Raw genomic sequence first — 144,179 nt, forward strand, 5'->3', positions numbered from 1 at the left:
GAGGTGGAAGGTTCTGGAATCTGTGTGGATCCACAAATTTCCTTCCACTCCGCGTTCCCCAAAGTCTTTCAAGAAAAATGGTACCCCACTTGTGTGGGTCGGCCTAGTGCCTGCGACAGGAAACGGCACAAAACGCAACGTGGTCACACCTCAATTTCGCAGTGAAAATTGACCCTTTTTTGGCAAAGTGCCTAGCTGTAGTTTTTGTACCCTAGCTCTGCCGGCACCTAGGGAAACCTAGCAAACCTATACATTTTTTTGAACTAGATACCCAGGGAAATCCAGGATGGGGTGACGTGACTGCCTTCCACCAAGTTCTGGTACCCAGAATCCCTTTCAAACCTGAAAAAATTGAAAAACAAAAGACATTTTTCCCACATTTCTGTGGTGGAAAGTTCTGGAATCTGCATGGATCCACAGATTTCCACCCACCCCATGTTCCCCAAAGTCTTTTGAGAAGAATGGTACCTCACTTGTGTGGGTCGGCCTAGTGCCTGCGACAGGAAACAGCGCAAAATGCAACGTGGTCGCACCTCAATTTCGCAGTGAACAATGGCCCTTTTTTGGCATTGTGCCTAACTGTAGTTTGTGAACCCAAGCTCTGCCGGCACTTAGGGATACCTAGCAAACCTATATATTTTTGAAAACTAGACACCCAGGTGAATCCAGGATGGGGTGACTTGACTGCCTCCCACCAGGTTCTGATACCCAGAATCCCTTTCAAACCTAGAAAATTGATAAAAAAAACAAATTTTTCCCACATTTCTGTGGTGGAAAGTTCTGGAATCTGCGTGGATCCAGAAAGTTCCTTCCACCCCGCATCCCCGAAAGTCTTCTGAGAAAAATGGTACCCCACTTGTGTGGGTCGGCCTAGTGCCTGCGACAGGAAACAGCACAAAACTCAACATGGTCACACCTCAATTTCGCAGTGAAAAATTGCCCTTTTTTTGGCAAAGTGCCTAGCTGTAGATTTGGAACCCTAGCTCTTCCGGCACCTAGGGAAACCTAGCAAACCTTTACATTTTCGAAAACTAGACAACCAGGGGAATGCAGGATGGGGTAACTTTACTGCCTCCTACCAGGTTCTGTTACCCAGAAACCCTTGCAAACCTAAATATTTGTCATAAAAACACATTTTTTCCACATTTCTGTGGTGGAAAGTTCTGGAATCTGCGTGTATCCATACATTTCCTTCCACCCCGTGTTCCCCAAAGTCTTCCAAGAAAAATGGTACCCCACTTGTGTGGGTCGGCCTAGTGCCTGCGACAGGAAACGGGGCAAAACGCAACGTGGTCACACCTCAATTTCACAGTGAAAAATTACCCTTTTTTGGCAAAGTGCCTAGCTGTAGTTTTGGACCTCTAGCTCTGCTGGCACCTAGGGAAACCGAGCAAACCTATACATCTTCAAAAACTAGACACCCAGCGAAATTCAGGATGGGGTGACTTGACTGCCTCCCACCAGGTTCTGTTACCCAGAAACCCCTGCAAACCTTAAAAATTGTTTTTAAAAAAACAAATTTTTTCCACATTTCTGTGGTGGAAAGTTATGGAATCTGCGTGGATCCCCAAATTTCCACCCACCCCGCGTTCCCCAAAGTCTTCCCAGAAAAATTGTACCCCACTTGTATGGGTCGGCCTAGTGCCAACGACAGGAAATGGCACAAAACGCAACATAGTCACACCTCAATTTCACAGTGAAAAATTACCCTTTTTTGGCCAAGTGCCTAGCTGTCGTTTTTGGACCGTAGCTCGTCTGGCACCTAGGGAAACCTAGCAAACCTATACATTTCTGAAAACTAGGCAGCCAGGGGAATCCATGAGGGAGGTGACTTGACTGCCTTCCACCAAGTTCTGGTACCCAGAATCCCTTTCAAACCTAAAAAATTGAAAAAAAAATAATAATAATCCCACATTTCTGTGGTGGAAAGTTCTGGAATCTGCATGGATCCACAGATTTCCACCCACCCCACGTTCCCCAAAGTCTTTTGAGAAGAATGGTACATCACGTGTGTGGGTCATCCTAGTGCCTGCGACAGGAATCGGTGCAAAATGCAACGTGGTCGCACCTCAATTTCGCAGTGAACAATGGCCCTTTTTTTGGCAAAGTGCCTAACTGTAGTTTGTGAACCCTAGCTCTGCCGGCACTTAGGGAAACCTAGCAAACCTATGTATGTTTGAAAACTAGACACCCAGGTGAATCCAGGATGGGGTGACTTGACTGCCTCCCACCAGGTTCTGTTACCCAGAATCCCTTTCAAACCTAGAAAATTGACAAAAAAAACAAATTTTCCCCACATTACTGTGGTGGAAAGTTCTGGAATCTGCGTGGATCCAGAAATTTCCTTCCACCCCGCATCCCCCAAAGTCTTCTGAGAAAAATGGTACCCCACTTGTGTGGGTCGGCCTAGTGCCTGCGACAGGAAACAGCACAAAACTCAACGTGGTCACACCTCAATTTCGCAGTGAAAAATTGCCCTTTTTTGGCAAAGTGCCTAGCTGTAGATGTTGAACCCTAGCTCTGCCGGCACCTAGGGAAACCTAGCAAACCCATACATTTTCGAAAACTAGACACCCAGAGGAATGCAGGATGGGGTAACTTGACTGCCTCCTACCAGGTTCTGTTACCCAGAAACCCTTGCAAACCTAAATAATTGTCGATAAAAACACATTTTCTCCACATTTCTGTGGTGGAAAATTCTGGAATCTGTGTGGATCCACCAATTTCCACCCACACCGCGTTTCCCAAAGTCTTCTGAGAAAAATGTTACCTCACTTGTGTGGGTTGGCCTAATGCCTGCGACACAAAACGGCACCAAACGCAACGTGGTTGCACCTCAATTTCGCAGTGAAAAATGACCCTTGTTTTGGAAAGTGCCTAGCTGTAGTTTTTTAACCTTAGCTCTGCCGGCACCTAGGGAAACCTAGCAAACCTATACATTTTTGAAAACTAGAAACCCACGGGAATCCAGGATGGGGTGATTTGACTGCCTCCCACCAGGTTCTGATACCCAGAATCCCTTTCAAACCTAGAAAATTGATAAAAAAAACAAATTTCCCCCACATTTCTGTGGTGGAAAGTTCTGGAATCTGCGTGGATCCAGAAAGTTCCTTCCACCCCGCATCCCGCAAAGTCTTCTGAGAAAAATGGTACCCCACTTGTGTGGGTCGGCCTAGTGCCTGCGACAGGAAACAGCACAAAACTCAACGTGGTCACACCTCAATTTCGCAGTGAACAATGGCCCTTTTTCGGCATGGTGCCTAACTGTAGTTTGTGAACCCTAGCTCTGCCGGCACTTAGGGATACCTAGCAAACCTATATAGTTTTGAAAACTAGACACCCAGGTAAATCCAGGATGGGGTGACTTGACTGCCTCCCACCAGGTTCTGATACCCAGAATCCCTTTCAAACCTAGAAAATTGATAAAAAAAACAAATTTTCCCCACATTTCTCTGGTGGAAAGTTCTGGAATCTGCGTGGATCCAGAAAGTTCCTTCCACCCCGCATCCCGCAAAGTCTTCTGAGAAAAATGGTACCCCACTTGTGTGGGTCGGCCTAGTGCCTGCGACAGGAAACAGCACAAAACTCAACGTGGTCACACCTCAATTTCGCAGTGAAAAATTGCCCTTTTTTGGCAAAGTGCCTAGGTGTAGATTTTGAACCCTAGCTCTGCCGGCACCTAGGGAAACCTAACAAACCCATACATTTTCGAAAACTAGACACCCAGAGGAATGCAGGATGGGGTAACTTGACTGCCTCCTACCAGGTTCTGTTACCCAGAAACCCTTGCAAACCCTAATAATTGTCGATAAAAACACATTTTCTCCACATTTCTGTGGTGGAAAGTTCTGGAATCTGCGTATATCCACAAATTTCCTTCCACCCTGTGTTCCCCAAAGTCTTCCCAGAAAAATTGTACCCCACTTGTATGGGTCGGCCTAGTGCCTGCAACAGGAAATGGCGCAAAACGCAACATAGTCACACCTCAATTTCACAGTGAAAAATTACCCTTTTTTGGCAAAGTGCCTAGCTGTCGTTTTTGGACCGTAGCTCGTCTGGCACCTCGGGAAACCTGGCGAACCTATACATTTCTGAAAACTAGGCACCCAGGGGAATCCATGAGGGGGGTGACTTGACTGCCTTCCACCAGGTTCTGGTACCCAGAATCCCTTTCAAACCTAAATAAATGGGGAAAAACACATTTCTGTGGTGGAAAGTTCTGGAATCTGCATGGATCCACAGATTTCCACCCACCCCACGTTCCCCAAAGTCTTTTGAGAAGAATGGTACATCACTTGTGTGGGTCGGCCTAGTGCCTGCGACAGGAATCGGTGCAAAATGCAACGTGGTCGCACCTCAATTTCGCAGTGAACAATGGCTCTTTTTTTTGCAAAGTGCCTAACTGTAGTTTGGGAACCCTAGCTCTGCCGGCACTTAGGGAAACCTAGCAAACCTATGTATTTTTGAAAACTAGACACCCAGGTGAATCCAGGATGGGGTGACTTGACTGCCTCCCACCAGGTTCTGTTACCCAGAATCTCTTTCAAACCTAGAAAATTGACAAAAATAACAAATTTTCCCCACATTTCTGTGGTGGAAAGTTCTGGAATCTGCGTGGATCCCGAAATTTCCTTCCACCCCGCATCCCCCAAAGTCTTCTGAGAAAAATGGTACCCCACTTGTGTGGGTCGGCCTAGTGCCTGCGACAGGAAACAGCACAAAACTCAACGTGGTCACACCTCAATTTCGCAGTGAAAAATTGCCCTTTGTTGGCAAAGTGCCTAGCTGTAGATTTTGAACCCTAGCTCTGCCGGCACCTAGGGAAACCTAGCAAAACCATACATTTTCGAAAACTAGACACCCAGAGGAATGCAGGATGGGGTAACTTGACTGCCTCCTACCAGGTTCTCTTACCCAGAAACCCTTGCAAACCTAAATAATTGTCGATAAAAACACATTTTCTCCACATTTCTGTGGTGGAAAGTTCTGGAATCTGTGTGGATCCACCAATTTCCACTCACACCGCGTTTCCCAAAGTCTTCTGAGAAAAGTGTTACCTCACTTGTGTGGATTGGCCTACTGCCTGCGACAGAAAACGGCACAAAACGCAACGTGGTTGCACCTCAATTTCGCAGTGAAAAATGACCCTTGTTTTGGAAAGTGCCTAGCTGTAGTTTTTTAACCTTAGCTCTGCCGGCACCTTGGGAAACCTAGCAAACCTATACATTTTTGAAAACTAGAAACCCACGGGAATCCAGGATGGGGTGACTTGACTTCCTCCCACCAGGTTCTGTTACCCAGAAACCCTTGCAAACCATAAAAATTGTCAAAAAAACATATTTTCTCCATATTTCTGTGGTGGAAAGTTCTGGAATCTGTGTGGATCCACAAATTTCCTTCCACTCCGCGTCCCCCAAAGTCTTTCAAGAAAAATGGTACCTCACTTGTGTGGGTCGGCCTAGTGCCTGCGACAGGAAATGGCACAAAACGCAACGTGGTCACACCTCAATTTCGCAGTGAAAATTGACCCTTTTTTGGCAAAGTGCCTAGCTGTAGTTTTTGTACCCTAGCTCTGCCGGCACCTAGGGAAACCTAGCAAACCTATAAATTTTTTTGAACAAGATACCCAGGGAAATCCAGGATGGGGTGACTTGACTGCCTTCCACCAAGTTCTGGTACCAAGAATCCCTTTCAAACCTAAAAAATTGAAAAACAAAATAAATTTTTCCCACATTTCTGTGGTGGAAAGTTCTGGAATCTGCATGGATCCACAGATTTCCACCCACCCCATGTTCCCCAAAGTCGTTTGAGAAGAATGGTACCTCACTTGTGTGGGTCGGCCTAGTGCCTGCGACAGGAAACGGCGCAAAATGCAACGTGGTCGCACCTCAATTTCGCAGTGAACAATGGCCCTTTTTTGGTGTGGTGCCTAACTGTAGTTTGTGAACCCTAGCTCTGCCGGCACTTAGGGATACCTAGCAAACCTATATATTTTTGAAAACTAGACACCCAGGTGAATCCAGGATGGGGTGACTTGACTGCCTCCCACCAGGTTCTGATACCCAGAATCTCTTTCAAACCTAGAAAATTTATAAAAAAAAACAAATTTTCCCCACATTTCTGTGGTGGAAAGTTCTGGAATCTGCATGGATCCACAGATTTCCACCCACCCCATGTTCCCCAAAGTCTTTTGAGAAGAATGGTACCTCACTTGTGTGGGTCGGCCTAGTGCCTGCGACAGGAAACAGCACAAACCTCAACGTGCTCACACCTCAATTTCGCAGTGAAAAATTGCCCTTTTTTGGCAAAGTGCCTAGCTGTAGATTTTGAACCCTAGCTCTGCCGGCACCTAGGGAAACCTAACAAACCCATAAATTTTCGAAAAATAGACACCCAGAGGAATGCAGGATGGGGTAACTTGACTGCCTCCTACCAGGTTCTGTTACCCAGAAACCCTTGCAAACCCTAATATTTGTCGATAAAAACACATTTTCTCCACATTTCTGTGGTGGAAAGTTCTGGAATCTGCGTGTATCCACAAATTTCCTTCCACCCCGTGTTCCCCAAAGTCTTCCAAGAAAAATGGTACCCCACTTGTGTGGGTCGGCCTAGTGACAGCGACAGGAAACGGCGCAAAACGCAACGTGGTCACACCTCAATTTCACAGTGAAAAATTACCCTTTTTTGGCAAAGTGCCTAGCTGTAGTTTTGGACCTCTAGCTCTGCTGGCACCTAGGGACACCGAGCAAACCTATACATTTTCGAAAACTAGACACCCAGCGAAATCCAGGATGGGGTGACTTGACTGCCTCCTACCAGGTTCTGTTACCCAGAAACCCCTGCAAACCTTAAAAATTGTTTTTAAAAAAACACATTTTCTCCACATTTCTGTGGTGGAAAGTTATGGAATCTGCGTGGATCCACAAATTTCCACCCACCCCGCGTTCCCCAAAGTCTTCCCAGAAAAATTGTACCCCACTTGTATGGGTTGGCCTAGTGCCTGCGACAGGAAATGGCGCAAAACGCAACATGGTCACACCTCAATTTCACAGTGAAAAATGACCCTTTTTTGGAAAAGTGCCTAGCTGTCGTTTTTGAACCGTAGCTCGGCTGGCACCTAGGGAAACCTAGCAAACCTATACATTTCTAAAAAATAGGAACCCAGGGGAATCCATGAGTGGGTGACTTGACTGACTCCCACCAGGTTCTGTTACCCAGAATCCATTGCAAACCTAAAACATTATAAAAAAACACATTTTCCCAACATTTCTGTGGTGGAAAGTTCTGGAATCTGCGTGGACCCACAAATTTCCTGTAACATGTAACAAAAAGAGAATGACCGGTCTATGATGCGTGGCTGTACAAATGACTGTGAGAACAGGCTAAAGCAAATACTAGAGTATCAGTAGGCTGAGATATTCCCATCAGACCACCCATTTTTGGCGGAGTCTCATCATATGGGATATTTTTTAGAACATCCAACCAACTGCCCAAACCATCGGCTGATGGTGCGGAAATGGATGTATAATGTACACTCTAGCCAAACTGTTGCTCATAGGGTGGTGCTTAGGGTGTGTGTGCAGTGCTGTGGTGAAAAAAGTTAAAATTAGCGACTCAGACAAATAAATTGTTTATTTAGGATTGTCTGAGTGTTAAAGTTAAAATCACGCCAGGTAGTTGAAACTTATGACTACACTGTGGTGCTGTGCAGGATGGTCAACATGTTTCAGCCGAATTAGACATATTGTCAGGCTTTCGTCAGGACCTAGATGGTGAGCTACTGCAACAAAGGTGCGTGAATGTGCATGCCAAAACAAAAGTGAAAGAAATTTGGAATGCTTATATCTACCATGAACTTGGAGCCCCAATGTCCATGTGGAAGAATTGTATTCTATCTCAATCCTGTGAATATAAGCATAAAAAAGAAGTACATATTCATTCATATAGCCACGTTAGCACAAGAGACTGTACAGACAAGACAACAAACAAAAGTAAGTCGTACCTTGTTTACTTAGGAGTAAATTAACTCATTCACAGAACAATTTCTGACTGTGAATACTCACCGCGCATTGCGAGGAGACAGACCTCACCTCGCCCGGCAACCGCTCGGGAATATGAGGCCCCGCTCTAAGGTGCATAGAAAAGAACAGATATTTAAAATTACATGCCTCATGCTTGTAGCTAAAGCATCCTTTATCAAACCTACTGACTGTGAACTAAGTAAATATTAACCATGACAGGGAACTCAACGGGGCTGGACACTCTTTTGGGGTTTTCATTTCTTAAAAGAATTTTTTTGTTTAAAGCAAAATGATTATAGACTTGAGGTATGTCTAAGGGTTTTAAGAATCTAACCTGCGAATATGTTAGTATCCACATCAAAAGGTGGCCTTACCTGTCCGTCAGTACCTACCTCTGGCATCCGAGAGGAAGTGGAGGTACCGAACAAGACAGGGCTCCTCCTTTATATAGCCCAACCAATTGGTTTGATCAGCTCATTAAGGTGCAAATTGCCCGCCAAATCAAGGGTGTTGATTCATGGAGTGCGCATAAGCGTCATTGCTACCGTGTTGCTAACATCAGGGGCATGCGCTGTTGTATTCATTCTCCGCGGGAATCGGCACTACTCAGACGCGCATGCGCATGACGATAAATGCGTGCCGCGTCAGAGAGCCGAGCAAACACTGGTCAATCGCGCAGCCGTGTAACTGGTGATACTGCGCCTAAGGCTTATACCGTACAGTCCACTCACTTGTTTTATTGCAAGGAGGAGTGGACTGACTCTCTCACTGGATCAAGACGCTGCTCATGTTGGAGTCTAATATGTAATCAGAGTCAAATATATAATCGGAGTCAAATATATAATCGGGACGTGTCAATGCTGGGTTGACCACTACCTATAGTAAATCATGTATATTAAAACAGCATGAACAATATATCTGATCAGCCCTGACTCTATCAATTGTGAAACAATTAGACTCTGTTGAATCAAAAAATGGTGATAAATCGAGGTTCCTATTTGTCAAGGAGCAGAAATGGATATTCAGGCTTCGGAGCGACAGTATAGGGTTAAACGACTCCATTCCCTGGATCTCAATTTAAACAGTGAGTGTCTGGGCTTGATCCTTATACATACATATGTATTCCCTTGATACCAATGAAAAGATTATTGATATCAACTGACCATTTTTTGATTCAACAGAGTCTAATTGTTTCACAATTGATAGAGTCAGGGCTGATCAGATATATTGTTCATGCTGTTTTAATATACATGATTTACTATAGGTAGTGGTCAACCCAGCATTGACACGTCCCGATTATATATTTGACTCCGATTATATATTTGACTCTGATTACATATTAGACTCCAACATGAGCAGCGTCTTGATCCAGTGAGAGAGTCAGTCCACTCCTCCTTGCAATAAAACAAGTGAGTGGACTGTACGGTATAAGCCTTAGGCGCAGTATCACCAGTTACACGGCTGCGCGATTGACCAGTGTTTGCTCGGCTCTCTGACGCGGCACGCATTTATCGTCATGCGCATGCGCGTCTGAGTAGTGCCGATTCCCGCGGAGAATGAATACAACAGCGCATGCCCCTGATGTTAGCAACACGGTAGCAATGACGCTTATGCGCACTCCATGAATCAACACCCTTGATTTGGCGGGCAATTTACACCTTAATGAGCTGATCAAACCAATTGGTTGGGCTATATAAAGGAGGAGCCCTGTCTTGTTCGGTACCTCCACTTCCTCTCGGATGCCAGAGGGAGGTACTGACGGACAGGTAAGGCCCCCTTTTGATGTGGATACTAACATATTCGCAGGTTAGATTCTTAAAACCCTTAGACATACCTCAAGTCTATAATCATTTTGCTTTAAACAAAAAAATTCTTTTAAGAAATGAAAACCCCAAAAGAGTGTCCAGCCCCGTTGAGTTCCCTGTCATGGTTAATATTTACTTAGTTCACAGTCAGTAGGTTTGATAAAGGATGCTTTAGCTACAAGCATGAGGCATGTAATTTTAAATATCTGTTCTTTTCTATGCACCTTAGAGCGGGGCCTCATATTCCCGAGCGGTTGCCGGGCGAGGTGAGGTCTGTCTCCTCGCAATGCGCGGTGAGTATTCACAGTCAGAAATTGTTCTGTGAATGAGTTAATTTACTCCTAAGTAAACAAGGTACGACTTACTTTTGTTTGTTGTGTTGTTTGTACAGTCTCTTGTGATAACGTGGCTAAATGTATGAATATGTACTTCTTTTTTATGCTTATATTCACAGGATTGAGATAGATTACAATTCTTCCACATGGACATTGCGGCTCCAAGTTCATGGTAGATATAAGCATTCCAAATTTCTTTCACTTTTGTTTTGGCATGCACATTCACGCACCTTTGTTGCAGTAGCTCACCATCTAGGTCCTGACGAAAGCCTGACAATATGTCTAATTCGGCTGAAACATGTTGACCATCCTGCACAGCGCCACAGTGTAGTCATAAGTTTCAACTACCTGGCGTGATTTTAACTTTAACACTCAGACAATCCTAAATAACCAATTTATTTGTCTGAGTCGCTAATTTTAACTTTTTTCACCACAGCACTGCACACACACCCTAAGCACCACCCTGTGAGCAACAGTTTGGCTAGAGTGTACATTCTACATCCATTTCCGCACCATCAGCCGATGGTTTGGGCGGTTGGTTGGATGTTCTAACAAATATCCCATATGATGAGACTCCACCAAAAATGGGTGGTCTGATGGGAATATCTCAGCCTACTGATACTCTAGTATTTGCTTTAGCCTGTTCTCACAGTCATTTGTACAGCCACGCATCATAGACCGGTCATTCTCTTTTTGTTACATGTTATGTTGCTTTGGGAGATGAGATGATAGGTCTTTAAACATATCTCCCCTGACCCCTTTCACATTCTGTTTTTCAGTCCACAAATTTCCTCCCACCCAGCGTTTCCCCAGGTCTCCCAATAAAAATGGTACCTCACTTGCGTGGGTGGGTCAAGGACCCGTGACAGGCAAGGGCCCAAAAGCTATTGTGGCGACATCAAAATTACCTATCACAAACCAACCTGGTTTTGCAAGGGGGATCCCATGAGTTTTTGGCCCGGGGTTCGGCGGCCATCTAGGGAAACCTACCTAACCCACACATTTTTGGAAACTAGACACCCGGGGGAGTCCAGCGAGGTATGGCTTGCATGGATCCCCCATCATTCTCCTAACCAGAATCCACTGCAAACCTCAAATTTTGCCAAAGAATTCTCTTTTTTCTCACATTTCTGTGTGGTAAAGTTCTGGAATCTGCGTGGATCCACAAATTTCCTCCCACCCAGCGTTCTCCCAGGTCTCCCGATAAAAATGGTACCTTACTTCAGTTGCGTGGCTAGAGGGGTGCGGGGGCGGTCTGCCCCAGGCGACACCAGTTTTGAGGTGGCCCGTTGCGGCAGCCTTTATTTATTTGGAAAGGAAGTGGGAACGATTTCAGTTTGATTGTGTTCCAAATAAAATTAATTATTAAGGCAGCCACGGCCGCAACGGGCTTCCAGTGTCGCGGCCGCGACCCGCCGCCCAGAGTCTGTTACAGTAAGTCAAGTGGTGGCAGGTGGTAGTCAGTCACAGTGCAAATTAATGCAAAGCCGTGCGCAGTCCAGCCTGCATTCTCGTGACTGACTGTCATCACGGTGACTGTCACCTGCTGCTCGTAACTGCAGACTCATGCACATTGCACTCACTAGTAACGCGGGACTTACTTTTGGCAATAAAAGTCCCGCGTTGGCACTGCCACTGTGCCTGCCTGCTGGCTGCTGCGCTGCAGACAGTTAAAAATTTTAAAAACGTAAAAGCCGGTGGTCACTCAGGGCTCAGTGCGGGCTGCAGTGCAGTGTGGGCTAGTTAAGTCCTGCCGTCGTGTTAGTGACGTCCTGCCTAGGCTGCCTCGTCCTCCTCCGACTGTTGTTGGTCGCCCCCCACGTCCCAGCCTTTCTCAGAGAAGTCCTCCAGGGCTGTCAATCAGTGTAGCGTGAGCGGACGCACGAGTGCTACCAATGACGGCCCTGTATGGCCATTTTTGGCCAGCCCTCGCCGAGTCGCGATCAGAACGTAGCAGTGACACGTTACGCGGTCACCGCTACACTCTCGTCGTGTGACTCGTGGTGTCGGAGACTAGTTAATTCTAGCCTGGGGGTGCCGGCGGGCACTGGGCAGTGCCTTATATATTATTTCAGGCGGCAGAGGCAGCTATCAGACTGAGAAGAGGTGAGTGAGAGTGAGATCATTTACGTGCATTCGGCATTGGCAAGCTCATGATGTTATAACGTGTTATTGAAACACGTAGACGAGGGTCAGACAGCAGCGCTGATTCTTCTCGATCTCAGCGCTGTATTCGACACTGTAGCTCATCACACCTTGCTACAGTGTCAGAGGAAAAGTGGAGTGATTGGGAGAGCTTGGTCATGGTTGGAATCTTTCCTCCACGACCGCAGCTTTTATGTGGAACAGGGTGCTTATAGGTCAGAGGTTCTTGACCTAAAGCAGGGTGTTCCCCAGGGCTCCAGTCTCAGCCCTACCCTGTTCAATTTGTACGTAGCGCCGGTGGCTGCTATTACTGAGCAGTATGGGATAGAGGTGGTAACTTATGCCGATGACACTCAGCTGGTTGTGGCTTTGTCACAACCAGCTGAGCATGCAGCCAGCAGATTTGCATCCTGCCTTCAAGATCTGGCAGGCTGGATGGCCAACAACTGTCTTAGACTGAACGGGGACAAAACCGAGGTGCTTATTGTTGGCAAGTCCCCCTCGGTGTGGACCTCTGCTTGGTGGCCTCAGGCTTTGGGCCCATTACCTGTCCCCAAGGATCAAGTGAAGAACTTAGGCATGTGGATAGATTCCAAAATGTCCTTTGATTATCACACTCGGTGTGTCGCAGGGACGTGCTTTGGAATCCTCCGCAGTCTGAGAAGGACACTTGACCTACTCCCAGCGTCTGCCAGAAGAGCCCTGGTCCATGCCTTGGTTACCTCTAGGCTGGACTATGGGAATGCCCTCTACCTGGGAGCTAATGCGAGCTGCATTCTAAGACTGCAGCATATCCAGAACGCAGCCGCGCGACTGGTTCTGCAGCTTCCCAGGAGAGCCTCCTCAAAAAGGGCCTTGGAGACACTGCATTGGCTCCCTGTCAAGGAACGTATAGAGTGAAAGCACTTTGTGTCAGTCACAGGATCGCTCATGGCAAGGGTCCGGTCTTTCTGCGCAATCTGCTTCTTCCTTACAATCCCACCCGGCTCCTGCGCTCAGTGGGTGCTGGCTTGTTCTCGGTCCCTAGAATCAATAGGGCAAGAATGGAAGGGCTTTCCTTTCGTTTCTTAGCCGCACGGAGATGGAACTCCCTCCCACACAAGCTCCGTGTGGAGCCATCGGAGGTGGTGTTCGGAAGGAGCTGAAAACTCTCCTGTTTCCAAAGCCTTAATCTCTCCGGCGCAGGGTTATCCCCGTTCCACCTGTCCAGGTTGCTGCCCAGTCCTTTGATAGCGCGGGGACACACTGGCAAGTGTAACCAGGCGCTTTAAAAACTCAGAATTATTATTATTATTATTATTGTTGTTCCCAATCCCATGAAATGAATGATGATGAATTAAAATCATTGCCCTTCCAGCCGAGGCTGGCTGCCATCATCGGTGGTGTGCACAGAGCACGTATTGAACGACAGATGTGCTGTGTTGGTAATTGATGCAGTTCTTCAGGGAATTATAGGAGTGGGAGTCATTAACGCTGTGATTTACCTGGGACTGGGCACAGGGCCGGACTGGGAACGGAAACCGGCCCTGGCAAAGTGCTCGGCCGCCCACCCCCCTCCCCTTGGCGAGGGGGGCGTGACCGAGCTCTTTGCCGGGGCCACTTTTCGGCCCTGTATCAAAAACGGCCCAAAGGGCCCAAAACCGGCCCCCACCCTTGTGGCCCACCAGGGGATTGCCCGGTGCCCGCAACGGCCAGTCTGGGCCTGGCTGGGCAAGTACTGTCAGGTGCTGAAAACCTGCACTACTTTTAGAAATACTACGTGTCTCTCGGACATCTTTCAAGTGCTCACCGTCCTTTTTCCCCAGCACCTCCCCCCCCAAGGGGCGGCAATCTGAGGGATAGTCCCGGGCGCCACAAGCTCTAGCTTTGCCCCGTCTCACTTGTGTGGATAGGCATAGGCTGCAACAGGCAATGGCCCAAATCGTACTGTGGAGACTTCAAATTTACCTATCGCAAAACTACCTGGTTTTGGGGGGGCACCTGAGATTTTGGCCCCGGGCTCGGCGCCATCTTGGGAAAGTACCAAACACAAACATTTTTGAAAACTAGACACCCGGGGGAGTCCAATGAGGTGTAGCTTGTATGGATCCCCCAATGTTTTCCTACCTAGAATGCCATGCAAACCTCAAGTTTAGCTGAAAAAACCACATTTTCCACATATTTGTGTGTGGAATCACCGCACGGCACAAATTTCTAACCCCACAGCGTTCCCCATAGTGTCCCGAGTAAAAAGATACCTCACTTTTGTGGGTGTCTAAAGCAGAACTGGCTAAAAACGTATTTTTTTAAAAATGTAACGCTTAGAATTCTCGGTGCTATACTCTAAATCCCTATGTTTTGGGCTCTTCCTAGTCACAGGCCTTTGGCCCACCCACACAAGTAAGGTATCATTTTACTCGGGAGAACAAGGGGAACACTGAGTGGTAGGACCTTTGTGCCGGCAGGGTGATCCCACGCAAAAATGTATAGAAAAAGTGTTTTTTTAGCTAAATTTGAGGTTTACAGGGATTTCTGGGTAGGAAAACGTTGGGGGACCCACGCATGCCATACCTCGCTGGACTCCCCCGGGTGTCTAGTTTTCAGAAATGTTTGGGTTTGATAGTTTCCCAAGATGGCCGCCGAGCCTGGGGACGAAAAGCCAGGTGACACCCTTGCAAAACCAGGTTGTTTTGTGATAGGTCATTTTGATGTTTCCTCAATAGGTTTTGGGCCCTTGCATGTCGCGGGTACTTGACCCACCCATGCGAGTGAGGTATCATTTTTATCGGAAGACCTGGGGGAATGCTGTTTGGGATGAAATTTGTGGATCCATGTGGATTTCAGAACTTTCCCACACAGAAGTTTGAGAAAAAAGTGGGTTTTATTCAGCTAAATTTGAGGTTTGCAGGGATTTCTGGGTAGGAAAACATTAGGGGAACAATGCAAGCCACACCTCGCTGGACTCCCCCTAGTTTTCAGAAATGTGTGGGTTTGGTAGATTTCCCTAGATGGCCACCAACCCCGGGGCCAAAAACTCATGGGACCCCCCTTGCAAAACCAGGTTGTTTTGTGTTAGGTCATTTTAATTTTGCCTCAATAGGTTTTGGCCCTTGCCTGTCGCGGGCACTAGGTCTACCCACACAAGTGAGGTACCATTTTTCTCGAATGGCTTTGGGGGACATGGGATGGGTAGAATTTTGTGGATCCAAGCAGATTCCAGAACTTTCAACACAGAAATGTGAGGAACATTTTTTTTGGCATATTTTGTAGGTTTGCAAGGGATACTGGGTAACAGAACCTGGTGAGAGCCAGCCAAGTCACCCCATTCTGGATTTCCCTGTGTGTCTAGTTTTACAAATGTACAGGTTTGCTAGGTTTCCCTATGTGCCTGCTGCGCTAGGGCCCAAAATCCACAGGTAGGCATATTGCTAAAAACAAATCCATGCCTTGTCGGCTTTCTGCCGCCCTGGGGGGGGATTTCGGGGGTGGGGTTGCCCTCTTATGCCCCCAAGGAGGGCAGAAACACTGTGGCTATTTTTATGGGGGGTGTGGGAATTGGTATGCCCATTCTAGGCAGCCCCCACACATAAAAAAGCCAGCATAATCATTGGCATCAAGTGAGCTTTTGCCCCCCATCTACCCCCCAGGGGGGCAGAAAGCCTATTAGATGCCAGGTATTTTTTTGAGCAAATTTTAATTAGGGTGGCGCCTGCCCAAAACAGGCTTGCCAATGACCCCACCCTAATAAAAATATGACCCAAAAAATCCCTGGTGTGCTTTTTGCCCCCCCCGGGGGACAGATTGGGGGCTACTGCCCCATCTGCCCCCAGGGGAGGGGCAGGAAGGCTGTAATTGTTGTGGGGGAGGGGGTGGGGGCATGGGCATGCCCCTTTTGGGCAGCCCATCCAAATTAAAATGTGCCCCCAAAAAATCCCTGGCGTCTAGAAGGGCTTTTTGCCCCCCCCCCCCGGTGGGGCAGATTGGCGGGTAATGCCCCCATCTGCACCCAGGGAGGTAAAAAAGTCCACTAGATGCCAGGGAGTTTTTTGGGAAAATTTTATTTAGGGTGGGGTCTGCCCAAAACGGGCATGCCAATTCCCCCACCCTAATAAAAATTTGCCGAATAAAATTCCTGGTGTCTGGTGGGCTTTTTGCCCCCCCCCCGTGGGGCAGATTGGGGGCTACTGCCCTATTTGCCCCCGGGGGGGCAGGAAGGCTGTAATTTTTGTGGGGCAGGGGTGGGGACATGTGCATGCCCGTTTTGGGCAGCCCATCCAAATTCAAATTTGCCCCAAAAAAATCCCTGGTGTCTAGTTGGCTGTTTGCCCCCCCCGGCGAGGCAGATTGGGGGGTAAACCCCCATCTGCCACCTAGGGGGGTCAGAAAGTCCACTAGACGCCAGGAAGTTTTTGGGGCAAATTTTATTTAGGGTGGGGTCTGCCCAAAATGGGCATGCCAATTCCCCCACCCTAATAAAAATTTGCCCAAAAAAAATCCATGGTGTCTAGTGGGCTTTTTGCCCCCTGGGGTGCTGATTGGGGGCCACTGCCCCATCTGCCCCCCAGGGGGGCAGGAAGGCTGTAATTGTTGCACAGGAGGGGGTGGGGGCATGGGCATGCTCGTTTTGGGCAGCCACACCCTATTTCAAATTTGCCCCCAAAAAAATCCCCGGGGTCTAGTGGGCTTTTTGCCCCCCCACGGCTGGGGCAGATTGGGGGGTAATGCCCCCATCTGTCCCGCAGGTGGGGCAGAAAGTCCACTAGACGCCACTGAGTTTTTTGTGCACATTTTAATTAGGAAGGGGTCTGCCCAAAACGGGCATGCCAATGCCCTCATCCTAATAAAAATTTGCCCAAATAAATCCCTGGTGTCTAGTGGGCTATTTGCCCTCCCCGGGGGGGCAGATTGGGGGCTACTGCCCCATCTCCCCCCCAGGGGGGGCAGGAAGGCTGTAATTGTTGAGGGGGAGGGGTGGGGGCATGGGCATGCCCGTTTTGGGCAGACCCACCCTATTTCAAATTTACCCCCAAAAAATCCCTGGCGTCGTGTGCTTTTTGCCCCCCCACAGCGGGGCAGATTGGGGGGTAATGCCCCCATCTACCCCCCAGGGGGGGCAGAAAGGCTGTAATGGTGGCGGGTGGGCAGGGGCATTGGCGTGCCCTTTTCGGGCAGCCCCCACCCTAAAAAAAACATCAAAAAACAAAACCCTGGTGTTTAGTGGGCTTTCTGCCCTCCCAAAGGGGCAGATTAGGGGCCAATGCCCCATCTGCCCCCCGGGGGGCAGAATGACTGTAATGATTCCAGGGGGTGGGGGCATGGGCATGCCCATTTTGGGCAGCCCCCACCCTTATTTTTACTTTCTAAAGAAACCCTGGTGTTTAGTGGGCTGTCTGCCCCCCCGAAGGGGCAGATTAGGGGCCAATGCCCTATCTGACTGTAACGATTGTGGGGGGTGGGGGCATGGGCATGCCCATTTTGGGCAGCCCCACCCTTATTTTTAATTAATTTTAAAATCCCTGGTGTCTAGTGGGCTTTTTGCCCCCCCCCTGGGGGTGGCAGATTGGGGGCTACTGCCCCTATCTGCCCCCCCAGGGGGGCAAAAAGACTAAATTGTGTGAATTAGAATTGGGGGGAGCAAAGGCCCTTGCCCAAGGGGCCTCTCCCCCCTCCCTGGTGTCTAGTGGGTGGATCCCTGCTTGGGGATCGCCCTCCTGTGGCGATCCCCAAGCAGGGGGGTACCATTGGAAAGGGGAGATTCTCCCCTTTCCAACTATACCTCTCCCGTCTTTCTACGTGCTGAGATAGCCCCCTTAGCGCGTAGAAAGGAAAACTGAAATGAGCCTCTTGGCTCATTTCAGTGTCGGTTTCACTGAAATGACGTCAGTGCGACGTGCGCGCTGATCGTCATTTCAGGGAAACCAGGGAGGGGGGGCCTTGGGAGCTGGGGAAGCTCTTCCCCAGCTCCCGAGGCTTTGGGGGAGGAAAGGGAACCCCTCTGGTGCCCGCACCAGAGGGATTTACGGGGGTGGGTGTGATGACGAGCTGAGCTCGTCATCAGCACACGAGCACTGTCTGCCATGACGAGCTCAGCTCGTCATCAGCAGGGAAGGGGTTAATGAAGGAAGCTATCTCCAGGATAATAGATTAGTTCATGCTATGGATGAAAGAGGACGATGTTACGGAATGAAGAATGGTTGTCCTATAGCAAAAGAGGTGATGGTAACTAGAAATGTAGATGAAGTTATTGCACAAGAGGTACAAGGTAGGCGTAGTCAGGCTCCTGTATACAAATTGAATTGTAGTAGTCTTTGTAGAATTAGACAGCAGTCCATTGATATATTTAGAAAATTCCTACGTATCTTTCCAGAGTGAAGTTTAAAACACAAAATAAGTTATACCACTCAACAATGCGAACTTTAGGTAGGAGGCTGTACTATGTGAATTCTCCTGCTTTATGTTTAAGAGAAATGAATAGAGCTCTTTTGCATGGTGGTGCGACAGAGGTAGAAAAGGTTTGTGGTGATATGCAGTTTCATTTCTTTAGTCCTAAGCAGGATTCTAGGGAAATGAAGAGTTGTTAAGAGGAGGAGTTTCAGAACAGGATGCATATATTACAGTTGATAATTGAAAGAAGAGATTACAAAATTTAACACAGTGTTGTCTAAATAAAACAGAGTATGTTTGTATATGTTGTCAATGCTACTAGGAGATTTAAACACACACTGTAAATAATGATAACTGGCAAAAGTTAGCTGTCTATTTATTTGTAGAGGGACGGTTTGACTTGTCTATATGGCAAGTTTTATGTAAGTAGTGTTAAAATAAATTAAAAGATAATACATTGAACAACACATAGATATTAGATAACCATTTTGTAAGATAATAAAATGGTTGCCAATGTAGAAAAACTAAGAAGGGCCCAAAAAAATATCAACATTTATTATTCTTTGCAGCATTGCGAAGGGCCATTATGGACTGCTCTCCAGCACTCACTACAATTTAACAATCCATGCAATATGATACCATCGGGGAAACCTGCGGAGTCAAATCTTGAAGTTGAGTTTGGACTTTTGAATTGACTCTTCGCTTCGGTGTTGTTGTGGCTGCTATTGAAGTCGAGGGTCCTACAGCTTTGCATTGTCTTCTTGCTGCTCACTATGAACTCCTCTTAAAGAGTGTTCTAGAAAGATAAATGTGCATGTTCTTCTTATTCTTTTAGTTGAAAAGTGTATTATCCAATGATATTCCTTTATTTCCCGGTGACATGAGTTTCGGTTTTGTTTTTGATTTTTTTTGTTTTTGTTTTATAAAGTTTTAAAAAAATTGTTCTTGTTATTGTAACAAAAATGGCAACTGCAACATGAGGAATTCGATAAATGTGCACTGAGAAATGTGCAAAAATATAAAAGGGGGGAAAAAAGTATGATTTTTGCCAGCATTGCGAATAGCTGTAACACACTGTTCACCAGCTCGTATAACAACACTACGGTCCATGTAATACGTGGCCATTCGTGAAAACTCTGGCTCCATATTTGTTGAAATAGTCTGTACCTCTGAAAGGACTCTCTGGCCTGGAGTTGTTGCTGCTGCCACTGATGTGGATGATCTTCCAGCTTCCTTCTGCTTGATTGACAGTTGGAGATGTTTTCTATTATAAGTTTTAAGATGATATAACATGAACCCCATCCCAATGAGTCCCCAAAAAAGTCTCTAGCCACATCTACCACCTACTCACAATAAACTTCTGGAAAAGAAGATTCAAGAAGGAGGAGTGGGTGTATACTTCCTATTCATTTTACTGAAAAGTATATTATCCAATGATATTCCTTACTTTGCCGGTCATGTGATGTTTCCAGATTGTGCATTGCACTAGTTTTGCAAACGTTTTTAATTCCCCATGAGTTTGAGTGACAATGGGTAGTTTGATGGGTGTTTGGTAGTTATGTTCTATTTGTGAGTTCAGATGTCGAGGTAGTTTTTTAAACTGTTCTTTTTTATAAATGAGTTGTTAAAATATAGTTAAACTAATATGTTACTGAACAGCTAGACTCAAACTTGGTGTAAAATATGTTTATATATCGGTCTTACACTTTGTCATTTGTGTTCGTGACTACTAATGTCATTGTGACCTTCGGTGATGCTGTGAAGAAGGAAAATGCATTTTTGATTTAGTTATGTCAACAAATGCACAAAGGGGAAAGTTAAGTTAGTATCTTAATAAATAGCTACACTGAAACCTTGTGTAAAATATGTCTATATATGTGTTTTACACTTTGTTAAAAAACACCCGGTATTCGCAGTCTATCCTAGGTAATAGCACTCATAGAATCATACAGGCACTGCCTGTGCAATCATCAAGGACGTCCACAACTCTTCAAAAGCGCCTCCTGGCATAATACTAGTTGGGGGATAAAGTCCCCTTGGCTATTGAGGGTATTTGGGGGCCAAATTTCCCTCTTGTTACCTCTAGCAAGTTCTACACCATCAGTTTGCTAAGAGGTCTTCAGAGGTCATGCCCCCTTTCTGCACCACTCTATAAACGTGTCTCCTGGCACACTACTGGTGGGGAATAAAATTGTCTTGGATGCTAAAGGAGTTTGGGGACCAAAAAGCTCTCCTGGTACTTTCTATAAGTCCTACTCAGTGGGATTCCTGAGAGCTGGTCAGAGTCCCCTCCCCCTTTCCACACCATACACACACTGATTCACCAATACACCTTGGTATATATATTTAGCACTCCTAAACATTTTAAAAACACTTACATTCACTGGATGATCATCATCAGTGATATCATCAGTGATGTAATTTGAGATGTCATCAGTGATGTCCCTGACTATGCCATTAGTGATGTAATATGTGAAGTCTTAAGCAGTGCATTACTGGGGCACAAGTTATAGTTAGCTCGGCTAACTATACCTGCTGAATTTCTATGGTTTTGTGCACGTGAAATCTGAGCCTAAAACATCACAGAAACTTTTTTTGGGGTGAATATGTATATGTATATATATATATATATATAGAACGAGGGGAGGTATTTAAAGTGCTCTGGCGAAAAAAGCAATATCGAAGCAGGCATCTGAGGAAGACATTATGTTGAAACGCGTCATGCCAAATGCTTTTTTGAATTAAAGCCCTCACCTGGAAACCCCGCTGTATCTCTCCAGTTCTATTTATTCTTGGAACCTTCATGGCATAAAGTGCGTGCTGTGTCCTGGGTGCGCTAGGAGGAGACCCGCCTCGCAAAGTGGAAGGAGTTACAGGGACAGCTTCGGCATCTGTTTTCCGTCCAAGGTATTGGAACCTCCAACCCACCGTATCCCTTTCCAGTAACAGCTGCTGTGCATTACAGTCCGTGACTGCACGGAGGAGTTTCAGGACACTGTTTCTGTTATTTCCAGGCTCGAAAGGAAAAGGGACTTTTACGGTTGAGGCGTATTGGGGGCCAGAGGTGAGAGACTTTTCTTCAGGGATTGCGCTTTCCAGAGCACAAGAACCCCGTTCTCAATTGAATCCAGGACCCAATGAAGGACACTTGCACCAGGTCTATGTCATGTTCCCAGTTTGCTGTGAGAGGAGCATTCTGGGTACTGTAGTTTGCCGACGCAGCTACAGGGGATTGTACGGACTTAACCCGGTGCACCTGGATTGTCCACTGATGACAGAACGAGGGGAGGTATTTAAAGTGCTCTGGCGAAAAAAGCAATATCGAAGCAGGCATCTGAGGAAGACATTATGTTGAAACGCGTCATGCCAAATGCTTTTTTGAATTAAAGCCTTCACCTGGAAACCCCGCTGTGTCTCTCCAGTTCTATTTATTCTTGGAACCTTCGTGGCATAAAGTGCGTGCTGTGTCCTGGGTGCGCTAGGAGGAGACCCGCCTCGCAAAGTGGAAGGAGTTACAGGGACAGCTTCGGCATCTGTTTTCCGTCCAAGGTATTGGAACCTCCAACCCACCGTATCCCTTTCCAGTAACAGCTGCTGTGCATTACAGTCCGTGACTGCACGGAGGAGTTTCAGGACACTGTTTCTGTTATTTCCAGGCTCGAAAGGAAAAGGGACTTTTACGGTTGAGGCGTATTGGGGGCCAGAGGTGAGAGACTTTTCTTCAGGGATTGCGCTTTCCAGAGCACAAGAACCCCGTTCCCAATTGAATCCAGGACCCAATGAAGGACACTTGCACCAGGTCTATGTCATGTTCTCAGTTTGCTGTGAGAGGAGCATTCTGGGTACTGTAGTTTGCCGACGCAGCTACAGGGGATTGTACGGACTTAACCCGGTGCACCTGGATTGTCCACTGATGACAGAACGAGGGGAGGTATTTAAAGTGCTCTGGCGAAAAAAGCAATATCGAAGCAGGCATCTGAGGAAGACATTATGTTGAAACGCGTCATGCCAAATGCTTTTTTGAATTAAAGCCTTCACCTGGAAACCCCGCTGTGTCTCTCCAGTTCTATTTATTCTTGGAACCTTCGTGGCATATATATATATATATATATATATATATATATATATATATATATATATATATACATATATATATAATGGTATAAACGCTTTGAGCCATCCCTTTGGTCTGTCGTGACATTTTATTCCTGCCCACTACAACATGTGGCAATGGTCTCTAATGCAAGAAAGGAAAATGGGCCCTCTATTCCCTGATTAAGGGCCATCTGTAGGTGGCCAAATACCGGTCGGTAACGGCCGATACCGACTGGTATTTGGAGTTTGAGATGTAGGGGCCTGAAAAATTACAGATTCGGTAAATTTATTACTGAATCTGTAATTTGAGATGTAGGTGGCACTGTAAACAGTGCCACAGGGCCTTAAGGATTCATTATTTACCACCAACTATTAGTTGGTGGTAAATAACGAATACCTGTGTATATGGAAATCTGTGCATGTATACCTGTGCCATGTGGCACACATACATGCCCTAAGGGCATGTATGTGTGTCACATGGCACACAAGCACTGATCAGTGGTGCAACAGGGTATCAAAGTGACACCCTGCCACCCTTGAATATTCGGTCATTTTACTGAATCGGTATTTACCGATTCGGTAATTGCCATTGATTCCTATGGGCCTCAAGGCCCATAGGAATCAATGGCAATTACCGAATTGGTAAATACCGATTCGGTAATTACCGAATCTTAACGATTCAGTAATTTTTACCGAGTATTTACCTACATAGCAATTACCGATTTGGAAATACCGAATCGGTAAAATTCGGTATTTACGAATCGGTAAATACCATTTACCTACATGAGGCCCTAAGTTATGACTGGGTACAAATTACCACTTATGCTCCTGGGCCCCAGTGCCACTGCAGCTGCTGCACTTTTTTTTAGCTACACCCCTGCAATGGGCAACCACTTCAGCTATTCTATAATTTCACAGTGAGTGATGGCCTTCTGTCCTTACACAAAGAGCACATCCACAAAAAGTAGTTCCCTTCGGTTCAAGGGACTGCTAATGAAAATCGTGCTTTGTGAGGGCAAAAGCATTTCTTTTCAATAGTGGCAAAGGCCCTGCCACTCGTACAACAATTTTTTTTATGGAAAAAAATGGCAAACCAAAACGAACATGGCAGATGCAAAACCTGACACCCAACGCCAGACTGGCTGGCTTTGTCAATGCTTTTTTCAGAGTGTCGCATCAATTAACAACTGGTTTTTGAGCGATTTACTTCACACAGCGAGCCCCTGTTTGAGCTGTGATAATCGTTTAGCGGGATTTATTTTCCAACTCACGGATATTTGATCCATTTCAAAACGACGGTCCTGCCAAGAACAGAACATGGAACCTGCAGGTTTCTGAGCAGGCACCGAGACCCCTGAGCTGAGATACATACCAGCTCTCGGCAGTCTGTTGACATTTCTTCTGCTTTCGCTTGTTTCCATTTTGATCTGTCCTGTCTAGTAAATAGTTGGCAAAAGTGTATAAAATGGACATTTATATTGATAAGTTAATGTCCCATTTCCGTGGATGTCTCCAAAGCGTGCAGGCTTTTTTTTTTTGCTCACTAAAACTTTCTCAAATGTAAAAATGCAGTAAGATAAATCAGTGCTGCACTGATTGTGTGAAACACGACGAGCCCACGAATTTAAATCAGCAATATGCAATACTTATAGACAAAACTCTGAAACTCGAAAAATTCAACATGTTGTGCATTGATACAAGCATGTACACATGGTTAAAATTATAAGATATTATAAATAAAAAGTTGTTTGTAGAAATTAATAATGAAAAAAACTAAGCTGAATCAAAAAACTAGGGGAAACAAAACCTAGTCACATATCCTTTGAAAGAAAACATTGTGTTATGGTAGGCAAACGCGGCTCCTATGTTTATTTTTTTAACAGCTGGCAGAAGCCTTTTTTTATTATTTCTTTCACATTCTGAACATCCAGCAAAATAAAGAAAAGTGATACTGAACAATTTTAACAGCAGTCCCGAGTTCTATTAAAAGGCACATTGTGTGACGTAATTAAAAAGGCATTTTAAGCTAATTTAGAGAAAGATCAACTTGCGGCTTGGTCCCTGTGGGGGAGACACCCAACCCCATCCTTGATGCTTAAACAAGTGCCCTAATATATTAGCTTTGTAATACTGCCTCGTAAATTGCGCATAACGGAGCAATTAGCTACTTTAACCGATCTGGAAAAATGGTGTGCAGTGGGAATGTAGACAAGTAACGCATTCCCTGACTCAAAGCTGAAAAAGCTAGTGTTGGTCTTGGGCCGCTTCCAGCGACCCTTTGACCTCTGGTCTTCCTGGCCCCCTGCACAGATTTGGCACCAGGAGCGGCCATTTTTGTTTTTGGAAGGCAAGAGTGGGACAGATGTAATGAATGGCTTTTATTGTGCCATATTTCAAAACCTTTTTGACTGCATTCGGATGGGATGGAAAACTGTTGGGCCCGGGGACGCTGCCAAGATAAACGCAGGCCTATTCCCCAATTCCTGGATTTGTTTCACTTGTACAGGCAAAGGCTGCAGATCGGCTCTCGAACAAGAATTTCGTTTTGACAATTTTTAGCCCTTGTTCAGCTGAATGTTTGAATATCACGTAGCCAATGAAAATAATGAAAAATATTAGATAATAGTGTCCATATTTACAGCTTCCAGGTGGTATTTTATTTTTTCCTCTTGTTCGGTGTATTTTGATGAAAGAACCCCGTTGGCCTGAATGTTTTCGAATTTTTGTATTCTTCTGTCATTCACTTTTTTCGCTCACTTTTTCGAGAGTGACTATGAGAATGCCTCCCGCTGGACCGTGCCCAATAGGAATTTTCTCACGTTGCGATCCCGTGGCAGGTTTCCAGTGGCTGCACGTTCCGCCCGGGGTTTGTTGCCTGTTGCAAATACACTATGACTTTTTAAAGAGCTACAAAGTAGCTAAAACAATAATACCACCCACCGAAAGAAAACACGTATAAAGTATTGTGAAGAAAAGACACTGAATATAGAAAAGGGCCCCAGGGCCCGGGTTAACATGAACATTTAATGGGCTGATTTACTGGGTTATAGGCACAGCATAACTTGCTTGCAGGACTGAAATATTAGTATATTCTATTGCTGTTTTTCTTATATTTTCTATAAAAACCGTAATCCTCTAACTTGATGCATGATCACCAGGGATGTGTAAAGAAGAGACAGAATCTGGATCAATGAAATGAACCTTGACAGCTTTGAAACTCAACTTTCACGGAAAGCCAAGTGACTTGATTTCACCCTGGACACCAACTTCATCCTCAAGGAATACATTGGAAAAAAAAAACACACACACACAAGGTGGCCTGGTACCACCTGTTTTCTGAAAAAAAGTCAAACCATTTCTTCCAGAAAGCAGCTTCAGAAATGCTGTTCAAGTCCTCTTATTCTTGCATCTGGATAGTGATAATGCCACCTCCATGGCCTCCCAAACCCCACACTGGCACCCCTTAGTATCCTGCATATATATCTCATCGGGGGCCTTAAGAAATATGATCACATCACCCCTATCCTGATGGAACTCCATTTGCTCCCATTGCAGAGTCGCACCATGCTCTAAACCAGCTGCATCATTTGAAAAGTTTTCATAACTAGCATTCATGGCCGGACTGGCCGTAGTGGGCATCGGGCGTTTACCTGGTGGGCTGCTGGGGTGGGGCCGGTTTTGGTTATAGGGACGTTTTTGCAGCATAGCTGCAATATCGGCCCTGTAACAAAATGGTCAGAAACCGGCCCTGGCAAACAGCTCTGCTGTGCCCCCTTACCACCCGAGGGTCAGCCGAGCACTATGCCAGGGCCGGTTTTGGTTCCCAATCCGGCTCAGATAGCTTTCCCGCTTATCTTGCTGACAGGCTCACCACCTCTGGTAACTCTCTGCATATTCACAGCCAGGATACCAGATAACAGGCCTTTTCCATCTATGGAACCAGAATTTGGAACAACATCCCCATTTCCATCAGAACTACCCCAGCATTGCTCCAGTTTAGGAAAGAGTTGAAGACTTATCTCTTTAAAAAACACTACATAACAGTGCATTAACCATCAACAACCCAGATTCCCCCTCGTCTTATTTGCTGACTTTATGCTAATTTCCTGGTATACATAGCTTCAAGGTATGTAGGTGTGGAATTAGGAATAGTAAATCTATACTTCACTGTATCCACGTACCTTTCAATATTTTTTTTCTTGATATTCTGTCCCCAACATTATTCTATTTTGAAATTGTTGGTGTCGATACTCAGTGGTACATTTGTACATGTGTGATCCAAATATGTATTTGAAAACCTGATCACAACTGGGGTCGAGCTTAAAATACTGACATCTTGTTTCTGGAGGTGGTTAGGATTTTATTTGTTGCTTTTCTTGTGTTTTATGTTTTAATTGGTTTCAGAATATCATGAAGGGACCAGGATTAATAATTAATTATTGCCTAAACCAATATGAGAAATAGCTTCCATCATTCTCATAATTCCTTTTCCAGTGAGAATACCGGCATTATCACCCATTCAAATTTAAAATATTTTGCAGCCAGTTTAACTCATTGTTAATCAAATCTCTGCAATTATTAGAAATGAAAACTATTACGCCCTGTTTTATTTGGCACCTTTTACCTTTCCTGGATGAACACCTGTCAGCTGAATTTACTTGAGCTATTATCAAGAACCCTGATACCATCCTTAGCAGAGCACCAAGTAAACCGAACCTTTTGTTTGCACAGTAACTAGAAGGTAGGCTCCAGGATTAAAGTGTCTAGTAATCTCCAAGGCTTGGTTTATCCTCTTGTATTCAGTGATGCCCTTCTACTGAGTGACAATACCTTTCACTCTAAAATACCAGCATACATGCCAAAACAGCCAATACACTTTTGTCAATTAACACCCATATGTTGGTTGCTCCAACCTTGGATCTCTGAACCTTGGGAGGGGAGTCACTTATGAACCCTGCCTAAACTTCCACATCATATAAATAAATAATAAGCAGTCCCTCCCAAGCATACAATTATTATATTTAAATTTTATAATTTTGTACCCCATACCATGCAAATGGCTTGAAAAAGAGCCAGAAAAACTGCTGACACGGGTCTCTGCAAATAATGATAACAGGAGAGACATAGGGCCAGATGTAGATAGCCCAATACCGGTCGGTAATGGCCGAAAATACCGAAATTCGGCCGTTATCGACCGGTATTGGGCAATTGAGATGTAGGACACCAAAAAAGACCGAATCGGTAAATACGAATCTGTAATTTACCAATTCGGAATTTACCTAATCGGTATTTACCGAATCGGTAAATAAGAAAAGGCAAAAAATGACAATCGAGATGTAGGTAACACTTAAAATACCGAATTTCATGAAATTCGGTATTTAAGAGTTAGTATTTACCCTGGACTGAAAGCGGGTGGTAACCAGGTGCAGGCTATAAAAAAGCCCCCAAAATGCAACAGTGTGACCAGAATGGCAGCATTCTACGTGATAGCAAGGCGGCTACGGCTACAGGCAGCAGGAGAGAGGGTCTGGAGACGGGAAGAGCAAGTCTACAGACAGCGGATAACGCTCTTCCAACTCACTGAGGCAGAGATCTTGCAAAGATACAGGCTACACCCCTAAACCATCCTTGACTTGATTAGGGACCTGCACCCATTCCTGGAGCACCCAACACCAAGGGCACACGCCATCCCACCCCATGTGCAGGTGCTCTGTAGCCTACACCTGCTTGCATCTGAGAGTTACCAGGTGGTGATTGCTGCGGTAGGTGGGGTGTCCCAGAGCTGCCTATTCCGTTTCTTCCAGAAGTTCCTAGAGGCCATGATGCAGAGAATGCATCATTACATCAGCTTCCCTGACACACATGCAGAACTGCTAAAGACCAAGACTGACTTCTATCAACTGGCATTGTTCCCACACGTCATCGGCTGTATTGATGGCACCCACATCTCAATCTGCCCACCAGCTGCCAAAGAGAACATTCACAGAAACAGGAAGTCAATCCACTCTATCAATGTGCAGGTAATCTGTGATGCCAACAACATCATCACAGACATTGTTGCCAAATTCCCGGGAAGCACCCACGACTCCTACATATTTCAGAACAGTGGGATCTACACATGCCTGACAGCGGGGGAATTCGGAGAAGGATACCTGCTAGGTAAAACACTTTGACACACCCTGATAGGTATTGCAGATGTATGTGTTGTTGCGCATGTGATCAATGGCTCTATCTTTTTCAAACAGGTGACAGCGCATATGCCGTCCGCTCGTTCATCCTGACGCCCTACCTGACCCCATCAACGCCAAGCCAGAGATGATACAACGTGGCACACAAATCCACTAGGAATGTTGTGGAGCGCACTTTGGGCTGGTAAAAAGCAGGTTCCGCAGCCTCCACAAAAGCGGAGGCACACAGCAGTACTCACCACTCATCTGCTGTAAGATCATTGCAACATGCGCAATGTTGCACAACCTTGCTACAAAGAAGGGAACAGAGGTAGAATTGTGCGATTATCAGGACCATGATGATGAACATCCACTGCCTGACCCCAACACAGCAGGAGTTGCGCCAGCAACAGATGGCAGACAGAGACGGGCAGAGATCACACGCAACTATTTTTTAATAAGTAAAGAGACACAGACAGGTGGAGTATGTACCCAACGTAGTTTCATTATTGGCACTACGCAGGTACTCAAAGGCACAAATGTGCAACACAAATGGTATCCATTAATAATGGGAGTCCTGGCTCACTTCCCCATTAAAGGTCATGCAGTGTGGGCAGCATTAGTCATTTCCGGCCACGCCTACCGGTGCCAGATGAAATTGGCTGGCTTTCCTCACTAGGTGTGTGCGCAACTGGAGCACCATGGAGCCTGCTGCTCCTCCGTGTCTCAGCAACAGGGGGCTTATCATGCTGCTCCTACTGGTGCTTTCCTCGCTTTCAGGTACATCCAGAGCAGCAGTATGTGCTGACTGAGCATTAAGCAGCACCTCTACATCAATCGTCACCCTTGCAAGGTCCCTGGACACCTCATTGCTGCTGTGTGCTAGTCCTTCTTGCATGTTGATGCATCGCCTGCAAAGAAGGGAAGTTGCTGTGGCCAGGCGGTTAACAGCCTTGGTGTGTCGCTGTGCTTCCTGCCTGTCTTTCCTCCTTGTTATTCTGTCCTGATCCAGTTTTGTGCACAAGAGAACCACGGATTGAGACATGTCCCACATCCCTGTAGCCATTTCCCTCATACCTGATGCCATTTCTTTGCTCTCATCCACCAATGCACTGATGCCCTTCCCTATCTTTTCCATGTTTGCATTCAGGTGCCTCAACTGGCGTTGCACCGACTGGATGGCCTTCCCCTGCATACGTTGTATCTTCATCATACTACCCTCCAGCCCACGAAAGACACTGGGACCCTCCACATGTTGTGCAGCACTGCTGTTTTGGGGCCTGCAGCGTCTGGTACCTTTGCGGACACCCTCTGCGCTGGACTGCTGTATGGCAGTGCTTCTTTTCCCTGCCAAGGTTGGTGTCTCATCCCCCTCTATGTCACCTGCTGATGTCTCCATTTGGACTAGTGGGCCAACTACATGTCTCTTGCTCTTTTGAGCTGCAGGTGTTGTTTCAGGCAGTGACGCAGGCAGTTCAGGTGAGGACAGCAGCAGAGGGGAGCCAGAATGCTCTGGGGAGGCCTGCAGCTGTGGAGAAATTTCAAGGTCTTGGGAGGCTGGCTGTGTTGTTGGTGCACCAGTGTCCTCTGTGTCATTCCCTGCACTTGTGCCTGCCTCCTGGGTGTCGTCCCTCTGTGGTGCACTGCCTTCCTTCTCCCTGGTACGCCTGCGAGATGTCTCGCCTGTGGACATAAAAGCGTACATTATCTCTGTGCTCCTGCAGCACTGCTTATACAATTAAATTCTTATCACTGAAACACTGTAGCTATTGCCTCAGCTTGCTTATCACTGATGTGTGTTGCATAACTTGTTGCTTGGTGTGCTGTATGACATGGTAGGCCTTTCAAAGACTACATCTCCCATAATGCATTGCTGGTGTATATTGCTACCTCTACTGGAGCGCGGTTAACACTGCCATATAGGGGAAAGGGAAGGTGATAGGGTGGGGGTGATTGCTGTGCATGCTTCTTACCTTTTCTGGTGGCAGCTCTGGCTGAGCTGTCTGCATCTCCCAGTCCACAGACGCTCTCTGGTTCTATGTTGGACTCCACCAGCTCCTCCTGCTCAGTCAGGGCAGGTGCACGGTTCTTCCCTCCTCCAGTACAGTTTGACTCTTTGTGGAGCTCTACAATTTTTTTCTTAGTTAAGCTCCTGAGGTCGTAACACCTCTTTTTTAGGTCATCTGTCTCCTGTGGAGTCACTCCTACAGCATTCACCTTAGACTGTATTTCCAGCCAAATATTTCTTTTGGCAGAATCTGCCACCGTCAGGGACTGCTTCCCAAACAATTTTTGGTATTCTTTCACCACCTCCTCCACGAGGACCTGCAGCTCCATGGTGCTGAATTTTAATTTTCTCTTCCTCTCTGGAACTTCCTTTTCACTGGTGTTCGCCATTTTTCTCTTTCAAATGCAAAAAAGTTTTCCTGTGGCTCAGGGACTCAGCTCTGCTCTCCCAGCCTCTCCAAAAGCTTCTAATTGATTCCACCTGCCTGGGTGTAGCCACTTCCTGGTTGGGAGGGGGGTGGTTGCACCTGATTAGCTGACTCCGGAGTTTTTCTATTTTTGAAAAGCCGATTTGAAATTTACCGATTCTGTAAAAATTACCAAATTTGTACCTACATCCCATTTTTCGATTCTAAAATACCGAATCGGTAAAATTCGGTACTTTAGAATTGGTAAACCTCGATTACCTACATATGGCCCATAGTTATGTATATGTTCGAGGAGATACTTTATTCTGCAGATGCAAACAAAGTATCCCAAAAACAAGTTTGCTATCAGTCTTCCTCTCAGTCTCAGTCTCAGTGCTAAACCTCTTCCCACTCTTAGCCCACTTCCACATTTCATCTTGCCTCCAAGAGTTTCAGGTATGTAGCGCAGTTCATAATTCAACTTGTATTTAGTTTCTAGATCTGACAGGGAGGAGTATTCACTAACTGATTAACCTAATGGGAAAGCTCTAAGTAAGAGACTTATAGAAAAGGGTCTAGAAACTGACTATATCACAAAACAGGAATATTTCATATAACAGGGAAGCCTTAAAAGCATCAGGTCGGTAGTTCTGTCTTAAGGAAGCCCTTTACACACTTAGTGCATTACTGACGGCCCATTTGGATGTGCCTAGAAAAAGCACTTGGTAGATGCAGTGAAGTCAGCCTGCCTGTGGATCTGTGTTCACTAGGTGCATGATACATTTAGTACAGGCCTGCCTGTGTATCTGCCTTAACTAAACATATGATGCACACAGAGTATTGTTGATGCCTAATCGTGTATCTGCCTTAACCAAGCACCCAATACTTATATTGCAGTAATGTTTGTGTGACTAATGACATTTAGCATAAATATATACAGTGTATCATTGACCACTTGTTTGTGTTTGGATGCACCAAGCAAATGAAACACATAAAGGTGACATAATGTGTAAAACTGAAGCCAGAACTATTGACTTTGTCAAATTATTTTTTTAAAGATAATTATTGTTAAGTGATGCTCTATGACATACATGCGCACTATTATCATGGCTCTGTCATCACTTTATTCTAGTAAGAATTTGATTTAATGAAAAATGTAGCTTTATACTCCTTGTAATGTCTTGTGAGTTAGCGATGACAGGGGGCTTTTGATTCCTGTTTCCGTAGAACAATGACTTAAGTGCTTGGGTGTGGGAAATAGAATTCATGAAGTAGAATGTTCATATAATGGTTATACATTGAGGAATAAAGACATGTAAATACCAAGCTCCGTGTGTGGTGTAATCATTTGCATGTTCCCGGGCTAGGGTGGATGCTACAACTGGTGACAAGATAGGGGATTACATAAACCCCACGACCCGAACAACCAAGAGTGCTGATCCAGAGAGTTGGACGTGGTACAACAAACTGCTCATGCATGCCTCGTGTGTTTCAGTCAAAATGAAAATCGATAGTTGGCGTACGTGGATTCAAAGCAAAACTCCAGCCAGTGCAAGGTCTGTGAAGAAAGTGAAGGTCTTACAGAAAGTTTGCTTGTCTTCGACTAGAAATTTGCTATTAAAGTAAAGACAAGTGATACTGCACCACAGTACAACACAGAGCTGCCATTCATACAGTACGACAACACTAAAGGCAGCGACAACCAGGTACAAAGTAGTGCCAAAAGCAGTGATTGTGGAGTTCAAGGAAGCCCTAAAAACAGAAAACATCTCTGAAGCAAAAAAACAGTAAAGCTAGGAGAAAACAAATACAATGCAAAGAGGCAAGAAGGGTGAAGAATCTGTGCAAGAAACAAAGCCGCTACTCACCGCCATAGAAGTAGATAGATAGTGGGTGCAACGACCCAGGTAGTAGCACACAGCTACTGCTTGATGAAGGTGGAAGTTCAGCATTTGTCACACCGCCGCTCTGAGTCCAGGGGCCGTTTCCGTGACCGCTCGTTGGCCCGGAGCCGTTGCTCCTCGGGCTCCAAGTCTTCGCCTTCGGATTCCAGTAAGCAACGCCATAAAAAGAAGTCAAAGAAGCGTGTTCGCTCTCCGACGTCTCCCCCATCACTCCTCGGAGGCGGATGAGGGGGACAGGGGTTCTGCCCCTGTGGCTCCTCTGGAGCCTGGGAGTCCCCCGGTCTACCTGTGATACCTGGGTCAGTCAGCAACTCCCGAACAGGTACAAGAGTTTCTTGCTGCCATGGGCTGCCTTTTTAGGCCCTGGGCTCCCGCTGGCGTGCCTTCGGGCCCCGCGGTCCATGTACAGATCCTGTTGGCCTGGCGGCTTTGCCTCTGGCACAACAGTATCCTGCGCCATTGGCTCTGGCCCCAGCACCACGAGGTGCAGTGCTGCTGGCTCCGGCCCTGGTGCTGCCCTCGGCACCACCCCCGGCGCCGCACTGCGTTTATCCCACCCGGTTCCAGGACCATTTGGTTCCGGCATGGGATCCGCATTGGGAAGCGGCTCTAGCCCGGCCTGGCGCTGTTCGTGGCGCCGTTCATCCATTCTCCGGCTCCGACTCTGCCGCCGACTCCCGACGACTGAGACGGGTCCGAGGACCCTCTTGCCTGGCAATGTGATTCCGAGCAAGATTGGGTGGACGACCTGGAAGACGCAGGCAAACTCGATGTCTCTTCTGACCCAGGGTTTGCCACTCCTCCGCCAACTATGGAGGAGGGTGCTTCCTACACCATGGTGTTATGTTGGGCTGCGGAGGCTCTCAACCTCGACCTCCCTACAGTGGCCCTCAAAACCAAACTCCTTACAGAGGTGCTCCAGATGGCGTTTACATCGTCGGAGCCGCTGCTTCCTTTCAATGATGCCTTTACCGAAGTCCTCTTGGGCACTTGGTTGCGGCCGGCCACAGGGGCCCAGTGGATAAAACGTTTAAAATGTTACCAGGCGTCGCCGCCTGGTGCCTGGTGATCCCACCTTCATGACCACTCACCCTACGCTTGAGAGCCTGTCATTCAGGCCTCGATGTCACAGAGTGCCTTTCCCATGGCTCCGCCGGGTAAGGACTCTAAAAGGCTGGAACAATTTGGTAAGAGGTTGTTCTCCTCGGCCAGCTTAGGGCTGCGGTGGGATAACACCGCCTGCTTGTTGGGCCATTACTCCCACGCAGTGTGGGATTCTGTTTCTCAGGTCTTGCCTCAGTGTTCTGAGTAGGTCCAGGCTATCCTTTCCTAAGCAATTGCTGAGGGTAAGGATGCGGCTAAGTTTGCCATCAGGTGTGGTTTGGACACCGCTGATTCGTTGGGCAGGGTAATTTCCATAACTCTGGTGTTGCGGCGCCACGCCTGGTTGCGTTCGACTGGGTTCTCGCCCGATGTCCAGGGCTCGCTCATGGACATGCCCTTTGATAGCTCCCGCCTCTTTGGCAATAAGGCCGAAAGTGCACTGGAGCGCTTTAAGGACTCACAGGCCACGGCCAAGACCATGGGTCTTTCTACGAAGAACCCTGCCACTCCTGGGTTTCGTTCCTTTCATGGCCAGGGCAGAGGCACCCAGGCACGCTCCTCCAACAAGCCGGTGCAGAACCAGCCTCATTGCTGCCGTCACTTCTGCAGGGGCTGGTCTGGGTACCAGCGTGCAGGTCAGTCCACCTCTATCCCTTCTGTTTCCATCTCCAAGTCTTCCTAATCCGAGCTTCAGGGAGCACCCCACGCCGGTGGGTGGCAGGGTCTGCCACCACCTCTACCATTGGCGCGAAATTACATCGGACAAGTGGGTGCTGCAGATAATTTGCAAATGTTACTCCCTTCCTCTACAGTCCTCCCCCCAGCTGTGCCACATCGGGGCCACCGCATGTTAGCAGATCATTTGGACCTTGTCCGATAGGAAGTTACGGCCCTCTTGGCCAAGGGGGCCATCGAGTACGTTTCCGGGCAGGAAGTAGGGAGCGGTTGTTATTGCCACTACTTTCTGGTCCCCAACAAGGACATCTTGAACCTCCGGGATGTGAATCTCTTCCTCCGGAAGGAGAAATTCAAAATGCCGACTCTGGCTCAGGTCCTGTCCGCCATCGACCCTGGAGACTGGATGGTAGCGTTGGACTTGCAGGACGTTTATTTTCACATTCCCGTCCTGCCGGCCCATTGGCGCTACCTACAGTTCACGGTAGGCCAGGAGCATTTTCAGCCTGCCGTGCCCAACTTCCACCTCACCAGTGCCCCTCGGGTGTTCACGAAGGTGATGGTGGTGGTCGCAGCTCACCTGCGCAGGTCAGGGGTGCCAGTTCTCCCCTACCTCGATGACTGGTTGTTAAAGGCGGGTTCGCCCCAGGCAGTCGTCAACCACCTTCAGACTACGGCCGACCTCCTGCACTTGCTGGGGTTCTCCATCAACGTACTGAAGTCACACCGGAGTCCCTCTCAGAAGCTCGCCTTCATCGGAGCAGTTCTGGATTTGACGCAGTTTCGGGTTTATCCTCCCAAGCAGCGAGTCCGGGATATTCAGGCTATGATTCCGATCTTTCAGCCTCTATCCCGGGTTTTGGTAAGGATGACCCTCCGGCTTCTGGGCCTGATGGCTTCCAGCATACTGCTGGTGACACATGCCAGACGGCAAATGCGAGATCTGCAGTGGGACCTGAAGTTCCAGTGGGCACAACATCAGAGCAACCTGTCCAATCATGTTTAGATCTCGGAGGATACTGCAAGGCAATTGCAGTGGTGGCTCACGAATTGCGATTGGGTCAATGGCAGGTCCTTCTCCCTTGACCAACCGGAGCACACAGCGGAGTCCCGGCTCCATATCAACCTTTTGGAGCTGCGGGCGATCCAACTTGCACTGAAGCCATTCCTTCCCTCTATCCGGGGAAGTGTGGTGCAGGTGTTCACGGACAACACCATCGCCATGTGGTATTGCAACAAACAGGGCGGGGTGGGGTCCTGGACCCTATGTCAAGAGGCTCTGCACTTTTGGGCATGGCTGGAACATCAAGGCATTACCTTGGTGGTTCAACACCTGGCAGGTTCTCTGAACGTCAGGGCGGACGAACTCAGCCGCCGGTGCATGATGGATCACAAATGGTGTCTGAACTCGGATGTGGTGCAAGGTCTCTTTCAGCAGTGGGGAGAGCCTTGGTTAGATCTGTTCGTAACCGAAGAGAACGCGCAATGTCATCAGTTCTGCTCGTTGGAATTTCCAAGTCTGCACTCGCTCGGAGACGCCTTTCGTAGCGAGTGGAGTTGCAGTCTGTTGTACGCGTTTCCGCCTATACCACTTCTGCCCAGAGTGCTGAAAAAGGTCAGGTGCGACCGGGCCCAAGTCATTCTTGTGGCTCCTGACTGGGCTCAAAGAGTATGGTATCCCGAGCTACTCAGTATGAGCGTCGATCCCCCAATCCGTCTACCTCTTCGGGAGGACCTTCTGTCGCAGCAGTAGGGGACGGTCCTCCACCGGAACCTGTCCAGCCTCCACCTCCATGCGTGGAGATTGAGCGGCAACAGTTGACGGCTTTTGACCTTCCTCCCGAGGTCTGTAATTTCATTCTGGCAGCCAGGCGTCCCTCCACTAAAAAAGTGCACGCCTGCCGATGGAACTAATTTGTGGCATTGGTGCATAGCAAAGGCTGTGGATCCCCTTTCTGCCCCTCTCTCTGAGGTTTTTCTGTTTCTTTTGTCCTTAACACAGCAGGGCTCTGCTCTGGGCACTATCAAAGGTTATCTTTCGGCCATCTCTGCCTTTCTACGGCTTCCAGATCAGCCTTCTCAGTCAGTCCCTGGTTGCTAACCCTTTCCTCAAAGGCATTACACACACATTTCCTCCCGTGCCTTTCATATTGTCTCAGTGGGACTTGAATCTTGTTTTGACTTTTTTGATGTGCGCTCCCTTTGAGCCCCTTCATAACTGTCCCTTACGTCTTCTCACTTTAAAGACGGTTTTCCTGTGGCTATCACCTCTGCCAGAGGAGTGCGTAAGCTCCAGGCTCTTTCTTCCAAACCTCCTTTGCTTTCAATTCATCCGGACAAGGTAGTTCTAAGGACCTGTCCTTCTTTCCTGCCAAAGGTTGTCACACCCTTCCACATCAGGCAAACCATCACTTTGCCCACCTTCTTTCCGCCTCCTCATCCTTCCAGGGGGGAGGAGAGGCTCCACCGTCTGGACACAAAATGTGCACTTGCATTCTATCTGCAGCGTACACAGCAGTTCTGGGTAGATGATCAACTCTTTGTTGGCTACGTGGGTGCCAAAAAAGGTCCGGCCGTGCACAAACGGACCCTCTCCCGGTGTGTCATTCTGTGCATCAAAGCATGTTACTCCTTTGCTAAGGAGGAGCCTTCTGTGGGGCTGCATGCCCATTCCACCAGGGCAACTGCAGCCACTACTGCCTTGAAGCGCGGCGTTCCATTGCAGGACATTTGTCAGGCAGCTACGTGGGCCTCGCTGCACACGTTTACCAAGCACTACTGCCTTGACAGTCAAGTCCGGAGGGACGGCTTCTTTGGCCGTTCTGTGCTGTGTGACTTTCTGGTGTAATCTTGTTCGCAGACCCACAACCGGGGTTGGTATTGCTGGGGTATCTATTCTAAGGTAACGAACCTATCACTAACGTGTCTCTTTCAGATGCACAAATTACTACTTGTGTAACAATATGTCTGTAAGAGACATTAGTTAGTGATAGATTCCATATCGCCCCACCCATCCTCCCCGTTCTGCGAACTGATTACTAGGGTTAAGGTCATCCCCTTTAGGGCCCTAGTTTTATGCACCAATGGCCAGTATCGTGCATGGCTCTGCGTTCCTGGCGCGGAAAGTCGTGTACAGAACTGATGTCAGCATGCATGTGTGGTGCCTAAGTACTCTCCGTGACGTCATCTTGGCGCTTACGATGCCAGTGACGGACGCGGAGCCGCAGGACACCACCTACTGACGCACAGGGGTACTGTTAAGCAAAACTTACCGGATCCAGTCTGACGCTTGGGGATAGTCTAAGGTAAGGATAGTCTAAGGTAAGGTATGGAGCTGGGGGTTAGAGATTTCCGGGTTGCCCTTCGTATGTTTACAACAGATACAACATCCTCCCTTATTGTTGCGGAGTGGCAAAATATTTGTCAAGTGCTTGGCTCACGCGAAATAGGTTCTTAAATGCTAATACAGTGTAGTCTTTATATATATTGCTAGTAATTTATATATGTTTCTCATTATCACTGCACTTCAAATTCTGCCCTCACATGGCTTCTTATTGTAAATACTGTTTTATTCTTTTACCATATGAAAATGTATATTTTTAACCAAATCGCTTTTATATGAATGTATGTACTTTTATGATATGTTAATATCGAATAAAGTATTAATACTACTACTACTAAGGTAAGGTAATGTCTCTCACAGATATATTGTTACACAAGTAGTAACTTGCGCGTTAACAACATTGTGAAATCTAGTACTTCAGCTTCCTTATCGGTAGAACAAATCATTGCAATCACAAGCACTGACTGAGATTTGCTGATACTCAAGGACATCAGTACACATCAATCATTGCAAATATATAGTTCAGCTCTTCACAATGGCCTTGAATACCAGAAATTAAAAAATGTGTAGGAAGAACGTTTAGTCATCCCAGAAGGCATCATCCTATGAGGGTCGAGGTCTGTCATACACGAGACAACAGGTTATTGCACTGGTTCATGAGGGACACCATAGAGTTGTTGCTACTAAACAAGCTCTACGGGACCAAGTGTGGTTCCCTATTCTTGATGAAAGAGCTGAAAGAGAGTTAAGGGCATGTCATTTGTGCAACTGTTTGTAGTTCAAGACAAAGCTACATCCGTTAAACATGTCTGATCCTGCATGGGAGAAAATTGCAATTGAATTCTTTGGACCCCTTGAAACGGACATTATCTACTAGAAATTGTTGATGAATATGCCCCTTTTCTCCTTGTGGAACACCTTTCATCCACTACTCATTGCAGAGTCATTCAGAGATTTGAAAGTGTTTTTGCAACATAGGGTGTTCCTTCGATTTTGAAATCTGAGAATGGCCTGCCTCTCAACACTCATCTAAATGTCAAGCATCAGAAAAGCACACTTCTCTGGTCTCAGGTGAATGGTGTGGTCAAGAGATTTATGAGCACCATCAAGAAGACCGTTCAGCGCCCTGCACTGATAAAGGTTGAACTCAAATCAGTTCTTCAGTCTACGCTTTGTGTATACAGATCAACCATCCATTCTACCATGGGTGAAAGCCCTGCCCCCGTGATGTTTGGGAGAGCTATAGGAACCAAACTGCCACAATGGACCAATGAGAGATCTATTGACCGTGGTAAACTTCACACTACTGACTCGTCTCACAAACACATAATCAAGACCTATGCAGACAGACAACGCTGTGCTTAGAGCACCGTGTTAAAGAGACCAAGCTATCATCAAGCAGATAAGTGAACTCAAGTCTGATGCTACTTTTGATGAGACTCTCTAAGAGGTGTGACTAAGGACACATGGTGACTGCTCACCATCCTGGGAAGTCCATTAGTGTGATTCTTCACATTTGAAGAGTTGTGATGTATACATGTATTATATGTACTTTTTTTTTAGCAAAGGGGAGATGTGGTGTCTTGTGAGTTAGCGATGATGGGACCCTTTTGGTTCCTGACGGATTCCATAGAACAGTTTTGTAAGTGTTTGAGTGTGGGTAATAGAATTCATGAAGTAGAATGCTCAGTTAACGGTTACATACTGAGGGATAAAGACATGTAATATCAAGCTCTGTGTGTAGCTTGATCATTTGCATGTACCCGGGCTGGGGAGGATGCTACACTACTTATCGACTATAGCTATTTTGTAATACGGTAGAGTGACTTTCTATTGAAAAGGATGTTAGACGAAAACAATACATGGACTGACAGAGATACAGACAAACCAGTAAAGGTGCCTTCCCCGTGCTGCACAGAGACTTCCCTCACAGTCTTAAAGACGTGCTTGCAAATTGGCAAGTTTACTGAAACTTGATTGAATCCTAGGTGCCACAATGGCGAAACATGTCGTCTGAACCTTGTAGTATGTCAACACAAGAGACAAACAACAAAGTTCACTTCATCACAGTGGAACTATAAACTTCTTGTAAATAAAAGGAAGCAGGAACAACATAGAAATCAAACACTAAGAAGAGAGATACTTTTAGCCGAGGAAGAGTTGAGCGAATGTGCAGCAAATGCAGCAAATGCGGCAATTACACCGACTGGTAATTTAGTGGAGCTTGCCATGATCAAATTAGCTAAAATAAGAATGGAGGCAGAGGAATATATAGCATCCAAGGCAGCAAAAATATATGTGGCAAACAGGGAGAAATGTCATGAGGTTAGCGAACGGGTAGGCCGAACGTTAGCAGTGCGAGCAAGGCAAAAAGTAGCGGTAGGAGAGATAAGTGCGATTAAAGATAGCTCTGGGAAGGTGGTGACAGATACCCAGGAGATTAGAGAAGTCTTTAGACAATTCTATACGAAGTTGTACGAAGAGCAGCAAGGGAAGGATATAGGGGTAATAACAGAATATTTGAATGATACTCCAAGGATGGAGTTGGAAGACCAAGAAAGACGGAGATTAGACACTCCACTAGATCTACAGGAGGTTGAAATGGCTCTTATGAGTCTCCCTTCTGGGAAAGCAGCCGGACCAGACAAGATACCGTTAGAGTTTTATAAGGTTTTCTGGAAAGTACTGGGGAAGGATATGGTGGCTACTATGCAACAGGCGCAGATGGGTTTATCAATACCAGGCTCATGGTCTGCTGCAGAAATTGTAGTCATTTTAAAGAAAGGAAAAATATCCACGGACCCTGGGTCATACAGACCAATAACTCTCATGAACACTGATACAAAGGTCTATTCAAAGACATTAGCAATAAGATTTGCGAGCGTTATAACACCGTTAGTTACTATTAATCAGCATGGATTCGTACCAGGGCGTGGAACCACCCATCATACACGGAAACTTATAACTCTATTTGATAAAATGGAAGTCACAGGGGACCCGATTGCGGTATTGCTTTTAGATGCCGAGAAGGCATTTGATCGGGTCTCCTGGGACTATTTATGGAGTGTATTAATTAGGGCAGGATTTGGGGGGAGTTTTGTTACTGCAATAAAAGCACTATATAGGGATCCGGTGGCTGCTGTAAGGATAAATTCAGGATTAACTAAATCAATACAAATTAATAGGGGAACTAGACAGGGCTGTCCGTGCTCCCCCCTGCTGTTTGCCATGTATTTGGATCCATTGATTCGCAGGATGGAAATGAATGAGAATATAATCCCAGTAAATACGCATAGGGGGGATTGTAAGATACTTGCATATGCCGATGATGTGGCCGTTTTAACATCAGTACCCACAGAGGCTATTAGGCAGGTGGAAATGGAGGCCAAGAAATTTGGAAAAGTATTAGGGTATTCCCTAAATACCAATAAGACTCAAATAATTAAAAATGCTAAGGCAGTATGCCAGGATCAACGGGTGGTCCAGTCAGGAGTGTACCTTGGAATTACAATTACTGCAGATTTGGAGAAGATAGTAGAATGGAATATAGGCCCTATTATAACTAAAGTTAGTAGGGATTTAGATAGACTTCATAACCTCCATCTCTCGATAGTTGGTAAGACAAATATTATTAAGATGCTCGTCCTTCCCAATTTTTTTTATATTTTCAGGGCAATTCCGCTTATGTTTGATAACTCTTGGTTTAAAAAACTAGAAGCTATGATTAATAGATTTATCTGGTCTAAAGGAAAAACTAGGAGAGTATTAAGATTCATGGCATTACCAAGAGAACGAGGAGGTTGGGCACTACCGGATTTGAAATCTTATTACTGGGCTGCTGCCTTACAATATATGGTTAGCTTGATAGGTGGAGCAGAGGCGGAGGGTGAGGATGAATTAGGAACATTAGCAATATATGGTCTTTTGATGGGGGAGGAGGTAAATAATATATTTCTAAGACACTTTGATACAGCTTATTTTAAGAGGACTCGCTTTAAGACCATCATGGCAGCATATAGTATTTGGAAGGCCTTTAGTAAAAAGTATGGCTTGGGGAAAATTAATAGCCATACAAGAATGAGGAATAACCCAGCATTTCCTGTTGATATTTTTTCTGATGCAGTTTTTGCGGTATGGCACAGAAAGGGAATTATGAGGGTTGGAGATTTGATGGACTCCCAGGGTATGATGCAGTTTGTTGAGATCCAGGCTAAATATGGTATAGAAACAAGACACTTTTTTAAGTATCTTCAAGTAAGAAGCTTCCTGGCAAATAAAAGGGGGGGTCCTAGTGGATTTGAGAAAAATGCCATACTGGAGGTGGTACAAGAGGGAGTTACTTGTACAATTAAAAAGTTTTATGCTGAACTAATTAAAACAAGACAAGATGATATGGATAAGTGGGGGGAAAGTTGGGCAAGTAAGCTGGAGGTAGAAGTGGAATGTTTTAATACGTCATTAGAGCTGGGCCAGAATGTTCTATGTTTTGCAGCACTGCAGGCACAGCATTATAAGACACTTTATCGCTTTTATTACACTCCGGCAAACATTGCGCAATGGGGGGCGATCACTGGAATTAACTGGCCAAGATGTGGAAGTCTTCAGGCTGACATAGTACACATATTCGCAACGTGTCCGCATTTATCCATGATACTGAAAGAAATAAAGAATTTTGTGCAAGGAGCTTTAAAAATAACAGTTAATCCAACCCCTCCGATAATATTGCTGGGGGTGAACTCAGGTGGTATTCAGGGAGAAGGATGTTATTTTATTTTTGTAGCAATGGCTGTACTGAGATTATGTATCTCTTCAGCGTGGCTCGATCAGGCACCACCGACATTTCAACAGTGGCTAGCCAGGATTTTAAATATGTATAATTTGAAAAAAGCAATCTATGCCAGAAAAGGTAAAAAGGGGAGGAAGCTGGGATTGAAAATATGGGAGCCAATATCTAATTGGAAGGAGGAAGCATAAGTTATTATGCTGGTTTAGGGGGATGGACTGATTAGTGGTATACGATGCAGGGTTTCTTAGGCCTGTATTAAGTCTAGTGCCTTCTTTTCTTTTATAGTTTATTGTTTATTGGACACTTTATTTTTTTTGAATGTATTGTATGTGTTTCTCTGTATATGTTTCTCTGTAGAAAATTATGATTGATGAGGTTTTGATGAGGTTCTGTTTAGAAAATATGATTGATTGTATATAGTGATGTGCTCCACACCCCTGGATTAGGGGGAAAAATGTGCCAAAAATCTAATAAAAATATTTTTTTAAAAAGGAACTATAAACTTCTTGAACACAATACTGTTTACCTTGACCTTCACATTGGTCTATCAAAAGAATGTCACAAGAAGAACACAGATAACACTGTATTATAGGCTTATAACCACTTACATCTTGTAAATGGACCTCAAATTTTGACTTGTGGGTGAAGGAGACAAAAATGCAGGAGTATCCAAGTTGGGAAAAACAGGATAGAATTGGCAAATAGGTTTACATATCTGGGAGTCCTGTTTAGCCGTACTGGCACTTGGAGTCAGGCAGTTAAGAGCAGGAGCCTTCTCTTTATAAAATCAACTGTGGCCCTTATAAACTTTTTTAAAAAAATGGGCAGACGACCCCCGGAAATCCTTTAAAAAATGTATCCAGCAAAGTGTGTGAGTGTGGCCATTTTTGGGGCGGGAGTTTGGGGTTTTCATGATCCCTCCCCTATTCAATATGTTGAAAATGCTTTTCTCAGATTCATATTGGTTGTTCCTGCTAGCTCCCCCATTTATAACTTTATTGTGAGTTAGAGGTACCATATATCTCAGACATCATTCGGGTACAACCAGTGCTTCTTTGGCATAGAGCTTGGACCTCAAGCAGTACAGGCCTGAATCAACAAATAATAAGGGACTTTGGATCACGCCACAAAGATTACCTAGTTAAAGTACATACAAAACTTTATGCATGACCTGGGGCATTTAAAGTACTATACTTCCCCAGAGTCACTGAATAGTATTAACCGGAAGGAGTTTAAAGCAATCTGCATGGCCCACCTAGAAGCAAACAGGTTGGTAATGGAGATTAATAAACCTGTGGTCATCCATCACCAATTGACTGTAAATACATATGATATCCAACCGTATCTCCTACGCTGTCAGGGGGGTATGACAGGTATGTTTTAACGCGTTTTAGGTTTGGGACCTTTTACCGATTAATTTGTTACCCCGAAAGGAACACTTGGTCCAGAGAATTATGTCTTTGTCCTTGTGACGGTCTCTCCCCACAAACAACAATTCATGTGATTTTATTCTGCAAATTATATGTCAAGGAAAGAACCAGATGGATCTTGGCTTTGTTAAGATCAGGGGGATGGAGACAATGTTGACCGGCCTTCCTATATTTACAACAATTAGACAATGATTACTGTATTGGAGTTATGGCGGGTTTCTTGAAAAGCATACTGAGAGTAAGGAAAAAGAAAAATGTCTAATGCTGTCCGAAAGCAGAAACAGAATATTTAAAATTTTGTAGGACTGTCTTATTTACTGTATTACACCAATAATATGCTTTGACTAAGCCTAGCTATAAATAATGAATTACTAGAATTATGCACATATGTATTTTAGACAATTCTATGAAATGATGATTTTAAATACTATAACTGCGTACATTTGTATTTTTAAGATGATTTTATGAAATATTTTTATATGTTTCATTTGACCTGTTTGCTTTTGTGATTTTATAAGACTAAAATTAATAAAGCTCTTTTTGATTGATTGATTGATTGACTTTGGCCATTTTGACAGTCAATTCAAGGGTGAACTTACTCACTAGTTTCTTTATTTAATAAAGTTACAGCAACTGGGGCCCTTTACATTATGTGTTAGTCACACAATTGACTTTTGGTTTCTTCATAACTAGCCATTTGTATTTGGACTAACTATTCATAGACCCAATACCCACTTTACTTCACTATTGAAATGGCATTAACTTATAACTGTGGCACAGTTTAATGAAATTTGGCTCATGCTTAGTGTGTCTGGCTAAATTTACATTGCGTTTCCTATTCAGCCTCTCATAGGAATGTTTACTCACCTCCATGCCAATTACTTCTAAATGGAATTACACCAATCTTGGCATGAAACGAAAACCTTTCTCCTAATATGTTCCCTTCATTGTATGATGTAAAGTATATGAGTTCATTTTGAGATTTGTTACAAAAAAGGTGTTGGGCCACTGTCAAAAGGATAATCAGTCAGGGACTTTTGTATATGTTGACAGTTCACATTCCCAGCACATGAAGGGTTCACAGACCCAAAAGTTAGAAAAATAAATGATTCCCAAATCACTCTATAAAACTCTAAAATAAAATAACAAATAAAATATACAGGAGTATTTTCCCAAGTTCACCAATGGCATTCATGAACCCAAATGAGATCAGAGACCAAAGCACTCTTGACTGCGACTAGAAATATGTGCTGCCTCAACCATTACAAGAAGCCAGGCACTAAAGCCTGCTTACCGGGAAAAAGTGTTTGAAGGGGCAGGAAGAGCAACCCCATACCCCTTGGAACGATATGGCACAGTCCACAATGGGCAGATATAGCCCTCATAATAAACACGTATTGATAGAGCCTGAAGGTCTTGCTTTCATTAGAGTGCTAAGCTATTTGCTTTGCCAATGATTGTTTGTTAGTATTGTTTAAAAAAAAAACTGCAAAGGAAAAAAAATCAAAAAATCGTAGGAAAAGTAAACACACGCCTTAAGGTATATCAGAACTGTACACTAAATTCATTTTTAAATCTCTTTAGAAGGCATGATTTATTTTTCAATACTTTCACCCAGGAAACTAAACAGAAATTAAAAAAGGATGTATGACGTTACAACGCATACTTTTACAACGCCTACCTTTACATCGCAAGTTTTACAACGCATACCATTACAACGCATAATGCTTTTGGGCGCTGGATAGTGAATAGTTTAATTTACTATTCCAACTCCAGTCCCCGTGGATAGTAGGGAAGGTGTTGGATAGTACATTAAACCTATTCCCTATCCTAAAGCGCCCCCCAGCGCTATGCGCTGTAATGGTTTGCGTTGTAAAAGTTGCGTTGTAATGGTAGTTCGTTGTAAAAGTTTCCTTGTAAAGGCTGTATACCATTAAAAAATGTTAAGGAAGCTTGAAGGAAAATACTTACCAGTGGCCAGTTTATTTTCCTCGTGACTCAGAACTGAAACATGCTCTAGCTGTTTGGTTCTCTGCAGTAGCACAGGGAGCAGATTTATGGACCTGCAGTAAAAGAGACATCTCCTTTTCAGTAATGCTAATGACTCAACTGCCACCTGAGTGAGTAGAGCAGCCGACCCCTCCCCCAGAACCGTAAAAGCTTTTGTGCAATATGTGGAACGTGGGACCTAAAACAAAAACAAACCTTAAAGTCTACTCTTTAGTCACACCGTGGACACATTTACCTATTCCTGTGCTTTTATAGTCAATCTGGGAGGGGTGGAGAGCAACACAAAGCATGGGGGCAAGCTTTTGAGTGGGGATGCATTACTATGAGTGAGCACCCATATGTAAATCATTCCTCTCCGCCCCCAAAGAGACCGTCTACTTTCCATCTTCCAAACAAGGGACACCAAGCAACACCAGAAACATCTAATACTCCACAGGCATCTTCAGAGAAACATCCCTTAATTCTGTCTGCACAGAAAGCAGGTCTTCATTCAACAAGCACAGCCTCTATATTCAGGGGCTGTAAGATGGTGCCCTGCGTGACATGGACAACGTGACAACCCTTACTCTGCAGCACTCAACCCTTAGTTGAAGAACATGGAAACTTCTCATGGTGGACCAATTACCGTGCAGCACTTTCGATCTTTCAATAACAGTAGGATACATTCTTCAACCTTGTCCCCAGTAAGAGCTGCGTGCTCGAAAAATGTTCTCCCTCCTCTTTACACCCCCTTTGGGCATTGCATCATTCGTTTGGTTAAGTTCTTGGCTTCTCATACTGGAGCAGGCGTTGGTGTTCTGCTTTGGAGGGTGCATGCTTAAGCTCTTAACTATCCCCAACAGAAAACTTTCAGACCACTTACATATCACACTACCACATTTTAGCCTCTGACCTCCTTGCAGCTGAGTGGAAGGGAAAACATGAGAACTTTTTTTTTTTACTTTAATTTGTTTGCTTTGTGTTTCGTAAGCTAAAGGATTGGGTTTTATACGTTTGTTTATTTTTTATAGGGCAAGGCCTTGTTAAACAACGCGGAGAAACGTGCAAAAAAGGCAGCAGAAGGGAAAGTCAGATATAGTTCTTGCTACAAGGGGACGTAAAGAGTTATAGGGAGAGGGGGAAGAAAATTCTTCTTTCTAGGATGGCCAAGAGTGAATTAGCGCGAACTTGAATAAGCATCTGAATGTTGCATAAATTAAACGAGTAACCAAAAGATTACCTCGTGTAAATCACAGTACGTGCATTACTCAAATATTATAAAGAGCAAAAAAGTTTATCAGATGGTCACCATATGGTTTCTCATAATAATATAAAAACAAATCACTAAAAAAATGCAAAAAATTATTTGGTAATGATCACACATATTCTGCGGAAACCTACTAAGCAGGAAGACAGGGGTGGAGGGGGGGAGTGGCGCTCACAACTGTTTAGTTTGATAGCTCATGCATGTGGTGTCTGGGCATGCTGTTTTCTCCCTTTCTCCCATCTACCCTCCCCCATTTCCCCACCCCCCTTCCTTCCCCTCCTTTCTCTCCTTCTTCCTAGCACGCGACCTGCTCTCTTTGCCCGGATACATATTCAGCCCCCGAGCACCAACACACACCACCTGCGTGGTGGTCACGATATACTGGAAGGCACTGGACCCTAGAGTGCGCCCTGAGACTAGCAGTCGTAGTTAGGCGGGCTTCTATGGCGCGGACGAGTCATAGATGTAGGGCACACAAAGGCACATGGATTAATTGTAGGTGTTCCAGGTGGTGGGGTACATTGTTTAGAGTTGTATATTTGTTATTATTTACTTGCTCATTGTTTAAATCTGTATGCAAAGATAACATGATAAGGACCCACAATTGGAGCCTGTAAAGTTGTTGGTGCTGGAAATGTGGACATGCAGAACATCACAAATGTATTAGTTGTTTACACATAGATTAAATCTGTATGGTGACACACCCTCGTGTAAATGTACTGTATACAGTGATTATCGTAACAATAATAATAAAAACAAAGTTAAACAAAAAACAAAAAAATGGAGATCACTCACAATATTATAATACACTTTTAACACATAATAGATATAATCCGATAACAGATAGAATAGAGTGCACAGTGCTTGTGTGCCATCACTAATCTGTTGAAGTAATATATATGGATGCTAAACTGTCAGTGGCAGTGACAGTTACCCTTCACTTGATTACCAGAAGATTACTACCGTATGGGGATATGAAGGGGAGGTGCACGCTGTAATTTGGGCCCCAATTCTAATGAACTGAATAGTTGCTTGTAATTACTTTGTGGCTCAATACTGTAGAATCTGTTTTAAAAATACAATTTACCGCTCGTTTGCTCTTTTAATATTTTTGTATTCTCCTGCTCGGTCCCGCCCCGGTCCGCTGCGTCCATTGTGGGCGTTTGCGCGGAGGGTGAGGAGTCCACCACTTCCTGTCTCCTCTGCGCTCGGGTTAGCGCTCTAGCCTTCCCCTGACTGATGTTATTTAGGGCGGAAGGGGAGAGCCCTCATTCGTGGATGCTAAACTGTCAGTGGCAGTGACAGTTACCCTTCACTTGATTACCAGAAGATTACTACCGTATGGGGATATGAAGGGGAGGTGCACTCTGTAATTTGGGCCCCAATTCTAATGAACTGATAGTTGCTTGTAATTACTTTGTGGCTCAATACTGTATAATCTGTTTTTAAAATACAATTTACCGCTCGTTTGCTCTTTTAATATTTTTGTGTTCTCCTGCTCAGTCCCGCCCCTGTCCGCCGCGTCCATTGTGGGCGTTTGCGCGGAGGGTGAGGAGTCCACCACTTCCTGTCTCCTCTGCTCTCGGGTTAGCGCTCTAGCCTTCCCCTGACTGATGTTATTTAGGGGGAAGGGGAGAGCCCTCGTTCGTGGATGCTAAACTGTCAGTGGCAGTGACAGTTACCCTTCACTTGATTACCAGAAGATTACTACCGTATGGGGATATGAAGGGGGGTGCACGCTGTAATTTGGGGCCCAATTCTAATGAACTGAATAGTTGCTTGTAATTACTTTGTGGCTCCATACTGTAGAATCTGTTTTAAAAATACAATTTACCGCTCGTTTGCTCTTTTAATATTTTTGTGTGCTCCTGCTCGGTCCCGCCCCGGTCCGCCGCGTCCATTGTGTGCGTTTGCGCGGAGGTTGAGGAGTCCGCCACTTCCTGTCTCCTCTGTGCTCGGGTTAGCGCTCTAGCCTTCCCCTGACTGATGTTATTTGGGCCGAAGGGGAGAGCCCTCGTTCGTGGATGCTAAACTGTCAGTGGCAGTGACAGTTACCCTTCACTTGATTACCAGAAGATTACTACCGTATGAGGATATGAAGGGGAGGTGCACGCTGTAATTTGGGCCCCAATTCTAATGAACTGAATAGTTGCTTGTAATTACTTTGTGGCTCAATACTGTAGAATCTGTTTTAAAAATACAATTTACCGCTCGTTTGCTCTTTTAATATTTTTGTGTTCTCCTGCTCAGTCCCGCTGCGGTCCGCCGCGTCCATTGTGGGCGTTTGCGCGGAGGGTGAGGAGTCCACCACTTCCTGTCTCCTCTGCGCTCGGGTTAGCGCTCTAGCCTTCTCCTGACTGATGTTATTTAGGGCGGAAGGGGAGAGCCCTCGTTCGTGGATGCTAAACTGTCAGTGGCAGTGTCAGTTACCCTTCACTTGATTACCAGATGATTACTACCGTATGGGGATATGAAAGGGAGGTGCACGCTGTAATTTGGGCCCCAATTCTAATGAACTGAATAGTTGCTTGTAATTACTTTGTGGCTCAATACTGTAGAATCTGTTTTAAAAATACAATTTACCGCTCGTTTGCTCTTTTAATATTTTTGTGTGCTCCTGCTCGGTCCCGCCCCGGTCCGTCGCGTCCATTGTGGGCGTTTGCGCGGAGGGTGAGGAGTCCACCACTTCCTGTCTCCTCTGCGCTCGGGTTAGCGCTCTAGCCTTCCCTCCCGTTTCCTATTTAATGACAACAAGCCTGCGACCGCGCAGCGGGCGCACCGAGTGCGCGCCGAAGGCAAGCCCGTCTGCGCCCCGTCCGCGACCAAACGCGGCCAGGGGACAGAACCCCTGCTCCTCTTCCGGTAGTAAGTAGAAAATATACAAGAGATCAACTGATCTACCTCCGCCCTACACCTAACACCGCATGTACTTATAGCCTGCTACCTGATGATATGGGGCAGAAATGTGGGATATGTCATTTTGATCCATCATTAGCTTTAATGAACATTAAGAGGGGAGATCAACTCACTATGTTCTTAGTAAACTGTCACTCATTTAAGAAACACAGTTTAGACATTTATGATGTCCTTACTGATCTTCAGCCTGACCTGCTGTTTCTTACAGAGACGTGGTTGGATGAGGCATCGGCGTCGGAGATTCTTGAAGCCCTTCCATCAGCCTACAGTTTGCTGAGAATTGATAGGGTGGCCCAAAGAGGGGGGGGCATCGCAATGGTGTACAATCCTAAGCTTGTGTGCTCATTAGAGCAAGTAAAAATTAGTAATTGTGAAGCCGGCCTCTTTTCCATCAAGGTATCCCCTGAATGTACTATCATGGGTTATCTCCTATACTGCCCCCCTGGGAGCATCAAGCAGTTTGCTGAAAGCTTACTGGAATCAGTTGTTCAACCGGCCCTACGCTACAAGAAATTCCTTATATTAGGCGACCTCAATATACATTTTGAGGATGTTAATTGTGCTGAGGCACAATCTATGACTGTCTCTTTAAAATCACTGATGCTTACCCTCTTAGGTGAGATGCCAACCCACCAGGCGGGTCATCTTTTAGATCCTATATTTGCTAATTGGAATGGGGCAAGGATGCTAACTCCCATTAAGATTTTGTGGTCTGGTCATTACATTATTCCACTCATAATAACTGACATGTCCGTAGGAGAAACATGTAAGAAACCCACCCATTCTAAACGCAGGAACTGGGAAAAATTTACCCAGAAGGCATTTGAATATATGCTAATGCAGGATAAGCCCCCGCTTAGTAATACCTTTAAGGATGCGCGGATGGAGTATGAAGAATGGATATCTAAGGCGTTAGACAAGGTGGCCCCATGGACCTTAAAAGCCCCAGTAAGTAAGACTAGGTCGGGCCCTTGGTATAACAATGAATTGCGCGCTGCTAAAGCTAGATGTAAAAGATTGGAACGTCTGTGGCGCAAAGATTATGACACGGCCCGGAAAGAGTCATATAGGATCAGTCTGAAGGAGTACCATGGATGGATTAATAAGGCTAAGAGAGAATTTATCCATGAGAGGATAGATTCCTCGGAAAACTCCTCCAAAGAGCTCTTTCTAATCTATAAAGATCTCACGGTATGGCATATTGAAGGTTCTGCGCAAAATCTTGGATCTCCTACCGATTACAGCTAGGAAAATATTAGTACATGCCTTGGTCACGTCCCATCTCGACTACGGGAATTCCCTGCTGTGTGGCCTTAGCAATAAGGGCCTGAACCAGCTGCAATATGTGCAAAACGCGGAGGCTAGGTTGGTTTTAAAGTTGGCTAGGAAGTCCTCGGGAAATGTGCGTTACAGACCTTGCACTGGCTCCCCATGAGAGAACGCATTCGGTTTAAGACCATGTGCAGAAGTCATCGGATTGCACATGGCAAGGGCCCGATTCATCTTCATAGGTTACTTACCATATACCGCCCGAAATGCCTTTTGAGATCTATGGGCAGTATGCAGTTCTCGGTCCCCCGTATTTACAAATTACGGATGTGTGGGCGCTCTTTCAGGTTCTTGGCAAGTAAGCAGTGGAATGATCTTCCTGTTGAGCTCCGTGTGGAACAGTCGGAAATGAGGTTCCGACAGAAACTCAAGACCTATTTGTTCCCTGTAGTTTAGTATCATCCTAGCGCCCCCCCCTGTCTCTTTCCCCTTAGTAGGTGGTGATCTCTGTTTTATTGGGAATGCATCCTAGCGCGGAGACGCACTGTTTTAGTGTATTCAGGCGCTTAATAAATGTTTTTATTATTATTATTATACAAAAATTAGAACAATACAAAGGTGTAGTTCCAGTTCTGGCCTGGCAGTTCGGCTGGATTGTTCCTATTGGAGCAGGGTCAAGATATTTCCACAGGGTTGGGTCCAAACTGAGGTGCAGTAGTGTGCAAAATAGTGATGGATTGGGATGCAGCCCGAGTAATTACCAGTGGTTGAGATTAATGCATGCATCCATCCATCACTTTTTAGGGCTCACGTTCTGCGCTGCACTGCGCAGCAGTGCCCACGCAGCGAGAGTCCTTATGTCCGGGGTTCAGAAATGGACCCTGGAATTGTACACGTGTGTTCTTTGTTTTGTGTTCTGTAATTGGGCTTTGAGTGCGTGTTTTGTTTCAACAGAGCACGCAATAGGCCAAAGGCGGGCGCATTGCTCCGCCCACGGCCTATTGGTGTCTGTTATGCGCACCAAAGCTCATGTGGTTTCAATGATCGTGTCCAGACACGGGCGCAATAATTGAAAGCACATGTGGCACGCGCACCCCTCGCGGGCGTGTTTTTTTTATTACAAGAGCGATTGCTTTCGCGATCGCTTTCAGTGCATAAAGTTGCACTTAACTTCTCCAATCCGAAGGCAGAAAGTATTAACATTTCCAAGTTGAACTGTTATACCGACCCACCACCACTTCTGCCCACAATTACACACCAAAAATACAAATACAGAATATTTTGCAGGACAGGTGAAATTCCCTATTTGTGCACGGAGGCTGAACGCTGGATTCAATGTGTGCGTGTCGCTTATTGGGCAATTTCTGGGTAGAGAAACTCAGTGTGACTGTAGCAAGCCAGAGTCTGTCTCCTCTGATTGGGCCATTATAAGCTAGGCAAGATATCAAAACATAGGGCCCGATTAGGATGGCGGACGGACCTGCGCCCGTCCGCCACCCCAGAGGTGGAGGGACCGTCCGCAGGGGCAGCGGCGGTCCCTCCGTGTGAATTAGGATGTGACCGCCACCCTGGCGGTCACATCCTGTATTCTTAACATTGTGGCGGGTGCTGCTTGAAGCAGCACCCGCCGCAATGTTAAAAATGCATGTTTAACATTTACATGCACAAAGCGTCCGGCACCGCGCGGTGCCTGCTGCTTTGTGCATGTAAATGCTGGGGGGTATCATAGGTACCCCCCATGTGCACCCCCCACCCACCGACACCCTGGGGGCCCGCAACGGGCCCCCAAACGCCAAAGTCCACATGCTTTTCCACGGCGGAAAACCCAACGTGGAAAAGCATGTCTCCGCCGGCATCCTAATATGGCTGGCGGTGTCTGATAGACACCGCCACCATATTAGAGCTTTTCCGCCGCGGTCAGAAGGCGACCGCGGCGGAAAAGCATCGGACGGAAACATGACCCCCTCAGCCATCCTAATCTGGCGGGGGGTCTTTTGTGTGTCCGCAGCGGTGAATCCGCATCCTCCTGGCCGGCGGTGGCTTCCGCCGGCCCGGAGGATGCGGATTCACCGCGATCCTAATCGGGCCCAAAATGTTGTCTGCATAGCGCTTACACGTTCGGAATCGAAGCACGGTACTAACTGTTGTTCTAACTGCCCATCTGAGGGTTGGGTGGCAGCCACTGCCAGCAGTGGGGTTCGGACAGTGAGTTTTACGCCCATCTCTACTGCACGTGCATAACCCACTCAGCTATCTCGCTTAAGTACATCAGCTCCTCCGATGACCCCTGACATTTTGCAGCCAGGGTGAGTTCCTCCCCATGGATGCCTCCCATGGGTCAGACTGATTTGCATATGGCCATGTCTGAACTGGGGTGGCAGAGTGGGCTAAAGAACGTGATGGATTAAACCCAGATCTGTTGACTGGGTGTGAGTGTTTGATTGGTTCAGATGCTCCGTCCATCACCACCCCCTTTTGTACCACTTTGTTCGCCATAAGTTGGCAGGGTATGCTCACACGTAAGTCCCTTGCTCACTTTGCCACTGGATTCAAGCAAGCCGGGCTGAAGACGGCTGAAATGCCAGAAACCGGTCCTCGGAAGCTTGTTTCCGGTCCAGGGAAGGCATGGCTTGGTAGTTCGGGCTGGACTGTTCCCATGAGGCACAGGGTCAGACTGATTTGCATATGGCCATGTCTGAACTGGGGTGGCAGAGTTGGCTAAAGAACGGTGATGGATTAAACCCAGATCTGTTGACTGGGTGTGAGTGTTTGATTGGTTCAGATGCTCCGTCCATCACCACCCCCTTTTGTACTCCCATGGTGCGAGCAGCAGCGACTCTACATAGGAAGTGAGGTGTCGATTACACTTGAACCTTGACCCCCCGCTAGTGAGGTGGCGATAGTCCATGCAGTCCCATAGATTGACTTACACCCAGCATCAGTGACGCAAGCCAAACCATAGAATTACAGTCTCAGTGTCTCTAGGTAGACATACAAAGCACCCCAATGCAGTGCACAGTGGTGTATTTCATCTTCACGGGGCACGGTGCTGTCATTTATTCAGAAGCCTCTAGGCGCTCACAGACGGGGCCAAGGGAACACTGTGCTGCCCTTTAATTCACAGACAGCGGCCAGGCAGCCCTACTTTACCATTAATTTAAGGGAGCAGCCCTGGTGCCAGAGAGCACGCTCCCGCCATTTCATTTAATTTCAGGCGTCTATAGGTTCCCAAGTGTCTCCCCACATCGCATTTCCGATCACCACAACAGTAAAGTCAACACTTAGGTTACCACTGAGAATGGCAATCAAACTAGAATCATATCAGCATACAGGGTATAGGATTTAGGGGTTGTCCTTAAGTGTGGTACATACACAATCCAGTCCTTAAACAAGCATTTGCAATGCAAAAGGTCTCTAATTTGAGGCAGTTTAAGCCATTCGCATTGTAAATGACAATGCATATTATCTGTTTTAATAACACGTTCATCAGTGCGCTCCATGGTGGAAGCAAGAGTGGGGCCCTAACGGAGGCAATTAATTAATAATATCTTTGCATCTGGTCACTGCTTTACTTAGTTTCCGCCATACGTTTCCTCGACCACGCTAGAAACCATTTTACGCTGTTGTGGCTCTCTAATTTCCGCCCGTCTCATATTTTAGATCGGCACGTTACATGTGATCATGGACTCGTCACAAAGAGGGTGTAGATTGCTGCTAGACTAGTGATAGGTCCCTTGCTGTGGAGGTGGTGTCCACTCCAGATAAACATTCGGTACTTGTTGATTCTGGCAGGTCGAACGTCGTCTGATTGGCAAATCTGGTTGGTGGGCAGTAGTCCATACAATGCGAAATACAAGTATGGATTGGTAGACAATGGTCCCGCAATCTCTTCACACACTGACTCCTAGACACCGATTGCTCTGCAAATCAACAGAGTCACTCACAGGTGACCAGACAACAATGGAGAGGGTCCCATCTTGTTTGGTGTTGGAGGCGGTGAATTTAAAGTGCCTCAGTCCCAGCACTGCCCCTATTTAGGCGATGAACAAAAATGTATAAACTGGTAGGTCTGGATCCCTGTAACCTGTATGCTGTATGATTAATGAGTGTACATTGGCTACGTAACCCTAGGGATAGCTCTGCAGTCTGAAAGCTGACCTTGCCTCCTAATCTGTGTTACTTGTTTTCTGATGGACACTGTTACTGTATCCCAAGGGCCGTGTACATCCCGATATGCTGCAAAAGAAATTTGCATCCAAGACGGAATCCCAGCTGTGCTGCAAATTGTGCACTAAGGGTTTCTACTTGTTGAGTTTGGAATTGACTGTTTCTCGCAGCCTCGCAGACAGAAACATGAATGTATGTATGTGTGTTTGGTGTGTGCGTGCCTAGGCGTGTGTGCACATCTGTGTATGTGTGCATGCCTGTGTGTGTTTGCCTCTGTATGTGAATGAATCTGTGTTTGTGCATGCCTGCGTGTGTGTGCGCATCTGTGTATGTTTACGTGCCTATGTGTGTGTGCCTGTGTAGGTGTGCGCATCTGTGTGTGTGTGTGCATCAGTGTGTGTGTGCGCATCAGTGTGTGTGTGCGTGCCTGGGCATGTGTGCGCATCTGTGTGTGTTTGCCTGTGTATGTGAAAGCATCTGTGTGTGTGTGTATGTGTGTGTTTGCCTGTGTATGTGAAAGCATCTGTGTCTGGGGATGTGTGCGTCCCTATGTGTGTGTGCCTGTATATGTGTGCGCAACTCGGTGTGTGCGTGCGTGCGTACCTGGGCCTATGTGTGCATGCCTGGGCGTGTATGCGCATCTGTGTGTGTGTGTGTGTGTCTGTGCATGTGTGTGTGTATCCGTGTGTGTGTGCATGCTTGTGTATGTTTACCTGTGTATGTGACAGCATATGTGTGTGTGTGTTTGCCTGTGTATGTCAAAGCATGTGTGTGTGTGTGTGTGTGTGTGTGCGTGTATGTCCAGGGCAATGCAATCCTGCACTTCTGTCAAGATTAACATAAAAACAAGCATTTGCAATGCAATAGGTCTCGCATTATTAAAGTTTGAGCTATTGGTGTTGCATTATTTAGCAATGCCAATAGCTCAAACTTTAATAATGCGAGACCTATTGCATTGCAATTGCTTGTTTTGTATACTTTAGTTCCAGTTCCCCGGCATGAAAAAACATAACTTACGGTCAGTGTCAACTATTAGTTTATCTGTACTGCGTTTTTAGAAAAAGTAAGTGCAGGGGGTAATTGCACAGTTTTTCGGAAAGGTGCACAACATCGTTTAAGTTCTTTAAGTTGGCTTCCATGATAGTCCTTGTAGCCTAATGTCCCTGTTTAAAGGTGATAAAGGGTTTTGAGCCCTGATGCTTCAGAGATCTTTTCGGGACAGAGAACTGGTAAGCTTGCTTAGTCAAAAAATGAGCAGGATTTTAAAATTGATTAAGAATCCAAATAGTGAGCAACTCAGTGATTTGTGAAGGACAAATGTCACATGTACCTTATTTCAAGGTGCTACAATGTAAAAACTTCAATGTAAAAACGAGTTGATATTGAGCAATTGTGTGTGGATCACGACCGTCATGAATGGAAAAAAAAGGGGGGGGGCGTTGTAAGTAGTCTGATTGGTACCTTAATGTGTCATGGAACTGCTGACCATGGCTGGTTCAATTGCTTTGAAAAATACAAAGCAATCGCAATGCAAGTCAATCGAGAACTTTGGAGTGGAAAAGGGGAATCATAGACCCACAGATGATCGGCTTGCACAAATGGAATAATTGGCTTGTATTAAATTATTAAGCAGTCCTTGAATATATTATTCCAAAAAGAGATTTTAGTTACGTTGTTTTATCACATATGTAGTGTTAGACGTGGCATCCTTGGTATGGTTTCCCCCCTTACTTTTTTACTTCAACCCTCCTATTTTGCTGAGTTTGTTTTTGCTGTCCTTGGGACTCTGCACACTTTACCACTACCAACCAGTGCTAGAGTGCTTGTGCTCTCTCTTTAAAGCATGGTTGAATTGGCGTATTCTCAGTTGGCATATTTAAAGTACTTGTCCCTAGTAAAGCTACACTGGGCCTGTAAGAAATGTTACTAGTGGGCCAACAGCACTGATTGTGCCACCAACTTAAGTAGCCCTTTAAACATCTCAGGCCTGCCATTGCAGTATGTGTGTGCAGTTTTAAAACTGTCAGGTCGACCTGGCAAGATAAACCTCTTGCCAGGTTCAAACCATCCTTTTTAATACTTGTAAGCTACCCCTAGTAGGCCCTGGACTGCCTAGGGGGCAGGGTGCAGTGTATGTAATAAATTGGACATGCACCTATAGGTTTGACATATCCTAGTGGTGAAAAACTCTTACATTTTGTATTTCACTACAGCAAGGCCTAACTCTCCCATAGGATATTATTGGAGTTACCTTATTACATTTAATATGCTGTCACTTCCAAACGGGAACAGGTAACCAGTTCATGTGTGGTGGCTTTGGAATTTTAATGAAACATCCTCTCTTATGGTAAAGTCAGATTTTAAATTACAATTTTGAAAATGCAACTTTTAGAAAGTAGTCATTTTCTTGCTTTAGCCATTTAGTGCTTGCAGCCTGCATCTGGGTTACATGACTGGGTGTAGCTTACAGCTGGGCTTTGTGTATTCCTCCTTGACAACCACACACAATAGGGAGCTTAGGTGTGACTAGGTGGATCATCACAGGAAGGATGGGAGGGCAGAATTGGGCACAGCCCAACTTATACTGTCTAGAAAACCTTACGCTATGTAAGGTAACTCTCGAGCACTCCGTAGAGCGACGCGGTCGCTAACCTTCAATGCTGAGAATGAACGAGTGTATCCAAATGTCTGTTAGCCAGATGATGACAGCTTTAATTCCGTCAATGATTCAATCATATTGCGTCATATGATACATCATCCATAGTTAAATCCATAAGTTACGAAACATCATTGTAAGTCCAGAATCCATGTATTATGTTCATCAAACATTAAATAAAGCGACCCCAATGCATTTCGAGCTGAAGCCCTTCAGGGGGAATTTTTTAAGCTCCGTTTGAGGAAAAATAGTAACACGAACGACCAGCAGTAAATTGTGATGTCGGCGTATGTTCAACAAATGCCAACATCACAATTCACTGCTGGATTACGGACTTACAATGATGTTTCGTAATTTATGGATTTAACTATGGAGGATGTATCATATGACACAATATGATTGAATCATTGACTGAATTAAAGTTGTCATCATCTGGCTAACAGACATTTGGATACATTCGTTCTTTCTCAGCTTTGAAGATTAGCGACCGTGTCGCTCTACGGAGTGCTCGAGAGTTACCTTACACAGCGTAAGGCTTTCTAAACAGTATTTCATTTAGCACCTTTCGGCACAGAAGGTGAACATCCCAAGCACCCTAAATTACAAAAAAACTCTAATACTATCCTACATTTGATCACTGGGAGTGCAGCGGTCCTCATTTCTTTATTTGACACAGCCCAACTTACACATGAATAGGCTGTGTCTGGTCTCCACACAAAAGGATGCATACCCCCTGTTGTTAGTCTGGAGCCAGGACAGGAAAGGCAGGAAACCTGTGCACTTCAAAGGGAAACCTCTAGAAGCTTCTCCCATCTTCAAAGGAATGGCCAGGTATAGATATTTGACCTCAAGCCCCAAATCATCAGTATGCTTCTGGATCTGTGGAGACTCTGCCAGGAAGGAGGACAGCTGTGCTGCTGAAATGACTGCCACTCTGCTGGCCTACGCTGTTCTGACCTTCTGCCTGAATGAATGAATGAATGAATGAATGAATGAAAGATTTGTAAAGCGCATGGCTACCCTTAGGCTTCCCAGCACTGCGCAACCAGATACTGAAATTAGACAGGTTGACCCTATAGATATTGCATGAACAGCCATGTTTTAATTTTTTGTGCAGAATTGTAGCTCCCCCTCTATTAGCCTCAGTTCCAGTGGGAGGGAGTTCCATAGTTTAGGGGTCAAATGGGAAAAGGATCTTCCTCCCCATTTTTCCCTACAGACCCTGGTTTGAACTAGCCTCTCTTCAGTGCTAGAGCGCAGCTGTCTCTTTGGGATGTAGGACGAGATCAGATTTCTTATTTTTTTGGAGCCTTTCCTATGTCGTGCTCTGTGGACAATGATCAAGGTTTTAAACTTTATTCTAGCCTCTACTGGAAGCCAGTGAAGTTTCCTCAGATGCTTTATCGCTGGTTCCCGCAACAGGATTTTACACAGAAGTCTTGCAGCTGCATTTTGGGCTATCTGCAGCTTCTGGATGACATATTTGGGTGCCCCTAGGAAGATTTAATTTCCGTAATCCAGTCGCGTGGGGACCAGCGAGTGGATCACTGTCTTCCTTAGTTGAATGGGTATTCTGTCTACAATTTCCCATAGGCTTCTAAGAAGCCCGAAACAAATTGCCATGACTTTATTGGCTTGTGTGGTCATGGAAAGGTTTGTTTCTAGCCAGAACCCCAAATTTTTCACTGTATCTGCTGGGGTGGGTGGTTTACCCAGACAGGCTGGCCAGTTTATTATTGGTCTAGGTATTACCTTATTTCCGAGAAGTAGCAGCTCTTTTTTTTCACCATTTAACTTTAGACATCTTGCCGTCATCCATTCCTTGATTTTAATCAGGCATGAGGACAGCCTCTCCCCATACCTGCTACTTTTTGGATCCAAGGAAATGACCATCTGCGTATCGTCAGCATACGAGGTCATGGAGATATCAAATTCCTGTCCAATCTTGGCAAGTGGCTCCACATAAACATTAAAAAGTGTTGGGCTCAGGGATGAGCCCTGAGGAACTCCACACTTAAGTGACATAGTTTTGGAGCAGATATTATTTTCCCGTACTTGGAATGAGCATCCATCCAGGAATGAGGTTAGCCACTTAAGTGCCACACCTTTTATTCCCTTGTATGACAGCCTGCTACACAATATACGGTGATTCACCGTATCGAAGGTTGTGCTTAAGTCTAATAAGGGCAGTGCCGCCGGTTTTCCTGTCTCTAGTGACTGTTTTAACTCTTCAACCACTACCAACAGAGCAGATTCGGTGCTATGTTGTGTCTTGAAACCCATCTGTGAGGGGTGGAGGCAGTGGTTGGTCTCCAGGAAATCTGTCAAGCTCTTATTGACATGTTTTTCCAGTAACTTGCCCGCATATGGTAGTAAGGAGATAGGGCAGTAGTTTTCTGGTAGTGATTGGTCCCCATTGGCCTTTTTTAGTAAAGGTTTTATCACAGCGCGTTTCCACACCAGTGTCAAGAGCTTGATTCATAATCTTTCTAAGAGTGGGTGCCACAATTGGTGCTACTATTTTGAGGATATGGGGCGGTGCTGGGTCCAAAGGTGATCCCGACTTCACTATGTCTAGTAGGGATTCAAGGTCCTTTTGCTCCATGTTGGGAAAGTTAGTGATGACCTATTGTGAAGGTACCCCTGCATGTTCTTCCTCCTTCTCTAATCGGTGGTCATTATCTGATTCAAATCCACTGTAAATATCTGTCACCTTCTAGAGGAAGTATGAGGCTAGGGTATTACACATGTCTTCTGATGATTCAGGAGGGCTACTATCGTGGGATGGATTGGTCAAGGATTTAATTATTGCAAACAGTTCTCTAGTAGAGTTCTGCGCCTCCCTAATTTTTTCCTCAAAAACCTTTTCTTGGCTCATTTTGATGTTGTCATGATACTTCCTAATGGCCATTTTATATTTTGTTTTGAGTTTGGAGTCCTAACACTTTCTCCACTCTCTTTCGATCTTTTTACATTCCTTTTTTTGTTCAAATAGTTGGGAGTTAAACCATCCTTCTGCTCTATGTCTGATTCTGTGTTTATGAATGGTCTTGGGTGCTACTATATCTAGTGATTGTGTGATCCAGGATTCCCATTGAGAGTAGACTTCTTCGACTGACCCTGGTGTTTCCAATTGTGGCTTTACCGCCTCTGTCAGAATATCCCCCCAATTGTCTGTGTTAATCCTATCCCAGCGCCTTTTCAGCACCTCATTATTCCGTATAATATTTCTGTGTTAGTTTCCAGTCTTTTGTAGCCTAAAAGGTACAAAATAGTGGTCTGAATAAATAAACACAAGAGGGACCCTGAGAAAGCCAGTCCAAAGGGAACATCCCACCAGGGGAAAATACGTACTGAGTAACATCTAAAGGATGCCCCCAACTCGCAATAAAAATAGGACAAGAGTTCCAAGATATAGAAAAATTCCACCCACAGAACAGCTCAATTAGATTTCATTATTTATTTTTCATTATTCAATATTTTTATCATTAACAATCGAAAAGGGAGTGCTGGGTGATGTTAAAAAATTAAGGAACAAGATAATTCCAGGCAATAAGACAAATCTCTCCTCTGAACAAATACAGGCTATAGAGGATTTGAAAAATGATAATCAAATAGTGATACACCACTCAGATAAGGGTGGAAATGTGGTGGTACTAGATAAGGAGAAGTATCTAGCAGAAGGTAAGAGACAACTGGGAGACACCACCTGTTATTGTGTCTCGACCTTTACTGAGATTAAAGAATCTAATATCAAATTTGGCAATTTGCTAATGGAATACATACACAAAGGCTTACTTGAATGGGAGGAGTACAATTATTGGTGTGCACATCCTAAAATAACCATTCTATATCTTTTACCCAAGCTCCACAAAAATGCTGTAGATACCCCAGGGAGTCATGATGTATAATTGACTTTGACTGTATGACCCCGAATGGTTTAAATTCAAGTGAGGAATTGGCAGTGCACCTCATTGAATGAAAGATGCAATATGTATCATGTGAAGCTTTCTGTGGTCTGCTTTCTGATTTTATGTTTTTAATTGTAGGTTAATTATGGCAACAGTCTGATCATGGCATTATATGCAGCATTGGTTTGAAGGCTGAAATCATGAATCGTGGCCCACTTGGGCAGGATTGAGTAGTTGGTACAGTGGATTTCATAAAAAGCAAGCCCACTGGGGCATGGACTTTTTTCATTTTTTTGTTTTTCTAATATTTACATAAATATTGGCTATTACTCTAGCAGTAGGTTGGTTAATATACAGGCAATACAATATAATACATGCTGTGGTATACGGACGCTTTTAAGTTAGTACTGTTCAAAATATGAGAACTTTATTTAACAAGAAGGCGGACAGTAATGGAATTACCCAAATATCTTCTGGTGTACACATTCCAAACTATTAAGAGATATGAATTGCCACTTGCAACTATCGCGCTACATTTATTGGCGAGGATGTATTTGCATTCGTTTTTTCAGTCATGAAACTTTATAAATCTTTTGAAGTTTTTGTATATATGCTAAACTCTAATTTGGTAATAATGTGAAATAATTTTATACAAAGTAAAATACTGATGTGCAATATGTAACAATTAATGCAAAGTTGGAATCGCTGTATATTACAATAGCGTTCAAGTTCTTGTAAAATGGCCACCATGATCGTTGACCGTTTCCACACGTATGGGGTGAACGTCCTGTGTCGATTTCTGATGTAGGATAAATATGAGTACGTAACATTACAACGGTTGAAACGTGATCAAGCCGTAAGGTGAAACGCGTTGTTTCCTGCCAATAAACTATCTTGTGCACTAGCAACTGGAAGTGTTCAAGTGCGTCTGTTTTTACCAACGGAGTGTTTTCTTGGATAATTTGGGCTACCGGTGGCCCTACCTCGGACGGCCCGCGAGCTGGCTAGGCGCGATCCTGATGACCAGAGCTGCTGTAACATATATATATATATATATATATATATATATATATATATGTATGCTCCCTCGTTCAAAGAATGAACCACACTCACAAAGGGGATGACAAGGTAAGTGCTTTATTTTGGCAGCATGCCAAATGGCTTCAGGGCTGGGGAGAAAAAGTCTCTGTTGGATACAGGACCAAAGTTCGTCTAAAATAAATCCGACGCGTTTCGAAGGCAAAATCCTTCTTCTTCAGGGAAAGACGAGTACTGCGGAGATATGCTCACAAGTCCATTTATACATGACACGCCCCGTTGGGGGCTAGGCATATGCCGTAGTGTCTTCTGGTACTTGAAGTACAGCAGTGAATCTGCATGCTGTTTTCTCCCTTTAGTGCCCCAAACTGCCGACTCCAAGCACTCACAGGGTCCCCCTCTTTCGCCAGCCACGTTGCATCCAGACAGTCGGAGTGAGTCGCGGAATATTCACGCTGTCTCAACAGCCTGGATGGCTGCCGATTCAAGGCTCCGTTGCAGGACTCTGCAATGGTGGTGCTAGGCGTGTGCAGTACGACTGCCAGGCTCCCAGGGCCACCAAAGCGCCCATGCACTCTTCCAGGCGGGTGCGGTGTAAACGGCGGTGGATCCGTTGAAATATGTATGCTCCCTCGTTCAAAGAACGAACCACACTCACGAAGGGGATGACAAGGTAAGTGCTTTATTTTGGCAGCATGCCAAATGGCTTCAGGGTTGGGGAGAAAAAGTCTCTGTTGGATACAGGACCAAAGTTCGTCTAAAATAAATCCGACGCGTTTCGAAGGCAAAATCCTTCTTCTTCAAGGAAAGACGAGTACTGCGGAGATATGCTCACAAGTCCATTTATACATGACACGCCACGTTGGGGGCTAGGCATATGCCGTAGTGTCTTCTGGTACTTGAAGTACAGCAGTGAATCTGCATGCTGTTTCTCCCTTTAGTGCCCCAAGCTGCCGACTCCAAGCACTCACAGGGTCCCCCTCTTTCGCCAGCCACGTTGCATCCAGACAGTCGGAGTGAGTCGCGTAATATTCACGCTGTCTCAACAGCCTGGATGGCTGCCGATTCAAGGCTCCGTTGCAGGACTCTACAATGGCGGTGCTAGGCGTGTGCAGTACGACTGCCAGGCTCCCAGGTCCACCAAAGCGCCCATGCACTCTTCCAGGCGGGTGCGGTGTTAACGGCGGTGGGTCCGTTGAAATATGTATGCTCCCTCGTTCAAAGAACGAACCACACTCACGAAGGGGATGACAAGGTAAGTGCTTTATTTTGGCAGCATGCCAAATGGCTTCAGGGCTGGGGAGGAAAAAGTCTCTGTTGGATACAGGACCAAAGTTCGTCTAAAATAAATCCGACGCGTTTCGAAGGCAAAATCCTTCTTCTTCAGGGAAAGACGAGTACTGCGGAGATATGCTCACAAGTCCATTTATACATGACACGCCCCGTTGGGGGCTAGGCATATGCTGTAGTGTCTTCTGGTACTTGAAGTACAGCAGTGAATCTGCATGCTGTTTTCTCCCTTTAGTGCCCCAAGCTGCCGACTGCAAGCACTCACAGGGTCCCCCTCTTTCGCCAGCCACGTTGCATCCAGACAGTCGGAGTGAGTCGCGGAATATTCACGCTGTCTCAACAGCCTGGATGGCTGCCGATTCAAGGCTCCGTTGCAGGACTCTACAATGGCGGTGCTAGGCGTGTGCAGTACGACTGCCAGGCTCCCAGGTCCACCAAAGCGCCCATGCACTCTTCCAGGCGGGTGCGGTGTAAACGGCGGTGGGTCCGTTGAAATATGTATGCTCCCTCGTTCAAAGAACGAACCACACTCACGAAGGGGATGACAAGGTAAGTGCTTTTTTTTGGCAGCATGCCAAATGGCTTCAGGGCTGGGGAGAAAAAGTCTCTGTTGGATACAGGACCAAAGTTCGTCTAAAATAAATCCGACGCGTTTCGAAGGCAAAATCCTTCTTCTTCAGGGAAAGGCGAGTACTGCGGAGATATGCTCACAAGTCCATTTATACATGACACGCCCCGTTGGGGGCTAGGCATATGCCGTAGTGTCTTCTGGTACTTGAAGTACAGCAGTGAATCTGCATGCTGTTTTCTCCCTTTAGTGCCCAAAGCTGCCGACTCCAAGCACTCACAGGGTCCCCCTCTTTCGCCAGCCACGTTGCATCCAGACAGTCGGAGTGAGTCGCGGAATATTCACGCTGTCTCAACAGCCTGGATGGCTGCCGATTCAAGGCTCCGTTGCAGGACTCTACAATGGCGGTGCTAGGTGTGTGCAGTACGACTGCCAGGCTCCCAGGTCCACCAAAGCGCCCATGCACTCTTCCAGGCGCGTGCGGTGTAAACGGCGGTGGGTCAGTTGAAATATGTATGCTCCCTCATTCAAAGAACGAACCACACTCACGAAGGGGATGACAAGGTAAGTGCTTTATTTTGGCAGCATGCCAAATGGCTTCAGGGCTGGGGAGAAAAAGTCTCTGTTGGATACAGGACCAAAGTTCGTCTAAAATAAATCCGACGCGTTTCGAAGGCAAAATCCTTCTTCTTCAGGGAAAGACGAGTACTGCGGAGATATGCTCACAAGTCCATTTATACATGACACGCCCCGTTGGGGGCTAGGCATATGCCGTAGTGTCTTCTGGTACTTGAAGTACAGCAGTGAATCTGCATGCTGTTTTCTCCCTTTAGTGCCCCAAGCTGCCGACTCCAAGCACTCACAGGGTCCCCCTCTTTCGCCAGCCACGTTGCATCCAGACAGTCGGAGTGAGTCGCGGAATATTCACGCTGTCTCAACAGCCTGGATGGCTGCCGATTCAAGGCTCCGTTGCAGGACTCTACAATGGCGGTGCTAGGCGTGTGCAGTACGACTGCCAGGCTCCCAGGTCCACCAAAGCGCCCATGCACTCTTCCAGGCGGGTGCGGTGTAAACGGCGGTGGGTCCGTTGAAATATGTATGCTCCCTCGTTCAAAGAACGAACCACACTCACGAAGGGGATGACAAGGTAAGTGCTTTATTTTGGCAGCATGCCAAATGGCTTCAGGGCTGGGGAGAAAAAGTCTCTGTTGGATACAGGACCAAAGTTCGTCTAAAATAAATCCGACGCGTTTCGAAGGCAAAATCCTTCTTCTTCAGGGAAAGACGAGTACTGCGGAGGTATGCTCACAAGTCCATTTATACATGACACGCCCCGTTGGGGGCTAGGCATATGCCGTAGTGTCTTCTGGTACTTGAAGTACAGCAGTGAATCTGCATGCTGTTTTCTCCCTTTAGTGCCCCAAGCTGCCGACTCCAAGCACTCACAGGGTCCCCCTCTTTCGCCAGCCACGTTGCATCCAGACAGTCGGAGTGAGTCGCGGAATATTCACGCTGTCTCAACAGCCTGGATGGCTGCCGATTCAAGGCTCCGTTGCAGGACTCTACAATGGCGGTGCTAGGTGTGTGCAGTACGACTGCCAGGCTCCCAGGTCCACCAAAGCGCCCATACACTCTTCCAGGCGGGTGCGGTGTAAACGGCGGTGGGTCCATTGAAATATGTATGCTCCCTCGTTCAAAGAACGAACCACACTCACGAAGGGGATGACAAGGTAAGTGCTTTATTTTGGCAGCATGTCAAATGGCTTCAGGGCTGGGGAGAAAAAGTCTCTGTTGGATACAGGACCAAAGCTCGTTTAAAATAAATCCGACGCGTTTCGAAGGCAAAATCCTTCTTCTTCAGGGAAAGACGAGTACTGCGGAGATATGCTCACAAGTCCATTTATACATGACACGCCCCGTTGGGGGCTAGGCATATGCCGTAGTGTCTTCTGGTACTTGAAGTACAGCAGTGAATCTGCATGCTGTTTTCTCCCTTTAGTGCCCCAAGCTGCCGACTCCAAGCACTCACAGGGTCCCCCTCTTTCGCCAGCCACGTTGCATCCAGACAGTCGGAGTGAGTCGCGGAATATTCACGCTGTCTCAACAGCCTGGATGGCTGCCGATTCAAGGCTCCGTTGCAGGACTCTACAATGGCGGTGCTAGGCGTGTGCAGTACGACTGCCAGGCTCCCAGGTCCACCAAAGCGCCCATGCACTCTTCCAGGCGGGTGCGGTGTAAACGGCGGTGGGTCCGTTGAAATATGTATGCTCCCTCGTTCAAAGAACGAACCACACTCACGAAGGGGATGACAAGGTAAGTGCTTTATTTTGGCAGCATGCCAAATGGCTTCAGGGCTGGGGAGAAAAAGTCTCTGTTGGATACAGGACCAAAGTTCGTCTAAAATAAATCCGACGCGTTTCGAAGGCAAAATCCTTCTTCTTCAGGGAAAGACGAGTACTGCGGAGATATGCTCACAAGTCCATTTATACATGACACGCCCCGTTGGGGGCTAGGCATATGCCGTAGTGTCTTCTGGTACTTGAAGTACAGCAGTGAATCTGCATGCTGTTTTCTCCCTTTAGTGCCCCAAGCTGCCGACTGTCATCAGTGATGTCATCAGTGATGTCACTGACCATGTCATGAATGATGTAATATGTGACATGATCAGCAGTGGATTGCGGGTGCGCGATATATAGTTAGTGCAACTAACTATATATGCGAATTTCAATGGTTTTGTGTGAGTAAAATAAGGTTTTGTAAATGCTAATTCCTAACTATATATGGTCTATAACCTGTGGTTTTTTCAGTGAATTTTCAAGGTTTTGTAAATGCTAATTCCTAACTATATATGGTCTATAACCTATGGTTTTTTCAGTGAATTTCAAAGTTTTTTTAATAGCAAATATCAAAAGCTGTAAAATGTATTTTTTCTTTTAAAGGAAAAATATATTTGATATATATTTAATATAATTTTTTTATGTATATACATTTTTTGAGGGAACAAATTTATCAACTATCATGCTGAAGAAGAGTGTGGGGAAAAAAAACCAAAGAGGAGGACTAAGAGGAAAGAACAATCAGTTCAAAAATACAATTGCTTTAAAGCATGAAGTGCTTTTCCACACATTTACATTTAAATAACCCATATTAGAACATACAAAATATCAACAGAGGAGACGGTGTACATTGAATTTTAGACTCTTCATTGGTACCTACATGTTGGTACTTACATCACCCACACAACACAACAACCGGGACGCTGTCACAGATATATATATTTTTTTGAACGTTAATTTCTCAAAATCCACTGGAGCACATATCTTGAGACCTAGCAAAGGCACATTGGGCAAACAGTCTCTACAATTTTGCCAAGTTTCATAGAAATCCATTCAGCCGTTAGAGCTAAAAGTGAGTCCAACCGCCCTATGGAAAACTCAATGTTAAAAACACGTTTTGGAACACTCCTTTTTTCTCGGCCCCCGCTTGACGAAACCCCCCCCAAACTTTCAGGGAACGCTCAGAAACAAAATGTGCCATTTTCCTGAAAATTTCAGCCAATTCCGAACATCAACGCCAAAGTTATTCAACATAGAATTTTCAGAAATCCCTATTCAAAAAAATCCTAACTATATATACCTACTGGCGACCGCCAGTAGGTAATATATATATATATATACATATATATATATATATATATATATATATATATATATATATATATATATATATATATATATATATATATATATATATATATAACATTTCTATGGCAAAATGAAACCCGTCATTTTGTTCCTTTTCAAATTAAATGTATTAAGTGTTACCACTTTATTCCAATCAAGATGACTTCAGGTGTGCCATACTTTTGTCATAAGTAAGACTGTTAGCGTTCTAGTTGTTCTTTAGAACACTCTGGGACATTCTGTAATTGGGCTATAGTTGGGCTACATCTGGCTGATATTTGGGCTACATTTGTTTTTTTTTGTCTCTGGTGGCCATCTTTGGGCTACATTGGGCTACATTGGGCTACATTTGGGCTCTAACATATATAGCCCAATGTAGCCCAATATATATTTTTCAAAGTTAATTTTCGTAAAAACCACTGGAGCATATATCTTGAGACATAGCAAAGGCACATCGGGCTACCAGTCCCTACAATTTTGCCAAGTTTTGTGGAAATCCATTCAGCCGTTCGAGCTAAAAGTGAGTCCAACCGCCCTATGGAAAACTCAATGTTAAAAACACGTTTTGGGACCCCCCTTTTTTCTCGGCCCCTGCTTGACGAAACCCCCCCAAACTTTCAGGGGACGCTCAAAAACAAAATGTGCCATTTTCCTGAAAATTTCAGCCAATTCCGTCCATCGACGCCAAAGTTATGTCTGGCCGCCTGCAATAGGAAGTCTCGGTCTCGAAAATGGAGCAGTCGCGCCACCACCGGGCGGGGCGGACGGCCTTGTAGCGGCGGCTTGGCCGGCACCCTGTGCGCCCGCTCCAATGTGTAGAAAGGGGACAATCCCTCCGGCGCCACCGTCGTCCGCAGCCAATTTCCCAGGAACGTCACCATGTCCCCACCTTCAATTTTTTCCGGAAGGCTAACTAATCGAATGTTATTTCTCCTGTTGCGCCCTTCCGTATCCTCCGCCCGTTTCTCCAGTGCGTCTCTGCGGGTCAGAGCGTCCTTCACCGTTGCGTCCAAGGCTTTTTGCGCAGGTACTAGGTGTCGCACCGATCCCTCAACCTCCTTCACTCTGTCGGAGAGCTTGCCATGATCCGCTCGGAGCAGTCCCAAGCCCGTCGCAACTTGAGCAATGTCCTCCCGGAGGGCCGATCTAGTTTCAGTGATCGCCAGCAGAATTTTATCCAGTTGTGCCTGAATATGTGGGCTCTCTAGTCCGTCTACGTGCAGGCGCTCTTCGGCGTCCGGCGGTTCCACGTCAGATGCTGTCTGGGCGCCTCCCTTAGGTCCCCTCGGTTTCCCCATGATGTTCAGGGCCCACGGTAGGGTCACCGCAGTATCGGGGCCTACCAAGCCGGGGGCCGCCCACGATGCGGCGCTGCCTCCAACTACGTCTCCGCTCAGCGGCCTGTCTCACCGCGACCCCCAGGAGCCCTCGAGGTCAGCAGGGCCCTAGGTGGTGGTCAAGGCGATCATTTGTCTGTAGGCTAGTGCAGGTGCAAAGATGGCGGGTAGGAGCTCCTCGCGTCTTCAAATCCCTATCCAGGCGTGTGCTCTCGGCCTCACTAGTAAGGGCAATAAGGCCCCGGATGAGCGCGGTGAAAGATCCGGGAGCGCCGAGCTTCCTTAGCGCTTCGGGCCCTCTCCCCGACTCTCGGCCTCTGCGAAAGTCCCCGCAGTCGTGCGACGGTGGAGCCGCCTCACAGGACGCAATGAAGCAATGGGCCGCACCGCTAGGCTTCCCGCAGCAGCGTCCCACCTATTTCTCCCTGTCTCTGCGCAGCTTCTCTGCCCCGACGAATGGTCTCGGGTCAGGGTCCTCTGTCGCGACCCCCAGACCCCTCAATGGGACGCTCCCACCCGAGCGCTATGGGGCCATCCGTTGTAGTCTCTTCGCGGTGGGGGCCGCGAGGGCGTTCTCCAGTGTTCCCCTCCGCTTCCTCAGTGTAGTTCGCTCACCAAGTCGGGAGTCAGGGCCAGCGTTGCGGGCCTCCGTAGCAGCCTCCGCTCGATAGCGTGCCGGGCTCTCCACTCCTCCCTCGCTCCGCTCCCCAACAGCGCCTCTCGGCCACGGGTCGAATCCTCCCGGTTCGGCCGCTGGGTATCGGCGGTCCCTCTCGAGGGTCTTCAGGGGTCAGGCCTCCGGATATTACCCCAGCGGGGAAAGGATAGCTTGGGTCGCTGGGGGTGTCGGGGCGCCCGTGTCCCTCCCGGTTCTTCAGCTCAGTTAGCTCCGAGGCGGCGACACTGGCGCGGGCGCCATCTTGGGCTTCACCACAAAGTCTCCTTACTTCGCCGTTTCCTCGGTCCCGAGGTCGAGACGGGCCTCTATGCTCGGGCAGGGGTGTCCAGGTCACCTGGGGAGTTCTTTCGGGGTGCAGGCGTCTCAAGGACTCCCCAGCGGCAGGATTAATGAAAGCTCGGCCGCGGAGCCGAGACGCTAGGCGACATCCGGCATCGGCGCTCAAGCCACGCCAACTATCCCCAAATCATGTTGGTGCCTCCATCCAAGAAGATTGTCCCCCCTCACTGCTACATATACTTTCCCAGTCATTCCCTTACCTATGAACGTAATCTTTGCTACGACGTATCCACGAATATCAATTTTTGACCCTCCATAACCTACAGGAGCAATGTCTGGAGGTAAGAGTGGTACATTTTCTAACCCCACAACCTCATCCCAGATTTTGTTACCAATGACGGTAAATGGAGACCCAGAATCTGCCATTAATTTAAAAACATTTCCATCCACACCAATATCACAGAAAGGCATACTGATTTGTCCTGCATCAATAACATATTCACATTCTTTTAAATTTGACACCACAACAGTGCGAATGACATCAGAAACTTCTTCTCCCACATTCTTTTTTCTAGATGATTTACAGACATGAGCATAATGTCCCTTGACACCACAATTATTACAAATGCTCTCCCTCGCATAACAATTTGGAAAACTCGAGTAATGTGAAAAACGTCCACATCTATAACATTATATTTTCTGTTGAGCAGATGGTCGTGGTGAGCGAGTATCACGTTCCCTGGTTGGAGGAGTATCTTTACTAGTAGAAGAGCGAGCTTGACTGTCTGGAGCACTCTTTTGAAAATGAGAATTCTTCAGAACCAGTTTATTTTTTGCATTCAAAGATACCTTGGCTACACTCTCGTGAAATTCTTCAACAAAGTCACTATCCTCCAACATAAGCACACTATCTTGGTTTTTCTTTTTGCTGTCATTAAGATTATGACTGCCATCTTCTCGATTCTTCCTTATCTCTTTGACCCAAGAGGAAGTATTTTCCATACCTTCCACAATAGCAAGTGCTTCAGATAATGTGGGATTCTTAGATAGAAGTTGTTCCTGCACTCTTGAGCTATTGGTACATCTCACAAATTGGTCTCTTACAAGAGATTCAGATAACTCCCCAAAGTCACATGTGCGTGCCAGAGTTTTGAGAGAGGCAACGTATGTACCAACTGGTTCAGTAGACCCTTGAACATGTGTAAAGAACCTGTGACGTCCAAGAACGACATTGATTCTGGGACCAAAATATCGCTCCAACATTGTCATAGACATTTCAAATGCATCCGGTGGCTCTCCATCACCTCCACCAAATGGTATAGGATCCATACTATCATAGGTGTTTCTGCCTTCAACACCCAAGTTGTGTAACAAAATTGCCTGCTTTCTAAAGGCAGAAAATGTCTCCCCTCCTATAGCCACTAAGTAAGAATCAACCAAATTCCTCCACCTCTTCCATGGGAGAACTGGTTTTCCTTCTTCAGAGAGAAATGGTGGAGGTTGTGACATGCTGGATGCTGTTGCCATTATGTTGGTAGGTACAATGTCAAAAGAACTGGTTATTATTTATCTTTCCTATTCTTGTTCTCCTTCCATCAAGTGTACTTCCTTAATAAAATGTGTCAGACTTGTTCTCATTAAGGAATACATAACCTCTTATAAACAACACAATGTAAGAGTAACAAAAGTCCAAAATAAAACAAAAATTGTTTTTGTTATGTAAATAGCACTCACCGTAAAAACGTTATTGCTTGAATGAGGCTTTGTTAAATTGTTAAAATAAAGCGATTACATCAGTTCGTTTTTTACGGGCATTAACAGCTTGCCGACCTAACAAATATACTTCACTGTTTACTCAATCTGGCCGCCACGTTGGACGTCACACGCTACGTAGCGTGACGTCGAAGTCTATTCACGCTCGCCCGAACAGTGAAGGAGCGAGCTAGTGCATTTGAGGCATTCTTCAAAAATGCACACGCGGCATAGTTGAAAGAAAACAGTGCGCGCGCGGAGACGTGGGCAATAGTGAACCAAGGGTGAGTGCGGACAAGAAAAAAAAAATTCAATTAGAAGTACCTACATTGAAGAGTCAGATTCTGTTTGCTACAAAGCCGTTATTCAGAGTGCTACATATGCTTTCTATGTGCTCCTCCAATCGTGTAGCTCAGGCAGCGACCAGTAGGCAGAAGAACAAACAGAATACGAAGAAATCAGCCAAAACCACAATATTTACGTGGAAATGAGCAACACCAATCCATGCGCTTTGTAAATCAAGCAATCCAAAGACTCTCTGGAGTTAGTAGTAGTCCAATGGAGTTAAAATCCGACTTCCAGTAGTTCAAATCTGGCCAAAAATCCAAGTGTGGGTTCACAGGGGAGTTGATGGTTGAAGTGCTTGTCTCCAATCAAGCTTTCCCTCGTCGCCAGTGCTAAAATGCACAAATCATCCAGTATTGTGAAGAGCAGGTTTATTCAGTACAACCATCAACAGGAAACCTGTTCAACTGAATCCCTATTCATTGGAATGCTACATCACAACCAGTGATGTCATGCACACCATGTTCCTTAAAGATACATCTTATCATAACAATCAGGTTTAGATAAGCATTAAAGGTAGTCCATTGGAGTCCTTTGTTGCATATGATCATATGAAATATAAGCTGTGTGCCAATTGCACGAAAACAATATAGCTAAGCATATTGAGGACATTTCCCCTTTTTTTTTTTTTTTTTTTTAAAACAATTTTTATTGCAGGGATATGGAGAACAATCAATTACACAATGCACAATATACAGTCCAGCGTTGCATTATATAGCGAATGTCTTCCATTTATGTCGAACACAGCCATTCAGCCCATATCCGGGAGGCTGGGCGGCGCTAGTTTTCTACATGGTATATTCCTCGGGCCGAGCCCGACAACACTGTCAGTACTGCAGGAGCTCTTCTCCCCGCTTTTCAACCTTACAATGTGGCGTCCCGCACTGCTAGCCTGTAATGCTGTGCGTGGTCAACTGCGGGACCTGCAATCGTGTTCCCCCCCCCACCCTTGCCTCCCTGTGTCCAAGTCAGTGCCCAGTTTGATCGTATATATCTAAAGCGTGGGAACACGGAGTTAATACATCTTAATGCATGTGTGTGTCCAAGGGAATCGCTGCTGGCATGCTTGTCCCCGTTTGTGGCGTCTCATCTTGTGTCCCATCCTCTTAATCCTCCTCTATCGTGCTGTCCCTCAGTGCCTGCACTAGTGTTTCCCATAGCATTGCCGCTTCTTGTGCCCTGTCATCCGACCTACGGTGAGCCATCTGGTAGCGGATCGTGCTCTCCGCAGTCGCCCATTTCAGGAATTCATTCAACCATCTTCTATGTGTCGGTGCTGCCTTCGATTTCCATCCCTTAGTCAGCTCTCTCTTCGCTATGATTAAACCCATGTCTATAAATTTACTTGTCAGCTTGTTCCTTTTCGTGTGGGGAAACCAATGTAAGATGGATACTGCACCATCATAGTGTATGTTCCTGTCAGTAACTGCATTCAGGGTCTCTTCGATTGCCGCCCAATAGTCTTGCAGTCTTGGACAACTCCTTAACATGTGGACCAGGTCAGCTCCCTCTAGACTACATCGTGGGCATGCTGCGTCCTCTACGCGGAAGTACACTGCGATTTTACTCGGGGTGAGGTAAGCGCGGTGGAGGATAAAAAAGTGTATCAATTGAAAGCGCGCATTTCTAGTGCTCTTCCTGGCCCTCCGCACTAACTGCGACCATACAGTGTCTGGGATGTCTAAGTGCAGGTCCGCCTCCCATTTATTCTTAAGTGACGTAAGTGGCAGTAGGGTTTCCGAGTGCATTCTACGATAAAGGCACGTTACGGCCTTAAACGTCCCCATCGCCATCATGGTATACTGGCATGCTAACGACGTTGCAGGCTCCGCCAGGCCCCCCTCCCAGTGTTTCTGTATGGCTCTCACAACCGCCGCATGCAGTAAGTAGTCTCCCCTCGGGAGATCATATCGCTCCTGCAAGGTCTGGTACGGGGACAATATCCCATCTTCGTAGAGATCACCTATCATCTGCAACCCCGCCTCTTCCCAAAGATGCAGTCCCGACCAGTCGCCGCCATCTGGGAGCGCCGTCACCATACCCAACGGGATCTCCAGCGCGTACGGGTGCCCAGTGCCGGTTCGCCTCTGCAAGCGGTTCCAGCACAGGCGAAGGGTCCGCTCCTCCTGGAAGAGCTCCCGCAGAAGCAGTTTCTGTTGTAGAGTAATATATGCTAGGACATGGCGGGGCGTGCCGAAGTCCCTCCCCTGCTCCGGGCCGCGGTACACTCTCGCTACTTCCTGTGTAAAGAATTGCAACTGAGCTGCTAAGTAATAGAGCTCAAAGTCCGGGACAGCGAGGCCCCCCTCGTCCTTAGGGCGGATCAGCGTTGTCAGTGCTACTCTGCGTCAACCCGGTCCCCACAAGAAGGACACCAACATTGAGCTCAGTCGTTTGAAGATTGCTCCGGGTATCCACACTGGGAGGGTCCGGAAGAAATACAATAGACGCGGCAGTGCTACCATTTTCAGGAGTGCAACTCGGCCCGCTGTCGATAGCGGCAGGGTGGCCCAAAAGGACATACAGCCCCTCAATGAGCGGATGCAGCGGCCGACGTTACCATCGAGGAGATCCGTCTGGTCGTGGTAGACGTGTACTCCGAGGTAGCTCAGGCAATGGGGTTCCCAGCGTAGATTCCGGTGAAGAGGAGGGCAATCCTCCTCCCTCCGCAGTGGGAAGAGACAGGTTTTAGACCAATTCACCCGCAGGCCCGATATATTGCCGAAATGCTCCAATAGGCTCTCGGCACCCTCCACCGCTGCCCCAGCGTTGTCCAAAAAGAGGAGGAGGTCGTCTGCGTATAGGGAGATGTAATGCTGCTCTCCCCTGAGATGCAGCCCGGTGTAATATTCCCCCTTTCTCGCCTGAGCCGCCAGAGGTTCCACTGCAAGCGCAAACAGTAGGGGGGACAGTGCGCATCCCTGTCTGGTCCCCCTAGCCACTTCGTATTGGTCCGATCGCTCTTGCTGAGGAGTAGAGCACCCTCGTCCATTGTATGTATCCCTCTCCGAGGCCGAATGTATGCATCACTTTGTAAAGATAGGGCCATTCTAGGCTGTCAAAGGCCTTTTCAATGTCGACCGCCAGCACTAGGGGGGATCGTGCCCCGGAGGGCGGAGTGTCCACCAACCTAAGCAATCTACGAATGTTGTGTGTGGTGTTTCTCGTGGGAATAAAACCTGATTGGTCTTTATGGACCAGGTCTTGCATATGGGCTATCAGCCTAGTGGCCAGCACTGTGCTCAGTATCTTGTAGTCGGTTGTCAGCATAGACAGCGGTCTGTAGGACGCAGGGTCCATACTTTCCCTACGTGGCTTTAACAATGGGATCATTACGGCTTCGCTCATCGATCGGGGGAGTTTGCCTACGTTTTTGGCCTCATTATATATCGTTCGGAGTCTCTGGGCTAGTAGGTCTAAGTATTTCCCGTAGAACTCAATGGGCAACCCGTCGATCCCCGGCGTCTTATTACGCGCCATTCGCTTTACTGCTCCCCTAATTTCAGCCAAGGCAATTGGGCTTCCTAGAGCGTCTGCTTGTTCCTGCTCCAGTCGCGGCAGCTGCAGGTCAGACAGAAAAGCGTCCAGCGCTTCAGTGTGGCCATTCAGCTCCGCACTGTACAGTCTCTCATAGTACGATCTGAAGCAGTTTAGTATTGCAGATTGCGTGGTATGGACGTGGTCCCCATTGCCCCTTAAAGCTAAAATCGGCTGGCTATTCCGATTGGGGTTCGCCAGCCAGGCCAGGAGTGTTCCCGTTTTGTCTCCTTCAGCCAGAGTCTTCGTAAGGTAAGCTTTGTAATGAAAACTACGAAGGCGCTCCATCTCCACTGCCACCGCCTCCTGTGCTCCTCTCACTTTCTCCTGTAGGTCAGGACGATTTGGTCGATCCAGTTCTACCTCACGAAGAGTGCGCTCAGCCTTGTCTAGGTCGTCAATTAGCGTCTTGCGTACCCCTGCGTATTTCCCTATACAGTGACCCCTCACCACTACTTTAAATGCGTCCCACTCTATGGCCCTGGACGAGGCAGTACCCTCATTATCCACAAAATACTGGGCGATTCGCTCCCCCAGCTCAGCTCGGAAGGGCGGATCATCCAGCGTATCAGGCCGCAGTTGCCATGTCGGGATCTTGGGAGGTTCAGTCATCCAGTCTAGCGTCAGGAGAAGCGGATTATGGTCAGACAATGTACGTGCTAGGTATTCCGTCCGGGCCACCGCAGTAACCACCGAGGGGGAGCATAAGAAGGAGTCTAGGCGTACATGTAGGTTGTGTATACTAGAGTAGAATGAGTAATCCCGCTCAGTGGGGTGTTGTGCGCGCCAACAGTCAGTCAGGTTCCATGTGTTCTGCCATTCCGTTCGATATTTCGCCAGTCGGTGCACAGGGGAGGCGTGAAGTGGTGAGTGCGATCTGTCTAATGTAACATTCTCCACTGAGTTGTAGTCTCCTCCCATCAGCACCGGGCCTGCAAGATAGCTGGCAAGCCCCCGGGAGAGGCCCGCAAAGTATGTCGCCTGTTCCGTGTTCGGTGCATATATACTACAGAGCACTATGTGTCGGCCTCTAAGTAGCCCTTCAGCTGCCACATACCTCCCGTTTGGGTCGATCGTGTGCCTAGTCACCTGAAGGGGTAGTCCCGCTCTAACCCAAATGAGTACCCCCCTAGCATATGCAGAATATACAGTGTAGTACAAGTGGCCCCTCCACCTACGCTGGAGCGCAATACCCTCTTTTTTGGTCAAGTGGGTCTCCTGTAAGAATGCTATATGTACCCCTCTACGTTTCAAGTATGAGTGGATCTTGTGTCTCTTCGCCATTGTATTTAATCCCCGCACATTCCAGGACACACATTTCAACGGTCCAACATTAGCCATTGTCCCATTGGAGAGCAAACGAATCACTGGCATTCAACATCTTGGACACTGACTTGACCCCTCCCCCTACCCTCCCCAACCGTCCCCTATTCCCTCCACCCCACTCCGCACCTAGAGTCGCCCCAACCTCTCTAGGCCCTCCCTCCCCCAGAACAGGACCTAACTTCAAAAGAGTCGCTCCCATCCAAACAGTTGAGCAACGTGCTCTCTAAGTTCCTAGTACGTAGTCAATGCTACGCTGGCCTTATGGGCCTCGGGGTGTGCACACTAGCTACCGGACCCTCTAGGTGCCTCCTCCTTCTCCCCCACCCTGTCACACCAGGCAATTCCCATACCAGTCCAGTTTCATAATCGACTGCTCCAAAGTTCCTAGGATGGGCAGAAAGCCCCTTCAGTTCCACTCAGTAACTTGTCAAGGGTTCAGCCTTCGATGATCTCCCCCGATGTCTGCGGTGTGACCTTCGGGCCTCTGGCTCCGCCCAGTTCTGACAGTTCAGTGTCCGAGCCCGTTCCGTGGTCCTCCGAGCCCGATCCCTTCTCCGAATGAATAAGCGCCGTTCCCGATACTTCCTTCACTGCCTGTAGCGCCGCTCTCCGTTTGTCTGCCGTTTGAAAGTCCGTCGGTCTTTTGGAGCTCTGTCCGCGCCCCCTGTGTCGTCTCGAGCACCTGAGTGATTGTCCCTGGCGCTCTTCCTCCGCCCGAAATCGAGCCCCGTCTGTGCCCGCTTTGTTGGTGTCCCACCAGGCCCAAGCATCCGCCGACGTCGGGAAAAACAGAGAACTCTCGTCCACCACCACGCGAAGTCTGGCCGGGAATAGTAGCGAGTATTGTATTCCTTCCGCTCTGAGCTCTTTCTTGATAGACAGGAAGGAGGCGCGCTGTTTCTGTGTCTCTAACGTATAGTCTGGGAATAGCGTCACTTTGCTGTTATCGACCTGGAATGGGCCCGCTTCCCTTGCCCTCTGCAACAGCCAGTCTCTGTCCTTGTAGTGTAGCAACTTTATGACCACCGGGCGGAGACCCGGCTTCGGGGGTCTCGACGGGACTCGGTGCGCTCTCTCCAGAGTGAAGAAAGGGGATAGTCCCTCCGGGGCCACCACTGATTGCAGCCATTCCTGCAGGAAGCTCACCATGTCCACCCCCTCTGTTTTGTCCGGAAGGCCCACGAGGCGCACGTTGTTCCTCCGGCTACGATTTTCTGCGTCCTCGGCTCTTTTCTCCAACGTCTGAATCCGGTCCAGCGCGTCCGCGAGCTTCCCATCTAACGATTTCTGCGCCGGCACCAAGTCCTTTAGGGTTGTTTCGGTTTCCCTGACTCTGTCTGCAAGTTTTGCGTGGTCAGCACGCAGGAGCCCCAGCCCCGCCGACACCTGCGCTATGTCGTGGTGCAAGGCATCTTTCGTAGCGGCTATGGCCTCTAGGATCCTGTCCTGCATTTGCTGTAGGTCTGTTGCAGGTTGTGTGGGATCTTCAGGCGTGTCTGGGGCAGAGTTTCCGTCTCCCTTGGGGCCTTTAGGCTTACCCATGTCGCACCCGCGTCGTCCGGCCGAGGTCCCAGGGGTATGTAGCGGAGGTGATCCCCCCTTGTTCCGAGTTGGACTCCGTGCGTCAGCCTGGGGTCGTGAAAGTCTTCCTCTCAAGCCCTAACCACAATATCGAAGCCTCCGTAGGTGATGTAGCCGGGGTCCTCACGCAAATTCGGCTCTTGGTGGGCCTTAGCTGTGCCCTCCCCGAGGCAGGCTCATTCTCTCTAGGATGGGTGCACCAGACCGGGTAGCAGGGCCGTCGGGTCCGCAGGGTCCCCTGCGGAGGTCGCTTTAGGTCCCCTTAGGACGCAGTCCACTCCAGGCGCAATCCAGGCCCTGTGGCACGTGGTTGTTGTCGACGGCCTCCCTGGGTCAGTAGGAGGTTGTGCCGCTCAGTCGTGGTCAGGTGATGTGGGGGGGAACCCCCTCTCAGTGTGCGTGATTTCGGGTCTCCGCCACTCCCCACAACAGCCAGGGGGTCCGGTCACAGGCGGTCGATGGGGCTGGCCCCCCCGCAAGGCCGCCGTCCTCCAGGTGCTGCAGTAGAGCTCCCACTAGGCTCCCTCCGCGACGTGGATCCCAGTAGGTCCGCCCAGGGAGGCAGTCAGCAACAGGAATGACACCGCCGGCACTCGCCGGGCAGGCCCCCGCACCGGGGCTCCGACTATCTCTCCCGGCAGGGGCGGGGCCCCGCCGTCCCTCCCCAGTCGCAGCGGCCGAGCCGGCGGGATCACCGCTGTCCTCCGTGTCCCGCCGCCGCAGTCTCCACTGGGTCCCCGCTCCCGCTCGGATGAGCCGTCTTCTCTTGGACCGCAGGCCCCAAAGCCGGGGCGTCGATTTCGGCTCTCCCGGCGGGGGTGAGGCCCTCCCAGTCTCTCCGCCGGCCGTCCTCTGCCACAGGTCGCTCCGCAGGCGGGGGCCAACAACCTCCCAGGGGGTGCCTATCTCTCGGGCGAGGGTCCGCCGGCCGCACTCAGCGCTGGCGGTCGCTGGGGAGGGCGCCTCCGGGGTCTCGCAGCGCTCAGCTACTCTGGGGTCGCCATCTTGGCTGTCGGAGATCCAGCGTCATCTCCGCTCGCTGTCGCCTTCAGAGGAGCTCCGCAGGTCCGAGCTGCAGAACGGAGCAGTCTCAAGGTGAGCTCTCGGGATCCACCCGAGTTGCGCGGGGATCCCGGGCCAAGGGCAGGAGGAAATCAGGATCGCCGGGCGGAGAGTCGGGAGCCTCGTTAGGCTGCGACCTTCCTCATCGGCTGCTAGCCACGCCCCCTCTTGAGGACATTTCCCCATGTGATATTCCTGTAATAGAGTGTATGTGTTCCTCTCTTTGTAACCTCTAGTAGGTCAGCCGGGCATAGGTATAACTAATATACTAAGAAGACGGCTCATCAACCACATTCATCACACTGACTAGCAAATTGTAATTAACGAATGGGCAACTGGGGGCATGAGGGAGGCCAAAAGTAAATGTTCATCATTTTTGGTATAATTTGCAAAGGAGTAACTGTGGGGGCATCCTCCTTTACCACATCTAATGGCCAACTCACACTTATTGCTTTTGCGATACTCTCAGGGGCTCCCAGGGTAACCCTCTGCACTAACTTCATTCCCATCTGCTGCAAACGTGGACAGAATTGTTTCCCACGCTCTGGCTGTCTCGAGTTTGCCCCCCCCCCCTCTTTTAGCCTGTCTTAGTAATAATAATGCAGTTTCAACACCAGGTCATTTTTTTACCTCAATTTTCCAGCACATATACACGAAGGTCCACACATTGATTTCCAATTCATTGCTTTCTTACTTTTGGCTAATTCCAAAGCCAGGTCTATAAGTCTGATTGTTATTTTATATTTCGTAGGGAGGGGAAACATACCTAGGATGTGTGCACATTTCGAGTAATTCATTGCTATCTGTGGCCTCATTAAGTGAGTCTATGATTTCCGTGCAGTACTGCCAAGATCCGGGCATGGCCAAATCATATGATATGGTTCCGCCCCTAATACTTCAGTTTGAGGACATCTGGCCTGTGCTAGCGGGAAATACTTGTTAATTTTATGAGAGATGAGGTATGCTTAATGAATAAGATAGAACGTATCAGTTTAAATCGTGCATTACATGTAACCCTGGGAGTTTTTCCATAAATGCAACTCCCAGCCCCCTAGTTCCCTTTACTAGGCAAGGCCAGCAAACCAATCACTGGAATATTTTGTGAGTACGGCACTATCAACCAAGTGTTTGGAGGGCCTAGTCCAAAAGCCGGCGTGGCTGGCATGGCTCGTGGGGGGCGGGGGCTTGCACATGGAGAGGGGGGAGGTACATTTTAAAAAACGTACCTTTCCGCCGGTCGGGTCTTGCGTCTTTACAGGAAAGCCATGTTCTCCATGCAGGCTGCATTGCAGCCTGTATGAAGAAGGGCAGAGTGTGCATGACTGGTTTGGGGGGGCCACAGAAGGTCGTCCAAACAGTCTTAGCACACTTTGGAGTGGGCACACCACTCCTACCTTGTGCTGCCTACTCGCAGAGCGGCCCCAGCTACCCGCAACCACCCGCAACCAAACATAGAATGGTAATAATGGAAAGTTATTACCATTTTATTTCAGTGCTTCTCGCACTGCGAGAAAACAGTGGGATGGTGCTCCTCCACCATAGTAAAGGAGCCACCAATGTCCAAAAGTAATGGCCCACTTGTAAGAATGCTAGCCCAGTTGTCTTCCTTGTGTTAATGAAATTAATCCGCTCCTTGGACACCGAATCCGCAGTCACACTGATCGGCCCTGCCACCCATATTCTCAGCCACTGTAACTGCCTGCAATATAATAAATCTCAAAATCAGGAGCAGCCAGCCCACCTTCACTAGTCGGGAGTTGCAGCTTGGCCAGCTCCACCTTGTGTCCCCTGGGACCCCATATTAATTTGCTGAGTGATGTATGGATTTACCTGAACCGTTTCTCGGGATTACCACTTGCAAAGAAACAAAATATTACAGAAATATGTGCAGTGCAACCATCTTAGCTGTATCTACTCTCTCTGCCACTGAGATCGAAAGAGTGTGCTAAAAAGCTATCCTGGTTCTCAAGGCACTAGCCCTTAAGTTCTCGTCCATCAGGTCTAGGACTGACCTAAATATGTGCATATCTAGATATTTTATAGTCCCATCAGAGTCCCTCAGGCAGCGACAGTGCCATATTTTCCTCATTAGGTGACTTCATGGGAAAGGCACTGGATTTGTTCCAGTTAGTTCACAATACAGATAGGGACCCATATTTATTACGTTCCAGTATGGCCCTCTCAGTGTCGGTTCCCTAACTGCTCAGGAACAACAACTGGGCTAAAGCATTTAAAGAGCCAAAATGTGTTGCATCTCTGATGATCAATCCTGTATAAATATCTGGTTGCTACACTGCTATGGCAAATAGCAGAGGGGATAATTATCTCCCTTGTTGTGTTCACCTTTCCACAGCATATAAATCAGGAATGATCTGGCCTATTTTCACCAGAGCAGTAGGCAAAGGTGTCTATTCCTTAATTCCCTGTCCCAGCCCCATCCTCTCTATGACAGCATAATCAATTGCTTTTTCAACATCCAATGCTAAAATGAATGTATTACTCAACACTCCTCTGGAGCTTTCAAATATATCTATCAGTCTGCATATAATATATTCATTGCTGTATTTCTTCCTGGGATAAACCCTATTTGATCAACATCGATAAGATTTTGCATACACTGCATCAACCTCATGGCAACTACCCACTCAGAATGTCAAATTCTGCATTCAGCATGGCTAGGGGTCTGTAAGTGGTTGTTAACTCTTTTGATTGGCTTAAGTAATGGGTTTACAAATGCCTCCCGTGCCATTTGGGGCAATTTTCCACACCTTGCCATCTCAGGTTGGGGCAAGCTATATGCAAATCGGTTTTGACCCTGCTCTAATACAAACATTTCAACCCAAACTGCCATGCCAGGTCCTCACTGAACCGAAACAAAAGCAACCTAGGACCGGTCTCTCCCTAGTTATGGGCTCATCAGTCGGGTACAGCTTGGTTGCAGTGACACGGTGCGCATGAGGACCACGTCTGGGAATACCTGTAACACTTACTACATTTCCGGAATACAGATGGTAAACAACCTTTACAATGCCGACATTACAATGTAATGCCTTTACCACGCATCCATTACCATGCAATGCCTTTACCACCATTGCCTTTACAATGCAAGCCTTTACCACAAATATGCCTTTACAAAGCTTGCCTCCACATTGCAAGGTAACATAACATTGCAAGGTAGGTATTTATAAGTGTATGTATATATATATATATATATATATATATATATATATATATATATATATATATATATATATTTATATATATATATATATATATATATATATATATTTATATATATATATATATATATATTTGACTTGCCGCCAAATCTCCAAATTGTTTGCTGGAAAAGCACGGACACAGACCACAAAATCGCTTAAGATGTTTATTAGGATGCCGCCATGACTTATATATATATTTATTATCTACTGGTGGTTGCCACTAAGTAGTTATAGTTTCCATAGAAAAAGCATTTTTTCACACTGTTTGACAAATCTTCATGAAAGTTTCCCAAAAAAGTGTGCCTCTGATTCTTTTTGTGCACTGAAAGTTTCAGGGTGATCCAACAAGTGAAAGGCCAAGGGGAAGGTCAAAAAAGTGTGTTTCCCGAACTGCCAGACGGAATTACACCACATTTGGTTTGAAGATCACGCTTTGTTATCCAGTGTAAATCCTTTCAGTACTTGTTGAGAAATATATGGATATCCAAATTTGAATATCTGAGATCACAGCAAATTCACGAAAAATAATGAGCTTGTGCATGGAAATGCACGCCCAGCTCCCAGGGCACCCAGGAGACATGGCCAGCCCAGGGCCGAAATCGGTCTTGGGGGGCATGTGGCCTCCTTCCCCCATGTGTTTATGGCCCGGCCCTGGGGAATGGGCTCCCGAGGTCAAATGCGGACAGGGGTCTGTGTGGCCCCCATAAAATATATACATTTTAAGGCTGGGCCCAGGGTATGGGGTCCCTGGGGCTGATATCAGCCTGGGGAGGTGGGCCACAGGGCCCACCTCCCCCTCTATATTGGGCTGGGCCCTGGGGGGTGAATCCACTTGCCGACCTACTGAGAAACTCATGCACACCCCCACACACTCACTCAGAGATTCATGCACCCACTCACAATCCCACCCAGACACTCATGCACTCACTCACAGTCCAACTGAGATACTTATACACACACTCACAGACTCATGCACCCCTCACAGAGCAACTCAGAGACCCATGCACCCACTCACAGACACACTGAGACCTCATGCACTCAGTCACAGACACTCCCAAAATCCCTCAGACACTTTCACACCTACTCACAGACTTACTGAGACACTAATGTACTCACTCAGACATTCACGGACCCACTCACACACCCAGTGAGAGACTTATGCAGCCACTCCCAGACCCATACAGACACTCACACCACTCACACACCCATTGAGATACTCATGCACTCCTTCACACACCTACTGAGACACTCATGCATTCACTTACTCACTCTCAAAGGTTACAGGTTGTAGTTAGGAAGTGAAATTAAAAAAACCTTAGAATTTCACTTAAAATATCAAAGGTTACAGGGCTATTATAGTTAGGATATATATTTAAAAAAATACCTTAGAAATTCACTGAAAAAAAACAAAGGTTACAGGGACACTATATTTGAGCTCCGATTTCACTTGTACAAAACCAGTAAAATTCAGCAATTATAGTTGGTTGAGCTGACTATAAATTACTCCTCTGCAATGCACTGCTTATGACCTCAAATATTACATCACTCATGACATGCTCAGTGACATCACTGATGACATTTCAAATGGCACACACACACACACACTTATATACCCAGACAACTCAGACAAATACTCACACACAGATACACAGCAGTCACACAGTCCCTCAAATAATATATGCTAGAAGTAGTAGTAACATTCAGTAGTAGTAAACCTAGTATACTATTTTCACTTGTGTAGTAACTTGGTATATATGTTTAACACTCATAAACGCCTACGAAACACTCACTGGATGATGTAATCAGTGATGTCATCAGTGATGTCACTGAGCATATCAAGAGAGATGCAATATGTGAGGGCAAAAGCAGTACATGGCTAACTATAACTGCTGAATTTTACTGGCTTTGTACGAGTGGAATCTGAGCCTAACTATAACATCCCAATGTCAACAGCTTAGAAGCTGTTATACACAAAAAGAAATACAAATATATTTCTGAAATTACCCACACTCTCATATATCCCATGCAGGTGATTTGAAAATGTTTGGGCTTGGAAAGAAATCCCAATAACCAAAACACTGCACAACTAAAACAAACTCCCAATTTTTTTTTTTTAGCTGTAAGTGAACAAAGGGAACATCCCATGCCTCAGATATTAAAATGCAATAAGGAAAGACCATTAGGGCATGCAAATGAGCTCCGTGGGAGAGGCCGCGGCACCAGGAAAAAGGATGTTTGTGTAAGGCGCTCATATGACAGCCAGGGAACAAATAAGAAAACAACACCTTACATCAGTGTGGTCCTTTGACTGCACTGCCAGCAGCCTGAGAAGGTGTGCAGGGAAGTGCGAAAGATGACGGCTGTGCAGTGTGCAGACTGGGGTGGTCAAGCACCCCAAGAGAGATACTAGTCAGTGCACTGCTCCAACCTTGGCATTCCACTGACCCTGTCCCCCAAAAGCCTGCAGTGAGACTCGAGAAGCCGGTGGCATTACTTTATTTCGTGTTTGTGAGGTGCTTCAAGGCTCCCCTTTCATTTGTTTCACAGACAATCCTCACAGTTCACGCGCCAGTCCTGATGTTTCACTGACAATAGCTCAGAAAGCACTCATTATAGACTTGAAAGAGACTTAGTGGGCCTTGGGTGCCCCAGTACCAAACAACTTAACACAATGTACCTGTGTGGATCCCAAACAGCAGTGTGACAATGCATAGGTTTCAAAAAGTTTGGAGAAATGAATCTGTAACGCTCTTTTCCATAATAAGAGGGCACGTGGAGTGGCTGTCTCCACTTCCAAGAGGTAACGCCGAGAGTGCAGTCGCAGCACATCCCCAGACAATGCCTACAGTTGCCACATATTCAACCTATTCAAGCAACCTTACTTGGAACGAACTTCTTCATGCAATCATGAAGGAATAAGTGTGCGCATTCATCCAAAGAGCCAATCAGTGCATGCAGCCGTACTACCCACAAGCTACTCACACCTTGAGTGCATTCACAACCTACCACCAAGGCATGCAATCACCTGTCACACAGGGCACCCAGCCCTCGTTCATCTCCGTTACCCACCTGTGCGTGCAATCACTCCATGGACAGCCTTCTCACTCATCGCGCGCACGTGCATGCAATCTCCACACTGTCGAATTGATCATAAAATCTCAGAGCCCATCGTGGGTTAAGGTCACCGACCCCGTGCAAATCATCCTCATTAAAATAAAACGCCTGAAGCAGATCACCTTTCTTCAGAGAACAACGTCGGGAAGTTTTGGGACACTCTGTTCAACTTGAACGGGTGCCGTGTTTAATAAAGAAAACAGGGCGTGCACCCTCTGCTGTGGGCTGAGATGGCACAATGTGTGGCAGCAGAAAGCATCAATTAAAACAAAAAAAGTAATCCCTAAACATAACATACCAAAAGTTGCAGCGCAATGAAACTGTAGTTGGTTGGTGCTGCTTCCGATAAACACGGAAGTGACGAATCGGAGCAGCAACCAATAGGGAGGCCAGAAATAAGTCTGACAAATTAATAATCCAATTGCAAGAAGCAGGCAAGCAGCAGGCAGGATTACTCTCGCTATATGGATTACTGGATGTCTCGGAGAGACAGCGCATGCGCGCTGCCTCGGCGAGACCTAATAAAATGAACTGCCTGGGAGGTGGGATCCCCAGGGCCTACTAGGGTGTGGACTCTCTCCACTTTTGTATTGTATTTGGCCCTGGGGATGGAGTCTATTAGTCTATTAGAGTGTAGGGAGAAGCCTGCATGCCCCTGTCTCCTTGGATTTTGGACCCAGGGTTGGTGTCCCAGAGCCCAAGAAGGGTCGGAAGGGAGGGCGCGAGGTCAATCCTCCTATTTTGTATTGCATTTTGCCCCAGTGAATGGGGTCGCTAGTGCCTATTAATGCCCATGAAGGAGGGGGCTGCATGCCCTCCTCCCCTGTTTAATAGCATTTTGCCCTGGGGATAGGGTCCCCGGAGAATTTCATGGCTTGAGGAGGGAGGCCAAATGGCCCCCTCCCCTTTTTATTTGAACTGGATCAGGGGATGTGGTCCCGAGGGCCATATAAGGATTGGGGGGCTGCACACTCCCCCCCCCCTTAATATATATGTTCTGTCCCAGGGGAAGGGTCCCTGGGGCCTGAAGGCCAACCCTACACTGCTCATGCCAAAGGCTGTGCATGGTTAGCAGGCTGCTGGGGCTTTGGCCATAGGTACTAGTGGCAGGGCAAGACATGTGGCCAACACCCCATTGCACACAGTCAAAAGGTTGGCTACCTGTGGGGAGTTGGATAGAAAATAATGGGGTAATCCTGTGTCCCTCAGAACCTGGGTACGTATCAATTAAACAACAAGTGGTTCTGTCGGGTAGAAAGTAAGTTACTTAATGCTCCTCATAGTGCACTTATAAAATCCGGTAGCAACCTATATATCATGCCTGTGGCGTAAAACAATTCTCTTTGAAGAAATGGAAACAGAAATTTAAATGCTTTGTACTGTTTCTTTTTATCTGACTTGATGCAGCGGACAGACGGTACTACGGCCCGTCTGCCCAAACCCCTATACCGATTATTCATCGTTAGGCAGAGCAATATTCGCTTAGACCCGAAATTAAAATTCCCTCGAGGGTCCCCCGACCTTGGCTGAGACACGTCCGGCCTACCTAGGGCTGTCACCATCCCTTCCAGACACATTGTCCTGATGAAGACCCAACGCGACCACCAACCAGGGCACATTTAGGGTTGAAACATCAACGCTTACTCAAGGCCCAGACTAACCAAGACTCCACACAACGAAAGAAAGGAGTCGCTGGTGTAAAAGCAGGGCCTAGCTGTAAAACAGCCCATGTGCAGGGTGGGGTTGGCTGCGTCCGGGTGGGTTGGCCACAAGGCCTGTCTGCAGACCAGATCCTGCTCCAACCCCAGCTTGGGGCAGGCTGCCTGTGGGGGGATTGCTGCAGGGCCTGGCCACATAGATAAAAGTTTAGGGGTGCGTGGGGGGTATTGGATGGTATGGGTATTTTTAGGGTTTATAGGTGGGTAAGGGTATTGGGTGGTAAGGGTGTTTTTATGGTCTGGAGTGGGTAAGGTAGTAGGTGCTAAGGGTGTTTTTGGGTGTTTGGGGAATTTGCTAGTACGGTGCTTTTAGGGTTTAAGGGTATTGAGTGATAAGGGAGTTATTGGGGTTTAGGGGTGGTTAAGGAAATAGGGTGTAAAGGCATGCATGGTAAAGACGTGTGTTGTAAAGGCTTGCATTGTAAAAGCAATGTGTGATAAAGGCACTTTGTGGTAATGGATGCATGGTAAATGCATGCGCTAAGTCATAAGACAATACAGATAGCGCTGGTGCAAATGTCGCACCAGTGATATCTCAAGAGGGCATTACTTCAGTTGCATTGAGGTGTGACCCCATGCTAATGAGGGAATCTGTTTACCTCTTCACCCGGTCCATATTATGGACACAGATGCAATGGCACAAAGGCAAAGACGGTGTAAGGAGGCGCAGTGTCAGTGTGCTTCCTGATGGCAGCCTTCTGGTAGCGGTGCTATGTACCCCCTAGACATCCCCTTACAGGTGGGTACAGTCACTCACTGCACCCTCCTTCAAAAGTATCTCTAATCCTATTCCCTCTATCTCTAATCCCTCTTTAAAGTGCAGGTGGTTGCCACCTGCACAGTGAAACACAGAGTGACTTTGAAACAGCCACTCCGTATTTTACCTTGTATGTGCTGCATCAGGGCAGCCCGTGTTTACGGCTGGAATGCACCATATCTATCATGGTATGGTACATTTCTCCTTTCTCCTTGCGCTGGTGCACTTTTGGCTGCTGAGTACCAACGCAGGCCCCCTAGCACACTGGTGCAAGGGTGCCTTCTTTTGAAGGAAGGCAGGATTTTTTTTTGTGCAGGAAGGGACACCTTCATGCACAAAAACAATTATTTGATGATGTTTCCTCTTTCTTCATGTGTTGCAGAATGCAGCACATATAGAAAGAGAAAAAACGAGAACTAACTAGTAAGGTAAGGCAGCCACTTGCTCTGCCTTGTATTACTCCAGATTTACTAAGCACATCATGGCCACGCAAGGCCCATCCGTGGGCATCCAAACCGCTGTGCATGGCCTTGAGCTAACAGCATTCATTCAACTCCATCATTTTAGAAGAACATTCATAATGGTTGTATGTCAAGACATTGTGTGCTAAATAGTGTACCGTAAGAATATTGTCGCAAAAATATTGACAACCAACATATTGCAAAAGAAAATATATATTGGTATGCATAGATTCAAATTTTTTAACCCCAAAACTACATACCTTGGAAAATACACATACACCTCTGGTTTGCTATAGTTAGGAGCACGTTTTCATAGGAAATTGATTTTTGGGTTTGACAATAAATTTCGCGCTGTTTGACAAATCCACACAACATTTTCCCCAAAAAGTCTCATTCACCTCAACTCCTTTCTGGAATGGTTTGGATTGATCTGTCACATGGGCCCCGACAAAAAAAGGGTATTCCCAAAACTCATTTTACCCATGCAATTTTCCATAGGAAATTTAGACACAGCAACTGCCAAAATGTCTGAATGGCATTACACCAAATTTGGCAGAATGTTTGTATATTTCATGCTGTTGAGGATTGACAGATCTAACAAATAAACAGATATGATCTGATTGGCAGCCACTCCATCAACAAAGACATGGCAGCAGCCATTTTAGGTCTCAGGGACTCAGTCCCCTGTCCTACAGAAAGGTTATAAACAACATATAAGGGAGCCGGTGCATCCCAGAGGGACCTCCCAGGAACAATAAAGTAGATTTTTACTGGTACTGTGGTTCTGCAGAAGATGCACAATACCGGTTAACAAAATAGAAAACGTTTTTTTAAATATGACCCCTGCCACGGGGAGGGCCAGGTCCCCAAGGGTAGGTGATTATATTTTTAGAGGCCAGCGGATCCCCTCACAGAGCCATTTGTAAACCCCAGGGATCACATTCCTGGGGACACCTTTTGTTAGGACCTCGAACTCCACCCCCTGTGCCTTATTGTTTTCTTTTTTTAGGTGAGGGAGGGCAGGGGGACCACCTCCCTAGCCTACCAGGGGCACCATTCCTCAGGGCTGAGTTTAAAATATATGGGGGTATGCAGCCCCCTCCCCGAACCAGAGATCGGCCTTAGGGACCCCAGGCAGAGGGGCAAGACGATTGCACTGTCCCAGGAACCCCATTCCCTGTGACACTTCTGCGTTCCCTGCCCGGGAGAGTGCCGGCAGGAAATATAAACTTTATTCCCTCCCTAACTTTCCCAGGCAAGGAGCACAACTTTCGTCCTGACCGTGCAGCAGCAGAGAAACAATCTGCTCCCATCCGGGTGGGAGCAAAACAACAGAGTTGGCTCCCACTGGCACCACAATGGGCGCTGTCTGCTGAGCTGACAAGGACTCTAGGGGCCTTGGGCTCCCCTCGTTGCCCCAACTTGAAAAGAAAACCCCAAAAATATATTGAATGAATATCAGTAGGCCACAAATGTATTATTCACTGCTCCTTCATGGAGAGCCCAATACCGCCCTGAGAAGGCTTTTTTTTAATTATATTTTTTATTCCTGGTCGTGTCCTAGAAGGCGGTGCGTAGCGGGGGTGGGTGACTGTGGGTGGGTGGGCGCCCAACCCTGTGCAGCGCATGGCAATGGTCATCTTACTTTCTGTTTTAAAAAAACAACAACGGTTAAAGTGACTTTATAGTTAGGAATTGTAGCAATATCTTAATTTACTTTTTTTTTAAAACCTTAGTAATTCATTGACAAAACAAAAGGCTTCATTAGGTGAAAATGCCAGTTAAAACATGCTATTTTAAATAGACAAAACGATTGAAATTTCCCAGTTCTAGTTATCTCAAGTAACTGTAACTTGTGCCCTAAAGTAATAATAATAATAATAATAATAATAATAATAATAAAGTGTCTTATAGAGCGCGCGGCTACCCCCAACGGGAGTGTCCCGGCGCTGTGCGGAGAGTAGGAAATGGGCAGTTAGCAAGATGTGGCCTGTGAGAGCTCGGGAAGGTTGAATAGCCAAGTTTTTAGTAGTTTACGGAAACTGGGTTCCGAGGGGGCCTTCCTGATTTGTAGGGGTAGGGAATTCCAGAGGGTAGTAGTTTTGATTGCAAAGGAACGTCCACCTGTTCTGGCTTTGGAAAAGCGAGGTGTGACGAGAAGTTCCAGATGGTTGGATCTAAGGTTTCTTGTCTGACGGGATGTATGAATACGTTTCCTCAGGTATAGGGGGCCGTTGCCCTTTATTGCTCTGTAGGCAATAGTGAGAGCTTTAAATTCTGTGCGCCTCTTAACTGGCAGCCAATGAAGGCTGCGTAAGTGGGGAGAAATATGATGCCTGAATGGGATGTTCCTTATGAGCCTTGCTGCTGCATTCTGGACAATTTGCAGCTTCCTGTGCAGATAGTCAGGTAGGCCCAAATATAGGCTGTTGGCATAGTCCAGTTGTGATGTAACTAGGGCGTGTACAATAGTTTTCTGCACTCGATGGGTAGAAGATGGAGAAATTTGCGCAGTGCTTTAAGTTTCAGGAAATAGATAGAGGAGACATGACCAATTTGAGATTTACGAGATAGTGTGTTGTCAATTTTAAAACCCAAGTTTCTGGCAGAGGTGACTGGACAGGGGAGAGGGTCCAGTACCGAAGGCCACCAGAGGTCGGATCTGGGAGGTGTGGGTTGATTTTAAAAAAGTCTTGTCGGTATTGAGCTGTAAACAGTTGGTGGTCATCCAGATGGAGATGTCTGTCAGGCAGTGTTTAAATTTAGAGAATGCTTCCTCTGAGTGGTCTTTAAAAGAGAACATCAGCTGAGTGTCATCAGCGTATGAGATGACACCCACCTCATGCTGTTCGATGAGTGAAGCTAAGGGAGCAAGATAAACATTAAACAGGGTGGGGCTGAGGGCCGAACCCTGGGGGACTCTGCAAATCAGCGGTCGCGAGGATGAGATAAAAGGTTGTAGTCTGACTTTTTGGACACGTCCTTCAAGGAAGGATTGAAACCACACTAGAACTGCCCCAGTAATCCCTAGCTGTTTGAGTCTGTTAAGCAGGGTCTTGTAGGCCACCATGTCAAACGCTGCTGACAGAACGAGCAACACCAGCATTGCACAGCAGCCCTTATCCATGGATTCTCGAATGGTTTCTGTTGCTTCCAGGAGTGCGGTCTTGGTGCTGTAGCCAGCTCTGAAACCGGACTGGGTGTCATGCAACAGCTTATTGGTTTCAAGGAAATTTGATAGTCTTTTTTGTACCTCCTTTTCAAGAATCTTGGCTGGGGCAGGCAAGAGGGATATTGGTCTGAAGTTTTTTAAAATGGAGGGGTCTGCGTTTTCTTTTTTTTAAATGGGTTGTGTAAGGGCGGTTTTCCATATATCCAGATAGATGCCGGTCTCAAGTGAGGAATTCCGAAGCCTGTTTAGTGAAGGGTTAAGAAGATGGGCCAATTCTTTGCACTGTTTAGCCGGGAGGGAATCTAAGGGGGAGCCAGATATTATTTGCTGCAGAAGATTAAGCGATGTATCACAGCTAATAGGATCAAAGGCAGACCATGTAACTGAGTGAGGGGAGAGGGGAGGTAGCGATGTCTCCTTCACTGTAAATGAGGTATAGATGTCCTCAATTTTTTTCTGGAAAAAACGTGATATATTTTCACAGAGGATCTCTGAGGACGTGATGTTGCTTTTCATGGATTCAGGTCTCATAAAGTTTTGAACAATTTTAAAGGCTTCCCTGGAGGAGTTTCTGGAAGTGTTTATTTGAGGAGCTATGTAGTCTTTTATGGCTATGTATTTTAATTTGTGAAAACGATTCACTGCTGTTCTGTAGTTAATTTTGGCTTCTGCATTATAGTTCTTTCGCCATAATCGTTCAAGTCGTTTGCATTTGCTTTTTTCTGCTTGAAGCTGTTGTGTAAACCAAGGTGCTGACGGTGTTTGTCTGGCTAACTTGGTGGTTTTCATGGGGGCAAAAATATCCAGGGCTGTGGTAATCCATTGATTGAAGGTTGCAACATCCTTGTTTGGGTCGCCTATGAGTGCCAGTGGGGGATTGAGAAGTAATGGGCCCATAGATTCGGAGGAAACATTCCGCCAGTTCCGTCTGACTTCCTGTTTACTGTTCCTATGGTCTTGGTTTATTTTGAGAGCGTTGTTGAGAGGGACCAAATAGTGATCGGACCATGTTAGGGGGATAGGTTTTTCTACCACTAGAGTCGATATATTCGTGAAAACAAGGTCCAATGTGTGGCCGGCTGAATGAGTAGGGGCAGTAACCAGCTGGTTGAGATTGAGACCTTTCAGGGAATCTATTAGTTGAGAGGCGTGGGGACAACGCTCATTATCTATATGGACATTAAAGCCCCCCAGGACTATTTAGTTTGTGTATTTCAGGGAGTGGTCGGTGATAAGTTCGCAAAGGTTCCATAACTCCGTGATATTTGAGTCAATTGGTCTATAGACTAACGTTCCAGATATAGTAAGTGTGGGTGATTTGGTGATCCTAAAGAACACGGCTTCTAATGACTCAAAGGTCTCTATCCTATTGTGTGAGATGTCCCAGTCTTTTTTAATGATTATAGCTAATCCTCCTCCTCGCCTGTTTCCTTTGCGATTTTCAGTGACAATTTTGTATCTGTCAGGGATGGCCAAATGAATCGTGGGTGAAGTATTTTCCCTCAACCAGGTTTCGGTTAGAAAGATCAAGTCCCAGGTATTGGACTCTAGGAGGAGCCAGATGTTGTCAGCGTGTCTGGGGAGTGACCGACTGTTAATCAGGCAGGATTTAATAGATATGGCAGTAGGCAGACAGTTAGATGTTATGTTCGAGGTAGCCGTTATTTCTAATGGTTTGTGGGCCGGCCTATGGGTCTCCTTAGGAGCAGTTGTAGCAGTGAGGTATTTGGCCTGTGCAGTTATGAGCGATCGAATAAGGGTCTATTTTTGAGGGGTTATTGCAGTCTTTGAAGCGGTATGTCAGGATTTGTTCTCTTGTGAATCCTGGTTGGGGGGCTGGTTGCAAACGGGCAGCATGGCCGGCGCTGGACGTGACCGGGGTGAGGACGGGCCCAGACGGGCTTGCCTTTGGCACGCCAGCGGTGTGCCCCCTGTGCTCGTCTGCTGTGCGATCGCTGACCCATGTGTGAATGAAGGGGAAATCCGGAAGTGGTTCCACCCCTCCCCCGCCCCTGTTTGGCAGCTGACAGAGTTTTGTCCCGCCCTCCACTCAAACGGCTCCTGCCGCTGTGGATCGGGGGTGGGGGCAAAGTCCGGACGAAAGCGCCGAAAGCTGTGCAAGAGGGCTTGTGCAAAGCGTAGGTAAGGGGACTCCGGGGGGGTTAAAAAGTTAAAAAACGAGTAGTTTAAAAGTATTAGGAAGAGTGGGGGGAGCACTGTGGGCAGCGTTCAGCTCGGGGGCAACAACCAGTCTTTCTGCCTCAAAGTAATCTAAACTTCACGCTCTCACTATGCACCGCTGATCACCTCACATATTACATCACTCATGAGGTGTTCCATGACATCAGTGATAAAATTACTGCAACATTGGAAACAACATAACTGATGACAACAATGTGCATGGCTGGGGCGCGAGTTATCAAAAACGCTTTTTGTTTAACTGACAACTGTATTTAGGATTCTGAAGAAAAATCAGGTAGGCTCCTGTTAAGCCATCCAAAAAGGCTCAGAGTAATACGAATATTTTGTCCAGCGTTGAAGAATCACAGACACTTGTGGCTTTCAATAAACATATAAATGAGCATTCTTTTAGGTAATATAAAAGGTTTTATATGTAGGAATGTATTCCATCTCAGGAACAACTTTGGCAAGTTAGAGATCTTTAGATTCCAAAACAAGGTATACTTTATACCGACAGATCACAGTGGAATGAGATGAGGTAACTGATCACACTTCGACAAGGTGACAGGTTTACCTCTAATTTTATAAAGCATTTGCTGATGACTTTGCACATTTTTGGGCTAATGTTTCTGTTATGATTTCTGTTATGATTTTTTTTATATATATATTTAAAGACCTTTATTGCACAGGAGTTCAATTACACAGCATTTGTAGTCTACAACCCATGGGGGCCGGCAGCATAGAGTGGCGATCAGATGAAATGCAATCAAGATAACACAGCTTTTCTGCCGGCAATCCTGGGGTCCGGCGGCGCAGTACTATATATGCATGCAGTCATCTCGTGGTAAATAGTGTATCTAGTAAGTAAGGTTTGTGTTTTTTTTATTTTTGTAATCTGTCTGTGTTACTGTAGATGTTTCAATGCGTCCCGGTATCTGCTCCATTTGAGTAGGAGTCCATGTCCATCGCATGAATCAGGTGAGAGCTATCTCTGTCAGTCACTACGTGGACTGGTGTTAGGGGAACTGACAACTGTTCAACCGGGATATCATAATAGTGGTCGCTGGCATTTGATGATATAGCTCACTACGGCAGGAAAATGATCATATGAGGCCGGCAGTGTCTAGCAGAGACTGCTGTTTCCAAGGTCGGTGTGTCTAGTGATCTGCCTTGTTTGGGGTCCCCCAGTAATAGCTGTAGAAGTATGGGTATTTATGGCAAGAAGCATCGCCTCGGTTCGGGCGTTTAAGTCAGAAGGGTGTTTTGTCTTGGTTATGTCCCGCAGACCGAGTGTGGTGGGGGTCGCGTTATGTCGCTGCAGCGAGATTGTGTAATGGCAGCTGGGACTTAGCGTCCAGCAGTGTAATGGTATTGTGCAGAAAGTTGTGGTCTATAGCAAGAAAAGGCCTGGTCTGGGAACTCGACCAGTAGGGTAACAAGTATATGAACCAGAACAGTGAGGGGTCAGCAGCAGGGAAAAAGAGGAAAGGCGCAAGCGTCATTCAGTGAGCTAGGGGGAGAATGTCACAGCTGTGGTGGGGTGGGGTCATCGGGTCCAAGGTGGAATGTGGTAGGACAGCGGCCTGAGTGTGTGGGGGTCCGAGTCGGGGTCCATGGTCAGATGATTTCTGTTATGATGGTTATAATTTATAGGGTTAACATTTATGTTTTGTAGGCTGACTTGCCTGATAAAATAGAAGTGTGAAAAGTATTGACTAATCTTATCATAAAATATGGCTTTTAATATTGTGGCAAATGTTTATGGAACTTGCCTCAGTGGGATTGTCAGAAAGCTAGTTAAACTGTCTCACTCAGCTTTGCCAAAGGTAGGCATGTGTAAGAAAGTGCATCTTTTTCATGATCACCCCTATTTTAACTGATTCTCTTTTTGGAGTCTGTATTCTGGGACCACGCTAACCAGGCCCCAGTGCATGTGCTCTGATCCCCAAGAACTTGTTGAATTGATACATCTAACTTACGTATAAGTCCCTAGTATATGGTACCCTACCCCAGGGCCTGTAATTTAAAGGTCACTAGTTTACTGCAGCACATATTGTGCCACTACTAAAGTAACAATGCAGTATATGTCTTCAGGACTGTCCCTGCAGGCTGAGGGCTCCTCTACAATATTTTGACTCACTGTAGTCCTGCTACCGTACATCAAAATGAAAGGGCAGGAATACGTCATATCTACAAGATATGGCGCATTCCAGTCCTGCTGCCCTGCGCTGGCATACTGTCAAGGTCTGCACTCCGCAGGATCGTTGTGATGTGACAAAGCTCCACCTCCGGACCTCCCAAACACCCTGAATAGTAAATCACAGGGTGTTCGAGTGATACGGTGAGGGAAAAAACCCCTAAAAGGGGAAAAACCCGGGAAAGGAAAGGAAGGGAGCAGCTGGGAAGGGAAGCTGTGAAAAGAAAAGTGCACAGGTTAATACAAGTAACAAATCCCTACACTCTTTCAATTCTCACTGAAACAATAGTCTAAAGCCACCTGCCTGTTGCTGCCCTTTGAACGTCCAGCCAACCTCTACTCCTTCTTCTCTCCTTCCCTGTACAACAGGAATGCCAGCATTAGTATGTGTGCATAAAACACCGTTAATAGGGAATACATCGGTGAGGGATGAAACCTACCCCAGGGGGAATAACCACCCGCTCCAATCAATATCCTATGTCACAGCAGACCTGAAAAGCAGATTCCATCATCCACAGAACCTGGTCAGTTCCTGATAGCAATGGCTGTACCCCAAACACGGCAGGGCGTAGTTCCTGCACCACCACCCTCCGCTTTGGTACCTATAAGCCTTCAACACAAAATAGTCAGTTACCCCAAACACGGCAAGGCGTAGTTCCTGCACCACCACCCTCCGCTTTGGTACCTATAAGCCTTCAACACAAAATAGTCAGTTACCCCAAACACGGCAAGGCGTAGTTACCGCACTACCGCCCTCCGCTTTGGTACCTGTATTCCACAACAGTTAGTACAATCCAAATGTCAATGTTTTCATGTCGGCAATGTGAAGGAAAAGCCTCCCCCTACATTCCGCCACTAGACGAGATCAAAGCACACACAGTAAACAAAAGATATGTGAGTAGCCACTCACTTTCTCCACAGTTTCTGCATCCAAACAAACGCCCCAGTTATACGCTAAGTCTGACTCCTGTGAGCAGGGGCTCACACGCTACAAATGCCACGAGCGCCACAGGGAAATGGCGCGGTACTATACCAGAACGTTGGTATCGCCGTCAGGGATTCTACCCGAATCTTGGCAGGACACAGCAAGAGAACCGCCAGAGCTTCCGCGGGAAAAGGCAGAAAGAATCAAGTACACCCGCGCCATGTCCAAGGCGCGCTATAACACTGCGCCGCAAGGAATCATGGGAAATGTAGTTTTGGGACTAAGCATCATGGGGGATGTAGTGTGAATAGCTCAAAGTCAGGTAGGCGCAAAGTCAGGTCCTGACACATACAAACTAATAAAAAACAATTACCTGGTCTCGGTTTTTTGTTTGGCTGCTCTTTATTTGAAGCAGGCTCTGTGCCTCGATACATTTATTCGTAAACACTGACGTTTTTATCATCAAATATTTTTCTCATATTAATTTAAATAATTATGATTTTCAACATGTCCGAGTTTAACACACCACAAAACATTTACCAATCATAAACAATAACTAATAATCAATATGTGCATCGAAATATGCAACAAATTAATCAAAAACAATACAGTATAATCAAAGTATACATTACAATAGTACACCAGTGCTTTTTATCATGACAGTCCTATCTCAAATATATTTTTCAATCTCCATATGTTTCAGGACTGTTCTCACAAGGGACAAACTTTAACAAATATAACTTTATTGTATGTGTCCACCACTGAGATAAACACAGTGGGTCTAATGGCCCTTTGTGAGTATATAAGAAAATATTATGGAAAAGCCGACGCATTTCCAAACCAGTTGTTTATTCCTCAGGGCTGGACTGGGTACCTCTCAAGTAATAACAATTCAATATATATGCCTTCTCCTTCTCCTTCGTTCTGTCTAACTTTATCTGGTCAATTCAAAAGTTACATCTCACTAAAAGTTTAGTTAACAACAGGCGTCTGGTTTTGTGTCTCGTCATGAGCACAGGAGGGGTTAAATGTTGTATCACAAATGCTACTGTCAACCATCTCTTTCTCATTGGTCTCCAATAGGACCTCCCTGTCACAATTTCTTGCTCTTTTGCGGGCTCTATTGATTACTTGATCAGGATATTCTCTGTCTCTCAATTATTTACTCAGGTAGTCTGCTTCCTTCTTATAATCAGAAACTAAAGTGCAGTTCCTGCGTAATCGCAGGAATTGCCCATATGGCTGATTCTCCCTAAGAGAGCGGGGATGAAAGCTATGGAATGATAGTAAATTATTCCTATTGGTGGGCTTGTGAAAAACGTTACTGATCAGGGCTCCACCTTCAGCTTTTATGTTCAGGTCCAAAAATGCCAATGAATCATTTGTCACTGTGCCCGTAAAGAATAGGAAGGGGTTCCTTTCGTTCAGCCAGGTTAGAAAGGACTGGACTGAATCTTTACTGCCTCTCCAAATGATGAAAACGTCATCTATATATCGACGCCAAACCCTAATCTGATTGAAAAAAGCGTTGACGGATGAAAAGATGGTTTCCTCTTCAAATTGTGAAACATAAAGACAGACCAAACTGGGGGCACAAGCGCTCCCCATAGAGGTACGATGGGTTTGTAAATAAAACTGATTTTCAAATTTGAAAAAATTCTTTGTAAGTGCCAGTTCCAAGAGACAAAGAATAAAAGCCTGAGGCATCTGAAAATTCCAATTTTCTGAGAAAAGAATGTTCTCAATCACCCTTAGGGTTTCTCGTTGGGGTATATTAGTGTACAGTGACTCTAAGTCAAGCCCGATCATAAAGTCACTGTGTTCATCAAATTCTAGATCCTTTATAAGGTTCAATACTTCCCGTGTGTCTTTCAGATACGTCGGCATCTTTTGGACAATGGGGCGCAAGTAGTTGTCACAAAATTTGGAAAGGGGTTCCAAAATGGAATTTATTCCCGAAACAATCGGGCGGCCGGGTGGGGGCCGTGTCACTTTGTGCACTTTGGGAAGAATGTAAAAATACAGAACTATAGGATGTTGATTGGACAAAAACAGGGCCTCCTTCTGACTGATCCAATCATTGGTTATGGCTTCTTCCACCAATGAAGCAATCTGGATCCTAAGTTCCTCTGTGGGGTCTGAACTCAGAGTTTCATAGTTCCTTCTATTGCCCAACAGGCGCAGACTTTCTGCATTGTAAGTGCTCTGATCTAAAATCACAATAGCTCCGCCTTTGTCGGCACTGTTTGGTCCCGTTTTAGAGGGGATTAGACCTTCCTTCTTTTTGTTTTGAGCTGTATCATGTTTTTTGTTCGTGACGTCTGTGTGTTCTTTCACGTTTTCCTTTCTTTGTCTACCCTCACCACTGTTCTTCGTCAAAAAATATATTGCGCTCCATCCAGAATGCTGGTCTGCACCTGGATGTATGATGTGGCCCTATGATGAAGCATGACACTGCAAAGTGTGTGAGGGCAGTATTAATATATTTGTTTGCTTCCCTTTGTTTGTTCTGGGTCTGAGTAGATATGATATTTACCTTTCCCATGTGGATAACTACATGACCTGTAGCTCCAGCCTATCTTGGACTTGAAAGGATAGGGTATTGTTTTTAGTACTTCTCTTTTGAGTGAGTTTAAACAGTTGACGAGTCCCGCTTCTGATCCACCTGCCACCTCGACCCACCAACTACTTCGCTGATAGGGACTTTAGTCTAGAAAAACAACTAAGTCACAAGGTAAAATTTCCATCTGGACAAACCAAGTCCCTGTATCTGACCCATGCTCCATCGTGGCTGGCCTTAAGTTTTGATTTTGACCCCGTCTGGCACAACCAGATACCTGGGGTTGGGGCTTTGTGGTGCTAGAAACACAACATCTTGAAGAATCATATCCCCAATTCCCTATTTCATATTTTTATTGTTTTGGTGTCTATTTGTTCATTAAAATGTCCTCTATTTTTGTATTTTAAAGTGGGGTTTTTATTGGGTTGTGTTTTTCTACTTTTGCAGTACTGAGAAATGCTTTGCACATTTCTCGTAAGTTAACCTTGTTTTCTCTGTGCTACAGCTACCAAGATTTGAGCTCAGGTTTAAATTATTGAGACACAACTAGACCTACTAAGGAATAGTGACATTATTACTTGAAGAGGGCTACCATCCACTTTAACAAATAATCCACTTTCTTACAGCATGTTTGTGACAATATTCGATAGCTAATCAATGTTTTGAATCTAGCTAAAATTAGTGAAGATCCTGCAGAGATTATGTCATTCAAGTCACAGAAGGCCTCTGATAAGGGAACCAAGAGGCGTTTGGATATAATATTTTGGGCAGGTTATTGGGGGAGTGGCACTTGACTCATTCATTGTGAGCCAAGAACCATGGCTGGGCTGTCCTTTGTCACCTCTTCTGTGTGAGATATAGAACCGCTCTTCTGTTATTCATGCACAAAGCAGAAATCACTGGTATTCAAATGGGTGCGATAATCTGTAATTATTAGTAGATGTCTTTTCTTTCTCTTCTTGTTGTTCCTTCCCTGGTGCATTGATGTATTACTCATGTCCTTCCAAGGCTCGTTTTCATGTACTACTTTTTATGGTTTGGCTTGACAGCTCAGCTGTCGCCAGACAATTATGTGAACATCACTAGAGATGGGCTTTGACTCCACCTACATGTTGGGGACCATTTTGCCTGTTGATCCAGCTACCTAAGCATGAACCTTCAAGGGCACATATGTCATTAGAAAGATATTAAGGTGTCTTAGATAACCAGATACTTTTTGTTGTTTATCTCTGGCAGCAAGAAGCACAAAAAGTCTAGTCGCCCAACAACACAACCTCAACATCATCTCCTACGCCGACGACACCCAGCTGATCCTGTCCCTCACCAAGGACCCCCTCACCACCTAAACCAACCTTCACGAAGGAATGAGAATTGTCGCAGTGGATGAAGATCAGTCGCATGAAGCTGAACTCAGACAAGACAGAAGTCCTCATCCTCGGCCTCACTCCCTCGGCGTGGGACGACTCCTGGTGCTCCATCGCACTAGGAGCAGCACCAACACAGACCGACCACGCACGCAACCTAGGTTTCATCCTCGATTCCACACTCTCCATGACCAAGCAGGTCAACGCCGTCTCGTCCTCCTGCTTCAACACCCTATGGTGTATCCCCACCGAAACAAGAAGAACGGTCACCCAGGCCCTCGTCAGCAGCAGGCTAGACTACGGCAACGCCCTCTACGCAGAAGCCTCGACAAAAACTTCTGAAACGACTACAACACATACAGAATGCCTCTGCACGCTTGATCCTGGACTTCCCTCGCCGCAGCAACATCACACCCCACCTATAAGACCTGCACTGGCTTCCCGTCAACAAGAGGATCACCTTCAAGCTCCTCATCCACGCACACAAAGCACTCCACAACACCGGACAGACATACCTCAACAGCCGACTCATCTTCTACACCCCGAACCGCCAATTCCGCTCTGCCGTCCTCGCCCTCGCCACTGTACCCCGCATCCGAAGACCGAACTCTGGCGGCAGATCGTTCTCCCACCTTGCCGCCAAAACCTGGAACATCCTCCCCATCCTCTTACGGCAGACCCAGGACCTTTACACCTTTAGGAGGCTACTCAAGACGTGGCTTTTTGAGCAGTAACAGCACCCCTCCCCTCAGCGCCTTTAGACCCTCACGGGTGAGTAGTGCGCTTTACAAATGCTATGATTGATAGAAAAGGTGATGAGGGCAGTTTTTAACAAACATGGATTTTTAGGTCACGCTTGAGAGTGAAGCTGTCACCTGACCTATTAAATTACACCAATAATCTTCTTTGCTTCCACACAAATATACATCTATTCCTATGCTATTTATTTGTAGTGCATCACATACCTATACAGAGTTAAGGTAAATGAAGAAGAAGGGGATCATTTACAAGGAGTATTAACTATTTAAGAATATTAAAGTCCCAAAAGGGGACATCTGGATTAAATCATACATTGCAATTTAATGACACAAAGTATCATAATAAAAAGGAATTTATCTGGAAGAAAACAGGAGTGTGGTCTAGAATTATCCTTAAAAAACAGTTACTTTATGATGCAAGTCATGATTGAAAGCAGACATGGGGTGCATACCATGCAAAACCTTCATGCACTAATCACATCTGAAAAAACTCAATTGAATAAAATATAGAGCATGTATAAATGTATGATAAACCCACTCTTATCTAAAGTAATCAGTCCTTTGTGAAGAGCAGATGATTCAAAGATGTAGATCCACAAACTAGTTTATAGAGATGAAGTGTAGACACCATCATTTTTTTGGTCTTTAATGTCTCCAGTACGCAAGACCATCTTCAGGCCAGTTTTGGCTAGAGAAGTAAGTTGTTGACCTCCTAATAAACAAACAACATTTTCAAATATTGGAATACAGTCATAATTATTAGTTGTAAAGGTATACATCACTCGAAGATATGAAGTGCTACTGCTGCCGGTCATTAGCGTTCTGCCATGTTATTCTGAACTGATCGAGTCTGTAAGCTATTCTCAAATCCTCGTAACTCCACATCTATGTACCTTGAAAACATATGTACAGTGTAGATATTTATATGTGGGTTTAGGTATAGAAAATCCAGACTTAGGTGTGGCTTGGACGGCAGAGCTAATGGCTGCCTGATGTTGCCGCTCTGTCGGAATGGAGTTGTGAACGCGGATCCCTGATAAATACAGGCGACCTGAAAACGCAAGTATCAATGATTCAGACCCACTGCTAAGGTGAGCGCCTCCGCGACGCACTCCGGTGCCCAGAGAGAGGAATGAATCGAACTTAAACACGGAGGAGCATGGAGAAAGGCACGGAGGTAAAATGGAGGCGACATGGCATCCCACAAACACAAACCGAAACCAATTTTGTGAGACCCGCTGCACCCCCAATACAAGCCGGCAACAGCAGCATCCTAAGGGGGCTTTAAGATTCGCTTGGCCTCAACCGACCGTCTCAGCGAGGGGCTGGGCGGACCATCGGATCGAGTGCGCAGAGAGGGGGGGCTCAGCACCCGCAGCAAAGACCAGCAAGAGAGATGCGTGCCAATAGTCTACCCGGCGCTGCCCAGGGTCCGCCAAAATGGAGTCCGCTAGAATAGACAGTGGATAGTGAGCAGCTGAGACTGCGGAGCACATGCGTGTATGCAGAGAACCTGATGCACCAGGTACCAACCAGCGCGCGACTGGGACAGGGCCAGTGTGATGGCGGCTTGATGGGGACCATAGTGATAGATACACGGCTAGCACCGGGAAGTGCGGTATGCAATTAATGGGGCCAGAGTATCACAGGATCAGTCACAGAAACAAAACAAAACTGAAACTGAAAACAACACACTTTTCAGCTGATACAAAACACGCCTGCCTAACAGGACAAAAGCCATGCACAGGGCCGGTCTCCCCGACACACCAGCCAAGCAAGTGAGCAAGCAAACAAGCAACCACTTGCACAGCGCTCTCTGGAGAGGTGGCAGCATGGAAACATGGAGGGCAACCCAATAATGCAAGTCTAGGCAGTCAACCCTCTACCTCCAGAGCAAGCATCGGACAGAGGGAAGACGCAAGCTTAACCCATCTGTGTACCTCTCCAATCACGGGGCACACCAGTGGACCTCACAAGGTACTGAGCATCAAGCCGTAGGGAGAAGCACAGACACCAAAACAGCAGGCTGGCTTATCTTCTTGTCCGTCTCCCAACGCTATCCCAGCTATAAAATCTGCCGACTACGCAGAGTCAGAGGCCTCACTGCCAAGCGCTACAAGCGGTGGTAGGTTGGGCCATGCGGGGCTTCGTTAAGGGGAAGAGTGACCCACAGACAATACGCCAAGAATTGTAAACATAAGGAGCATAAGCCATATTTGGGAGCCAAGGGGGCCAAAAGACAAAGAAGATATTGACAGAGGATATCCCAGGAAACCGCGTGCGCCCAAAAAAATCAAAGAAACCCCTCAGAGGTAAAATGTCTGAATAACAACAGCTAAAAAAGAGTAAGGGAGAGCCTGCAGCTGCAATAGCTCTTCGCAAAGATTCCTCTTTTTTTCTCTCAAACTTGATGATAAATTTAACTAATCTACAGATGAGTTGCGGGTCCGCTGAGCACAGGACTTGAATGATCGTGGAACGGCAGGTGCGAATTCCGTATTCATTGACTTTCGCTTTTAACCAGCTCTGACGTTCATGGTCCAGCGGTCTACAGCGCCAGGACACTCGGGTAGAGTAACAGTGCGCTTTACAAGTATCCCACATTTACATTTACATTACAGATGCAAATCAGATGGATGAAATCTTGTTTTGTGGCACCACATAAGTCACACTCCTTGGGGCCTGAAGTCCTACAATTAGGTTGATCGGCATTTGTTGGCAGGTTGCCCATTCTTAAGCTGAGGTATTTGAGTTTGACATATGATTAAAAAGCAAGCCCTAAATAGGCTGCGGTTATGGACTTTTTGTATGATTGTATTGTCATCCAGGCGTGTGAGCAATTGGTCAGGGTTGCCTTATCATTGATCAGTGAGTGCCTATTGGCCGCCTTTTTTACTGCCAACTTGAACGTTGATACAGGTAGCTTGGTTTCCCATAGTGATGCTAGTTCGGTGGTTTCAAGGGAGACTTTTAAAAACTTGGCATACTGAGAATTAGGGCTATTTTGCATTGTTTCCCACATGGCACAATTGACCTCAATTTCCCGATTCATCCAGATGTCGTACCAGTATTTAACCGTCTCAATTTTTTTTTGCAGTACTTGAGACTGCAGGCCGAACTCAAGTCGGACCTGCTGAATGTCTACCAATGATCGCCGGGGTAGATCGTTGTGAGAAGTTGGCCTGGCATATGCTGTCCACTACTCTAGTGGGCACCTTGCACCAGTCCAAATTACCCTTATTGATAATAGGTTAAAGACAACCTTTATTAAAAGCTATCCTAGTGGTAGCTATGGAGAGCAGCCTTCAGGCTAAGTATTAAAGGAATGTAAAGCAGCTTGTTTTACGAGTCTATAATCTCATGAATGACCAAATGAAAGGAGAACCACACCAGGTATATATTTAAAATATATGAATTTATTCTAAACACATCCCACTAGTCTCTTTATGAGGCTAGAGGCAAAGTACATTCAGAAAACTTAATAGCACACAGTAAATTAGCACAATATATGTTGAGCCCCAGGGGCGTACCAAACCACATATTAAGAAAGTGGTATAAGAACCACGACTTGACTATACACAAGGCCTAGAGCCTGTAGAAGTGCTGGGGCCACAAGGAACCAACCAAGGTAGTGACACAGGCGACCCACAGGGGACATGTGCAGTGTTTGAACACAGCCGCGGATCGCCGTTAACTTCAATGGGGAAAGTCACTGTTGGAAATTTAAAGAACAGGGATACTTTGAAGAGGACTTTGAGCAAACTCCTTTAGACTTAAGGGGTTCTAAGGCCAACACCTATGGGAGCACCGGAATACTCGAGTTACCTCACCCAGGGAAGATGGGTGCATAGGTATCTTTTGGTGTCGGGAATCGTCATCGTTTCCAATGGCGATCTGCTTCAAAGTGCTGCTGCCGGAGGATTCAAGCCTGGATCGAAGATGAGAAGGACCCGAAAGCAGAGGGGACAGAGTCAGGGTCACTAGCCAGCAACCAGGAGCACGATAGGCGGATGCCCACCGATGTCGGTTGATTTCAGGTGAAGAAGGTGAAGCTTGACTCTTCAGCCATGAGGACCAGGAGGCGTTGATGATGACCAGGATCTGGAATCCAGCTGTCCCACAGAGGATGTCAAGTGCTGTGTTGTCAGTGCCAGTATTGAACCCAACAAGCCTTGGCAACAGCAAACCACGCAGAAAGTAAAGAAATGCTTCGGTGTGGACCAGCAAGGTCCGAGGGACTCACCACGTGGTGGGGAATCAGGGTACGTCTGGAGCAACCAAGGAAGCCCAAGGAAAATCAGAGTTGCCTTCGTAGGGACCCACCAGTCGACGGACCAGAGATCTCAAAGGGGCCTCAATCAGAAATGCAAGAAGCGGGTTAACGGAACACTCGTAGAGTGTAGGCCCACAATATTCAGTGCAGATGGTGCTCGGGGCTTGGGCTACAAGTAACCTGAAGCACAACGTCAAGAGACTTCGAGAAGTCAATGCACGGTGTTCAAGAGTTCTGGTTTCACATCACTCACAAGGGCTGTGGGTCTCAGCTTTGCTGGAGACTCGGGTTGGCCTCTGAAAAGTCTGGAAATCCTCTTCCTGGGCTGCAGGTACTTCGGAGTCCATCGAGAGCTTCGGAGATGCAGACCAGCAAATGCTTTGTCTGTGCCTGCCAAGCAGGGGAGTCACTCCTTGACCCCTAGGGAGAATTCTTCAGTGCTCTAGTGTTGAGTAGAACGTCAAAGTTCCAGGATTCAGTTTCAGAGTTTCGTCCAGGGATATCTAAAGTCCTGTTGCCAGGGGTTTCTTACTTATGCCTAAGAAAGGGTTTGGACTAACTCTGGGGACCCACCTATGGGAGGGTTTGGGAAGAGGGGTGGCTACACCCATTTCCTTTTTCCAGTTTCGCACCAGAGCAGGGGCTGGTAGCCCATGCAACCGGTTTGAACTGGCTATGCACAGGGTTTCTAAATGTGCCCCCAGTGCAGACTTCAAAGCACCCACCCAGCCCCAATCAACCAAGGCCTGTCTGGGAGGTGGTTACACCTCCCTGTGACAGGAAACCTATTGTTCAGGCCTCCCCTGATGGAATTGCGGTCAGCAGCAGAGGGCCGGACTCGTGTCTGTGGCTGCAGCATCCATTTTGTGATGCCAGTTCTCTTTAAACTTGTTACCGGGTAGATCGGTGTGTACATGTCTCTCCCTCTAGAAGGGTGGAATTCTACCCCCGCTGCCAGAACTGGTGGGGGGTAGGATTCCAAGGTGTTTGACACCAAACACAACATGTTTCAGTGCAGCCATTCCAAAGTTAGCATTTACCGCAAGGTTATAATGCACTTAAGAGTATATGGTCTGGCTGCATCACAGAACAGCCCCACAGAATAGGTTCCGAAGGCTGCAGAGGGGCCCTGCTCATGCATGGGCACCTCTCACATGAAACCATGCACCCTGCCTTCAGGATTGATAAGGCCTGTCATAGGGGTGACAGATAGGTTTCTATGTGCAGTGATTTAAGCTAGATATAGGTAACCTATATCTTATTAAGGGGTGCATGCACCACCTTACCCAGGCTGCAGTAGCAGTCCTGTGGTGTCATTTTTTAGGGCTTCCCAGGGGTGGCATAATACATGCTGCATCCCCTGGTAGGCCTCTGGGGTACCTATGCCCTTAGTATTTAGTGTACCACATACTAGGGTCTCACAAGGGTACCCCAGTAACCAAAGTGGAGTGTGCTTATAGTACAAGCAATCAATTTAGAGAGGAAGCAGCTAGGCTGAGGCCCTGGATAGCAGGGCCCCAGCCAGACTAAAGTAAAAAAACAGTGAAACACCAGCAAAAAGTGGGGGTAACCATAGCAAGCAGATCCTACTCTCCCACACTCATATTATCCATTAAGGCGCACCACCCTCACATTATGCATGCACATGTAACATTTTGCCTTGGATACCTTTGCGTACCCTACTATATGCCATCTGTATACCTTGTGAAAAACCAATAAAGTATTTTTTCTTTTAAATCCAGACTTACCTGTTGATATTATATTTTCCATATTCTGTCCTTGATATTCTGTCCCATTGATATTGTTATTGTGGTTTTAAATTAATGGAGACACAACTTTATAACAAAAACTTTATCTCCTGGTTCCTTTTCATAACAATGTTATATGGGGTACACCTTAACTTGACTATTGTAGTTTGCTCAGCAAAAAGGCCCTATTTTATTATTATTCTTTTCTTTAAGATACTTCTAATTGCAGATTTCTCAACGTTTTAATATTTCCCAGGCATCAGACTAGATCCAAAAACTTTTCAGCAGTCCCTCTGTGCGCTGGCAGGTGGTGTTATGCGAATTAGCACCTACATCCTTCTCTTCCTGAAGTGACGTACAAAACCACATATAAGCATCACTCGCATGCTCTGTGCTCTGACATCAGTTTCTTTCATTACATGCCACGAGACTCTTATCTGATGCAAATTGTTGACAATCCCCTGTGCAAGGGAAAATGTCGCCTCTCAAGGCTATAATGTTTAAACACTGTGCTCTATGGGCCGGGTCTTTTAAAGACCTGTGAAGTATTCTGGTGAGGCTGTGTGTGTGCCCGGGAAGCTGGGGTGAGGTGACTGCGGGGGACAGACAGAGGGAGACAGACAGACAGAGGGAGGCGGAGGGAGGAAGACAGAGGGAGAGAGACAAGGAGACACAAGGAGGGAGACAGAGGGAGGGAAACAGACAGAGGGAGGCATAGAGAAAGAGAGACAGAGAGGGAGATAGACAGAGGGGGGCAGACAGAGGGAGGGAGACAGAGGGATGAGGGTGCCAAAGTGAGGGAGACAGACAGAGAGAGGGAGACAGACAGAGGGAGGGAGACAGATAGAGGGAGACAGAGGAAACAGACAGAGTCAGACAGAGGGAGGGAGAGGGATGGAGACAAAATGAGAGGAAAACAGAGGGAGATAGAGAGAGGGAGACAGAGTGCGGCAGGCAGAGGGAGACAGACAGAGGGAGAAAGAGGGAGACAGAAAGAGGGAGGGGGTGATAGAGGGAGGGAGACAGAGGGAGGGAGACAGATAGACGGAAACAGAGGGAGGGAGACAGACAAAGGGAGACAGAAGGAGGGAGAGAGGAACAGACAGAGACAAGGACAGACCGACAGATAGAGGCAGAGACAGGGACAGACAGATAGAGGCAGTGCCTGAGACAGAAAGAGACAGAGAGGCAGAGAGGGAGACAGAGACAGAGAGGGAGAGGGAGAGGGAGACGGAGGGAGACAGAGGGAGACAGAGGGAGAGAGAGGGGGGAGGGAGAGGGAGGGAGGCAGAGAGAGAGGGAGACAGAGAGAGGGAGACAGAGTGAGAGGGAGACAGAGGGAGGCAGAGGGAGGAAGTCAGGGGGAGACAGAGGGAGGGAGAGGGAGACATACAGAGGGAGACAGACAGAGGGAGCCAGACAGAGGGAGGGAGACAGAGGGAGGGAGACAGAGGGAGACATACAGAGGGAGAGAGACAGAGGGAGATAGACAGAGGGAGAAAGAGGGAGGGAGATAGAGGGAGACAGAACCTGTAGGACCCACTCCCCCAGAGGAAAGAGATGAACGGGGAAATCTGGTACTAACTTCAAACAGGCGTAGGGTGAGATGGCAGAAATTTACCAAATCGGAAGAAAATATTGGGAAAATTTATCATCTGGTGCTGCCCAAATTTGAGGCCTTGGAAGAACTAATTAGTCTATCCAGTACCCAGGCTTTGCAGGAAACCCTACCCTCTATTCACGAAGAGTTAGTGGGAGCATTGGGAGAGATCCTATACCCAGTGGTGCCTAAGCCCAAGCATAATACTAGAACATCTACTTGGTATAACTCTGACTGCAGAAAGGCCAAAGCTGACCTTATCAACGCAATTAAAGAGGGTCTACCCCGGACCAGTGTGTCCACTTTGCGGCGACAGTACAAAGACATAATGGCTCGCGCGAGGTCAGATTGGGACTGGGACAGATGGCAGGACCTCTCAGCAGCCCTAATAACTAGGGACTCAAAAAGATTTTGGTCCTTAGTTACTACTGGCTCAGGGGAACCCAAAGCTGCAGTTGAACATAGCAGCACAAATATGGGAAGATCATTTTGGGAAACTCTATGCAGATGTCCTTGAGAATACTGATGCCACTGTTGCAACACTCCTCTCTCTCCCTGGAGATATTTTGGAATTCACGCTAGGGGAAGTGGCAAGCGCAATAGATGGCTTAGCGATGGGTAAGGCCCCCGGCCTTGATAAATTACCTGGTGACCTTTTTAGGTCCCATCCAGAGATCTGGGCGCTTTACCTTCACATCCTTTTTAACTCACTTGCACGTGGTATGGCGATCCCCTGGACTTGGCTGGGGGCAGAGATAGTCCCTACCTTCAAGAAGGGCTGTCCTCTGCTCCCATCCAACTACAGGCCAATCAGCCTGATAGATGTTCCCCAGAAGATCTATTCGCGACTCCTACTGGACCAACTGATGGACTGGATGGTGGAAAATGAAATCTTAAGTCCTCTCCAGGCTGGCTTTAGGAAAAATACGTCCACCATGGACCAAATCTTCCGCCTAGTTCTCCTCTTCTGGAAAACGGTGACCATCGAGGGCGGGAGATTGTACATGGTGTTCGTGGACCTTAAGTCAGCATTTGATCTGGTACCGCGAGGAAAGCTCTGGGAGGTCCTGAAGGAGTTGGGAGTGCCTATCAATTTACTCCAGGCTATAATCAGACTGCACCAGGGCAATTTCGCCCAGGTACGCTGTGGGCGGGGCGGAGCACTGACAAATAGGTTTCCTGTTTCCCGGGGTGTTAGGCAGGGCTGCGTCCTTGCCCCTACTCTTTTTTGCCTATATGTGAACAGCGTTATCTCACACTTAGCTAATGTTGGGGATAATGACGCCCCAGTCTTGGCAGGCAGGAGGGTACCAGCAATCATGTTTGCTGACGACACCCTCCTGCTTTCCAAATCACCCATGGGAATCCAGAGAATCCTTGATGGCTTCGATCTCTTCTGCAGGCAGCATGGCCTTGAGATAAACGCAGGGAAGACCAAATATATGATTTTTAACCCTTCACCTACAACCAGACCTAACCCATCCTTAAATTCTACGGTCCTAGAGAGGGTTAAAACATTTCAGTATTTGGGTGTAACCCTCCAAGAGAACCTCTTATGGGGCCCTCAGATCGCAAGCTCGCGATTAAGTCTTTCCCAACTCTCCGGGGCTATTCTAAAGGTTACTAACACCTCAACATATAAACCTATAGCTCCTGCAGTTGAGATGTATAAAGTGCAAGTCAAACCTGCTGCACTTTACGGTAGCGAGCTATGGGGGCACCAAGCGGCAACAGAGCTGGTACGTGCCGAAAATAGTTTTATGAGGCGTCTTTTGGCCCTCCCAACTGCAACTCCCCTGCTCCCCTTACGTCTTGACCTGGGCTTACCTTCCATTAGGGAGGATCTCAAATCCAAACCTATAAGATTCTGGCATAGACTCTGGTCAACAAAGGAGCTTAGTCACTACAGGCAAGATCTTGTACATGTTATGAACCTAAACCACAATGACAAGATCCCCTGGCTAGCCTTTGTTAAAAAAGAATTGTATAGGCTTGGCTTTAATGAGCTGTGGGTAACTCCAGAAATTGGTTGTAACAAGGTCTCCAGGAAAAGACTAGTGGAAGTATACAAGGAACAAAATCTTGCATCCCACATGACTGCACTTAATATTGGCACCCTAACTAATTGTTTTACTCAATTCAAAAACTCTTATAAATTTGAAACTTTTTTGGATTTTATATATCCGATCATGGCAAGGAAGCTGTTCATACAGTGGCGGTTTGGCTCTCTACCTATTAAATCCTTCACTAGTAAATGGACCAATGGAGGGGATAAACTATGCCCTGGCTGCAATCTGTGTGATGAGGAGGAAATCCATGTTCTGTTTTTCTGTCCCACCTATAAATCCCCAAGGAAATATTGGTTGGTGCCCTTATGCAGGAACATGGCTATAAGGAACTGTCTGACATCTTACAGAATATTGAAATCTGACCCCTCCCCCCACATTGTTTTTGCAGTTTCAAAATTTCTCCTTGCCATGTGGCGTATTAGGTCCAAGCTGGTTAAGGATAAACCAATATAGAATGAATGTCCTTGCCTTTGCCCCACTGTAACACATGGCTTCTGTTGGTAAATGCCTTTTAATATATTGTTTATTTTATTCCCATGTCATGAACTATGCTGTTCCTTGTTTATGTATTTTAACTATATGACTTTTTTTTAAAAATATTGCTGTATATATTTGCATGTATCTTTTATGGTCTAAATGGCCGAAATAAAGATTTTTGGATTGGATTGGATTGGAGATAGAGGGAGACCAAGGTTGAGAGAGAGAGGGAGACAGAGGAAGGGAGATAGAGGAAGGGAGATAGATCGACAGAGACAGAGGGAGACAGAAAGAGGGAGACATAGGGAGATAGACAGAGGGAGACAGACAGAGGGAGACCGACAGAGGGAGACCGAGGGAGAAGGGCGACAGAGGGAGTGAGGAAGATAGAGGGAGACAGAGGGAGGCCACAGACAGAGGGAGACAGACCGAGACAGACAGAGGGAGACAAAGGGAGGGAGACAGATGGAGAGAGAGATCGAGAGGGAGGGAGACAGAGAGGGGAGGGCGACAGAGGGAGTGAGACAGATAGAGGGAGACAGAGGGAGGTCAACAGACAGAGGGAGACAGACTGAGACAGACAGAGGGAGGGAGACAGATGGAGAGAGAGATCGAGAGGGAGGGAGACAGAGAGAGAGAGAGAGACAGACAAAGTGAGTTAGACAGAGGGAAACAGAAGGAGACAGAGAGGGAGAGAGGGAGAGAGGGAGAGAGAGAGAGAGAGAGACAGAGAGACGGAGGGAGAGATAGAGAGAGGGAGGGGGAGAAAGAGAGGGAGGGGGAGAAAGAGAGAGAGAGAGAGAGAGAGAGAGAGAGAGAGAGAGAGATGTGTGTGTATGCTTAGTCTGGTGGCTCAGTGGACGAAGGCATCCGCTGCAGGGGTCTGTGTTCAACCTAATAGTCACCATTATTTTTGTTGCTCTAGCCCCGCCCCCTCCCCCACTGACCCCGCCCCCACCAGTGCTGCCCTCGGCCACAAACTACACTGTAAATTTGGCCCTTCGAGAGAAAGTTTGTGAGTACCCATGTCCTAATGCAACCCATATTTCCGGGGCTGTAGGTGCTGCAGCAGCAAATCAAACATTTCCATTCAGTAGATCTTTGGCATACTGCTGGCTCTCTTTGTTGTGCCTTCGGGCCCCTAGGAACCAGAAGGGCCTCCATCTGGAGCTCCATCGGTTGATCTGTCCTTGGCACCTGCTGAATCCTCTGGACCCGATATGGATTCATCAGTGGTTTCTTGTGGGCTCAAACCCTGCATACTTTATTTAGAACAGATTCAGACTATGGTGCTGGAGATGGATTTTCCCAACCATGTACAGAGGAAAACGAATATGAGGACCTTTAGGAAGGCACTGGCGGAGACACTTCCACCAGACAATAGGTTAGTTTCACCTCCAAGAACTGCCACGGAAGAAAGCGTCTCTTTCCCAATAGTCATGCAAATGGTGGGCAAAGTTCTTGATCTCCATTTACCAACTGTAGAGGTCAAGACTAATGTTCTTACAGAGGTGTTTCAGCCTGAGCAAACAAATACTGAGCCCCTACTTATGTTTAATGGAGCTCTAAAAGATACCCTGATCGGGGCTTTCACAAAACCCAGTGAACAGACAGGTAGTACGACGCCACCCGCCCCAGACAAGGGTGAGCTGGACTTTTTGGCTTGGCACCCCACGCCGGAGAACCTAGTCGTGCAGGCCTCAACAAGCAAGGCCAACTCTAATACATTCTCTGCCACATCACTGGAGAGGGAATCAAAGCCCATCAAAATCTTAGAGAAGCACATGTTTTCTTTGTCAAGTTTGGCACTTTGTTTGTTTAATGTCAGCTGCCTCTTAACGTGTTATACTCACAGCCTCTTTAATGTCTTTTGAGGTTCCAGCCACCCAGTCAGTGGCAGGATTCAATATTTTCTGCCAGAGTGGTAGGTGATAACTACAGACAAGTTGGTCCTACTGATCTTCCATCGGGTCAACAAGTGGTCATTTCTTGTCATCCCGCCACACCTTCCAGCATCCTCAGACAGAGGACCCCTAGTCCTAAGGGAAACTAGAGAGGGTGGGCCATTCCTCAGAAGAAGACCCTTAGGATGATGCCCTACCTCAAATTGAAGATGATGGGGAAGAAAGTGAAGACCAACTTCTCCACCCTTTCCCAGACTCCCTTCACCAGCAAGAAGTGACAAAAGTCACTCTAGCAGACCCCCTACGGGTAGGATGGTGGTAAAACTTGAGGAAGAGCTTGATCTACTCTCACTAGAGGAGAAAAAATGTAACTTGAGGAAAGGCAACTAACCTTGAAGAAAAAAGGGTCAAGATGGGCTTATGGCCCAAAGATAATGGTGGAAGAAATGTTAATAGGGAAACTGAGGAAGCCTTTGACCCTAAGATCCCCAAAGGGATTGTCCCAAAGTTTAGTGAGGGTGATGATATTGACAAATGGTTTGCAGCCTTTGAGAGAGCCTGAAAAATTAGGAGGATAGGTCACCAGCACTGGAGCTCTCTATTGTGGGAGTTACTCTCATTCAAGGGCAGAAATAGATTTACCCTTAGTGAGGATGTGGCTGAGTCCTACAATTACATGGAAGGAACTCTAATTGAAAGATTTGGACTCACCACAGAAGACGAGTGTTATGTTATGTTATGTTATGTTAAGGTGTGCTTATAAAGCGCTCTGTCACCGTGGGTTTCCTGGCGCTAAAGTGGGTTAGAACAAGAGTACCCAGAAAAACCCAGAGGGTTAACTTCAAGAAGGGGGTGTTAGTCCCATGGAAGGGAATGGAGTGAGGTGGTAAGCCCACTGAAGTGACTCTCTCAGAACCTCAAACCCTAAAAAGGAGGAGATCCAGACTCATCCCATCACTAGCAAGCAGAGTAAGGGGGACCCAGGGTTAAAAGATTCTCTTGGATAATAGGCTATGCTTTGACTGTCTACAGCCAGGGCACTACAGAGGGAATGCAGCATGCCCCAAAAGGAGGGTTAGCACTGCGCTGGCTAGTGTCGTCTTTGAGAAGGACATCTCCAATGCAAGTCCTCATAGCTTTTAACTAGTATAATGATTCAAATGGGAAGCTGGTGATCCTTGAGGGTGGTAGTAGGCATTTCCACTCCATAGAGGTCAATGGGATCCCACCACTGCCCTGAGACTCACAGATGTCAGTTATACCGTAGTGGTTGACAGGTTAGTGTCCTAAGAACAGTATATGCCAGGAGAAGCAAGAAGGGTAAGGGTAGTTCCAGGGGAGGTCACAACCAGAGCTTTGGCCTTTGTGTCCCTAGAGAGAGGGGATACCTTTAGGTGTCATTTGATGGTAGTCAGTCCTGACCTCCGCCTAGTTTGCATCCTAGGCAATGACCTCCCGGAGGTTGGTCTGATCCCAGAAGGGGCATTCGCTCAGGGCACTGTCCAACCCAAGGATCCTGGAAGTTCTGTCCCTAAGCTTAGGAGACTTAGGCCTCAGCAGAAACTGAAAAAGGATAAGGTAGGCCACTCTTATCAAGAGACCCAGGAAGACAAGGGTACTCTACAGTAATAAGGGAGAACCACAAAGTTGGCACAGCGAGTACTCTCCTGACCCCCCCCCCCGTTGAAGTCGGGCAATTGTTCAGAATCAGGGTGACACCCCTGAACTGACAAAAGGAGGAGTGAAATGAGGATGTCTGCCACATGAGGTGGTAGCCCCACTCTCTGAGCAGGTAGGGAGGCTCCAAGAACCCACAGTTGCCCCAAAGGAAGTCTATCCACCAGACATAGGAAACCCTTTGTGAGCTAAAGGCAACTCCAGAACTCCCTTGGACTAGTGGCACCAGTCCCCTACAATCCTCGTGTAAAGCACGCTCCCAGAATCAAAGAATCACTAGCCATTGGGCCTACCAAGGGTCTGCCCGAAAGTAAATGGTCCAGTCACTGTGGGGAACATAGTGCAGACATCCATCAAGTTTCAGGTTGCTACCGTTCTCCCCTGGTCTTCCGGATGTCGAAATATCTTCAAGCTAACCATACCGCTGCCAAGGCTTGTTGGTGGGCAGTCCAGCTACCAATACCTTTGTTCAATGATGTAACTCGGGGGAACTCCGCAGCACATTCAACTGACCGCCTCAGTAGCCCTGTTGTTGACTTTTTGCCTCAGTTTCCTCACCAGCACCATCTAAGCAGTAAAGCCAGCTTCCAAGTGGCTGCCGCTTCGGCACTAGGGACATCTAGACCACCTCTGCACCGAGGCGCAAGGGCTTGGTAAAATTCAACTGACTGTCATGGCCAGGTCCTGGAACCCGTACCATCTTACCCCCCCAAAAAAATGGGTTGCACGCAACCTGCAAGTGACCGATTATCACTAGTGCTTTTTCCCATTACCTGCAATGTTAACGTTTTGCAGTAGAGAATTGCACTGATTTATTTTTCCTTCTAAAATCCATAACTCTGGTGATATTCGTCCGATTTTTTTATTTTGGAGTCTAAATTTATATAAAAACGTTTTATTTTTGTAAATTGGTGTAGGATTTCTTTTGAATCATGTCAATTACTTATTGTCCTTGTTGGTACCCTGAAATGCTTAACACATGTTCCTCTAGTAAAGCCTGACTTCTCTGTGCCACTCCACCAGGGCTGATCTAGGGATTTATAAGTGTGAACCCCGTGGTTGCCGCTACAGCACTAGGAACAGCCAGACCAACTCTGCACCTGGGCCCTACGAGCCAGATAAAATTCAACTGGCTGTTGTGGCCTGGTCCTGGGACCCGCATCACCTTACCCTCACCCCCCAAATGGTTTCCTCACAACTGGACCTGCAAGTAACCGATTGTCACTAGTACTTTTTCCCTTTGACCGCAATGTTAAAGTTTTGCAGCATTGCATTGCACTAATTTATTTTTCCTTCTAAAATCCATAACTGCGGTTATACTCATCTGATTTTTTTTAATTTTGGTGTCTAAATTTATATAACAATCTGTTTTCGTTTTGTAAATTGGTGTAGGATTTCTTTCTAGTCATGTCAATTACTTATCGTCCCTGTTGGTACCCTGAAATGCTGAACACATTTTCCTCTATTAAAGCCTGACTGCTCTGTGTCACTCTACCAAGACTGATTAAGGGATTTCTTGGTGTGAATCCAAAGTACCTATTTTGGGGCATTGTGTGAGTGTATTACATAGTGACGCCTAACCAGCCTCACTACATAATACTCCACTTTCCCACAATGTGTACTCCTTTTAAACAGCTGTCCATTGTGGCTGCTTACCTTCAAGACAGTGCTCCTAATCGCCATAACATCGACGCAACAGGTGAGTGAGCTGCAGGCCCTCTTGTCAAGCAGCCATATACTACTTTCTTCCCAGACAAGTTGGTTCTGAGAATCTGAGCTTGCTTTCTTCCAAACGTGATGACTCCTTTTCATGTTGGGCAGAACATCACCTTACTGGCGTTCTTCACTTCACCTCACCTCTCTAGGAAAAATGAAAGATCTCAAAAGCGCTCTTAGCTTTCACGTTGATATTACCAGGTAAAATTGTGAGGATAATCTGCTCTTTTTGAGATTCGCTGGAGTGAATAAGGGCAAGGCAGTGCAGAAGAAGAGCATCTCAGTAGACCATGCGCTGCATTAAAACCTTCTATACATTGGTCAAGAAGTAATTACCAGAAGGTGTGTGGGCTCAGTCCACCAGAGCAAATGCTGCTACCACTGCCTTGACATGCGGGAGTGCCTGTTCTGGAAATCCACCAGATTACTACTGAGTGTTACTCCATACATTTCTGGCACACCTCTATCTGGACAACCAGGTCCATTGAGAGGGACATTTTACCCTCTCTGTCCTGGAGTTTGAGCCAGTTCACACACCCACCACCTGGGACGTACTGCTTTGGTATTTATTCAAAAGGAGAAACATCTGACGTTAAAAGTATCTATTAGAAAAGCAAGTTACCTTTGGTAACACACTTTCTGGTAGATACACCATCAGTGCTTAATTTGAGCTGGTGGTTTTCGGTGCTCAGCACCTTATTGTCACACTGGCTCTCATAACAGCCTGCTACATGGTGGCTCTATTTATCTAATTTCGTGAGGAGCACAACAACAGTTGTTTAATAATAAGATATACATTAAAATCAGTAACACGTGCCTCCCAAAGCTAAAGGAATAGCTTGGTTGGCATGTATTAGTCATTTTAATGTATATTTAAAGTCTGAATTGTCATTCCTGATGGTTAGTTATGAAGGGACTGTTGTTGGCAGCGCTAATGTGGGCAATTGGTGGTGCAAGCTGCAGTGGCCTTCTGACAAGGCCCTGGCAAGTATTTTTTTTTTTTTACAAATTAAGACTTGCTCTATCTAACTGCAGTTTTCTAACCGACCCTCTCATCCTCCCCGTTCTATGAACTAGACTCTATTCCACCTAAAAAGGTCCCAAGAATAGAAATCTGCACACTGATCAAAGCCAATTTGTTGTTGGGCTCTGTGTCTGGAGGCCCGGGCAGCCTAGAAAGCAACTGACCTCAGAGTGTGGTGCCTGTACTGTTCCCAATGTCACTTCCGAAGCCGAACAACATTGGCCTGGACACACATAGCACCACATACCAGCATGCAGAGGTACTGTCAGGAGAATGCTCCTTCGCCAACATAGTTAATATCATTTTATTTTTCGCAGGTTCGGGGCTGGGTTACGGTGGGGCGGGGCTGAAGGACAGAGGGAGGAGTGGTTTGCACACACTCCAAGTGCACAACTGCTTGGCCAGCCCTCTTGGCTTGGCCAAACAATCATACGCACATTGCATGCTCCCCACCAGGCTACATTACACAGCCTGGTGGGGAACATGCCCAGTCCCCATCTGAATGCTGCATTGCAACGTTGTGATTGGCTATGGGGGGCCTGGGTGCTTTCTGGTTCCGGGGCTGGTGGAGAAGCACTGGAGAGACGCGGCCGGCGGAAGAGGTAAGTGTTTTTATTTTTTTATTTTGTCACCACCCCAATTCTCCCAGCCCCTCCACCCTCATTCCTTGCCAGCTGCTACAGGGTACTTCTGAAATGTTTCTGGATCCAGTCTGATGGCCGAGAGTATTGAACAGGTAAGGAATCTGCAGTTAGACAGAGTATTTACTAGAAAGAGTGCTTCTGAAAGCTACTTGTTCATTTAAAAAAAGGCCCATGAAAGCAAGCCACTTGTTCATTTATAAAAAGGCACAAACAAGCACTTTTTTTTTAAACCAGTCATTTTCTTATCCAAAATGATTAGATGTTTGTATTAATGTACAATTGCAAGAAACACGCAATAACAGCCTGAAATACAATAAAACCGATTGTCAACAATAAAAGAATTAGCTCTTTATTAATAACTAGCTGTACCCTGCCACACGTTGCTGTGGCTCAGTCTGGTTAAATGGAAGAGAAAGAAAAGAGAAAGCGAACGTTTCTAATATGTTTAATTTCACAATGCTTGTGGGCACACAATATGTTTTTGTGACTATTGTCACGTTGTGTATATATAAACACTCGCTAATGTTGCAAAGTGAACCAACTCCTCCCCGCTCACTCCACCCACTTTCTGGTCTGCCATCCTGACACCAACTGCTCATCCTAATATATGTAGACTATTGTCTCTATGCATCCTTTCTTAATGTTACAAAGTAAATCAACTCCTCCCCCCTCCCTCCACCCACTTCCCGGACTGCCATCCTGACACCAACTGTCCATCCTAATATATGTAGACTATTGTCTCTATGATTCCCTTGTAGTTGTTGCGCAGCAACTGAATCGATCGGGTCTGTTCGGCCTTTCGATTAAAAACATGCGCGTATTGGACACGCGTATTCGAATCCAATGTTGTGTATATATAAACATGCGCTAATGTTGCAAGGTGAACCAACTCCTCCCCCCTCCCTCCACCCACTTCCCGGTCTGCCATCCTGACACCAACTGTCCAGCCTAATATATGTAGACTATTGTCTCTATGCGTCCCTTGTAGTTTTTGCGCAGCAACCAAATTGATAGGGTCTGTTCGGCCTTTCGATTACAAACACACGCGTATTGGACACGCGCGTATTCTAATCCCACGTTGTGTATATATAAACACACGCTTAATCGAATCCAACTTGTGTCAAAATTTCAAATCGATCGGTGAAGAACTTTAGGAGATTTAAGATTTTGAACAAACGAACATTGAAATTTTTATGTGTCAGTTTGGGCTTTCGATTAAAAAAAGCGCGTATTCGACACGTATGTATTGGAATCCAACGTTGTGTATATAAAAACATGCCCATATTAGAATCCAAGGTTGTGTCAAAATTTAGGAAGAAGTTTCGGAGATTTGCGATTTTGAACAAATTAACATTTTCATTTTTATTTATATAGAAGATAGTATGTGCTTCTCCTTAATAATTATATGGTTGATAAAGAATATGCTTAGAAATGCTTTAATACCACAATATCTGACATGTTAATCTATGTCCTTATACTAAGTACAGTAAATATTCAACCTAAAAATGTGACTACATAGAGTCATAAAGGAGCAACTGCACACATTGGATGGATGGAAAATGTACCCCTGCGATCATGGGGTGCACGCACCGTACGGTGTGTATGTGATTGTGTGATTGTCCGTACGAATCACCCTTACCTGACGTGGACCATACGAATCCCATCCTCATACCCCGGTCAGGATCGTACTCGTCGGGTCGTACGGCATGTTTATGAATCATACGGTTCACTGTGAGGGTCCGTGTCGTACGGTTTCAGCCTTGCAATTTGTACGGTTTGCAACGATTCGGACGGATTGACGAGATACGGATCGTACTACGCAATTCGGATGGACGTGTACGATCCGTACGGAGAGGGCTCCGGATACGATTCAGACGGGCGCTTTTTTCCCCGAATCACAATCGGCCCCTTAATCTATCTATAAAAGTAAGAATCAGTGTCTTTTAACGGTTCTGATTGGTCAATTCAAGGGGTGGATGAGCATAACCTCATCATCTTATTGTTTAATTTCTGCAAGATCAGCTCAATAAAAATGGTCTTTTGTCCTTATTATATCCGCTTCGCTCATGTCTTTAAATGGTAAGTTTTAGCTTCTTTCCCACGTTTCTCAGCACGGATGTCCATTTTGTTGGCACTCAGTTGCACTTTCAGGGCACGTTGTTCTTGACCCATTCTGCACAGGCAAAAGCAGTTCATACTCGTCTGCAGTTAATTTCACCATGCGCATGCATACTGCACTTCAATCTTGGAGTCACAAAAACATCCATTTTGTTCTAGGCCTCATAGGCCAGAATGGGAACTTTTATAGAACCAAACACAATCAAACGTAAATTGTTGAATTATAACCCTTCTGTTTACCTCCCCCCTTACTAAGGTATCTCTGTTAGTTATTACTTAGCAAATAAAGCAACATATATGCTTGATTTACCCACCAGTCTTCATGTTTTTGCCACAAATAAACAAACAAAAAGCACATTCAGGCCGCTTTTGGTTCGTTTATAGCTGCTGCATTAATTTTGAACGTAACAACATATCTTAGTTAGTTGATTATAGTTTGCAACATGAGCAAATTAGTTTCCCATGTGTACTTGTGTGTGCATTCTATTCTATGTTGATTAATTTTTAAAACCAGACAATAAATTCATGTTATTGTTATGAGGAAATGACTTCACGAGGGGTATACAAAATTTTGTTTTTCCACCTCGCTCCATCAACTCCCTCCTTTGGTGATTTATCACCAAATATCTCCCAAAATGTTGGAAATTTTTATCTTAACATGTTTCAAGTTCTTTCGATTAGTATAGATTATACTCTAGTATCTTCCATTTTTCTGCTGTCTTGATAGAGTTTCTCTTGAAACTCTTCCATCTCTTTATCACCCTTTTCACGTTCTCTTTCTTGTTTTTCTTGAATCACCTTCTTTATTGACCTTTTAACATTTCTTCTCTTTCTAATCATGCAACATAATCTTAATATCAGAGTCACTAATATTATTATTGTTACTGGAATTAATACTTTACCTATAATAGAACTACCTATTTCATGCAACCAATGTTTAACTGCTGAAAAACTTCTACCCAGTCGTTCAAGGACACCATCAACCTCCAGTGGTTCAACTTCTTTATGCAATTCTGTAAGATTTTTAATATATCTTTCAATGTTTTGACTTGTATCTAGAATGTAAGTGCAACAGTGTTGTACTTTCAAAATTCCACAAATTCCTCCTTCTTTTGCTAAAATTATATCAAGAGCAAGACGATTTTGCATCACCATAGCCCCCATAGCAATCATTTCAGTGTTTACCATTACAAATCCACCTGCAGTGTCTGTTGACAAGCTATCTACTATCGTTGACAATTTCCAAATTCTGTTTGCATTAAATAATATCCCCACTGCGGGTATCAGTGCTCCGAAAACATCACCTATTATTTCTATTACACTCTCTCTTTTTCTACGACTTAAAGGTTTACCTATCTCGTGTATCCCATTAGTACCTCTATCTACGTGAAAATGTTTAGGAAAGACCAGGCCTACATAACAGGACCCATACCAATGATCAGGCAACTTATAATAAGCTTTGTTCCCACAAATCAAGTTGATTCCAGGAAAAACTGGGTCTTTACCACCTTTAAATCCCCAACCCTCTATTATACGATAAGTGTCTTTACATTGACTCGCTCCCACAAAATAATTGTCATACACAGTATTGTCTCTACGAATACAACATTTTCCTAATGATGGGGTATCTATGCTTATGGCCACATTTACATTTCGTCCATCAAATATTTCATCCTCAGATTCCCAATATTTAGATTTAGCATGTTTCACTTTTTCATTTCTTTTACATACACTCCTCCTTTCTTCAACCATATCTAAAAATGCTTTTTCTTCATTCCTCATTTTACAAGTCAAATGATGTCTAAAAGCATAATCATGAGTCAATTCTTGAGTGTCTAAGAAAAATTCCCCTATAACCTTTGCAGGCTTAACTTTGTTCATTTCATTTATAACTTTCAAATTTGCAAAAACATCATCAGAATTTGAATAATAATACTCTAATTTGCCTGTTTGGTAAAATAAACTTGCTATTACACTAGATGTAATTCCATATGTAAGTGGAAGATGGTGATAGGTCACCCCTTCTGAGACGTAACAGTCACTAGCATCCATGGTTCTAACATACTCAGATAATAACCTTGAAAAGGTATTCTTTGAGAAGTCACTGATAGATTTATCCTGATGAATCTCTGGTTTATACACATGTACTTTATTAGTTTTTAATTAATTATTTTGTCCATTCATAGTCCCATTTGCTTTCATCTTCTCAAAATGTTCTCTAAAGGAAATAATAATAGCTAATATCAACCATACTAACATTAATAATCCAGTACATATTAACCACATTCTACACCATTTTCTAAAAATAGAACATTTGTAGTTACATCATTAGTAGCCATTTTTTTTTTACACAGCGATTATAGCAATTTTCACAATTCTTTCTACTTGGATTTTTGTCTATAACAAATTTTCACTTTATACTCATAGTGTTTTTCTTATACCAATGTTTCAAGTCTTGCTTTTACTTTGCAATTTCAGTTCAAATATTTATTTTTTCTTTCTTTGAGTCTTTTTACTCACTTTCTTTCTCTTGACTTGTAAAATTCGAATTCTCTTGGCTGCTGTTTACTTCCTCAATAGGAGGCAAAAACATGTAAGTCCATTCAGGTGATTTATATTTCTGGTTGGGTCTCCTCACTCTTTTTGGCCTTTGAACAACCTCTATTTTCTTTCCCAACAACTCTTTCTGACTTGTTATTGCATTTACTTGATCTTCAGGTATTCTTGCTTTGTTAACCAGTTTGAATTTCAGTCCATCATTTTCTCTAGGCCAATTATCTCCTTTACCAGCCCTTTTTGTCTTTGGTTCTATAGTGTTATATTCCACTCTCCAAGCTCTTTTCCTTGAACTCTGTCTCAATTGAGTTTCATCTCCACTGTCATTAGTTTCACTTTCAGTATTTTCAACTGTTTTATTTATGATGAACTTTATAATGTCTGTTTCTTTTTCAGAATCTGTTTTCTCTTTACCCAGCAGTTTCACTCTGTTAGGAACATCTCCATAACTGGTACTTGGAATCTCATCCTTGTCGTGAGTTATTTCCTTTTTTCCAGTGTCACGATTTTGGTTCCTGCTTTCAGAGCTTTCTGAGTGTTCTTCAGTATTTTCTTCATTACCGATGTTATCTTCACTTTGTTCAATGTCCTTACTGATATCAGTTCTTACCAAATCTGGACTTTCAGGACGATCTTCAAAATGTGGTATTTCAACAGTTTCACCTTCTCCTTCAGATGCAGAACTAGCATCCGATACTTCCAGATCTCGACGTTCTTGTCGAGCTTCAGTATCTGGATTTCTCTCTGGTTCTTCTTCAGAATCAGAATCAGTTGTGCTTTCACCTTCCTCGTGGGTATTTTCAGGTTCAAGCACACAGTTGGTGTTGCTGGCGTGCACCCATCTTTTTACTCCAGCACATTTAACTGCAGTCGTGCTGACCAAAATAACGTGTCTCGTTCTATGCCAGCGAGGTACTAAACAATTTCTTCTTCGGTGTACCTTAATTCAAACCCAATCTCCAGGGACTAGATCATGAGCTGGATATTTCTCTTTTGTGTTTGACTCAGTTCCCACCTGATGGAACACAGAAGTTACCACGTCAGACAGGGTTTTGTAGTAATCCAGTATGATGTCATTATTAATAGTTAACATTATCAACTGGTACAAACGCTTGTCTCATCACTCTGCCCATCAAAATCTCATGTGGACTTAGTCCAGTCTTTCTGTCAGGTATACTCCTTAAGGTCATCAGAACAAGTGGCAATGCGTCCGGCCATTTCAGTCCTGTTGCCAAACACATTTTTGCAATTCTGTTTTTTTTTGTTACATTCACTTGTTCAACTACCCCTGAAGCCTTTGGTCTGCAAGCACAATGCAGTTTCTGACGAATGTCGAGTGCTTCACAAATCATTTGTAATAATTCATTCTGAAAATGGCTTCCACGATCTGTTTCAAAACCGTATTGTGGTATGATTTCATGCAAAAGCAGTTTTGCAACAGTTACTCCATAATTTCTCCGGGTGGGGAACGCTTCTACCCACCTAGAGAATAGGCAAATAATTACAAGCATGTATCTGAGTCTGTTACATGGTGGCAATTCAATGAAATCCAACTGCATTCATGTGAACGGACCGTCCTATGGTTCCCAAACTCACAACTGTTTTTCTTCTTGGATTAAACTGTTGACATACAAGACATCTCTGGCACAAACTTTCCGCGATCATCCTAAACTTAGGATTGTATCATGTCTGTCTGAACATTCTGATCATGGCATCCCTCCCAACATGAGCTTGACCATGGTACAATTGGGCCATATTTTAAATCATGTTATCAGGCATTACTGGTCTTTCATCTTTGTATACCCAGATTTCATCTTCTTCCTTTTGTCTATACTATGCTTTTAGCCAAATATTTTTCTCCTCTTCACTAGCTTCTTCCTGCATCTGTCTCACTTCCAGCCGAGTCTTAACTACTGTGGTAAGCATTAAAGGACTTGAAACATGTTCTTCTTTCCTGTCCCGATTTATGGATAAAAGATTTCTGGCACAGTATTTTGCAATGGAATCAACATACCTATTGCCTCTAGTGATGTAGTCATCTCCCTTTTTGTGGGCAGCACATTTAACCACTGCAATTTTATCAGGCAACTGAATAGCATCAATCAACATTTTTACAAATTCAGCATTCCTAAAGGGGATCCTGCAGAAGTTAAATAACCTCTTTGGGACCACAATTGTCCATAATCATGGACAACCCCAAATCCGTACTGGCTGTCAGTCACTATGGTAACTCTTATCTCTTTTCCTAGCTCACATGCTTGAATCAAAGCAATCAATTACGCTAGTTGAGCTGAACGAATTCCTTTCAGACAAGATGCTTCCAGGACATCTGCCACTGTACACACAGCATAGGCAGCACTCAAAGCACCCTCCTCTGTTCTCAAGCACGAACTATGAACAAACATCACATAATCCGATTCAGGCAATGGTTCATCCCTAATGTCAGGTCTTGGTTTGGTACAATACTCAAGAACATCTAAACATTTGTGATCAACCTAATTTCTTACTTCAGCTTCCATAGCATCAGGTAACAATGTAGATGGATTTATATTCACACATCGTGAGATTGTCACATTATCTGCACCTAGAATTGTTTTCTCGTATTTTGTCATTCTGTTATTTGTAAGGTATTGTGTTTTTGTCCTAGTGAGGAGAATCTCCACAGAATGAGGTAAATATATCCTCACAGGAAATCCCATCACTATTCCTTCACTCTGTTCCAAACTCTCACTTGTGGCTGCTACTGCTTTCAGACAACCTGGCAAGGATTTTGCAACTAGATCCAAAACAGCTGAGAAAAACGCAATTGTTTTCCTCAGTTTTCCATGTCTTTGAATTAATACTGACAATGCACATCCTTCTCGCTCACTGCAATACAGGTCAAACTCCTTTTCATAGTCAGGCATTCCTAAAGCTGGAGCTTCACATAAACTTGTTTTTAGCTGTTCAAATGCTTCCATTTCAGTCTTATTCGTACGATAGGGTCTCTGATGTCTGCTTTAGTTAGTCTCTGTAAGGGATTTGCTATTAGTGAGAATCCACTAATCCACTGTCTACAGTAACCCACCATTCCTAAGAACATTCTAACTTGTCTTTGTGTTTTTGGTGGTTGCATTTCTTGTATCATTTTGATTCTTTCTGCACTGACTTGCCTAGTTCCTTTAGCAATGTTATGATCTAAGTATTGCACTTCTTTCTGACAAAAGTGTAATTTTGATGGAGACACTTTATGTCCTTCTTCTGCCAAATGGTTCAACAATGCAACAGTATCTGATGTGCACTCATCTTTTGTCTTTAATGCCACTAACAGATCATCAATGTATTGAGCTAATACAGATTCTCCAGGCATGCTCAAATTTTCTAATGACTTCTTTAACGATTGAATAAAAATAGATGGACTCTCAGTATACCCCTGAGGAATTCAGCACCATGCTAAAATGTGATCCCTGAACCGGAACGCAAATATTGACTGGCTTTCAGGGTGTAATGGAACCATAAAGAATGCATTGCATAGATCAATCACGGTATACCATTCTGCATCATGTGGAATTTGATATAGAATTACTGCTGGATTTGGTACAATCGGACAACATGGGACTACAATCTTATTAATCTTTCTAAGATCTTGTACAATCCTAAATGTTCCGTTAGGCTTTTTCAATCCCATTATTGGTGAATTACAAGGACTGCTTTCTATCTCTCTTAAAATGCCTTGTTCAATCATCTTGTTTATTACTGGTGTTTTATTGCGTCAATTACTTCTGCTGTCATTTTATATTGGGGAATGATTGGATAACCCACTCCTTCCTTTACAGACACTTTCACAGGATCTACATCTTTCATTAACCCACTATCTTCTCCTGTAAAATCCCATACTTGCTCTTTTACTGTTTCTTTCAACTCAGCAGGTATCTTTTCTCGATCAAACACAGAAAACAATTCATTCTTTTCTGATTCAATCATTGGCATAGTCATTTTTAACAAGCTGTCTTCATCTGGGGTTTGGAGCTCTATGTCATCTGGTGAACAATATATGGCACAGTTCATTTTACATAGAATGTCTATGCCTAATAGGTTAACTGGACTACTATCACACACTACAAATCAGTGCATATCTATGTAATGTTCAATTTCTACCTCAACTGGTTTTGTTAAGGAGGTTTTAATCTGCCTATTAGCTACACCTACAACTTGAATTTGTTCTCCCGAGAGAGGAAGGTTTTGAACTTCTACTGATCTAACAGTAGAACGGGTAGCACCAGTGTCCACTAGGAAAGTTACTTTTACATCATTCACCTTTCCATTCACAAATGGACCAGAATGATCTACCTCAAGAGTGGCTCCAAGCACACACTCTTCTTTCTCTCTCAGGCACCGTCAGAAGCTATCATCCGACTCACTCCCGCCATCCTCTTGTAACCAATACTGAGGACTCACATTCACTCTGGGCGATTGGTTTACCTGCTCGCCTTCACTGAATCCTGTCTCTGCACTGTATCTCTGTAGATTTACACTGTGGGGTAGTGGCGGTTGTGGTATCTGACTTTGCTGAGTAACTACCTGCTGCTGTTGTGATGGTTGTTGAATTACCTCACTCTGCACCTGCGGATTCAATGATGTATTTTCGGGATTAATTCTTGGTGGACACTTACACACTTTCTTCCAATGCCCTATCCTGCCGCAATTATGACAAGCATATTTTTTCTTAAGCTCCTCTATGTTCCCTACTAATTTAGGTTTATTGAAATTTCCCTTCAATTTTCCTTGACTCCCGTCTGTACTTTTGTTTTCCATTTGTGCCACTTGATGTTCTGCTACCTTCACTTGTGCCCACATAGCTTTCTCTTTGAGTTTTCTCTGCTTAACTTCAATTTCATCACTACAATATTTTGCATGTCTCAATACCTCGTCTACAGAAAATGACTGCCATCCCATCAAATTATGTTTATTCATGTCTCCTATTTCTGGTCTTAATCCAAACACAAATCGATACACGAAATGACTCATATCTTTTTCATTTAGTTCCTCATATCCACTAAATTGTTTAAATACTAACAACAGTCTCTCATAAAATGCATGTACAGATTGTTTCGGTTCTTGCAAAGTCCTGTCAATTTTTACCCAATCTGTCTCTTTTGGTGGAATTTTATTTTTCAAAAACATTATTACTTGTTCATATTTTCTCATCACTTCAGGCGAAGGAGCACCTGTTACTTTGTCTCGAGGATATTCCGTTTTTGGCCAGTTCACTATTATTTTGCACTCAGACCATAGGTCTGCTGGTACTACTATGTAAAATAATCCATCTAAATCTTCCCATAGTACCTTTGAAACGTTTACAAATCGCTCCACCTGTCGATACCATTCTACTGGTTTTTCTCTCAATCTGGGGAAATCATTAGTAAATGACGATATGTCCTGTCTAGTCCAAGGAACATGTACATATCTTCCTCCTTGTATTTCTCTCATAGGAAATTCATTCACTACTGCTTACTTTTCTCTCACAGGGAACGCTAATGTAGATTTATCACTGACTTCTTCTTTTTTCTTTGCCCATTTTGCTTTCCATTTATTCACATCTCCCCATCTTCTTCGTAAAACAATCAGCTCTTTTATTTGGGTCAATCTTCCTGCAGTATTCATATTCTCAATATCCTTTTCTGTAAAATCTACTCTGTAAGGTTTCTGTAATATTTTATTCTTCGCAAGATCTACATCCAATTCACTAGCTAATCCTTCCAAATGGTCATGTATAGATTTTGCTTTCCAGGTAATACTTTTACACTTAAACATCAATTCATCGTCCTGATATGTTTTTAGTCTATCCGTTCCAATTGTTCCAATAATTCATTCTTCCATGTCAACTTTTGGTCTAGCTACATCTAATACTCTAGGTTCATGTTCTTTTACTTTCAGAGTTTTAATCCAATTACTCAATTCTTGTTCTGTTGGTCCTACTGGGGTTTGTGTTAAATCTATTTTCTCTACATTTCTTTTGGGTGTCGCAGAATCAGCTCTTCTGGAAACTTATATGGTAGGCTCTGATTAAAAGTCAAGTCAGGCGGTATTACGTTACTTTTTCGCCTTATTTCAGACAAATCTGGACAAATCTTTTCCTTTACTTTTTGCAAACTCTGGTTTAACCCTTTGGGTGCTGGTGATGGAACCACTCCATCATCAGCCACGGACGGGCTGTGCTAATGGCGGAGTGGTTCCGTCACGGCGTCTATATTTTAGGTAAGTTCCTGTATCTTTTCGGTTAATTCATTTGTAGAACATATATATTCAGAAGTACTTGGGTGTTCTTCAATTTGTTGCACCACTCTTGCTACACTTCTTCTGATTTCATCATTTTGCTTAGGAGTACCGGCAAGTCTAGTTTCTAACACTGGGGTGTTTGAATCATATCTCATTTCTACCCTTTCTGGAAGGTCTCTAAAATTTGAAAATCGTTTTGTGGTTTCAGCGAACCTATCCTCTACTGGTGGAGCATTTGGAGTGGTCCATATAGAACTCCTATTTAATATCTCCACCAGCACCGTATCCTCTGATTCACCATCTCCATAATTTTTCCTTCCTGATTCCACATTATTCCTTTTCTCTGTGCATTTGTGCCCTTCTATTTCATCTGCCAATCTAACCGGATACATTCCATCACACATATCAGCATTTCTCCATCTTCGCATTCTACTCTCATGTGTTTCTCCCCATAGTCCACGTAATCTACCTCTTGGTCCTCGATGATTCTCCAACCTTTCTCATTCTAACTCATGCATCTCATCTTCCCACTCAAATAATGCCTCAAATTGGTCTAGGTCTCGGTTCAAGCTTCATCATCTTTTCTCTTAAATTTCGTATAACTGCCAGATTAAAAAATTCTACTTCTGGAAATGCTAACGCACCATCATTCTTAGTATATCTAGCCTAGTTCTCTAGCCAAATGCATGTATGATAGCCATATTTCGTCATCATGTAAGAAGCAGGCGTTTTTGGCGAAGGAAGTAATTTTCCCTCTCTCGTTACTATCGCCTTGTTTTTCGTGAATACATTTTTCAATCTCTTAAACCATGAAGGTTTCTCCTTTTCTTCTCCGTAATAAAACTCAATTTTTCTGATAATTTCCTGTCTTTCAAAAGATTGCGTCCTCTTCCGCAAACTGCTTTGTAACACCAGCCTATCACAGCGCGGTTCACACTATCGCACCAATTAAAACAAGATACGTTGTCTTAGTGCTTAACCAATAGTCTTGCTGCTTTACTGATGCACCAATCAGCCCCTACTCTGTCTTGGTCACAAGGACCAATCCCTGCGCAACACTTTTGATGTCAGCTCTGCTCCGGCTTCTGCAGCTTCTACTGACCCCTCCTTTACAAGGTTTATTGAGAAGCCGTATTTACACTTCTATACAACTGAATCGGTTAGTAACTACATAAAACAACTCCATTCGTCTGTTTTGCTAAACCAAATTGATAGTTTTCTCAATTGCACAAGTATTCTGTATTTCCAGTGGACAGCGCTTACCTCTTCTCTACCACAGAATTTTAGACTTGCCGATAAAGTAGGTCATCCCTCTACCTTACCCTTCTCTCAAGCTCGGGTTAAGCTCCATTACTCTCTCAGCAGTAAGTTTTAAATCAGGATACACAATGATCCCTGTACTTGAAGACTAAGATTTGATAGACTGTCCGCACTATACATTTATCCTTTCACACGTAAAGTCCCTAAACTTGTGATACACGACGATACCACTACTTTGAAACAGACTATGTGATGTGCGACTTCACTTGCCACACTTCCTCTGCCTGTAGACAGAGTTACCAGCTTCCCACACTTTCTGGAAGCCTTTTCCAGACTACTTATAACATAATATAACATAACACAAACTAAGATGTTAGTCATAATTCTGTACACCAAATCCTGTGTACATCTCTTTATACATTATCCTAGCTAATTCTATAGCAACCAATTCTCTGCTACCAAGTTAATTACTGATGCAGCACTACTCCGGAAATATCTTCTAATACCTTGTCAACTTTCCCTGAAGTTTCAAATCACACATGTACTCATCTGTGGGGCCCATAACACTGCGAGTCACTCATACACACTTTTCTCTACTTCATGGATTGGTGAGACTCAAAGGAAAGCTGCTGGATCATAGCGGAGTGTCTAAATTAAGCTTAATATTTATAATATGTACACCTGCAGTTTAAATTGTTTTACCATGGTTTTTCTTTTCTTTATCAAAGAGACAATTTATTCAGACACACCACCATTAATTATCGATGGATCTGCTAGTAAAAAGTAGGCTAAGGATGAACAAGACCAGCTTAATTCTTCATTTATCTATTTTTTATTTAAATAAAATTTTCTAGCATGACCTTTATTTACTCACTTATAAATTTGTTTAATGCAAATATATTTTTAGAGAAAGGAAAGATTTTTAACTCATATATTTATATTCCATTTTCATTTTAATGCAAAACTCAGAAATAAGCACATTATTATTTGAGATTATAGGACATGAATATTAGCAAAAGACATAATAGTTCCCAATGTTCATCTCCCTATTCTCTCTAGCTATTAACCTCATCTAAAGATCCCTTACTCATTCAAGTAAAGCTAAAGTTCAGAAAAATTGAAAGTCCTTACGCCTCACAAAAATTCAGCATTCCAGCAGCATGTCAGGATACACAGATGGAAATCGAATAAGAGAGCTTTTTCTTGAGTCCAGACACACTCTTTTATACCCTTTTTCTCTACTTAATCTATCTATAAAAGTAACTATCAGTGTCTTTTAATGGTTCTGTTTGGTCAGTTCAAGGGGTGGATGAGTATAACCTCATGATCTTATTGTTTAATTTCTGCAAGATCAGCTCAATGAAAATGGTCTTTTGTCCTTATTATATCCAGTTCGCTCATGTCCTTTAAATGGTAAGTTTTAGCTTCTTTCCCACGTTTCTCAGCACGGATGTCCATTTTGTTGACACTCAGCTGGACTTTCAGGGCACGTTGTCCTTGACCCATTCTGTACAGGCACAAGCAGTTCATACTCGTCTGCAGTTAATTTCCCCATGCGCATGCATACTGCACTTCAATCTTGGAGTCACAAAAACATCCATTTTGTTCTAGGCCTCATAGGCCAGAATGGGAACTATTATAGAACCAAACACAATCAAACGTAAATTGTTGAATTATAACCCTTCTGTTTACCTCCCCCCTTACTAAGGTATCTCTGTTAGTTATTACTTAGCAAATAAAGCAACATATATGCTTGATTTACCCACCAGTCTTCATGTTTTTGCCACAAATAAACAAACAAAAAGCACATTCAGGCCGCTTTTGGTTAGTTTATAGCTGCTGCATTAATTTTGAACGTAACACATCACTTAGTTAGTTGATTATAGTTTGCAACATGAGCAAATTAGTTTCCCACGTGTACTTGTGTGTGTACTCTATTCTATGTTGATTAATTCTCAAAACCACACGATAAATTCATGTTATTGTTATGAGGAAATGACTTGACAAGGCGATCCGCCCGCCATCATAATCGGCCCCTTAGTTCCAACGTGGAGAGCATGTTCTGACCCCCCCACCTTCCATGCTGCAGCATGCAGGTGGGACAGGTGCTGTGTTTATCAGCTGCCTGCAACCTTTCGATGCAGCTCTGCTAGCAAGTACAGGCCTGGTGCCACCAGCCGGGGATCACCGAGTTCTCAGTTTGCCTATCTGATAATACAAGACCGGTAAATCAAGGAAACTTCTGGTTTCTTGGAGCTGTTTCCTCCATCCAACACCACCCCACCTCTCCCCCCTCCCCGTCCCTCCTCCTCCAGGGATACCGGTATCATGTGCAACTCATATTGAGGGCCAAAGTGGTTTGTAAAAGTGTTCTTTTTCCACAGACACTTACTATTAATAACACAACATTAATAGATATCGGCAAATAGATTAAATGTGCTATTCACCGCACTTCGCTTCCTTAAAATGCCGCTTTCTTATTTCACTCCAAAAGCGATTTTTCAAAAGGTTCATTGCAATGATCACGTACTTTTCAATGTCAAAAGTAACGGAATGACAGGATATTATTTTAAGTAGCCTGTACTTAATTCTATCTCCACTAAAGCAAGAAAAACAATACCTTTTATTATTTAATTTAAAGGCTAGTATGTCTGTGTATTTCTCTTTAACAATGAAAACTGCACTCTATAGGATGCACTGTCTAGGCTCCTTCACTTAAAACAGTTCTCCAGGTACTGAAATAAAAAGACACTGTCACCCAGTCATCCAACAGCATCTTCCTTCATTACAGAGTAACAAAATTTAGTGCGCTCATGCACCCTGTATTGAGGCATTAGAGTAAATGTATTATTTAAGTGCCCCAAAAAACTTAAGTGAAGATTATCATATTAACAATGACACCACATGAATCAGTAAATAAAGACCGCCATAATAAAACCCTTCTCTGGCACCAATCTTTACTCACCTCACCAATGGTACACATAACCATTGTGCTCTTGTAATCTTTCTTTAGGCTTCATACTTACAATTGATAGCATATTTAATCCAGTGCATTGTGAGCTACAACCCTAAAGCCTGCTTTTAACAGCACAATGTCACAGAGCTAGTGTGTTTATTCATGCTTCTGCCCACACATGTCCATGTGTGGATATATATGCCTCTCCATGTGACTGTGGGAGTTCGCACACATGCATCTAGGTATTGTCTGAATGCCCATTTGTGCCTTCATGTATCTTTTCTGTTAGCGCATCCAAATACAACAGATGACAACATATGACAATTACAACGAACAACACGTATGCTTAAAACATGCCAGACATAATGGGCCCGATTCACAAAGATAAACTGAGACAAAAGTCTAACTTTATGACTTTCGGCATTCACAAAGGGCATTTACCAGTAGTAGTAAAGTTAGACTTTTGTCTCAGTTAAACTTAAGTTTTGGTCTTAAGTTTAACTGAGACTAAAAATGAGATAAAAGTGCAACTTTACTACTTGTGAATACCAAAAGTCATAAAGTTAGACTTTCATCTCAATTTACCTTTGTGAATCGGGCCCATTGGCTTTGCTAATGCTTTCCTGTTTTCTCAGTCAGATGCTCCAATTGTGATAGATATGTCCATATGTTTGTCTTGTGCATGCTTTGCAGTACAGTAAGAGTAAAGCTGTACCTCACTGATTTGACATAACCAGGTTGGAAACCTGATGGGGTTGCGTATGTTTCTGTTCAGAGAGGATGCGGCCTTCCAGTTTGGGCTACGGTATTCCTACTGGAGGAGTACCTAGCCTGATTTGCCAAATATTGGTTCCTGGCTGTAGTGGCCGAGTGAGGAAAGAAATTGTCAACCGGTTTGCGGCTCAGAATTACTAGTAGTTGAGATTAGTTCAACGGTTCTACTCATGGTTTCGTTTTCCCTGCTGTTTCTGTCTTCTTGTGCTGTCTCCATGGATTCCTAACTGAACTGATCTGTACTGTTGTTGTAATTGTGGTAGTGTGGTAATAAAAAACCCATTAGCCATGGTGTGTAATCTATAGATGGTTTATTTAAGCTTAGTTACAAGGTAAGTTCCAGGTAAGTAGGTAGATGATAACAGATAGCCCCACCAGAAGCAGACCCCATGCTGCTCAGCCTGCATACTCCAACTGACACTCAGCACTTCACCAGGCACCCATGCATTCTATGGCATCACCGAGCATTCAGCATTCCATTCATCACCAAGCACTCCAGCACTCATCCTGGCTGAGCAGTAGGGAAGATGTGCCTAAGGAAAAGGAATGACAACAGTTAAGTCACAACATATCCCCTTTCTTTAGGAAAAATATAGACAGACAAAAATGCAAAGACGGAAACATGCATATAAAGCAAAAGAAAGAAAATGAAAGATCAAGTTACATTGCCAAATGAATAAATACACTAAATTCACAAAGGGATGGTGGAACATACCTAATGTATACATGCATTAAAATCACGAAAAGAATTGACAGAACCTTCCTGAAGCAAACAATAACTCCTAAAGCAATCAACATATCCTGAATCAATGAAAAGCATTAAGAGCTACCCCATCCCCCATCCTTGGGGAACATAAAGCTAGAAGCATACCGAGACCAAAGAGGATGAGGCGTAACATACAACACACACTGTACCTCTGACCCAACAAGAATCGCTCGCAACACTCATCACACAGTAACAAATACGCGCACCTGCAACACAACACTCAGGAAGACCCACTCAGCATTGAAGTGCTCACAACCGCACTACTTTGTACTATGGTACTCACAACCCTACAAGTCTGTACTAGGGTAATCACAACCATACAACTCTGTACAAGGATACTCACCAACCTACAAGTCTGTACTAGAATACTTACAACCCCACAACTCTATACTAGGGTACTCACCACCCTACTTGTCTGTTCTAGGGTACTCACCATGCTACAACTCTACACTAGTGTACTCACAACCCCACAACTCTATACTAAGGTTTTCACCACCCTACGCATTCAGCATTCCATTCATCACCATGCACTCCAGCACTCATCCTGGCTGAGCAGTCAGGAAGATGTAGCTAAGGAAAAGGAATGACAACAGTTAAGTCACAACATAGCTATCCGTCATCTACAGGCTAACTGTAATCATCTACCTACTTACCTGGAATGTACCTTGTAACTAAGCTTAACTAAATGATCTATAGAATATACATTCCGGCTAATGGACTTTGATTACAACAGGTAGTTTGGTTTATGAGGGAATAGTTTCATTTGGTGGTCAATTCTTCTAACTACAACTTTGAATTTATTGATTTCGGCAAAAGCTTTATGGTGATTGAAGAAAATATAAGGCATGCTTAAACAGAATGAGAGAATAGGAGAGCAAGTGGATATGTGAACAAATAATATTCTAATAAAAACCTTTATCCAGAGTCATGCTTTCTGATGCCCTCTGGAAGCGGTCCGACTTCATATGAACTCAGGGATTAGGCTTCAGGTGTATACATTTTACACCATGAGGTCCCCTGAAACCAATCTACCTTTTGGTGTAGGAGGCCACAGCTGTAAAGCTGTGTACTACAGTCACCTGAGTGCTATCTTTAAAGGTCTGTTGTGGTTCAGCAGGCAAACCTTTACTAAGTAGAAACTCTTTCCCATCAACTTAGAACAATTTTAGCATTTTTGAAGCAGGCATTTGAGAGTGTAGGCCAATACTTACTCAAGCATCCTGATGGCTCAGGACACTGGGGTTCTCATTACAGGTTCCCCATTAATCCTACCTCTGCTGGCAGCAGAGGTTATTGACCAATTGAGATTGCAAGTTCTGTGGTAACTCTGTGGATCTGTGGTGCTTTACCAGGAGTCTCCTCTTGCTGAACACAGGTAGAGCTTCTGTGTTAAATAGGATGGGAAGGGAAGGATTACTGGGGGAATTGGAACCAGATATACTGATTCCCCAGGTAATTCCTCAATTGCAATCCCTGATAACTCTGAACTTCCAAAGTTACTGAGGCATCTGGTATTGATAGCTCCAAGGGAGTGGAGTTACAGAGGAGATAACGAGGACCTCATAATGATGCCCCAAGTGAGCTATTTTAAATTCATCTAGCCTATTACCCCAACAGGTATAATGGGGCATTCATGGGCCCTACTAGGTCTAGCAGCAATACCTCTAAATGATATGTTATGAAAACATATAGTCCGCATGCATACCACAGGGTTTCTTGGTGCTGTGACAGCCAGGAGGGAAAGGAGAGAGTGTTCAGGCTAAGCAAAAGTTTGTTTAAATGACCAGGTCTTCAAAAGCTTCCTGAAACTTAGGAAGTTATGTTCCAGCCGGATCGAGGAAGGGAGTGAGTTCCATAAGAATGGGGCCAAGACAGAGAAGCTCTTGCCCACTGCTTTTAGTCGTTTGGACCCAGGGATCCTCAACTGGTTGGCAAGAGAAGAACTGAAAGGTCACAGAGGAACAAACCTCTTAATTTTGATTGTTATAAAGGTTGGAGCCTGGTCATGAATGCATTTGTAAATAATACAAGCTGGTTTAAATAGAATTCTCTGTTTAATGGGGAGCTAGTGAAGTTTCATTAAGTCAGGAGAGATATGCGTATGTCTATGCAATTTACAAATTATCCTCGCTTATGTATTTTGAATTATTTGTCATTTATTTAAGGAAGTTGCAGGGAGACCCAAATACAGGGAGTTTGCTGCATTCAAAGCCTCGGGTGACAGAAGAGGAGCAACCTTCCTAATGGATTTCAATAGGCCAAAGCACTTTGCTGTGACTGCCTTGATCTTGGGATCATGGACTGTTGATTGTCTACCACAACGCCCAGGCTCTTGGCAGAGGTCACTGGAACTGGAGGGGCACCAAGCTCAGAGGGCCACTAGGTGTTGGCCCAGAGATTTGTCCTGTGATTGAGAATAACCACCTCAGTCTTATCGGTGTTTAGCTTGAGAGAGTTAGTCTCTGTCCATTTACAAATTAACTTCAGGGTAGATTGAAATTCCTGGTGGGATTGAGCAGTGCTCTTAAGCCAGAAGATTAATTGAGAGTGATCAGTGTGGTTATAGAATCTACAACCCTGCCTAGCCAGGGCTAAGATCAATGGGCAGATGTAAACATTAAACAGCAACGGACATAATGCTGAGACAGGGAGACACCATTTGAAATGAGCCACCTACCTGGATCCCAGGTGATTCCAATGGGACACTGACACTAGTTCCCGAATCCTGTCGAGACTTGCCGTCGTTATACAGAAGGGGACTATGTTCTGGTGGCAAATCCCAGGCTGAAGGAGGTCGGGATGGAGAGAGCGTGTGGAGTCAAAAGATGCTGTTGCTCGTCTTCCTAACTGCAACACTGCAGCAGCCATTCACACTAGTCTGATGAATGATACCGGCAGCTGTGTTCTCTATAAACAAATAATAAGACTTTTGTCTAGTGTTAGTTATAACTTTTAAGGTATCACCTCACAAAAGCTTTTTATATCTCAATCAAACTTTAGTTTTGTTGTCAGTTGTTTTTAGATAGTCCATGGAGTTTTCCTTCATCAACGTTTCAAAACTGTAGTGAGTCTGATTCCAGTATCAAACTCACAAGCTAATTTGGATGGTGTTAGCTTCACCCAAGTCCTTTCTGGCAAAGCCCTGCCAACAGAAAGTATAAGTTGAACAAAAATACTGGTTACCTTGTCCGTAAGCACAATGCTGCGACTAAGCTCAGTGAGTAGCGAAATAAAGTCTGTTAATGTTTCTCTCCTTTTCTTCTTGTTTTTCCATGCAGGTGCGAGACAGACGTGGGACGTCCTTTGCGGTGAGGTCGAAGTGGAAGGAATAAGGGAGCTGGCAAGACAGAGTCCTGGATGCCAGGAAACAGGTGAGTGGCAAGCGGAGAGACTAAGCGAAGGGGAGGTGTGTGGACGGTCTTTAAATATATTCAGAAGTACTTGGGTGTTCTTCAATTTGTTGCTCCACTCTTGCTACACTTCTTCTGATTTCATCATTTTGCTTAGGAGTACCGGCAAGTCTAGTTTCTAACACTGGGGTGTTTGAATCATATCTCATTTCTACCCTTTCTGGAAGGTCTCTAAAATTTGAAAATCGTTTTGTGGTTTCAGCGAACCTATCCTCTACTGGTGGAGCATTTGGAGTGGTCCATATAGAACTCCTATTTAATATCTCCACCAGCACCGTATCCTCTGATTCACCATCTCCATAATTTTTCCTTCCTGATTCCACATTATTCCTTTTCTCTGTGCATTTGTGCCCTTCTATTTCATCTGCCAATCTAACCGGATACATTCCATCACACATATCAGCATTTCTCCATCTTCGCATTCTACTCTCATGTGTTTCTCCCCATAGTCCACGTAATCTACCTCTTGGTCCTCGATGATTCTCCAACCTTTCTCATTCTAACTCATGCATCTCATCTTCCCACTCAAATAATGCCTCAAATTGGTCTAGGTCTCGGTTCAAGCTTCATCATCTTTTCTCTTAAATTTCGTATAACTGCCAGATTAAAAAATTCTACTTCTGGAAATGCTAACGCACCATCATTCTTAGTATATCTAGCCTAGTTCTCTAGCCAAATGCATGTATGATAGCCATATTTCGTCATCATGTAAGAAGCAGGCGTTTTTGGCGAAGGAAGTAATTTTCCCTCTCTCGTTACTATCGCCTTGTTTTTCGTGAATACATTTTTCAATCTCTTAAACCATGAAGGTTTCTCCTTTTCTTCTCCGTAATAAAACTCAATTTTTCTGATAATTTCCTGTCTTTCAAAAGATTGCGTCCTCTTCCGCAAACTGCTTTGTAACACCAGCCTATCACAGCGCGGTTCACACTATCGCACCAATTAAAACAAGATACGTTGTCTTAGTGCTTAACCAATAGTCTTGCTGCTTTACTGATGCACCAATCAGCCCCTACTCTGTCTTGGTCACAAGGACCAATCCCTGCGCAACACTTTTGATGTCAGCTCTGCTCCGGCTTCTGCAGCTTCTACTGACCCCTCCTTTACAAGGTTTATTGAGAAGCCGTATTTACACTTCTATACAACTGAATCGGTTAGTAACTACATAAAACAACTCCATTCGTCTGTTTTGCTAAACCAAAGTGATAGTTTTCTCAATTGCACAAGTATTCTGTATTTCCAGTGGACAGCGCTTACCTCTTCTCTACCACAGAATTTTAGACTTGCCGATAAAGTAGGTCATCCCTCTACCTTACCCTTCTCTCAAGCTCGGGTTAAGCTCCATTACTCTCTCAGCAGTAAGTTTTAAATCAGGATACACAATGATCCCTGTACTTGAAGACTAAGATTTGATAGACTGTCCGCACTATACATTTATCCTTTCACACGTAAAGTCCCTAAACTTGTGATACACGACGATACCACTACTTTGAAACAGACTATGTGATGTGCGACTTCACTTGCCACACTTCCTCTGCCTGTAGACAGAGTTACCAGCTTCCCACACTTTCTGGAAGCCTTTTCCAGACTACTTATAACATAATATAACATAACACAAACTAAGATGTTAGTCATAATTCTGTACACCAAATCCTGTGTACATCTCTTTATACATTATCCTAGCTAATTCTATAGCAACCAATTCTCTGCTACCAAGTTAATTACTGATGCAGCACTACTCCGGAAATATCTTCTAATACCTTGTCAACTTTCCCTGAAGTTTCAAATCACACATGTACTCATCTGTGGGGCCCATAACACTGCGAGTCACTCATACACACTTTTCTCTACTTCATGGATTGGTGAGACTCAAAGGAAAGCTGCTGGATCATAGCGGAGTGTCTAAATTAAGCTTAATATTTATAATATGTACACCTGCAGTTTAAATTGTTTTACCATGGTTTTTCTTTTCTTTATCAAAGAGACAATTTATTCAGACACACCACCATTAATTATCGATGGATCTGCTAGTAAAAAGTAGGCTAAGGATGAACAAGACCAGCTTAATTCTCCATTTATCTATTTTTTATTTAAATAAAATCTTCTAGCATGACCTTTATTTACTCACTTATAAATTTGTTTAATGCAAATATATTTTTAGAGAAAGGAAAGATTTTTAACTCATATATTTATATTCCATTTTCATTTTAATGCAAAACTCAGAAATAAGCACATTATTATTTGAGATTATAGGACATGAATATTAGCAAAAGACATAATAGTTCCCAAAGTTCATCTCCCTATTCTCTCTAGCTATTAACCTCATCTAAAGATCCCTTACTCATTCAAGTAAAGCTAAAGTTCAGAAAAATTGAAAGTCCTTACGCCTCACAAAAATTCAGCATTCCAGCAGCATGTCAGGATACACAGATGGAAATCGAATAAGAGAGCTTTTTCTTGAGTCCGGACACACTCTTTTATACCCTTTTTCTCTACTTAATCTATCTATAAAAGTAACTATCAGTGTCTTTTAATGGTTCTGTTTGGTCAGTTCAAGGGGTGGATGAGTATAACCTCATGATCTTATTGTTTAATTTCTGCAAGATCAGCTCAATGAAAATGGTCTTTTGTCCTTATTATATCCAGTTCGCTCATGTCCTTTAAATGGTAAGTTTTAGCTTCTTTCCCACGTTTCTCAGCACGGATGTCCATTTTGTTGACACTCAGCTGGACTTTCAGGGCACGTTGTCCTTGACCCATTCTGTACAGGCACAAGCAGTTCATACTCGTCTGCAGTTAATTTCACCATGCGCATGCATACTGCACTTCAATCTTGGAGTCACAAAAACATCCATTTTGTTCTAGGCCTCATAGGCCAGAATGGGAACTATTATAGAACCAAACACAATCAAACGTAAATTGTTGAATTATAACCCTTCTGTTTACCTCCCCCCTTACTAAGGTATCTCTGTTAGTTATTACTTAGCAAATAAAGCAACATATATGCTTGATTTACCCACCAGTCTTCATGTTTTTGCCACAAATAAACAAACAAAAAGCACATTCAGGCCGCTTTTGGTTAGTTTATAGCTGCTGCATTAATTTTGAACGTAACACATCACTTAGTTAGTTGATTATAGTTTGCAACATGAGCAAATTAGTTTCCCACGTGTACTTGTGTGTGTACTCTATTCTATGTTGATTAATTCTCAAAACCACACGATAAATTCATGTTATTGTTATGAGGAAATGACTTGACAAGGCGATCCGCCCGCCATCATA

This window comes from Lissotriton helveticus, chromosome 11 (genome assembly GCF_964261635.1).
Source record: "Lissotriton helveticus chromosome 11, aLisHel1.1, whole genome shotgun sequence".
Classification (NCBI taxonomy): Eukaryota; Metazoa; Chordata; class Amphibia; order Caudata; family Salamandridae; genus Lissotriton; species Lissotriton helveticus.